Source organism: Camelus dromedarius, chromosome 12, assembly GCF_036321535.1.
Source record: "Camelus dromedarius isolate mCamDro1 chromosome 12, mCamDro1.pat, whole genome shotgun sequence".
Lineage (NCBI taxonomy): Eukaryota > Metazoa > Chordata > Mammalia > Artiodactyla > Camelidae > Camelus > Camelus dromedarius.
Window position 1 is genome coordinate 44,146,497 of NC_087447.1, and position 144,179 is coordinate 44,290,675.

The 144,179-nt window shown below is 38.5% G+C and overlaps 7 protein-coding genes and 2 long non-coding RNA genes across 12 annotated transcripts; 4 read left to right on the forward strand and 5 right to left on the reverse strand.

The window, feature by feature from the left end:
* The first annotated feature begins 8,556 nt into the window (after positions 1-8,556).
* Positions 8,557-31,010, forward strand: ZNF214 (zinc finger protein 214). Of its 2 annotated transcripts, none has more exons than XR_837603.3 (5): positions 8,557-9,126; positions 9,249-9,306; positions 9,911-9,999; positions 23,513-23,674; positions 24,757-31,010. It is a non-coding gene; the product is annotated as a zinc finger protein 214 (long non-coding RNA). The 2 variants fall into 2 exon arrangements; XR_004139288.2 differs by having other exon boundaries at positions 8,557-8,748.
* A 920-nt stretch (positions 31,011-31,930) lies between these two features.
* LOC116155381 (uncharacterized) lies at positions 31,931-37,818 on the forward strand. The gene is made up of 3 exons (XR_004139290.2): positions 31,931-32,438; positions 32,735-32,785; positions 37,766-37,818. It is a non-coding gene; the product is annotated as an uncharacterized LOC116155381 (long non-coding RNA).
* Positions 37,102-58,566, reverse strand: ZNF215 (zinc finger protein 215). 3 transcript variants are annotated; one of them, XM_031460131.2, is made up of 6 exons: positions 58,367-58,566; positions 54,305-54,875; positions 46,326-46,414; positions 44,840-44,972; positions 44,422-44,517; positions 37,102-38,748 (listed from the first exon to the last, which is right to left on the reverse strand). In XM_031460131.2, the coding sequence occupies exons 2-6, from the start codon at positions 54,702-54,704 to the stop codon at positions 37,877-37,879; spliced, it is 1,590 nt and encodes a 529-aa protein (XP_031315991.1). In that variant the 5' UTR covers positions 54,705-54,875; positions 58,367-58,566; the 3' UTR covers positions 37,102-37,876. The 3 variants fall into 3 exon arrangements, with proteins under 3 accessions (XP_031315991.1, XP_010984194.2, XP_031315992.1); XM_010985892.3 differs by having other exon boundaries at positions 58,022-58,566; XM_031460132.2 differs by lacking the exons at positions 44,840-44,972; positions 54,305-54,875; positions 58,367-58,566 and having other exon boundaries at positions 46,326-46,408.
* Positions 58,567-63,828: 5,262 nt separating this feature from the next.
* On the reverse strand, positions 63,829-65,246 carry LOC105093999 (olfactory receptor 2D3). Its single transcript, XM_010985951.3, has one exon. The coding sequence runs from the start codon at positions 65,095-65,097 to the stop codon at positions 64,147-64,149; it is 951 nt and encodes a 316-aa protein (XP_010984253.2). The 5' UTR covers positions 65,098-65,246; the 3' UTR covers positions 63,829-64,146.
* Positions 65,247-75,405: 10,159 nt separating this feature from the next.
* LOC105093998 (olfactory receptor 2D2) lies at positions 75,406-76,348 on the forward strand. Its single transcript, XM_010985950.2, has one exon. The coding sequence runs from the start codon at positions 75,406-75,408 to the stop codon at positions 76,255-76,257; it is 852 nt and encodes a 283-aa protein (XP_010984252.2). The 3' UTR covers positions 76,258-76,348.
* Positions 76,349-78,937: 2,589 nt separating this feature from the next.
* Positions 78,938-80,085, reverse strand: LOC105093997 (olfactory receptor 10A4). Its single transcript, XM_010985949.3, has one exon. It carries the CDS (start codon positions 79,910-79,912, stop codon positions 78,968-78,970), a length of 945 nt encoding a protein of 314 aa, XP_010984251.3. The 5' UTR covers positions 79,913-80,085; the 3' UTR covers positions 78,938-78,967.
* A 13,177-nt stretch (positions 80,086-93,262) lies between these two features.
* On the reverse strand, positions 93,263-94,379 carry LOC116155250 (olfactory receptor 10A2). The gene has a single exon (XM_031459371.2). The coding sequence runs from the start codon at positions 94,214-94,216 to the stop codon at positions 93,263-93,265; it is 954 nt and encodes a 317-aa protein (XP_031315231.1). The 5' UTR covers positions 94,217-94,379.
* Positions 94,380-106,898: 12,519 nt separating this feature from the next.
* LOC105096181 (olfactory receptor 10A5) lies at positions 106,899-108,095 on the reverse strand. The gene has a single exon (XM_031459372.2). The coding sequence runs from the start codon at positions 108,056-108,058 to the stop codon at positions 107,081-107,083; it is 978 nt and encodes a 325-aa protein (XP_031315232.1). The 5' UTR covers positions 108,059-108,095; the 3' UTR covers positions 106,899-107,080.
* Positions 108,096-139,339: 31,244 nt separating this feature from the next.
* Positions 139,340-140,333, forward strand: LOC105096176 (olfactory receptor 226). The gene has a single exon (XM_010988468.2). It carries the CDS (start codon positions 139,350-139,352, stop codon positions 140,331-140,333), a length of 984 nt encoding a protein of 327 aa, XP_010986770.2. The 5' UTR covers positions 139,340-139,349.
* The last annotated feature ends 3,846 nt before the right edge of the window (positions 140,334-144,179 follow it).

The following is a 144,179-nucleotide window of genomic DNA, read 5'->3' on the forward strand; positions in this document are numbered from 1 at the left end:
TAATAATATTAAAATGTTCAGACAGGAGATTTTACTTCTTAAACAAAAAGTGAATTATCTCAAAATTACATAGTAAATCAGGATTTTATCCTACAGTAATTAGTGAGATACCAGCTGTTTTAATAATCACCACATTTGTTGAGGATCTACTGTGATAGGTTCTTTATGAGAATTTTCTCTAGTCCCAAAAGTTTGGTTTTAACTACAATTTTATAGACACTGGGACTCAGAAATTAAGAAGCTTGCCCAGGTTACAGAGTTGACAGGTAGCTTATCAGACTGCAAAGTTCATTTTCTTTCTACCAGGTGCCACCTGCCTTTTCATTTCACTTGATCTTCCCAGGCACTGGGAATTCAGAGTGATATGAAATCTGTGTGGCTGTGCTCTGATAGCTGCCCTTGTGCTAGGGGAAGAGAATGGCAATCTTCTAGTTCCAGGAGAACACGAAGGAAGGAGGGGTTCTTTTCCAAAGAGGGTAGAGATGACGAGGTCTTGAAGAAGTTACATTTTATCTAGGAAACAGGCTATTCTCCCCTTTTCATACATCCCTGCCTGGTTTCCTTTCTTGCACCAAATGGGATCTCCTATAGCAGTTTGTCAACCTCACCACTACTAACATTTTTTTTCCAGGTAATTCTTTATTTGGGGGACACTGTAAGTACACTATATGATGTTTAGCAGCATTCCTGGCCTCTATCCAGTACATGCCATTAGAACCCTCAATCTCCCACAGTTGTGATAAACAAAATGTCACATGTCCCCTGGGCAGCAAACTGCCCCGGTTGAAACCAATTCCAAAGCCTTCTGTGTATACAACTCATCACCCCTTCTCGGTGATATAACTGTAACAAATCAAAGAAACAAGAGTAGATAGCTCAGGAAAAGGCACTCCCATGAGATTTTAATGTATGATAGAAAAAATGTCATAATTGGGAAGAGAAACATTCAGTGTAGATTATTAGGACAACTGGTAAACCATTCAGACAAAAATTAGGATCCTCACAGAATAAATTTCAGATATAACAAATAAGCAAATTGTTAATACTTCAAACCAGAGGGGTGAAAAAGCAGAACATATTCATCACACCTTACCAGAGGAAGAACTTAAAAGCTTGGGCACAATAAAGGAAATGATCAAGAACAGTATGAATGTTAGAAGATACATTGTTAACTATGTTGAAATTAAAACCTCCTGTCCAGAAGAATTCAAACACAAAAGGGAAGCCAAAACCAGCAAATGTTTACAGGAAATCTGACAAGTAAAGAGTTGAAGTGTAAATTGGTAAAACCACTTTAGAACTGTAGGCATTAACTACTAAAACAGGAGCTATGCTCCCAGACCCAGATGCCGGTTTCTAACACCCTTCTCCAACAGGAGCAACGAGGGCTCCTTGGAGACACTGCTGATTCAGGGGCTGGGCTAGGAGTATACAAACTGAGCCTAGACCTTCTTGTTGTGCCAGAAAGTAAGGAAAATAAAAGGATGAAGTATGGCAAAAAAACCAACCCAAAACAGCTCCCAATGGCCAAATTAAATAATGTAGTATTGGATTATAATCTAAAGTATAAAGCAAATGTCCATAGGTCCATACTGATGCAGACAAACGACTGAATGCAAAAATTAACAGGGGGAGAGAGACAAATTTTACTTACAGAAGAATTCCAGATACTTTACATAGATATTCTCTCCTCCAGGAGGTGGATCTTAACCCCAGCCCACCCCCACCCAGGAGTGTGGACAGTGCTTAGTGGTTTACTAAGCAGAGAAACCTGACAAACACCACCCTAGCCTGGCAATCAAGGTTAATATCATCAATCATAAGCCATTGTTGACATGATGTACCACTGATGTGATCTGATGAGATGACACATAAACACTATGATATTCTTCCCCCAAATCCATAATCCCAGTCTAACTATGAGGAAAATATCAGACAAACCCAAAATGAAATGCTACAAAATACCTGACCAGTACTTCTCAAAACTGTCAAGGTCATCAAAAACAAGGAAAGACTGAGCAACTGTCACGGACCAGAGGCAACTAAGAAGACAAGATCACTAATTTTAATATGGTATCCTGGAAAGGATCCAAGAGTAGAAAAGAGTACTAGGAAAAAAAAGTGAAATCTGAACTAAGTATGAATAAATAGTCTTAATTTATTGCCTTAGTTGTTACAAATATGCTACAGGAATACACGATGTTAAAACAGGGGAAACTGGGTGATGGGTACACAAGAATTTTCTGTAAAATGAAAACTATTCTGAAATAAAATGGTTTTTAAAAATTGGATTATGCATACCCTATGGCCTAGCAGTTACAGTCCTCAGAATATACCTAACAGAAATAAATGTGCAGGTATATACCAAGAGACATAACAGAAATAGCCATAGCAGCATTGTTTATAATTCCTAAGCACTGGAAAAGATCCAAGAATAAACCTGTAGTAGAACCAATAAATAAACTGTGATTAATTCATAGAATGAAATCCTACACAGCCATGAAAAAACATGATCTGCAGATACATGCCCCTAGGATGAATCACACAAAGATAATCCGTGAAAGAAGCCAAACCCCAAAAGATCATATACCATATAATTCCATTTATAAAAAATCAAAGCTAAAAAAGTAGAAAACTGAACTAGTATACTGTTTATGGTTGCAGGCATAAGTGTTAGAGCCATATTCTTTCTTTTTTTTTTTGAGGGGGTAATTAAGTTTATTTATTTTAATGGAGATATCAGGGGTTGAATCCAGGGCCTTGTGCATACTAAGTGCATACTCTACCACTGAGCTATATACCCTTCCCTCTAAAGTCGTATTCTTTAAATGGGGTAGGGGTAAGGAAGTCACTACCATAAAAGTCAGTTTAGGGTCACATCTGCAGGGAGGGAGGAATTTGTAGTCAGGAAGTTTCCCGGGGCTCTGGGGCACTCTGAAGTAATGCAAATAGTATTAGTAACACTCTATTCCTTGAAATGGTGATGGTTTACATGAATGATCACTGGGTAATCGTTGACTAAGATGCACACCTAAGTTTAATGCAATTTTCTATGTGAGTTATAGTCCATGCTAAAATATGGTTTTAAAAAGGTTAATATCACCAGAAAGACATAATACGAATATATTAGAAATGCACCAAAAGCAAACTATTGTAAATAACCTTTTCATAGAGGGAGGAAAATTGCTAACAAGTATTTCAGAAAATGTTCAAACTTAAGCAGATACCAAAACTAATACAAACCAGGTGATATCACTCCACACTTATTAAAACTGCAAAAATGAGCTTTAAAGAATACTATATGATGATGAGAATGGAATGGTGCAGATTTTGTTAGCGTAAATATTAATTGCTACACTCTTGGAAAGCTGCATGTCCACAACTATGGAGTAAAACATGCATGACTTTTCAATTATTAAACTCTCTCTGGGAAATTATGCAACGGAAAGTTTCCCAAATACAGGAAAGAAAGTTTTGTGCATAATAGTAAATAATTGTCAACAAATGAAAATTTAATTATGATTAATGAAATAAATGCAAAGATACAGCCCACACTTGATTTTTCAGTCATTAAAATGATTTCTTCATACAGCGATATGCAACATGTGTATGGTTAAAAGCATATGGTAGGAATATAAGGATAACCAAGGAATTAAAACCTCTGCATTAAAGACGAGACAAAATATATTGAAGTATTAACCACAGTTGTGTTTTGGGTTTAGGACAACGCGTGGCAACTTTCTTTAATCAGAATATATTACTTAAATAAGCGGGAAAATAAAAAGGTGACAGAGGTATTATCAATTTGTCAAATCTCAAAGAGATAAAGAAATGAATGCCCCGCCCACTGTACTTGAATTTGGCGCGTGGGACCTCACTGGTAACCTCTGTGAAGAGAGCAATTTTAGGTCACTGCTGGGGAGGAGGGTGTAGGAGTGATAAAGCCTCGCTATTATGGGTGGAGGGAGCAAACATGCGATACTCTTTCTAGAACTTTGCTAGGAAGAAGGGGAGAGAGAAAAACTGGTATCAGGGAGCACAGAAACTACAAAGTTTAAGGCTGGCGGTTTTGTCTTCGGTCTGGAGAGGGGCTTGGAGGCGGCACAGGCTGGAGAAATCACCGCGGAGCACAGGTGGAGGGAAGATTCTCGGAGTGAAGGTTAAACACCTGCTCCAGGGCAGAGAAGAGAGAGACCTGCCTGAATTCATCAAAGTGGGGATAATCTTACCACCTGACATTAGGAGAGTTAAGAAACGGAGCATTGCACCCGAGTTAAAGGCCACTCTAGGTCCACCCAAACTGGACTCCTTGCCCACGTGCGCACCCGCGTCTTGAGCTCTCCGCCTCCCCCACGTGACCGCGGACTTTAACGTGGAAAGTGACCTCTCCTGCCCGAGGTCATGGCCTGCGCCCTCCAGGCTGCTGCCTTCTCCACCCAGGGGGATCCTGGCAGCTCTCCTCTTGGGCTTAAAGCTGGGGTCTGCTTGCCCTTCCTGGTCTTCCACCAGAATGAGGGCGCTGGAAAGACTTACGGGCTCTAACTCTGTACTTCAGAGCCGGCAAAACACATGCACAGAAGAGGCCCATTCCATACCTCGGGTCACACAGTAGGCATTCGTGGGGAAGGTGCAATTCCAGCGCTGAAAGCCACGAGCCAAGGAGGAAAAGGGAAAGGAAGGGCTCAACAGGTACCTGTTGTCTGATGCGAAGGGGGAACTCTGACCCTTTACGCCAAATCTCCCGCCTCCGCTGGGAGCCGAGCAAGCGCGCGGAGGGCTGCTTAGGCAGCCAGGAGCCGTTCGACCCTCGCCGCCCGGCCCAGTCTCTCTTCCCATTGGCTCGCCCGGCAAGGGGCTGCTCCCACGCTCCCGCTCCCCGCCTGGGTCTCGGATCCTCTTTACCACGCACCGCTCCTGGGAGAAGATACATTGTTCTATACAGGATCCTCCATGTGCAGCACATCTGGGGGCACACAATCTCCTTCCTTTTCTGATAACCAGTAACGTGGAGAAGAGGGAGCCTGGGAGTTGGACCCTGGCTTCTGATGACCTTTCCTAGACGGGCTGACTCCTAATAAGCAGCAAGCCTTTATTCATCCCTCCCATAATCTCTATAATTGTTGAGCACCTATTTCATGCCTGACAATTTTCTCGGCCTTCTCTAGCAGGGAAGGAAACATCCAACATTTGGCTACTCATCCCCGACCTCCACGCCTCCCATGGAGCTTACATTCTACTGAAGGAGTACAGATAATGAACTGTAGTATATCAGATAGTGATCACTGCTAAGGAGAAAAACAGAGTTGGGTAATGGCCTAGTGCTGGAGGGTAAGGACCAGGGAGTGGGTCCTATTTCTCTCTGGAAAGGGAAGACACTGCTAAGGTGACATTTGCAGAAAGTGAGGGCATGAGCCATGCAGATATCCTGGAAATGGAGCGTTCCAGGGGGAGGAAATAGCAAATGCAGAGGCCCTCAGGCAAGAGCCTGCCTGATAGATTGAGGAACATTGGAGTCAAATCAAGCATCATGGTCACCATGACTCTGGGTTGATATATGGATAATGCAATTTCATCCAAATCCCACAGGATTAGAACTCTCTTCTGTGAATTTATGGTCTTGGCCCCTGAAGACAGGACTTTCAAAATTGGCTCAGACCCTAATAACTCTAGCATCTTCAGGAATTAGAATCATCTAACTCTCTGATGAGAGAATTCGGATCAAATAGGCAAAAGGTGTGTCCCCTTAGAATGGCTTCCTTTTTGTCCCAATTACCCATCCTGAAAACCTTTTCCTATTGACATAACAGCAAGACTTGGGAGATTCTAGAGTTGCCTGTAACCTCATTTAAAGTAGCATTTCTCTAGCTGGAATCTTCAGGGAGATCTTTAAATCTTATTGGCAAAGTAGGAGCCAGTATTCATTGGCTTTAAGCAAATGTACTCTCTGGGCAACTGATACTAAGGGCTCAGGCAGGCTAGTTGGCAACATGGATCCAACAATCTTAATCACTATCAGAAATCAGAGCCCTAGATCATAAAGATTTATACAAACTCAAAAGGACAATGACAATGAATGGTGTGAGAATGAGAGAAAACAGGATAAACTCTCTTGGTTTGGCTCCAGCCTACTATATGAATATAATAGTCATTTGAGTATCATGCTAAATGTTATATTCACAAGTACATACATCTTAAGAGAAGCTATGAATGTTAGGGGTTTTGGTTCTGAAACCATTTCTAAGATGCTCATAACACCATGAAATAGAACACATTTATTTCATGGAAAAATTAAAAACTGAGGAATCTGTTAAACAAAGTTTTAGAAACCAAGTGTCCCAGGACTGTACCTTAGTAAAAATGAATTAGACATTTTTCATTTTTATTTAATTTATATATACCTGACCATGTTTCATTTTATGTAAATGCTTAAGATTTATAATATCATGTATTTTAGTGTAATCTTTTTTTGTTTCTTTTCCCTTTTGATTTAGCTCTTCCTCTAAAAGGAACCCCTGGGAAGAATATGCTTGCCTTTAATTGCATTATTATTCTGTTCTGTCTTTTCTCTATTACTTTTGGTAAAATTTAATTTTCCATAACTTCTTTTCTTTTAAAAAATTTTTTATTCAAGTGTAGTTGATTTGCATTGTTAGTTTCAGGTGTACAGTAAGGTGTTTCAGTTATACATATGCATAGATATATATTTTTTCTTTTCAGATTTTTTCCCATTATTTGTTATTACAAGAAACTGAATCTAGTTCCTTGTACTATACAGTAGGTCCTTGTTGTTTATCTATTTTATACATAGTGTTGTGTGTCTGTTAATCCCTAACCCCTAATTTATCCCTCTCCCATGTCTTTTCTTAAAAGGCTGAATAATAAAATTAAAACGTAAGTCTTCTAATTAATAACTACCAGCAAAAAGGCATCTCTGAAAATTTTTATAGGTATTTCCACAAGCCCCTGCGGCTGGAAGGAGAAACGCCATTCTTCTTCATAAAACTAATCTAATATGGTGCAAAGTGGAAAACAGTAATAAAATATCCATCTTATTTTGCTGTCCAATAAGGAGACCTGCATAAATATTCATAAACCTACCACCTTGTTCTATTTATGTTTATATTTGAAAGTGTTATTTGTACAGAGTACTCTTATAAGATACTTGGACTTTTGAAACTATTGTAATGCCCTGTGAAAATATCTTTAACATCTAAAAGGTATGAATGCTGAGTGATTGTAGTCCTTGCTCATCTGATAATAATATCATAAATGACATCTCTGTGTTACTAAAAGGTAATGCAAGGAGATTTCTCAAATAAGAAAACTAGTCATTTTCCTTATTTCCCACAAGCACAGAGGTAAAATAAAAGTCGTAGAATTTGCTTTTTACTAAGAGTTTGAGAGACTTATAGGCCCTCAATTTTCTCCCTCTCTTAACTCACATCAATCTTTCCCAATAAATAAACCACATTAAGTACATCAACTAACTGGAATGTATCGTTTTGTATTTTTTTCTCCATGCTTGTATAATTATACTCACAATAACATACCAAACACACACACTGAGTTACAAAGTTGGAATTACATTATCCTGGCTTTTTTGCATCTTAAATTCCTCACCCAACAAACAATTTTGTTCATTGACTATTGATGCCCTTCCCCATCGCACTCTGTCCCACCAAATAGAATGGCTCCATAATGGATAAAGATTTTTATCCACTTAGTTTACCGTTGCATCCCCAGCACCTACAACAGTGAATGAGTCAATCAACACAACACCTTATGGATGTAAAAAGGGACTAAAGTGGAAACAAACATGACAAGTTGAAGGAAAAACAATTAAGCCAGAATGGCTAATAGGGGGAGAGGGAACAGAATAATGAAATATGGAGTCAGAGAGGTAGGAAAGATGAAAAGGTAAGGAGAGAAACATCATATAGAGCCATAGAGATCACTGTAAGAACTTTGGCTTTCACTAGGAATAAACTACAGAGCCAACGGAGGGTTTTGAGCAAAGCGTATAGTCACAATTATGCTTTGAAAGAATCATCCAGGATCCTCATGAAGAGAACTGGAGTGGCAATAGCAAAAGCAAGGGACCAATTAAGAGCCTATTATAATAATCCAGGTGAGAGAAACTGATGGTAGCAGAGAAGCCCAGGACTTGTCAGGAAGAAAGGCGGGAGGAAAGCCCGACACGACCAGAGCCTTAGCAGGAGAAGCGGGTCCTCCGCAATGATAATACGAAATTTGAAAAGCTCTCTTCGCGGATGTGTGGCTCCAACTTCGAATGTAGGGACGACTCAACGACCAGGACTAGTGGGGTGCCTATTCCGCCGAGGGCGCGGGACAATGTGCGCAACCACCCCTCGCCCCCAAAGGTAGCTGTTTCCCTGAGTCTCCAGCCCTGCCTCCCTTCCAGGGGCCCTAAAAACACCTATAATCGTCCCATTAACGTTAGTATCTTGGGTGGCTCAGCACCTCCTCGGTAGAGTGCAGTGACGCACCACCCTCCTTCCAGGAACGCGGGTGGTTTAAGTCTGGGCTGCGCCCCGATCCTTCTGGCCAATCAGGAGCCACGTCCTCCGTCGCTCTTCTTTCCCGCCCCGCCCCTCCTGTCTCCATGGGAACGCCCCGAGTGTCTATTCCAAGGCCTGGGGCTTCGGTTTCTGACTAGCGGGCTGCGGCCATTGTTTGTCTAGACGGAGAATTTTGGCTGGTCCCCGTCCCTCCACAGAGGCTCTGGAAGTGAGGCAGACTCCCGGGAGCATCAAGCTAGAAGCGAACATGGGCGGGGAGAGCTGTGACTGAAGATTGAGTGGCAGAAGGACAGCCAGGAGGCCGAGAGGCCGCTCCGCCTTAGAAATCTAGGAGATACCAGCGTAGGGGGGGTCCTACACAGCCGCCCTCCCCACGTTAAAACGGAGTGAGGGACGGGAACGGAGAGGCACAGGCGGCTTGCGCCCTGGGGCCGGAGTGCTAGGTGCCGGGAGGTGTTGGGGCGGAGTTCGGGCCGGGCGTCTGGATGCGCAGCGGAAGCCGGGCGTGTCTTTGCTGCAGGAGCAGAGGCCGCGCGGGTCCCGCTCCGTGAGAACCGTTTGTACGTCTGAATCCCGGGCTTGAGATGTAAGAATTCTGGAGGCCCTTGCTGCATAGGAGGAGCCCAAATTTGTTCTGCTCCTGGGACACCATGAATCATTTTTCTCTCTAGAGAAAGAAGGCTCTTAACTGTTTATCATTTTCCCCAGGTACCCGTGATCAGCAAGGAGGACCGGGACGGCAGAGGCTCATGCCCCCGTTTTACAGGTGAGGAAAGTGAGGCACTGGGAGGTCTAGGAGTCTGGTCTTTTTCCAAGTTCTACAAGTTGTTGGTTATAGAGTTGAGACTATGATCAGATCCTGGGAGTCTAAATCTGGGATCCTTCGCTAAGGCTCTGTACTTTTATTTATGTTGTAAGAAGTAGGGGAGGGTGGTGGGATTATCTTTTTACTTAACTGATTGAACAAAATAAGAAAAATACTTTTAGGAGGAAACTAAGTGTGCTGCTATTATTCCGATTATTTTTTATTGTTCTTGCTATTCATAATGAACTAGGAAATCCTTGAGGCTCAGAGAGGTTAAATTATATAGAAAATATCTGCATCCCTGGAGAGACTAAACTGTGCAATCAGATTCTGGGTTTTCATGCCCAAACTAGAATTGTACGTTTTTTAAACGGTTAGAAATAAAATCTTGGGTGCCAATTCTTATAGCTCTCCTTCCTTGAAAAGGAACAGAAATGTTCTTGGGTTCCTTCTGACCTCTTTCTAGGAGACTTGAGGGATCACGTACAGTTAGTATGTGGGGATTGTGGTGAGTCTGGGAATTTTACATCATGCTGTCTTTCATGTCTCCTTCTTTTTCCCTCAGCTCAGCCTTTTCAACACTCCATCCTTCCCCAAAAAAGGAATATAGAGGAGGAAGGAATGTTCATTATTTTCCTCACAGTCTGATCCCAGGTGAGTGGGATTGTCTCTCCTCTTATAAAATGCCCCTGAATTCTCCATGGATAGTGGGAGTAGTGGAAGTAGCTAAGGGAATGGATGGGCCAGACTAAATAGAAAATGTTCCTCACTGGGCTGGGAAGCTTTCAAGCCTCCTATGCAGCAAGGCCCTGCCTCCCACCCAGTTTCTTTTCCCAACATTTACTCATTTATTCAGCCAGTCATTCAAGTCTACTATATAATTCAAACTGGTTTTGATAGCCTGAGATAAAGAATGTCTTTCCTTAACCTTGGGGAAATAAGGCACCTGAGGTTAATAAGAATTTCTAAAGTTATCACACAGTAAACAATGCTGCAATGAGTAGCACTTCTAAGCAAAAGAGAGGAACAGGGACTCAAATTTAAATAATTGTTATAAATTGGAAGGTATCATTCCAGACATGAAGATTGTCAGTCTCAGGCAGAATATGAGGGGACAAATAAGGAAACTGGTCTAGTTGCAGTAGAGTGTAAGTGTGAATGTATAAGGTGAGGGCATATTGTGGAGGGCTGGTAATGTTTAATCGATTACTCATCCTTGTGCACCACTCAGAGTCCACTGCCATTATTGACATTTGGATGTATTTACTTACAGTCTTTTATCCAGTACTTAATATACATACATAATCACTAATCGGTACAAATACTAGTATGTGTGCATATGTATCCATACACAAACATACAAACATAATTTAAGATACATGAATATAGAGAAATTAGTATATATAAAAAAATTTGAATCATGACAAATAGGCTCCATTAGGGTAGGGAATGTTCCCGGTATATAGAACTCTGCCTAGCAGATAGTAAGCACTCAATTAATATTTGTTGAATGTATGAATGGCTGTTATATGTGTAATTCTTTTCATTTAACATATGCAGTGAACTTTTATCCAAGTATGTTTTGGTAGCATGAGTTTTAAAGATTATATAGTTTTTCATTCCAGGTATGTGCCATGCGTTATTTAAATTTCCTTTTAAAAAAACTTAAGTTTTTCCCAATATTTTACTATTATAAACAACTAATAATAAATATTCTTATACATAACTTATTAAGTGTATCTCTATTTCCTCAAAATATGCTCTGGGAAATAGGATAACAGATTCAAAGGATATAAACATGTTTTAGGCTTTTGAAAACTTAAGCTCTTTTGTAGAAATACTGCATGAACTAACTACTACAACCTTTTGATGAAAGTTCCTGTGTTGTTGAACCTTTACCAGCACTGAATATTACTTTTAAAATTTAGCCTTGAATTGCACCCTTTCAGTCTTTATTAAGAGCGACTATTTTAAACATATACGTATTGGTCATTTCATTCCTTCTCTGATAAATTGACTCAACATACATTATTTTTTTTCCTACTGAGTTTTTGTTTCCATTTGATAAAATGTACTCTTTGTATATAAAATATATAAACTATTTGTTATATGCTGTAAGTATTTCTCCTATTTTATCATTTCCCTTTTACTTTTAAGGACTTCTTTGTTGATATAACTTGAATTTACATCAAGTGAAATATTTTTTCTTTTTCTTTTTCTTTTTATGTATAGTTTTATGCTTTGAAAGCTCTTCTCCATTCCCAAATCTAATATGTAATTACTTTTATTTTCCTCAATTATTTTTTATAGCTTCACGTATTTTAAAAGTTTAACTCTTAAACCTATCAGGTATTTATTTTGGTGTGAGAAATGATGGGAGAACATAAAACATTCTGTTTTTTTCCCACTTACTTTCCTAGTAACATCTGCTTTCTCCACTGACTGTGGTGCTAACTTTTCATATACTAAATTACTATATTATTAACACACACATGCCCTCATGCACCCAGGTCACTTTTGGGGCTGTCCTGTTTCATGGGTCCATTTCTCAATTCTTAGACAGGTAGAAGAATGTATTTAATTTTATTCCTTTATATGTAGTGCATTTAATCGGCAATGAAGAGGAATTTCCCCTTTCATTTTCACTCAATGAGGATAAGGAAAAGGAAGGAAATAGCTCATATATTGGGAACATTCCACAGAATAATATTATGATGATTTTCATTTTGGAGAAAAGGAAGTAAAAGTTACATATGGTAACTTTTAGATATTGGATATATTAGCCTGTTAGTATGTTTTATTACTATAGCATATCAAAATACAAGCCCTGGACCCACTACCTAAGCTTGTTTCATGTCTCTACCACTTTCTGGTTCTATAAATCAGAGTTACTTAACCAGATTCACATCTATGAAGTGGAGAAATAAAACCTACTATATAGGGTTATTGCAGAGATTAAATAAAGTCATACATGTAAGTGATTGACAAATAGAACTAATAATTGGTTGCTATTATATTAGTTAATATTTAAGCTATAATGCGTATCTGGTATAACTCTTTCTAGTCACTAAGACAAAAGAACTGAGGCATGGAATCTAGCTTAAATTTTTTTTCCAAATAGTGAGTCAGCTGTCCCAGTATCATTAATTAAATAAGCCATCTTTTCCCCACAAGTTTAATGTCACCTTTGTCATGTTTAGAATTCACTACAATAGTTGGGTCCATTTCCAGATTTCTAGTCTTTTCCATTAATCATCTTTTTTCCTGTGTCTACCACACAGTGTTAAAATTATAGAGGCCTTATTAAAGTTTTAATATGCCATTGGGTTAGTCTCCCCTCATTATTCCTTTTTCCTAATTTTCTTTTATCTCACAAAAGCACTTGAAAATCAGTTCATGCCCCCCACCCCCAAGTTGTTAGTATTTTGATTGGGAGCCCACTGAAAATTTTGATAAGTTTAATAAGAACAAAGTTATATTTATTTCTCCCACCTAAGATTGAAGAGTATCTTCCTATTTTTTTCAATCCCTCAGAATTCTAAAATTGTCTTTATAAAGGTTCCAAGTAGTTTTGTTAAACTTATTTTCAGGAATTTGTATTTTTTAATTGCTATTATAAATGTCATTTAAAAATAACTTAATTATTACTTCTATGTCTGAACTCTAAGCTATGTAATTGGATTTTATATGTTAATTTGAACATTTATTGGGATATACTACATACATGAAAAATATATGAAAACATATATGTACAATTTAAAATACAATAACAACATGGATAGCCACCATGTAGACCAGCAAATAGTTTTAAAAGCCCCCTGATAAGCCCACATCTTCATTCCTCCTTCTGCTAGAAAGACAACTATTAAACTATTATCTTCAATATTGCATTTTGTATTCCCTACCTTTTTTTTTTTTGAGTTTTAACTACCTATGTCTACATTTCTAAACAAAACTGTGTAGTTTTGCCTATTTTTGAACATTATATAAATGGAATCACTGCATATATTCTTCTGTGAATGGCTACTTTAACATAGTGTTAGATTTTTACAATGCAGCCATGTTGATGTAGATGCAGTTTATTTTCACTGCTGTGTACTATTTCACAGTATGAAAAACAGCTTATATATCCAACTTGGTGTTGTTGGGCTTTTTGGATTATTTCTAGTTTTTTGCTGGTGAGCAGTGATACTCTAAATGCGCTTGTACATATCTTCTGGTATAAATGTGTAAGTTTCTCTATGGTACAAACCTAGTCCTGGAATTTCTGGGACACTGAATTCCCTTATAATTGCTAATAATTTTCAGTTGGTTTTCCCAGGAAAACAATCAGACCCTCTACGATAATTTTGTCTGCTTGCTTTGGCAAGTGCTTTCATATTAATGATTTTAAAATAGTGAATTTGTGGTATCCTTGTTTCCAATTTTAATGAGAATGCTTTTAATGATTTACCTTTGGATTTGAGATATATTTGCATTTCTTTATTTTTCTGTAGCTAACTTGCTTTGTTTGTAGTTTTAAAGAAAGGATCAGTGGTGAATTTTAAGAAATAACTTTTGGCATTGATTAAAATAATTATATGGCTTTTCTTATTTGACATTATTATGATGGCTTATAGTTAATAGAGTTCCCCTTTGAACCTTCCTTTACCTTTTGGAATAAGCTACTAGTTCATCATGCTATAATATACTTTGGTATTGTAGCAGATTAATTTAATTCTTTGGGTGCGGAGAATTAGGTTTATTTATTTATTTAATTAAAATGGAATTACTGGGGATTGAACCCAGGACCTCATGCACGCTAAGCAGGTGCTCTACTACTGAGCTATACTCTACCCCCTGTAGATTGCATTTTCCAAAGATGGCCATAACTATAATTTACCCTATCCTTCACGCTCTTCTTACAATGTGACTTTCATTCTTTCCACCAATAGGTGGGATTGTGTCCCCTCCTGTCAAATTTGGCTGGGGCATGTGTTTGCCTCAGCCAGTGGAGCACAGCGGAAGTGATGATATGTGACTTCCCAGGCTAATTCATTAAAAAGGATGCAGGTTTTGCTTGCCTTTCTTTCTCAAGAAACTTGTCACCATGTTGAGGGGCATCCCAGGCCACATGAAAGGACCAATTAAAAAGAAACTGAGACCTTCCATCAACAATCACAGTCAACCTGCCAGCCATGTGAGTGAGCCACCCTAGAAGTGAATCCTCCAACCCAGTCAAGCTTTTAGATGGCAACTCAACAACAATCCCATGAGAAATCCAAGTCAGAACTGCCCAGCCAAGCCACCCCTGAATTTCTGACCCAGAGAAACCGTGAAAGATAATAATTATTGTTTTAAGCCACTAAGTTTTGAAATAACTAGTTATGCATCAGTAGATTATAAATACAGGTGTTGCTGCAGTTTATCAACCTTATATTTTACTTTATTTCTGAAGTTTCTATCAAGATTCATTACTAATATAGAGCTATAGTTTTCTAACATTTGCTGTCTTAGTGTTTTCCTAAATTTCTTAAAATTTTTGACAATTATTGTATACCTTGGAATAATTTAATAGAATCAAATAATCTGTTCTTTGAAAATTTGAAAGACTTCATCTGAGGAAACTTTTGGGTTGTGTGAAGATAATATTTCATATTTCTTTGATAACTTGACTAATTTCTTTCCCAATATCTGATCTGCTCAGGTTTGTTTTCCTTCTTCTCAGGGCCATACTGAGTGGTTTTCTAGGAAAAAATATATTTCCCATTCAGATTTTCAGATTTATGTTCTAAAGAATTGTGGAAAGTGCCTACCGAAGATTCAACTAATCTTTGCTATTTCCCTAATCTCATTTTTAACTTTTTTCTATTTGTGCTCATCCCTTTTTGTCTCCTTTGGTAGCTTGTTGGGGATTAATCTATTTTATTGTTAATATTTTCCCCCTGAAGAACTGGCTTTTGGATTCATTTAGCAATGGTAAATGTTTTTCAATTCCAACATTTTATTTCACTAACTCTGTAACTTTCCCTTTAACATTCAAGTTTTTAATCCATCTAGTATTCCCATGTATATGATATGTTGGAGCCCAGTTTTATTTTTTCTCATATACTTAATCAGTTTCACAACACCATCTAGTATAAATAATTCATTCTTTCCTCTTTGATTTTTAATGCCATCTTTCTTGTTAATAGGTTTTCATATATGAACAAGAATATTGCTTAGTCGTTGAGTCCTCAGTTCTGTTCCACTGGGCTGTTCTGATTTTACTACTGTAGTTTGGTGATATGTCACTATCTGGTAGGACAAGTCTTCCTGCTTGGTTGAACTAAGTTTTTTTTTTTTTTTTGAAGTATAGTCAGTTTACAATGTTGTGTCAGTTTCTCTTGTATAGCACAATGTTTCAATCATACATGAGTATACATATATTTGTTTTCATATTCTTTTTCACCATAAGCTACTACTAGATATCAAATATAGTTCCCTATGCTATACAGTATAAACTTGTTTACCTACTTTATATTATATCAGTCAGTATCTGCAAATCTCGAACTTCCAGTTTATCCCTTCCCACCCCCACCCCCTCTGGTAACCGTAAGTTTGTTTTCTATGTTTGTGAGTCTGTTTCTGCATTATATATAAGTTCATTTGTCTTTTTTTTTTTTAGATTCCACTTATAAATGATATCATATGGTATTTTTCTTTCTCTTTCTGGCTTACTTCACTTAGAATGACATTCTCCAAGGCCATCCATGTTGCTGAAAATGGCATTATTTTATTACTTTTTATGGCTGAGTAGTATTCCATTGTATAAATATACCACAACTTCTTTATCCAGTCATCTGTTGATGGACATTTAGGTTGTTTCCAAGTCTTGGCTATTGTAAATAGTGCTGCTATGAACATTGGGGTGCAGGTGTCCCTCTGGATACATGCCCAGGAGTGGGATGGCTGGATCATGTGGCAAATCTATTTTTAGTTTTTTTTGTGAATCTCCATACTGTTTTGCACAATGGCTGCACCAAACTGCATTCCAACTAAATCTTTGTGGACTTCTTTTCCCTACTTATAAATTTTAGAGAAAAAGTATATCCCTGTGTTTTGTTTATAATCATACTTTTAAAAAATCAGACTTGCAGAGATCTGACTTATTAAATTTTTAAGAGCATCTTTTGGCTTTATGCGTTTTCTCAGTCATCTGTTTGTTACATCTTTGACTTTCAGCTTTATCCTTCTTTTTTGAAGTCTGCCCCTTTTTGAGGGGGGTGAGGATTTCTCTTTTCTAAGTTTCTGAGTTGAATGCTTAGGTTTTTTATCTCTAGCCATTCTTATTTCCTTTAAGTATTTATTTATTTGAGTCTTGAAATTTTTGATGTGTAATTATTATTATTCAATTCAAATTTTTCTTTTTTATCATTATATTGTCCTTTAAATCCAAGGGATATTTAATATGTTACTTGGATTCCAGAAGTGTAGGTTTTTTAATTCCATTGTTGATAGTTCCTAAGTTTATTACATTGTAGCTAGAGAATGTATTCTGCATTATAGACCAATACATGGCCAATCCTGTAACAGTACTGTGGGTTCATGAAAAAAATATGTATTTTTACATTTATTATAATTACTGCTATTTTTGCCATCATATACTTTCTTTCTTTGAAACAGGATGTCTTCTGTTTTTATTTTGTTTTGTTCTTTATAGATCCTACTTTGGTTCTTATGGTGGTTGCCCTTAACTTGAAACCCATGTTAATTTTGATTTATGCCCACTGACTTCTCAAACTTATTAATATCTAAGAAGTTTTTCTACAAAGACAAGTACTTTAGCCTACGCTCATGTCCCTTTTCTCCATCCCTCCCTTATCAGCTGTTTGTATTGTCAACAGCCGTAGTTCAGGGTAGGTGTAGATATGCTCTCTCTTTTTCTTTTCTTTTTTTGTTCCAGGTTTTGTTTATCTGATTTCATTTGTTTTCATTTGTTTTATGATCACAATACACTTTATTAAGGTACTTGATCACCTTTCCTTATTATATCTTATGCAGCCTTTCTTGGATTTGTTTCTCTTCTTAAATGATTTGTTAAAAATATAGAGAGGTAAGTGTATATGTTTAAAGCATATATAGGTTAACTATTAAAAAACAGAAGTTTTATGTATGAAATCAAAATCATAGAGGAAAAAATAGGAGGCAATAAAAAATAAAACTCAAAGAGAAGACAGGAAAAGATGGAGGAAGAATTTTTAAAAATAATAAGTAAGATTTTAGAAATAAGTCCAAATATATTAGCAATCACAGTAAATGAACATGGATAAAACTTACCTATAAAAAAATTAGCCATACAGATTTGATGAAAAACAAAGTCTTGCTCTATGCTATTTGCAAGAGACCTACCTAAAATAATGCCACAAAAATTAGATTTATTAATCATGAACTAATATACAGTTAAGAATGAGTTTCAAATTTGTATATAGCAAAACCTGACAAAATAATAAGAATGAATCAAAATTTCAAATACATAAAGAATTATTTTAACAGACCTTTCTTAAAAAGGACTTTTTAAATAAGACTTTAATAGTTGGAAAGATAACTGTGTTTATGGATAGGAAGACAAGAGGGATGTCAAGTTTACATAATGTTCTGGGGGAGGTTTATTTATATAGAAAGAGAAGAGAGTGGGAAATTATCAAGCTCCCTGGAGAAATGGTGAATCTTGGTCAGTATAGAAAAGGCAACAAAACTGAACCTATGACATTTGTTGTGGTAAAGTAAGGATGTTCTCAAACACTGAAAGGGATCATGTCACAAGAGCCCAGAGCCAGCCTGAAAGAAATCCCACTAATCTAAGATAAGGGGGGGGGTGTTGAACATCTAAAAGAAAAAGTACTGCAATTTGATCAAAACACATCAAATATGTAAAAATCAATGAATTCATAAAAATGCTGAAAAGCAAAATAATACAAATCGTATGAGTTGTAGTTGGTGGTTACTTTGTCCCATCTCATTACTCTGCAAATTGATTTTTTAAATGGGGTACTTTGGAAGTAATCAAGCATTTATCCTTTTTTGATTGGACAACATTTCAGGGTAACCAGAAAATTTGTGATGGGGAGTTCTTCATTATAGGATTACAGCTCATATATGCACAAGGAATAGCAGAATTAGAAAACCAAATTGCAATTCTGAATGAAATAACAGATCTAAGAAATAGTCATCATTTACTGCTAAAACTTTGAGTGAAAGATTTATGGGAAACATTAGAATCGAAGGACTGCACTGACAGCACTTGAACCCACTGCTTAGTAAATTTAGCAACCCTAAAGTACCATAACAGGAAGTATATAGCAGGTATTCTTGTCAGAAAAAAAAATGAACTTTAGTCTTCAGAGGCTTCGGGAATAAAAGGACCAAGTAACAGGAATGGAATAAAGAACAAGTAAAAACACCACAAGGAAACAGTTAGCCAAATAATTGATGAGGGATGTTCTGTAAAAGTGCTATTCAAAGTCCAGTCCCTGGTCCAGCAGCATTAGCATCACATGAGAGCTTATTATAAATGAATCTTGGGTCCTACCTAGGACCTAATGAATCAGAGTCTCTGGAGATGGGGCCCAGGAAACTGTGCTTTAACAAGTTCTCCAGGTGATTCTGATACTTAATGAATTTTGAGAACCAGTTTTCTACACAATAAATGTCTGGGTTTCTTTAACAAATCAATGGCATGATAAATTAAAAAAATTAAAAGGTAGAAGGATACTGTTACAGACAAGAGAGATTTAAGAAACATACAGTAACCAAATATAAGTTGTAGATCTTTTTTGGATCCTGATTCAGACAATTCAGCTGTAACAAGTATTAATTTGAAGTGAATGTTAGATATTAAGTACTATTAATTTTGTTAGGCAGTTAGGTTTTTTAAAGTCCCTATTAGTTAGTGAAAGATATATATTGAACTATTTCTGAAATAATTATATGTGAAATGATTTAGGCTTGGGATTTGCTTTCAAATACTCCAGCAAATAATAATAACAATAATATTAATAATGGGGGAAGCAGAGGATTGAAATAAGTTTGACAAAATAATATAATATATATTGATATATTTATATATATAAATGATAATTATTGAGTTGTTATATGGGACCTCACTATATTGTCCTCTTTATTACTCTTGTGAATGTTTGAAATTTTCCATACTCTGTTGATGATGCAAAGTCTTGTAGCAATTATGACAGAAACTTAATCAGTTCTGGTTGGTGGTACACAAAGGGCTATAATTTCATTTCTCATAAAATCACTGCTAATCTAGTGTAATACTGTTTCCTTTCATTTTACCTTATGTAATATTAATAATGCAAAAGTGACTTCATTTTTGTCCACATTTTTGTTATAGATTAGCCTATCTTAATTTTAATCTTTTAGAATTCAGTAGTTCAGTGTGTCTCTTCTAAGCAGTATGCCTCTATACTTTAAAACTGTTTTAATATCCTTTTGTCTATTAATAAATTTAGTTGCCATCTTAATTTATTCTTTATGTAACTTCCTTCTTTTTCCATCTCTAGGTGTTTTGTACCTACTAATTTTGAATGTAGGTGTCCTGCTTTTAACTTTTCTAGTGGGGGAAATCATTTGCAACATATTTTAAAAAATATTTTCAAGGGAAGTTTTATAGTGTTTTTTAGTAAACTGAAATGCACATGCCTAAAGGTTCTAATTCTGGAAATGTATCATCTAGATATGTTATTACAAGTGAGTGTTGTTCAATGATACATTTGAGAGAGTTGATCACTGCTCTATTGAGATAGCCAGGAAACTAGAAATAGTGTGCATCGGTTTGGGAACAGTTAAATCCTGGAACATCATAAAGTGAAATGCCATGCAACATGTACAATATCTTAGTCATCTATTGCTGCATAATAAATTATACTTAGCAGCTTAAATTAACAAACATTTGTTATCTCACTCAGTTTCTAAGGGTCAGGAATCTGGAGCAACATAGCAGTGGGGTTCTGGCTCAGGGCTTCTCATGAGGTTGCAGTCAAGCTGTCAGCAGGCCTTTGTCACTGGAAGGCTTCACTGGGGCTGGAGGATCCACTGCTAAGATGCTAAGTCACTCACATGACTATTGGCAGATGCCTCATTTCTCATTGAGGACAGATAGCCTCAGTTCCTCACCACGTGGGCCTCTCCACAGGACTGCCTAAGTATTCTCACAACATGAGAGGTAGCTTCTCCCAGAGTGACTGATCCGACAAAAAGAGCAAGGAGGAATCTTTTATGAGCTAGTCTCGAAAGTTGCACACCATTGCTTCCCCTTTTGCTTTTTCTTCTATTCATCATCGGCTCACGTTCAAGGGGTGGGGAATTAGGCTCCACTTTTTGAAGGGAAGGGTACCAAATAATTTGTGGGCATATTTTAAAATCACCACAAATAAGATAGGTCTATATGTACTGTAATGGGAAGTTGTACACTACATGTTATATGAAAAAAGCAAACTGCAGAATGATCATGTCTTTGTTACAGAAAAACATTAGCAGGCTATGTATGTATGAAAAGCGTCAGAAAGGATACAGTGAAAACTCTAGTTGTTATTTTTAAGTTATTTGGGGAGGGTTGGCTTTCAATTTTTATTTGTATTACTTCAGCATTGTTATAATTTTTATGAACTTATTTTCAGTAAAAGAAAATAGACTCTTAATCTCTAGTATATTTTTAATTTATTTTGGGGGCGGGGTAGGTAACTAGGTTTACTTATTTATTTATTTTTCAGAGGACATACCTGGGATCAAATCCAGGACCTCGTGCATGCTAAGCATGCACTCTACCACTTGAGCTGTACCCTCCCCTCTAGTATATTTTTTAAATAAATTCTTAAATCTTTGTTAAAATAACAAAGCCAATAACAACAGACTGGGTTTTGTTTACTGTACATTTTACAGAATGTAGGACCAGTGAATTCATTTATCACAATGACACCAAATTTTCATCTTCTGAGGATCCCAGGTTTCTTATTTATATACTCGTTTGTTTGTGTTAAAGTAGACTTACTGCCTTTAAAATTTTTTAACATTTATTTTATAAACATTTAAAAATAAACAGCACTGAATTTTCTCATTCTTGAATTCTGATTTGTGATTAATGTTTCATTTTTTTAGGCATGGATTATCATTTAGTTTATTTGGAAAATAGTACTTGGGTGGTATATTTTAAATCCTTGAATATTTCAGTATATCTTCCTTTTGCCTTTCTACGTTAACACAATATGGCTGTACTTGGAAATACTGATTTACAAACCTTCCCAAGTTGTTTTTAAAACTTCTCTCACTTTCGCTTAGTAGGTATGCCTGGGTTTAAAAACCACCACTTTGTAACTACATGACCTTGTACTTAATCTTGCTAAATGTTAATTTCCTCATTCCTTCAATGAAGAGGAATGTTGATAATGATACCTTACTGGATTGTTATAATGATAAATGAGATAACATAACCTTCTTCATATAACTGCTAGATAGTATTTAGCTGCTGCGATGATTATAATGATATGATGATGATGATGATGATGATGACAGTCTAGTTTCCTTACATTTTATTGTAAATTCCTTAAAAGTATCTATTTATTTTATTCTTGGTATTTACTGAGCATTATAAATTGAACTTTACAGTTGAGAATGTGTCATCAAAGAAATAAAATGAATTTGTCACCTAACCAACTTATGATGTTATTTCCACTAAAAGAATTGTTTTTAGGTAGTTAGAATACATGCATTTATCTCTTCTTTTTCTCTAAAACTGCATAATAATAAAAAACTAAGAAATTTATGAACTTACAGTGGTGAAGTTGAAGAGCCATCAGCAAATGAGAAATTGCAACACAAACTTGGAAGGCAACAAGAGGAGGAGTGGTAAGAGCCACATAGGGCTAAAGACATTACATCCCAGAATACTCCCTAGGGCAGTACAGACAAGAAAGGAACTGATGAGCCCTGTGAACTTCAGAGAGGCTCACATCCATACCATCTGGGGCAGAGGGCCAGACAAAAAAGAAGATCCTAAAATATTTCCCAAGGGGAAAGAAAAAGTTGCCTACAAAGGAATTACAGTTTTTTTTTTAATCACTCTTAGCAACACTGAAAGCTTATAAACAGTGAAGCAGTTCTGAGAAAAATTCTTTTCACTCTAGAATTCTATACCCAGCCATTTGTGAAGGATAGTAATAAAGACTTCAGGCATAGAGTGATTCATATGATTTGAGTGATTCATATGATTCTTGGGAATTCTTCCTAGTACACATGCTTGGAGATTCTCCTTTAAAGAAAACGTCACCTGTTTCTCACCTTTGCTTTTTTCAGTGGCCACAGGCTTAGCATTCATAGGCCTGACTGAACTCACTTGGTTATGTGCCTCCCAGTTAATGGAGTGAATCACAAAAGAGGAAGAGTCATATGATCTTGAAAATGGAGCACTAAAGAGTAGCCAGCCCTAACTTGAGCAGGAAGATGGACATTTCCAAGATAAAAGGAGTGGGTGAGGGGATGAGACACTACATAAAATAGATTATATAGAGCCTTTCAAAGTAATAAGACTTTGAGGACAGTAAATTTATTAAGTAAAAATTAAACAAGTAATTCTCCCAAACAGTATATAATCATATTCAAAATCATATAAGCACTACTTATTGATTTAACCAGAAAATTAGTGATAATGCTACATGAGGATGAGGAGTGGAGGTATGGGTGGTCGCATCTGATTCCTCATTTCATAGTAGGAAGTAAATAGATAATATCTAAGATGATCAATCATGAAGCAATAATATAAGCAACATGAAGCTATATTGGTACAGTTGGGAAACAGTTTTGGTCCAATGTATGTAGACTTTGGAAAAAAACAAAGTGGCTCTAGCTGTAAAATGGGGATAGTAGTATCTACAATTTAGGATTGCTGTGAGGATTATGTGCAATGTACATGAAGTACTTAGCCCAGTAGTTAGCAGACAAATGCTTATATAAATGTCTCTTATGATGGTGGTGATGGTGTTCAATGATTTGGATACATTATCTCACGACTTGATCTATATTATTGTGTCTCCTCTTGCGTTTCTTGATTTTCTTCATTATTGGAGTTCTTTCTCTTTTTGGTTTGCCACTTCTGTTACTTGCTGATGTCTTTTTCTTTGTCCATCTTCCCACTTAGATTTCTTCTTTCTGGAAAGCCTGATCTTTGAACAGATGGCAGTAACATTTGAAGATGTGACTGTTATTTTTACTTGGGAGGAATGGAGATTCCTGGATTCTTCTCAAAAAAAGCTCTACAGAGAGGTCATGTGGGAGAACTACACAAATGTCATGTCAGTAGGTAAAGTTACCCAGCTATTAGGAAATAGGGTTAGTCTCTTCAGGGACCAGTTTCATTGAGTATTCTGGTTATTTATCTGGGTGTTATATTGAGGTGGAAGAAATTATTCTAAAAAATGGGTCTTAAATCACATGACAAATAGATGACAAAGATATATCTTCCAAACAAGCTATGTAATTAATAGGTATTTGTGATTATTATTATTATTTTCCAGATTACACTTAAAGCACAGATTTTCACACATAATTTTGTTTAGTATTAAATTTTTTCTCCATGTACTATTTGTGCAAGTTAGCTCTTTCTGTATAATATACAAACTACCCCTAACTTAGTGACTTAAAATAAACCTTATTATTTTTCATGATTCTGGTTGGTTAGATGGATCTCCTATCATGGAGTGACTTGACTGGGGCTGGATGGTCTAAGATAAGGCTGGACAGCCTGACTCACATGTCTGGCAGTTGGTCAGTATCAGTGTTATAACGGGCATATGTTGACCATATGTCTCTCTTCAGGGAGGCTAGTCCAGGCTCATTTACAGGGTGGTGGTCACAGGACTCTCAAAACCATCAAGAAAGGCCAAGCCCCAATGCATAAGCACTTTTCAAGTCTCTCCTTGTATCACTTTTGTCTTGGTGACAAAAGCATTTTACATAACCAAGTGTAGAGTCGGTGTGGAAAGAAAACACCCAAAGATGTAGAAAAAGTAAAGAGTTGTTTGTACAACCTACCACACTATTCTAGAACAAAAAACCAGAAACCATATTTTTTCTCATAATAATGCCCCGAATAGAATAATCTAATTAAATCTTAGTCTTTAAGACTATTTCCCTGAAAGCTTTCTCTTTTATTTCTAACAGTACGTGGTAATAAATGCTCAAGATATGTTTTTTGAATGAATGAGTGAATGAATACATCTATAAACAAACAAATGGATTTCACACCCAAATATGGAGCAGCCTAAGTCACAACCTTCTTCCCCTCTTGCACACACATATATATTCCTGTGATTCTAAAGGTTGTTGCAGATTTTTTAAACACAGCTTTCATTTTACCACTGGATTATCTGCTTATTTTTCTAGGAAACTGGAGAGAGAGGTACAAACCCCAAGAAAAAAGATTCAGATATTTAACACATGACAATCTTTCTTGCTGGCATGGCTGGAGGAATGCCAGCACTCAGATATATGAGAATCGAAACTATGAGGAAAGTGTTCAAGGTAGAGATTCCAAAGACCTAAAGCAGCAACACCTTTCCCACTGTCAGGAATGGTCACTAGTCTCCACACAAGTACCAGAGTATGGCAACCATGAACTGACTTCTGAAGGCAAAGGTCCCAGGAACTTAAAATATACAAAGTTTATACCTGGTCAGTCCTTAGAAACAAAACACACTGAAGACGATGGTAGAGGAATCTATGTGCGTGATTCACGTGGTCTTCAAAGTAGATGCCATGTTGACATATCCAGGAAAAATCTCTGTATGGAAAAAGAACAGAAGTTCATAGGTCAGCATTCTTACCTCCCAATAGTGGAAGACCTTCCAGAGTATGCTGGGGAGATATGCCAAAATGACCTGCTAAATGGCTCTATAGAAGAGAAATACTGTGGATGTGATAAATGTAAAGAAATGTATTTTTGGAACTCACCATGTGTTCTCCACAAGAGAAACCAACTTGGAGGAAAGTTCTATCAATGCTCCATCAGCACAGCATGCTTCCCCCAGAGGTCAGACCTATACAGACATCCAAGAATCCACATGGGTAGCAAGCTGTACAGATGTGAAGAAGCTGCCAGTAACCTTAGCCAGAGCTTAGGTGTTCGCTTTCATCAGAGAGTCTACCCAGGGGAGGTGCCTTATATATATAATGTGCGTGGTAAGAGCTTCAGTCAGTTCCCTAGTCTTCACCATCATCAAAGAGTCCACGCTGAAGAGAAATGCTATAGACTGCAATGTGACAAGGACCTCAGTAGAAACTCATTGTTTCACATTCACCAGAGACTTCACATTGGAGAGAAGCCTTTTAAGTGTGGTCAGTGTGGTAAGAGTTTTAGTCGGAGTTCAGTACTTCATGTTCATCAGAGAGTCCACACCGGAGAGAAGCCATATAAGTGTGATGAGTGTGGTAAGGGCTTCAGTCAGAGCTCAAATCTTCGAATTCATCAGTTAGTCCACACCGGAGAAAAGTCCTATAAATGTGACGACTGTGGGAAGGGCTTTACCCAGCGCTCAAATCTTCAAATTCATCAGAGAGTGCATACAGGAGAGAAGCCTTATAAATGTGAGCACTGTGGGAAGGACTTCAGTCACAGCTCAGATCTTCGCATTCACCAGAGGGTCCATACTGGGGAGAAACCCTATACGTGTCATGAGTGTGGGAAGGGCTTCAGCAAGAGTTCCAAACTCCACACTCATCAGAGAGTACATACTGGAGAGAAACCCTATAAATGTGAACAGTGTGGTAAGGGATTCAGTCAGCGTTCACATCTCCTCATTCATCAGAGAGTCCATACAGGAGAAAAACCCTATACATGTGATGACTGTGGAAAAGGCTTTAGTCACAGCTCTAACCTTCACATTCATCAGAGGGTCCACACCGGGGAGAAGCCTTACCAATGTGCTAAGTGTGGTAAGGGTTTCAGCCATAGCTCAGCTCTTCGAATTCATCAAAGAGTCCACACAGGAGAGAAAACTCATAAATGCCATGAGTATTATAAGGGATTTGATCAGAATTCACATCTTCACAGTAATTGCAGAAGAGAAACCTTATAATTCTGTTCATTTAGTTAACAGCTTTAATCAAAGCTTCACCTTAAGCCCAGTAAATGCTGATGGGAAGGAAATTCTATAAATAACCCAAATAATCTCAAGCAATATTTATATTTGCCCTAATTCATACTAGGAATCATTTGCTTCAAGAGGAGGGCCTAGTATTTTAAATTAAAGTATTTTTTCTATTATAAATATTATGCATAGTCACTAAAAAAAATGTAAGTCAAGAAGAAAACTTTTCATCCTATTTCATTCTGGTCTTTTTTTATGTGTATGCAATTATACTGTATGTTCAACTTTGTATTTCCACTGACTTCATAACATTTACTATATTTTGGTTTGAATTGAAATTGGTTAGCTACCAATGAAACAGCATCTTGACTCCCCTGTAAAGTCCCTAGGAAGCTACAGAAAAAAATGAAAACACAAAACTTGAAATTCTAACTGGTAGACAACCTGTTGCTCAACTGCGGAAGAAGTGAATTACAGGGCCAGTAGATTTCAGTTGCTTATGACAAAAGACAGGAAAACATTGTATGACCTGTTATCCAAGATAGGATTATCTTAGAGATGTTATTTCTGCCAACCAGAAAACTCAGGAACCGTCCTTTTGTCACAGAAGTGCTGCACTCTGAGGTTACCATAATACACTCACCCATTCCCCTCCCCAGTTTTCCACATTTATTCATAGGTTCAGACACCAAGTAACAAGAAGTATGATTTAGTTTCTCTTCGTAGGTGTGTGAAAATTCTGGTTATTCTCAAAACCAAAGAGGGAGAATGGATAAAGACCTCTGCAACAGTAAATGTCAAAAGACAACAGAATAACATCTTCAGAATTGTGAGATTGAAAATCTCTTTTATCGCCTATAGTTTTTTTTTTTTAATCAGCTGAATTGTCCTTTACATGTGTAGGTGACAAATTAGATAAGAAAACAAAATATATCATATGTGTACCTTTCTTAAAGAGAGCTCAAGAATGTGGAAGTCACAGTATAAAAGAACTGGTGACAAACACTAAAATCAGTTAAACATGCAGTTAAGTCTGGAATAATTAATTTGTTTACAAAGCTTTAAAAATTTTAAATAGTTGTGCAAGAAAATAATATACAAATGCTGAGTATAAAAACAGATTATATGTTAAAGTCTGGGTAGGAAAATAGAGTTTTCAGACACTCAGTTAAATTTGAATTTCAGATATACAATGATAATTTTTTAGTATTAAGTATGTCCCAAATATTGCATGGAACTTATACTAAGAAATTGTTTGTTTATATGAAGTTTGAATTTAATAGCATTTTGTGTTTTTATTTGTTAAATCCGGCAACTAAATGAGGGAAGGACAGCAAAAGAAAGTGTGCTACATTTCTGATCTTAAATAGTGTGGATTCATTACATTTTGTTCCTGACTTTAACAGTTCTAGAAATAAAGGTCTTAATTTTTTTTTTTACAAAGTTAGAAATTACAACTAACTACTAACAAAAGCACATATTTCTTTCAAAACAGAAGATAAAAATAAAGAATATTCAGTCCCTATAGCAAAAGACAGAAAGAACAAGATGATCTAAAAAATTAGAGAATATGGATCAAGATGAAAGCAAATCAAATTTATCAAAATAAGTTAAATCTCCCCTTAAAAAGTCTGAAAACCCTAGATTGAGTTAGAATTTTACCTATATGCTCTACAACAGAAAAGATTAAAGCAAAATACTGATCAATTTTCAACTGATCAGTTGCTCAATACTGAGCTATTAATTTTATTGATTTAAAAGAATACACAAATATTTGGCAAACATAAAGGTATCCCAAAATATGTTTTTAAAAGTTAATTTAAAAATAAACTAATTAAACCCATTAAGGTGGATAAAAATATAAAAACCAATAGTATCCTAAATACTTGCAATAATCAGAATACAGTGGGTGCAAAAAAGAGTTTTTAATACTAAAATTTCTTAAATAGGAACAAATAGCAAAAATGTAGAATGAAAATAATGAAAAGCAAAACATTTAATTATAAATAAAAGAGGACTTGAATAGAGAAGTCCTATAATTTTTTCAGAGGGAATGTTCCTTAATTTATAGATTTATTTCAAATCTGATCAAAATCCCAATGAGATCTGAAATTAAAAAATATTATAAAGTCTTTTAAGAAAAAGAAACATTGGAAAAGAGCAGAGATAATTATAAGAAAGATTAATGATATTACCCTCATATATAATAAATGATATATTGAAATTAAAATGTTGAGAACTTGATCATACATTTTAAAAAATGTTCAGAATGCTCAGTTACTGAATAACTCAGAAATAAATCAGTGTATGGATTACATATGTATATATAACATTAAGTAAATATGCTTAAATACATATGACAAAGACTTACGAATAGAAGGATTATTCAGGAAATTGTGCTGAGAAAATTATTTAACTCTTTGATGAAAAATAAAATTAGACTTTCATCTCATGACTGACATCTTATATATTTTGACCTACTAATATATATTGATTAAAGCACAAATTTTCAGCCTGTGTTCCACAAACCCCTATATGTTTTCATGAAAGCTGTCATCAAAAATAAAAAAAACACAAGCTAACCCCATTTTTTAAGTGATTCACATTCAAGATTAGCACAAGATATTTTTTAAGAGGAGGTGCTACTCTCTGAAACATAAAATTTTAAACATTTACCCAATTTTACATATAGTTATGTATGGTTTTTATATAGTTGAAAACATAACACACGTGTGCATTTTTTGAGAGTTTGATGTACTGGAAGAACTCAGAAAAAATGCCTAAGAATTGGACCACAGTAAAAAATTTTAAACTGTAGGTTAAGAACATATGGAAGTCAAGACAACAATAGGGAAAATATTTTCCATGATTATGATAGGAACTTTTATAAATTAATAAGATGGACACCTAGTTAAAATGGCAAAGGACATCAACAGATTAAAGCAATGAAATACAACTTTTATTAACAAAAATTATAATAGCTATTTTCAGTGAGAGTACAGATGGATACTTACTACTTATGTTGAAGGTAAATAGACTTTTTGGGAAAACAATTTGGCCAATCGTGACCCTCAAAATTGTTACTACTGTTTCCTTGATTTCCTATCTAGGCATATATCCTGTGGAAATAGAGTTGCACTCTATTAGGGAACTTCTGTTTGCAAAGAACAGAGATCCACTTAACTTACCTCATTTAAATAAAGTTATATAACATTATGTTTTAAAATCACACACACACACAAATCCAAGGACAGAAGCTTCAACAGGAGAACTTGCTCCAGAAAGCCATTAGACAATGAGACTACTTTTTCAAGAACTTATTTTTGTTTCTTTGGTTATCCTCTTTTCTTTCTACAGACTGACCTCCTGTTTACTCACTCTGCGCATGCTTATCAAATTACCACCACATCCCTGATTAAGTTTTTTTGATTTTAGTGCCCACCACTAACATGTAACTTCTTTCTGAGTCTGAGATTCAGATTTCTGAATGAGGGAAAATGATTGGCTCAGTTTATAATTACTACCTCTAGACAACTCTTTTAGGCCAGTCTAAACCATAGGCTACTAGTAAGCTTCAGACTGGTTAGCTTCGTATCAGATGTTCACTCTGGTGTTTTCAGACATGCCCAGGGATGGGATGACAGGCATGTAACATGGTTGTTAGGGCTGATGTTCAAATAAATTTCTCTAGAAAGTGGTGGGTCTGGACCAAGTATTCTGAACTACATTAGAACACATACATAGATAAATGTTTGAGATATTTATTGAAGTATTTTTATGCTGCCTTCCCCTAAAATAGGGGAAAGGTCAAATAAATTATGATGCACCTATATGATGTAATGTTATGCAGTCACTAAAACTTATATTTTCCAAGAACGTTGTAACGATAAGACTATACTTACGGTGTTAAGAGAAAAGTACAAGATATAGAACTCTATATGGGGTAAAATTCTATTTATATATTTATACAGGTATTTCCATGGGGAAACTATTGAATATATACAAAAATGTTATTAGTGGGTTTCTTTGATAGGATGGATTGTAGTTATCTTTATGTACTTCATACTTTTCTGTATTGTTTTCTATTTTTACTGGTGTCTTTTCATAAAAAATAAAAATCACTTTTTTATATACAACTTTTTAAAAATGTTAATGGTACATGATATTCCATTGTGTGGCTGTACCATAATACTTAATTATCTCTATGTTATCAGGGACTTAGACTTTTAATTTTTATATTATGAATTAAACTGCCATAAATGTGATCATGTATGAAGTTTTCTATTTTAGGTAATTTTTACAATTTTCTATATTCAATTATTGGGTTAAAAGATAGGAGGCAGAAGGTACAAGCTGTGCAAAGAAATGGAATAATGAAATTCCAATGTATATAACCAGCTGCAAGGAGCCTCACATTGTTAGAGCAGAAAGGTGAGGTTAGAAAATGGTCAGATCATGAAGGTCTTACTGTGCCAAGCTAAAAAGTTTCTACTGGTCATGGAGAAGCATTAAAGAATCTTGAATGAAGGAACAACAATGTCATTTTGAAAAGATGACTTTAACAACAGTATGGAGACTGGACATGTTGTAGAGTGAGACTATAAGACTTGTAAAGGACAAAATATGAATTTGACATGGTCATTGATCCATTAATAGCAACAAGTATGAGCAAGAATGGAGGTCACAGGACCACAGAGTAGACAACTAGGTGGTGTCAATGAGTTTAGACAGTAGGAGGCAGTTTCCTTTTTTAATCATTGGATTTATTTTTCCCTTCATTAAAGAGTTCATTAGAGTAAATATGGAAAACATATTCACTAAAAAATTGAGGTTAAAGGTAGTATGAAAAGCCATTAGAAGATTTTAAGAGACATGGTCTAACTGGCTCACTCTGAATGCTGTGTTAAGAATTAACTGAAGGTAGCAGCTAGAGCCAAACAGGGATTCCAATTAGAAGGTACTGCAGAAATGCCTAAGAAAGATAAAGTGTTATCATAATGTTAACAGTGGAGGCGAGAGAAATAATCACATTATGAATATACTTTGAGTATAATGAATATATCAGAAGGTGGTTTTAAAACTAAACTTCAGATGCTATTTCAATAGGTAAAATGGCTGAAACAGTTGACAGGAGGAATTGCTTACAAAAACTTGTAGTTGAGTACACAATGTTCTAGGGACAGTGAAATCAGTCTATCCAGATTAATGATTTCATGCTGGGGGTTGAGCTATTCCTAAAGGTCTAGGGTTTTTTCATCTGGATAATATAAAGCTCAGATTGTGCCACAGGGATAGTCAAACCCAATCTTGGGAAAGAGTCAGGGGAGGCTTTCCAGAGGTATATTTCTACCTAATGTCTATAATAGTGCATACCACATAAAGTACAGATTTTCATGGTACACCGATTCTGGGAAGTCTTCTGAAAAGCTTAATGTCATTTAGATTTCACAAACACTTCAAGGAAGGTCCTACTAAGTGCACTCTATAGTTAAGAAAAATCGTGACTCAGAAAGGTTCACGATTAGCCCAAAGAAACCCAGTGGAGAGGCCCGTTTCGGGAAATCTCACGAAGTCTTCGCGGCCCGTTTCATAGAACTGGGGACTAGACGTCATCATACACTTCCAATAGCAACTGATAAGCCCAAAAGACACAACGGTTACCCAGTTTTCCTGGGAAATTTTGTGGATTCCGGGATCCGCAGAGCGGACAGACAGGAGCGTGCAATTCACTAGTCGACCAGCCAGGATAACCCCACCACATCAGAGCAGGAGGAGGAACGCAGCTGCAGACAAGCCGGCTCCACTTCCGGCCGCCCCGCCCCAGAGGGCGGGGCCTCCAGGCCGGGCCACGCCCCCGAGGCTACAGCTCTGGGCTGTTCTTAGGCAAGGATTCCACTACGGTTACTGTCTCGGCAGGCGGTCAGAGCCGTCAGACCTGCCCAGCTCTCAGACTGGAGGGGCTCCTCAGGGCGAGCAGAGGTTCAGACCTGATTTCTTGGTTTTTTTTGCTGATAGGCTGACGCTACCAACTGTAAACGCACTTAGTGAGGATCCCATGGCGCTCAGACGGAACCCCTACCGCTTGTGCGCTCAGACCACCCCGGGCTGAGCTGGGCCGGTTTTATGCTGGGGGAAATGGTTTGATCCGTCTGATTTCTTGAGGGTGGGGACTCGGGCCGGTGTATAGTGCTCTATCCTGGAGAAGCTGATCTCTACAAAAGGGACTGTCCCCACTCCTCCTCCCGCCGCCTTCTCACCATTCTGCCCTTCCCTAGGAGGAGAGCACGGAAAAGAAGCGATGCGGCCCTTCACAGCCCAGGGCTCAGGTCAGTAGGCATTTCTTCTCCTAACAGTAGGTCAAATACTGTTATTATCTCACTTATATGTGGAATCTTAAAAAAAAAACAAAAACAAAACCCCCCTAAACTCATAGAGAATAGACTGGTGGTTGTCAAAAGGGGAGAGGGGTGAAATGGATGAATGTGGTTAAAAGGTACAAACTTCCAGTTTAACATAAGTAAGTCCTGGAGATGTAATGTACAGTCTGGTGACTACAGTTAATAATACTGTATTGTATATTTCAAAATTGCTGAGAGTAAATTTTAAAAGTTCTCATAAGAAAAAAATATTTGTTAACTCTGGCGACAGATGTTAGACAATGTGGTGATCATTTTACAAGTATATACAAATATTGAATTATGTTACACATCTGAAGCTAATGTTATATGTCAATCAAAAACAAACAAAAAACCACTTCTACTTGTGCTATATACATAATCTATTAAGGTATAGAAACCAGTCCAAGGAGAGTTGGACTCCCAAGGATGTGAATCATAGATATATCCAGGAAGACTGAGATTCCCTTAAAGTCCCTCATCAGATTATTTTGGATCCTGTATCAGGTATCTTCCATTTGCCTTTGTAGATTCACTCTCCATCCTTCTCCAACACTGGGAGACTTACCCAAATGGATTATATCAATAGCTCCCTAGCCCTTTGGCTTTGACTAGATTTTGCCAATGGGTAGCCCTGGCAGAACTTGAGGGTTGATTTTGACTGGCTGCTTTTTTAGATCTGAAGTCACAGCTCTTACCAAACTGCCTTCTTTATATGACTTTCTCCTTCTAGTTTCTAGAGATGGCTCCTTTCTCTTGACCCTTCAGGCCCAGGGGTAAAACATCCCCTTGTTACTACCACTGGAGTACTTCCCTATTTCTTGTGGTTTCCCTAAACTCTGCCTACACCTCTTTAAGTAGTCTTGTATTATTAAGCCATTGTCAAATTATTCTAAAATTAGGTATGAAATGTTTCCTGCTGGGACCCAGACTGAAATACTTATTGGGACCAAAGTGGTCCTAGAAAATAGACTCTCTAAATGGGTTTCAGGATTGGGTTGCTGGGAGGAGCAGAAATAACTTCATTGCTAGGAGGAAAAAGAATCTGAGGGCATTGAGATTTCTCAAATCATCACTAGTGGTAGAACTCAATAAAAGTGCAAGTAGAGGGCCAGGTGTTGAGAAATCAAGTGGCTATGGCATTCAGTTGCTATGGTGAAAATAATGATTTTACAGATCTGGAGCCATCTGGATTCTCTGTCCCCTTAGAGAATGAACACAGAGAACAAGAGCAGCCCAGAGCTGTGCACATACAAGAACCAGAAGATGATCACGAGAAGGCCCCTATGGCAGTTTTGAAGTCGTTTCTCATTTTCAATGGCTACAAGGCAAATACAGCTGAGGACCAAGCCTCACTCTGAAATGGCTGCAGAATTTGAGCACCAATTAAATTCACAACCTGGTGAGAGAGATGGTAAGAGAACTGGCGAAGAACAATGGACAGGCATTTGGGTGGACATCAAAGATGCTAAGAACACAGCCACCCCATTCCTCTGAACCTCTCGTCAGTGAAAACAGTATCCCATGTCTACTTATTTGAGGGTGTCAGACCTCTTCTCCATTCAAGCTTACTCTTGACTCCACCCGGAGCATCTGCCTCACAAGCTGGTACCAAATCTCTTCAGTACTCATCCCCACCACGGTCACTGGCTCCTGGCCCATAATGAGACTTAGATCCCAACTGAGCCCTGACAGAAAAAAAAAAAAAAATGCAAGCACTCCCTGCTCCTAGAGGAGATACCTATTAACTGTAAGAATTACAAGACCTCAGTAATTGTGTTACCAGTTACTAATGATGGAGAGCAAATGTGGAAGTAGATTCTAAGATGGACCAAATATAAGTTACGTTTGGGTTGAATTTATTGTCATGGGTGCAAACATCTGGGACCTATAGTTTAATGCGTTGCTTTAAACACTAGAAAGAACAACCTATTCTGTTAAACTAATTAAAACCTGGAATCAAACTTGGCCAACTTCTAATAACATAACTTCTCGAATACCATAGAGAACAGTATTCAGAGGTGCAGGGTGATGGAATATTGGAATGGATTCACTATTACTCTCTTCTTCAGAGTTACGAGATGTTTTGAAAGAGGAGCAGAGATGATCTTGAACAGCTCTGCTGTGTCTGTTTTGTGTAGGCTGGAGATGATGGTGAAAACTGCTGAAATGGAAATGGGTTTCTGATCTTAATGGTAATCATGTAATTCACAAGTGGCGGAGGCCAGGTGGTTAGCATGTGTTAGAGATAAATGGTTATAATCACTGCTAAGTTACAGAAGTGTAGTCGTTATCAGTGCTTTGATCCAGAGGAATCTGCCAATGACAACTTGATCACAGCTCCCTAGACATGAAACGGATGGACAACCCATGTAAGTGCTTACGGACGTATTCAAGCAGATGTAAGGGAGCCTGGGTGATGCGCTTGCTCTGCCTCCAGCTCCTCACCCCGACCTGGTCCCTCGGTGACTGTTCTTGTGGTTGCTGCTGCTGCTGCTGAGTCTGCTTGTTCTTGAATCATCTTTGTTCTTTTTTGCTCCCTCGGGTTGAGCTCTGCAGTGACTCCCTCCCTCTTTGCAGGTTGGATGCCTGGCTCCTTCGGCAACTCTCTTTGCACTTTCCTATAGTAGACCCTGCATCCCATACTGCCCTCTGGGGGTGCTCATGCACTCTTGAGGTTTTTGAATCCTTAACTCCCTTCTGAGTATTGACTTTTTAAAGGTTCTTCATACATGCTGTCAAACTGACTCTCCAGAAAGGTAGTAATCATTTACACTCCCTTTAGTGGCTATGAGTTGCCATTTCTTGACAGTCCTGCTAACCTGAGCTTTATTATTCCTTTCACATGTTATTAGCACCAAATGTTGTTTTTATTGAGTGAAAACAGTATTCTCCCCCATGCTTATTAGTTATCCTTTTTTCATGAACTGTGTTAATTTTTAGACAAATCTTCATTGCTGTTCAACTATTAATTCTTGCTTTTAATAAATATCAACCTATATTATATATTCACGTATATTCACCTAATATATCTGCTTATAAATGTAGTATTAACTATTCTTTTTTCCACACCAATTTGAAGTGATAATTTATGATATGCTAACTTCTTATAAACATCTAGCTCTAGTTACAATCAATTCTGTCCCAGAGATGTCAATTCCAAGGTTAGTACCACACTATGTTACTGGTATAGTAAGATTCCTATTATTACCCTCCTTTAATAAAAAGGCTTATAGCTATTTTAACTTACTTCTACAAAATAAACTATAATCAACTTTGTGAAATACTCTTCCCAACGAAATACTTGATTATATTTTTAAAATAGTTTAACGTGGGGAGATTCAACATCTCTACAATAATCTCATTCAGAAACACTTTCCATTTATTCAAGGTATTTTTTGAAGGGTGTATGTGATATAGCTGAATTCACTTACTAAATTTAAGTTTCCGATTGATTTTTTTTAGGTTGTCCTAATGGTCTGCCATATTACCAGCAAATGCTTTCTCCTTTCCAACTTTCACTTATTTTCCTTCTCTCATTATGTCAAGTAGTACTTTCAGAGTGCTGAATAATTATAGCCAGAATTTTACTTTTTGCCATTACCCTTAGGATAAAGTCCAAACTTCAAAGGTGGCTTACAAAGTCTTTCACAATCTGGCCTTTGAGTATCTCTCTACCTTCACTTCTATGTCCTCCTGCTCCATTCCTTTCCAGTGCCCTATTCCGGTCAGTGAACATCTGTTTCCTGATGTCACACCTTCATCCCTCTGTAGCTTTGTACTCCATGTTTTTCCTTTATCATCTCTTCTAATATTCCCACCCTCCACCACATGCAGTCTAATTTCTGCTCGCTCTTCATTTCGGCTTAGATACCTGCCTTTGAATGCATGCAGTAAAATCCAAATATCTATTAAGTAAGCAAGTTTATTTTTAAAAGGCTGTAAGATGTTAACTGGCTGTTAGTTCTGCAAAAATTAAATGGCAAGTGTACTCTGAAGAGGTATTATTTGAAAAAAAAAGAGGTATTCTTTGAACCTAAGAATGTTTAATTAATAAATAGTATACAGATCTTTTATTTTTTAGAAAGCATGGATTTAGGAGAAAAAAATAAGCATTTTACTTACACCCAAATAGCTAGCTGTTGAGAAAATATATAATAAATTAAAATAGCACTCTTATATTTCAACCACCCAAAAGAAAACCACAGCTTATAAAACGGTGAACTATTAGGTCAGAATGCCTAAGATGAGAATGTCATAATCCATTTTATTAAACATGCAATTGCTCTGAATGACTGAACTATATACATCAAGAATTTCTTAAGTTTGGAATGTTTTTCTTTAAAGAATACTTTAAAAAATACAGATATTGAGAATATGTAGATTAGCAACGACACATCTACCTCCCACCGAAGTTGATAACCCTCTTCCAATTCCAGTCCCCACTCAGCACCAGGACAGCCACAGATAGTAACAGGGGTGGAGTAATTAGCTTCACTGTGGTCTTCGCCATCGATTCAGAGTCAGTCCTTAGAAGAGTCCTTCTGCATTCTCATGAGCTCCTGGTTTCTTGTGACCTTCTTAGAAGGACTGAAAATTTTATTAAATATCAACTCCAAGAGTACTGCTCGGCTCCTCCCTAATATCTACTTCATCAATAGATCAGGTGAACATAGGTATGCCACAGGTTCCATTTATGAACTAGGGAAAAACGATGGTCATGGATATTGGAAAAAGACAAACACTTGTATGGTGATGTGTTTATCTCTAAACCCTTATGGTTTCATTTGGAGTCTGGAAAAGCCCCTTCAGATTTCTATCCAATAACATATTTGTCTCCAATTTTAATTCAGTCGTTATCAATTAAAGAATAATCGGACAAACATTTTCTTTCATTTACTATATTCACAGGATTCCTTCCAGGATAAATTCATGGATGTTGAATGAGTTCTGCACTCTGGTGCAGAACGTAATTAAGAAGAATTAAGGTAATTCTGCATTCTTCCTTTGACCGGACTTCTGTCAAGTATGACGTTTTTGGTGTTTAATAAGATTTGAACTCCTGTTGAAGGTTTTCTTACATTCCCTACATTTGAATGGTTTCTCTCCTGTATGAATCACTTGATGTCGAATAAGTGAGGAGCTACGGGTGAAGGATTGTCCACAGTTAACACATTCATAGGAATTATCTGCAGAACGGAGTCCTCGATTTTTATTACTGTCTTCAAGCATACTGAAGGCTTTTCCATATTTATTGCCTTCGCAGGCCTTTGCTTCAGTGTGAATTTTTTGATGCTTAGTAAGGTTTGTACGTCGGTTGAAGAATCTTCCACATTCACTGCACTTATAGGGTTTCTCTCCTGTGTGAATGATCTGATGTCGAACAAGGGATGAACTGCGGCTGAAGGCCTTCCCACATTGAAAACACTCATAGGAATTCACCGTGGTATGACTTTTCAGGTGCTGAGTGTCTGTACGCAGGCTCAGGGCTTTCCCACATTCATCATATTCTGAATGCTGCTTACCTACTGAGTCTAAATTAAATTCAAAATTAGTTTTAAGCTGATCACACTTTGGGGATTCCTTCTTCATAGGAATGCTCTGTGGTGTATCAAAAATTGAGTTAACTGACTTAACATCTAAGCAGTCCTTATTTTCACCATATTCAAAGTCTCCCTCCTCAGTGCAGACTGTCTTACGGATGAAACCTTCTTGTGGCAAATTTATGTCCCAGTGTTCCTGGTTCCTATACAACCAATCATCATATTTCCAGGCATCTGCAGGAGGATGTCCACTGTCGGTCAGCCCTGCCATAATCACTCCATGAGACAGTTCCTCTCCAGAGACTCTCTGCTCTGGAACTGGATCCTCCTTTTCTGAAATTATCTTACTGTCTAAAAATGAATTAAAAATTCCATGAACTAGAAGAAGGGAAATTGCTTAATTAGGAAAGGGATGCTACACCACATAAGGGTGTTTGCATATTTTCTGGGTTTTTAAATACAGAATGGAAATGTGAGGTGAGGTTAGAAAATGAGGATTACAGAAGAAATAAATGGATAAAAATATTTAAAAGCAGGTTCAAGAGATCATAAAATCTGAGGAGAGCTATTCAGGAATACTAGAAGAATACACGGAACCCGGGTAGAATATCAGCATGTGACCTGGGATGCGGCGGCATACCACAGCTCAAGCCGTCACTCGTTCCCGACTAGTCTGTCAAAGTTACACCTAATCTTCCTTTCTGTGGCATCTTGTCTCTTTTAACCCAAGCTGTTCTAAATAATAAGCCCTTCCAAAACACCAGTTTAATCATATCTTTAGAAATGTGTCTACATTTACAGGTCCGATACCTTAACTGGTTAAAAGCAAACTTGCAATCACAGTGCCCCTATTTTCTGTAAAGCAGCCATTATTTCCTGTATTTAACAAAGGCAGAGAGAACTGTAATACATGACAGCAGGGAAACCATCATTTTTCTGGCCTCAAAATCACTCCTGATTCTAAAAGTGCTAGGACACTTTTCTGTGTATTTCCTAGAACTCAAAACCTTACCTGTTCTGATCAAGGCTGGGTTCTTTTCACCTGTGTTCAGCTTCTCTATTCCTTTAAAGTTTCACTTCCCTTCTCAAAATTCCTTTTTTTTTTACTTAGTTTCTGTATAAATACACCCAGTATACTGTATCTTCCAACAAATTTTAAAAATTAAATTGAACTGACTTCTCTCTTTTTCCACATAACCTGAGGTATGTCTAATGATTTTACCTTCCACACTTTATTGTAGCCAAATTAATCTTCAGCTTTGCAGATTCACATATATATAATGACCCACTTCTCCCAGTCTCTAGGACATCTTCACACAACTGTCCCCACTCTCCTCCACCTCAACAAATGAGAGACTATCATCTTCCACATGAAAGAACTTCCCTCGATGTCATTTTTGAGGACATTGCTCTTCTAACACTTTCATGAGAGTTCACAAAGAACAGTGGTCATTCAAGTTCTATCTCTCATACCTCATCTGTCCTTAGGTACTATTATTTTATTTAATGAAATGATTTTTACCTCAAAGCAGCTCCCACTGATACACACAGCTTTGTCAAGTAGATAGCAATTCAGCCTTCGTTAGTCTAATTTCTAGGACAAATCATCATTTGTCTCTACAATACCCAAGCTGGAAACTAGACTATTAAGTCAGAATCTCCTGAGGTGGAGCCCAGGAACATAATGGGAATATCGATGGCAGTTTTCCTCCCCAGTGTGTACTGGGTGTGTGGGGCAGACAACCTGCCCCTTTAACTCATATAGGTCTCCAGGGAGAGGGTAACCTCTTCCAAACCTGGACTTAATTTAGACGATAAATTCCTGGACTTCAAGCTTGATGCCATAATGAGCTGTCTTAGGAGAAAAGTATTTAACAAGGGGGTAAAATGAAGTTAATTTGTGGCCAGAGGACAGACTATAGCAGGTCAAAATAGTGGGACATGCTTTGACACTCTCCCCATAGAGAAGTGGAGTTTGCTTTTCTTCCCCTTAAATCTGGGCTGATCTTGTGTCTGCTTAGCCCACAGAATGTGGTACAAGTGATGCTATGCTGCTTCTGGGTCTAGCCTTTCTTTCTTTATTTTTTGGTATTACCAGGTTTTGCTTGTTGCCTGTTTTACTCCTAGCCTTTAAAAGACTGACAGCTTCCAATTTCTCTCAGGATGTTCCCTCTCAGAAGCTGGTTGCCATGCAGTGAGAAGTCCATGCCTCCAGGAGAGGTCATGAGTAGGTGTTCTGGTCCACAGGACCAGCTATGTTCCCAGGGACAGCCAGCATCATCTTCCAGCTATGGGATGAGTCATCCTGGCCATGCCATCCCAGTCAAGCTCCTGGAACACTGCATCCTCAGCCAACATCATATGGAGTGTAAGAATCCCTAATTCACCTCACAAAATTGTGAGAATTAATAAAATAACTGTTTTAAGTCACTAAGTTTTAGGGTAATTTGTTGGAAGTAATTGATGACCAAAACCATAATTGTTCTAGCAGTATTTATCGAACAGCAGAATTCCTAGTTGTATTTCCCTAAGTAAATCTTTGTTCCCCTCATATTTGTACAGCTCATTTTTCATGCAACTTCCTTACTCCTATTTTAAAAATCTCTTTCATGTTTTTTTACTATCTTCAAGTCACTTAGTTCTAATATGTAGAAAAGCTACTAATATTTTAATTTTGTCTGGCCGCCTTACAAAATTCTTAACAGATATAATAATTTTGATACTAAGTCTCTTACATTTTCTAAGTAGAAAGTTATCATACACAAACAGCCTTTTCTCTTTTCTATTAATTAAATTTCTCCTTTGTTTCATTTATTTTTCTTTCATTAGTTAAGTCTTTCAGGTAAATGTTAATTATGGTAATAGGCATTCTTATCTGTTGATTTTGGTGGTAACACCATTGTTTGCCTTTACATGTGATATTAACCCATGATTTGTTCTCTTTTTGCTCTAACTAAGTAGATTTCAAATCACTGGCTTATGTCTGACCACAAATTCCAAACTCATAAACTGTGCTTTATCTTTAAGACTTTGTTCCTGTCTCTAACCTAAAACAAAAATAAACACTTTAAACCTTGGCCTATAATCTTAATTCTAGGCCTCTGTCTACATCCCTGCTGGAGGCCAGCCCATGCCAAACCACCTTTGCCTTTCTTTGACCTACCCGACAATTTTCCACAACATCTCGATCACTCCAGTGGCTTATGTGTTCTTATAGATGAAAATCCATAGGTTTCAACTAGTTAATTAAGCTCTCCATATAAAATTTGGCTTTATATTCTCTATCCAAATTTACCTTATAGTGTCTCTAATACACTTGGATCATTGGCTCTTAAATCTAGACGTGCATCTGAATCATTTGGTGAGCCTTACAGTTATACGTATGTCTGTGTGCACACATTCCATGTGCCTAGACCAGCCTTCTCAGGAGCACAGTGATGTCAGAGGAGTCGATTTCTAAGAGAAAGAGTGGAAACTGCAGGTCCTGTTACAGGCTGGAATTGATACTATTCCACTTATGCTACATTTTACTGACTAAACAGTTAGTGCCAGCTCAGATTCAAGGGGAGGGGAGACAACATCTACGCCTTGATGGAGGGAGTGACAGTGTGTGACATCTTTAACCCACCAAAATCCATTAACTGTTTGGGAAAATAAATTACATTTACTAAAGTAAATTCCAGACTGATTAAGGTATATATTTAAATGATGAAATAGATGAAGTTAGAATAAAATGAAAAAATATGTTTCTTAGCTTTGAGATGGAAAAATTCTTACATATAAAATTAACAGGTATAAAACAAGGGGGGGGAGATATCTGATAACATAAAAAAAGTCTGGCAGACATCATGAATAAAATAATAAAAATTTCTTCAGATATATCTCATTTGCCACAAATATGGTCAATAGTGAGAATCTTACATAAGTTCTTAATATATTAATTAAAAACCTCTGATAGTTTTAATAGATAAAGGACATAAAACAACCATTTATTGAATCACAAATGACCAAAACAATTTTTACCTTTCTCCTAATCCAGTATCTATCCATCTATCTATTTTTTTCCCTTTGGTTCCTATGTAGGTACAAAGGACTGGAGATGCAAAGGTAGGGCAGAAAGAGACTTATGGAATTAAGGCATCTTTGAGATATTCAAGAGAAATGTCATATGTATATGAATTATCAGTTCAGAGAATAAGCCTGAACTGGGGATACAAATCTGGAAGCCACTATAAATGTGTGCTAACTGAAGTGTAGCTACAGATGTGATAACCTAGGGAAGAAAACACAGAGTAAGAAGAGCAGACAAAATGAGATCAAATGCTGAAAAACTGAAATTTATTAGACAGGTATAGAAGGACAAGTCTGCAATAGACAGAGACAGAATAGCCAGAAAGAGAAGAGGAAAATCAGAAGTGTCACAAGAACCTAGGAGTGTTTTAAGAAGGAGGAGCAGTTAGCAGTGTCACCTACTGTTGAGAAGTCAAGTGAGATAAGGGAAGATAAAATGTCCACTGGAGTTAGCTACTATAAGGTCATTAACGACCTTAGCAAGAACTGTTTCAGATTAATATTTGGAGTAAGAACTAAAGAGGAATGGGTGGAGGAATAAAAGGTGAGGAAATGAGAAAAGCCAAGTATAAAAAACCCAGGCAAGTCTGGCTACAAAGAGGTGAGAAACAGAGTAACAGAAGAGGATATACAGTTGAGAGAAAAAAATTTAAAAATTAATAATGAACTGGAAGTGTTAAAAAGTTAATGGAAGGATGAGGCAGAAATGCTGAAAATTTAAGTTAAAAAAGGCAGGACGAAATGGGGTCCAGAGGATAATTTGGGAGAGGATCTATCTTACAAAGGAAGAAATGGAGGAAACTGCCTAACAAATGAACAAAGATTTCAGGTAAACAACACTCAGTGTTTTCCAGGGTGATAACAGAAGACAGTAAACAGAGTGACAATAATACTAATATTATAAGAGTATGGGTTGGTATAACCTTTCTGTAGACAATACAGCCTAATGCAGCAAGACAGTCAATATATTTACACTCTTTGATGCTGAAGTTCCTCTTCTAAGCAGGCATCCTGCGGAAGGCATCAGATAAGCCTGAAAAACTGACAACAAATGAAATGCCCAACAGCTGGGGTGGGGAATGGTTAAATACACTGTTATACATGTATGTGATGGACTGTCATATGTGAGTCAGAAAACACATTTTCATAGACTATTTAATAGGTGCTTGCTCATGATATCATATGAGGGGAGAAGAGCAGAAAATATAATGACATATTACTGATGATCCTGATTTTGGAAAAAAGAAATCTTTACAAGATACAGGTGCATATCATCCCCAACAAAGAAAACGGCTTAAGAAAAACAAACCACAATGTTAATTCTGCAAAGCCCTGGGGTGATGGAGTGAGTTATACTCCTCTTCATACTTTTCTATACTCATTAAAATTTATATCAAGCACACAGTAATTTCTAATCTCTTACAAAGAAAATGTTAAGAATAAGGAGATTATGAGGAAGGTAGGGAGTTAAGGCCCAAGTTAAGGAGTCCTACAGTAAAAGGGAGAAACATGGAAGACTACTGAAGTCGCTCTAGTATAAAGCAGTTCTTCGCTTCTCTTTAAAAGGAAGAATATGATTCAATGTTAGGTTGGCTAATGTTTATAAAGCACTTACCAGGTGCTATTCTAAGTGTGCTACACGTATCATCTCATTTAATCCTCACAGTAAGGTGGAGGGAAACACTGTTACTAAGTCTATGTTACAGATGAGGAAACTAGCAGCAAGCTCACCCCAGGCCACTCTGCCTGTGTTAGAGTCTGTGTTCCTAACCCACACAGCCTGTCCACATGAGAAAAAAGAATCTGTGAATGAAAAGCAATGACTTTTTTCTTCAAGGTTTAGCTGGTTTGTTGTCACCTCTCAACTATGAACTCAAAGCCTGGGTTTTATCTGTCTGTGTATTTACCAAACAGAAGCTTCTTACTAATGACTTAGATCTGCCCCATTCTTACCCAAAACAGTTGCTCTCGGGATTTCTTGTTCCATTATCCAACTTTTTTCCTTACTCTCCAACTTGGCGATCTCAGCTGGTTTGGAAAGCAGATGCTCTGTTCATGGGGAAAATAAAAAGAAACAAACAAACATGACATTTCAGGCATTTTTACAGGGAAGAGAATTCCACCCCAACGCAGTAGTCTAAGAGCTGCTAAAAGATAAGGCCAGAGATCACCATGGACCTGTGTATTTCTAGCATTGCATCAGAAAGGACTTTCAAACCCACACGGCAGGAAAATCTGCTACTGTGCCCAAAAGTTATTAAGAAACCTGAAGCTAAACCCAGGTGCCCTTAACCACTGCAGCAGTCCTGTAGTTCTCAACAGGAGGTGAGGAGACTACTAGAGGCAGATGAGGTAAGTACGCAGATGCCACCTTTATGCAACGAATTCAGGTTCCTATAGTTGTCCAGCATCACATCCCTGTACAGGTTCTTTACAGCAGGGTCCAGCTGCCCCCACTCTTCCTCGCTGAATTCCACAACCACATCTTTGAATGTCACTGGTTCCTAAAACATTAAGTTCCTTTTTAATCAAAGGTCCCAAAAATATTACAGAGGAGAAATGAATTTGGAAAGAACAGGGTAGGTGGCCAGAATATACAAGAAATTGATAGGACAATGTTTGGGGTTCTAAGTGATAAAAATCAAGTTACATTAGGGGCCTATCCTCTTGGTACTCCATGAGGGCTGCCAAAAGGAAAATGAAGGGCCATCCTAACTCTAGATTAGCTTACATTTTAATTAAGGAGGAAAAAAAACAGTTGGAATAACTATGAAACTGTAAAAAATACTATAGAGTACAAGTAATTCACATGAAAGGAGTTTAGATCAGGAAGAGTTTATTAAGTAGACTTGAAGGAAATCTGTATGAAGACGTAGGCTCTGCTAGCAGAAGAGGTAGCATCTCTTTCTCATGCCTAATCCTTCAGGTCTCAGAGCCCAGTGTTGTTCTGTCACATCGGCCTTTCCTGATTACCCAACAAAGTAGCCATCCTCCTAATCAGTCTACTGCATTATGTTTATTTTCTCTGTAACAATTATTATCTGCAATTATCTTATTTGCATGAGTTTTCCTGTCTACTTCTACTAGAATGTAATCTCCGTAAAGGCAGGCATTTTGTTCTGTTTCCTTAGATTCCCAGCCCTTGGCAGGCTCTCTGGCACGTTGGCACTGCATAAATACTTGTTTCAAGGGCCCTCAGCCCATCGGTTATTGCACCTCTCTCTCCAGCATCCTCAACCTGGTCCTTACTGGCACCTTCAATCACACCGAAATAAACAAATCCTTCCAACACCTCAGAGCCAGGCTTTGTAAGCTGCCTTTGTTTTGCCTACGTCCTCACCTTTCCCTTCTTCCTCAGTCCTCTGCAATCTGGCTTCTATTCCCATGCATGCTTGTATCTCCATGATGTTAAGTGAACAGACACTACTTAGGCTGTGTTTTTCTGAATGTTTGAGTTCCCCTAGAAATATGCTCATCCTTTGCCTCAAGGTGATATGGTATTTTCCTGGTTAACCTCTACTACCAGGGTCCTTTCATTTCAGTATCCCTTGAAGTTTCTTCTGCTCCTGACTATTAGATGACACTAGTCAGGATTCTGCCCTTGGCTTCCTTCACTTCTAAACATTCCCTGGGCCAACCCTATTTTGATAGCTCCAATTATCATCTACAGTCTTGAGAGAACAGATGCACAGAGAACATACAAAGATTAAATATTTTCCAAAAAGTGTGTCGTCAACTGAAACAGGTCCAGCATCCTGTGGCAGACTAACAGTCATGTCCTTAGATGGAACTATGTTTGGGAAAAGTTCGAAGGACAAAGGCAGAACATTTCCATCAAGAGTGGAACCCTAGTTTACCTGGGATGTGCCTGTTAGTGAGTGAGCGTCCATGTTCTCCTTCCTGACGCCCCACTTCTGGAGGAGGGCAGAATCCTTGCAGGTCATAGCTGAGGAGGATGAAGAAAAACATTAGGGAGACAAGTTTTGCCCCGGGGAAACTTTTAATGATTATAGTAGTGGATTTTTCTTCCCATTATTTATTTTTTTTATTGAAGTATAGTCGGTTTACAATGTGTCAATTTCTGGTGTACAGCATGTTTGTCACACATATACATACATTATTCTTTTTCATATTCTTTTTCATTATAGGTAATTACAAGATATTGAATACAGTTCCCTGTGCTGTACAGTAGAAACTTGTTGTTTATCTATTTTATATTTATATATAGTAGTTAGTAGTTTCAAACATGCTACTCATAGGAATCGTCTTCAGAACTTTGAAAAAATGACGTCGGGCTCCATCAGCAATCAGAGTCTCCAACAGTGGGGTCCTGATCTTTTATTTTTAAAAAGCTCAAAGTGATTCTGATGTTCTACCGGGGGTCAAGAATTACTGGATCACAGAGAAGAGAGCCAAAATAGCATTTTGAGGCCTCATCTGTAGTTACAGCAGATCCAAAAAAATAACTTTAATCTTGTCAAAACGGAAGCCTAACTAAGGCTTAGCCACCACAGGCTGCAATTCCACTGGGAGCTAAGAATATTTTACCCAACCAAACCCTTCTTCAAAGACACTAGGGATTACTCTACTCGAGGGTTCCTTCCCTCTACCTTGCTCTGTGTATACCACACACAGACTTAGGCAGTCTGGTCACCGTGAACTACTGACTCTTTCAGGACATAAAAATCTGAGCAGCAACAAATTTTCTTCAGCCCTTTGGTGAGAAGTAATACCCAAGGACCGCTTCCTAATGTTTCTCCAAGATTCTTTAAATTACACCACTAATCCTCAAAGGCCAGACTATGGGCTAATACTGGTCTGTGAAGAAGTTTTCACTGATTCAGGGTGAAATAAGAAAAAATAGAAACAATGTAGGAGATATTTGAGACCATTTTGTAAAGAAAGTCAAATTTGAAGAAAAAAAACCCCTAAATTTCTCAGCAACGTGCCACTTGAATGCTGCCACAAGATGACAGTCTGTTAACCTTATTCAGACATATAACTGTGAAACTTCAGTTGGCTTGGTCCTGTAATCCTTAGGACAGTAAATACCACATTGTTTCTTATTCTTGTCACTCTTGCAAATGTGCAAGACATCTTGAGAAGATGCATAAAACTTCAATCAGCCATCCCTTTTACTGCTCTCATGGAATATTGTTTCATTCCCTTCATTCTCCTCCCCTGCTGACCTCCTCCTTGAACCTTCAGAATTGTGTTCTCCAAAACTCTCCTGTCATTCAAAGAAAAATTCATATACATTCTAAAGCTCTTTACAAAGCATTCTTCCTACTAATCTAAAATGGATCTTGGCCATCATCAAAGCCTCCTCTTCTCATCCTCCACAGCTGCGGTCTTGGAAGTTGTCTTGATATATTCATATTTCTCCACTCCCACTTTCTCACAAAGATTTTTCTGCTCTCATAGAATAATGTTTTCTTAGGGGTTCATGCCATTTAGCTGCAGCCTTCTTGACGTTGCAATACAGTAAGCTATTGCAAATTCACTTACTCAGCCCATATTCACCAAGAAGTTCCTACGCAGGAGGCACACAAATGCCCGCCCTCAGAGAGCCTACAGTCTGTTGTGAACGACAGACATCAAATAAGTAATTGTACGAGGTCAATAAAAAACTTCAGTTACTTAGCTCACATTGTCGCTTTCCACCTCAAACCCTGCATTCTTATGATAGCTTATTTCAACAATCGCATAGGTAACCTTTTCCACAACCCAGCCTGAAGACCCTTGACAACCTTATTTCTAATAACCATCAGCAATCAAGCAACTTCCTTGTTCACACTTGGGTCCTTATATACTTAGAACTGTTCTGCTCCAAGAACAAACTTAAATGATCCTAATGACATTTTCCTATCCTTTCAATTTTCACTTTCTTGTCCTACCTGGTGTAGTCTCCAGCTTTCATCAAGGTTCCACCATTGTACATTGCTTCTTTAATTTTCTCCCAAGCTATCACCCCTCCTGTGAAGTCACTTTCTTTTCTATGCAGCTTAAACTTCATGGTAAACCACTTCCAGATTTACTCTTTTCAGACTTCAGATTCCTGGAACATTGATGTTTTACATCTAACATCCAATCTTAGCTTGATCCAATAATCTTTTACCTTACCTTTTAAAAAATTGAGGTAAAATTCACATAACACAAAATTCACTACATTAACCATTTTAAAGTACACAATTCATGGTTTTTAGTATATTCACAATGCTGTGCAACCATCACAACTCTATAATTCCAGAACATTTTCATTACCCCCCAAAGTAACCCCATAGCCATTAAGGAGTCACTTCCTTTTCCCCCTCCCTCCCATGCTGTCTCTTTGGATTTGCCTATTCTGGGCATTTCATATAAATTCAGTTATATGGTACGTGATCTTCTGCATCTCACTTCTTTAAATTAGCGTAATATTTTGAAGGTTCATTCATGTCGCAGCATGTTTCAGTACTTCATTCCTTTTAATGGCTGAGTAATATTCCATTCTATGAATATAAATATTTAGTCTTTTATCAGCTGACGAACTTTTGGATTGGTTTTTTGGCTATTATGAATAATGCTATGAACACTCATGTACCAACTTGTGTGTAAATACATGTTTTCAACTCTCTTGTGTATATAATAATTCTGTATTCAACTTTCTAAGAAACTACCAAACTGTCTTCCACAGTGACTGTACCATTTTACATTCCTAAAGGCAAAATATGAAGGTTCCAATCTCTCCACATCCTCACCAACACTTATTATTTTTTTTTAATTAGTGTAGCCATCCTAGTGGATGTCAAGTGGTATCTCACTAAGTTTGATATAAAATTCCTTAATAATCAGGAACAATTATTCCTATGCTTATCAACCATTTGTATATCTTTGTAGGAGAAATATCTATTCAAGTCTTTTACCATTTTTAAAATTGTGTTGCTTGTCTATTTGTTGTTGAGTTATAAAAGTTCTTTACATTTTTCCAATACTAGGCTTATACCAGATATGATTTTCAAATACTTTCTCTCATTCTGCAGGTTTCCTTTTCACTTTCTTGATAGTATCTTTTGATGCACAGAAGTTTTTCGTTTTGATGAAGCCCAATTTTTCTTTTGTTGCTTGTATTTTTGGTGCCGTATCTAAGCATCAATTACCAAATTCAAGTGATAGTTATTTGTTTTCTTGTATGAGTTTTATAGTTTTAGCTCTTATATTTAGATTTGTTGACCCATTTTCAGTTAATTTTTGCATATTGTATCAAGTCTTACTTAAATCTTTTGCCTCTGAATATCAAGTTGTTCCAGCACCACTTGCTGAAGAACTGTTTTCCTATTTAATGGTCTTAGCACCCTTGCTGAAAATCAGTCGACCACAGATACATGAGTTTATTTCTGAACTCAGTTCTATTCCACTGATCTAGATGTCTAACCTATTCCAGTACCTCATGGCTTTAATTACTGTAGCTTTGACTTAAATTTTGAAATTGGGAAGTGCGTATCCTCAAACTTTGTTCTTCTTTATCAAGGCTGTTTTGGCTATTTGGGTCCTTTGTAATTCCATGTAAATTTTAGGATCAGCTTGTCCATTTCTTCAAAAAGGTAGCTGGAATTTTGATGTGAATTGTGAATTGCATTTGAATGTATACAGATTGCTTTGGGGAGTATTGTTGTAACAATATCAAATCATCCAATCTATGAACACAGGATGTCTTTCCACTTATTCAGGTCTTCTTTCAACAACGTTTTGTGGTTTCCAGTGGCTCAATCTTATGCCTCCTTGGTTAAATTTATAGTTAAGTATTTTATTCTTTTTGATGCTATTATAAATGAACTTATTTTAATTTCAAGTTATGACTGATCATTGCTAGTGTGTAGGAAGACAACTGATTTTTGTATGTTAAACTTGTATCTTGAAATTTTGTTCAATTTGTTTCTCAGGTCTAATAGTTTTTACTGGACTCTTTAGAATGTGCTCTATATAAGTCATCTGCCAGGAGAGTTTTACTTCCTCCTTCCCAATCAGGATGACTTTTATATCTTTTTCTTGGCTGGCCTGTAGTATAGTGCTGACTAGAAGTGGCACAAGGGGGCATGCTTGTCTTGTTCTTAATCCTAAAGGCAAAGCTTTCCGTATTGCACAGTCAAGTATGATGTTTGCTGGAGGTTTTTACAGATACCCTTTTTCAGGTTCAACAAATTCCCTTTTAATTTCTAGTCTGCTGAGTGTTTTTATCATGAAAGGGCACTGAATTCTGTCAAATGCTTTTTCTGCATCAATTGAAATGATCATGTGATTTTCCCCTTCATTCTACGTCGTCATGGTGTATAATCCTCTTAATATGCTGCGGGGTTTAGTTCACCAGTTTTCTTTTCCTGTGATGTGTGTCTCTAGCTTTGGCATCAGGTTAAAACTCCCATCATAGAATAAGATAAGAAATTTTGTTTTTGTTTTTCTTTTTTGTAAGCAAGATTTTTATTAGTGAAGTAAAAAGGTCATGAAAGATAGTACACTCCCAAGAATTGGGAGCAGGCTGATCCAAGAGAGGAAAAATGGCCTAAGTCAAGAAGTATTCCCTCCTCCTCTATTTTTTTTTAGAAGAGTTTGAGAAAATTTGCTGTTAATTCTTCTTTTAATGTTTGGGAGAATTCACCAGTGAAGCCATCTTGTCCTTGGGTTTACTTTGTTGAAATTTTAAAAATTACTGATTCAATCTCTTTAGTTGTTATGAGTTCAGAGAGTTTTGGTAGTTTTTGGAATTGTTCTATTTCATCTAAGTTATCTAATTTGTTGGCATATAACTGTTCATAGTATCTCTTATAATCCTTTCGATTTATGGAAGATCAGTAGTAATGTTCCTACCTTTATTCCTGATTTCAGTAATTTTAGTCTTCTCTTTTTTCCTGGACATTGTAGCTAAACTTTTATCTGTGTTGTTGGTCTTTTCAACCTCTTTTTTGAATTTACAAAGTCAATATTCTTTGTCGTGCGTGCCCACTTAATAGTTAGCTAGTGATTCCATGGATGTCCTTAAAACCAGAAAAGCAAAAACAAAAACCATTTCCTAGCCTTTGCAGATGGGCTTTCTGAGTTAAGGAATGCCTTCCACACTTAGCCAGACAGTTTTCTCTTCTACCTTAGTCATCGCTTTCTGCTTCAGCAGAGCCTCAGGGCTGGCCATAGGTGAGAACCAGGTGACTCAGGTCTTTCTGAACAGGTATCCAGCCTTCTAGATCTCTAGGAATGTGTAAGAGCTTTTTAAATCCCTCACTCCCTAAAGCACCTTTCCTCTCAATTTTTTGCTTAGTCTGTTTGTTCCAAATGTTAGTTTGCTGTCCCAAGTGGCACTGGCTAATACATTTTTCATTAAATGTTTTCAACAAATACTACCCAGGTAGTCTCCTCAGCCCTGTGAGTTTTGAGTTAGGTAAAATAAGGGCAAATCTTTTAAGATGGTTCTTCAGGGAGACATGGCACGTTATAAGAAACCAAAAGCCTTTCTCAGTCCTGGATTACCCTGCAACCTCTCATTTCCTTCCCAACTAAACATCTCAAAAATTGTCTAAAATCATTATAAATAAATAAATAAATAAATAAATAAATAAATAAATAAATAAATAAAATCATTATTACATTCCCACCTCATACTTCACATTTTTTTGACCCATGGGATAGACAGAATTATAGCCCCCCTGAGATGTCCATGGATTACTTTGATACATGGCAAAACTTGAGATGAAAAAAATCATCCTGGACTATCTAGTTTGGATGGTCCCGAACTAATCATATATGAGTCCTGAAAAGCAGAGAACCTTTCCCAGCTGTGGGCAGTGAGAGAGAGAGGGGGAGGGAGAGAGAGAGACAGAGACAGAGCGAGCACATGCTAAAGGGTGTGAGTGTGTGCAGGTGTGCCAGCGCCCACACGGTGAAAACAGAAAGAAGAGTCAGAGATGGCAGTGTGAAAAGGACTTAGCTCACTGTTACCAGCTTTGAAGATGGGGGAAAGGGATTACGAGGCCCAAAAAGGAATGCAGTCCTACTGATGCCTTGATTTTAGCCCTGGGAGACCCATGTTGGACCAATGACCTAATCAACAATTTCAATAAATTATTTTCAATATATGTCTTAACAGGACCTTTTTATTGCAACACTGTTGAACACTCCCCAATCTATCCTGGCTCTTTGACTTCCTGGATTACTTCTTTCTAGCCTGCTTACCTGAGTTTTCTTATTTTGCTCAGTTTTTCATTTATTTTTTAGACAAGGACTAAATATAACCCCAATACCAATATCATCACTGTCTCTAATCAGTAATGCCTCATCAAATATCCAGTCAGTTGCCTCATGTCTTAAAAGGTCCACACATTCACATGATCATTACACATCCATGTTTCTTTTAATCTCTAAATCCCTCCCTCCATATCCCTCCCTGCTCCCTTAGAATTATTTTGTTTTAGAAACTGAATTGTCTCGTTTCCCACAGGTTGGGTTTTACTAATGGCATTCCCAGGGTATGGTTTAACACGTCCCTCTAGCCTACACATTTTCTATAACTGGTAGTTAGCTTCTCCCTAAGGATTTGTATTTCTCCTACTTCTGTTTATATCTATGATTTTCTACATTTTTCTTTCTTGATTTTAGCCCAGAGACTCGCTGATCTACAGACCTGTAGGACTAAACATTCACACTGTTTGAAGCAACCAAGTTTATGGTTACAACCAAGTTTATGGTTACAGCAGCAACAGAAACTGCTATACTTCTCAACACTAAAGCCCTACTGTTAACTATATATTAATTTTTCATTGTGGCTGTCCCACAAAGACTTCAAATTCAACATGCCACATAATTAATACATTAATCTCGCCTCCAACAAAATCTGTTACCTATGCTTCATTCACGTAAGCCAGAACATTTATCCCATTCACACCTAACATGTAGTCAATAAATCCTTTAGGTTCAAATTCCTCTGGTTTCCCAATGCTTCCTCATTCTCTAACACCTGATTTTTACAATAGTTCCTAACTGGGTTTACTATTTTCAGGGCCCTCAGTGCTATCCTTTACACCAGAAGTTGATAAGTTTTTTTCTGTAAAGATCCAGATTGTAAACATTTTATTTAGGCTTCACAGGGAGTACCATCTCTGCTGCAACTAATCAACTCTAGTCATACTATGAAAGCAGCTATAGACAAAACTTACAGGACTGGGTGTGGCTGTGGTTCCAATAAAACTTTATTTCCAAAATTATTTGACCTGTGGTCATAGTTTGCTGGCCCCTGCTCTAGGCTGAAACCAACACGGTATTTTTGAAAGTTAAATAAAATTGTTATACTGCCCTCCTCAGTCTCTGAAATTTCAGGTCAGCCCTCCTAATACGGTAAAGTTCTTCATGATCTGCCCCTGACACCCTCCAGCTTCAGAAAAAGTTATTATGCTAAGTGTAATAAGTCAGACAAAGACAAATACAGTATGGTATCACCTACATGTGGAATCTAAAAAAATAAAACAAACTAGTAAATATAACAAAACAGAAAGACAAATATAGAGAACAAAGTGGTTACCAGTGGGAAGAGGGAAGTGGGGGAAGGGCAATATAGGGGCAGGAGACTAGGAAGTGCAAACTATTATATATAAAATAAGCTACAAGGATACAGTACAACACAGGGCACATTGCCAATATTTTATAACTATGAATATAGTATAACCTTTAAAAATTGTGAATCACTATATTATATATCTGTAACTTACATAATATTGTACATCAACTATCTGTCAACAAAAACTTTTTTTTAAAGATAATTTTTCTTCATATAAGAAAGGTCAACTATTCAACCTCCAATTGTCTATATTCTCACCTTCATCTTTAAGCATATCAAACACATCTTCTATGAGGCTCACCACTTCTTTGCTGTTCTTTGGATGCTGTAAATTCACCCAAGTCCTGACTTCTTCAGGGAGAACTGTCAGGAACTGTTCCAGCACCAACAGCTCTAGGATCTGCTTCTTTGTATGAATCTCTGGTCTCAGCCACTGAAGACAGAGCTCCCACAGTTGGCTCAGGGCTTCATGGGGCCCAGACACTTCCATATACTGGAAACGCCTGAACTTCTGACGAGAGGCCTCACAGTCATCTGTCCCCACGCCTGGGATGGTTTCCTGCTGCCAAGACACATCGGCTCTCAGGACCTCACTTTGTTCATGAGGAGCCAGGCTCTGAGGTTTTGGGATAGCCATCAACTTGTTCAGAGGCTGCATCTTCCCAGATAGAACTCCCAGTGCTGTTCAAATTTGTCTTGCCAGAGGATTCCAATAATTCTCAGGCTTGAGCTAAGCACTTATGTACTATATATATGCAGTGTGATTTGAACTAAGTTATATCTCAGTAAGAGGAAAGTTCTAGAGGCTTCAGAGCCAATCTTCAGGTACCTGACAGAACAGGGAAAAAAAAGATACAAATATGACCTACAGATAATGAACATGGATAAGTCAAAAAGTACATTCCCAGACTATAATAATTAAAAGTTTCCATTTGTTAGGATTCACTGTGAGCCAGTCTGCAATGCCCACCAGGGCGGGCTTAGGCTCAACTAAACACTTCAGACTCTCGAGACTACCATAGGTCAACCCGGCACCCACCAGGCTGCTGTGAAGGCTCCTGGGCAGAAAGCACAGCTTGCTCGTGAGCACAGGAGTGAGTAACCAACACACTCTTCAGTAGGCATTCTCACAGAGTACAGCTCCAGTGAAAGGAGAGGTGGCCCATGTAGGTCGGGCAGAAGGCGTCCTGACTGAAAAGCCTTCCACAGGAGCCGGTACCTAACAACTCCAAGTGCAGCTCTCAGGGTTCCCCGGAGAGCGTGACTGATTATGTAAGAGTCACGACATTCAGGGAAGTACACTGAGATACAGCTTTCTGTCTGACTTACAGTTCTTCCAGCCCAGATGCAATTTATCATTCAGGAGCCGTTTTCATTATAACCCTCAAGGCCAGTGGTTCTCAGGGGCAATTTTGCCAACATGGAAAATTTGGCAATGCCTGGAGGCAGCTTTGGTTGTCACAACTGGGGACATTACTGGCATCTAGTGGGTAGAGGCCAGGGATGCTGCTAAATGTCCTGCAGTGCACAGGACACTCCTTTATAACAAATAATTATCCAGTCCCAAATGTCCATAATTCTGAGGTTAAGAAACTCTGCTGTAGTCAGTACATAGTGGCTAAGAGTATATCCTTTGGAGTTGTACTAACGTGAGTTTAAATCCCAGCTGTATTAGTTACTACATGTACGAACTTGAGCAAATTATTTAACAAAAGCTTGAGTTTTCTCAACTTTAAAATGAATATAACAATACCTACCTGATTGAAATACAGCGATTAAAAGAACACTCATCTCACTTCTTGGCAGACAATAAGCACTCAACAGATTATTACATACACACAGGTGTGACCGCTTGTATGTGTCTTACAAACTGGCCAAAAGTTTGTGCACAAAAGTATTTCCTGACCTCATCTATTGGCAATGTCCACCCAAACAGATCATTCAACATTCAAATAAGGATTAGTAAGCAGAGCGGAGGAAGGATATATAAAGACCTCTGAAAAGGCACTGTGGTAGAAGAAAAAATGCACAATGCTAAAGAGTTAGGGCAAGGAAAAAAAAAGAAGCTTGGAAATGAGCAGAATCCGTAAGACTAAAGGAAAAAAAAGAAAAAGTGATCCAGCTGATAGGTAATTTACACGAAGGTAGAGGTCAATAATTCTGATCCTGCTACAGACATATGCTAGAAATGAATAATAAGTAAATAGATCACGATACAAAACTTCTCCAAAGCTTAAGGAAAGTACAGTTTCATTAAAAAAAAAAAAAAAAAGAGGTTTTCCAAAGTGCTGAAGAGGTATCACTGAGTCTCAGCAAAGAATGAACTATGGGCCCAGATACTTTAAGAATTAACATACAGGAAGAAAGAAAAAAAGGTTCACATCACATGTTAAAAATAAAATGAAAAACCAGGTAAGTGTGAAAAAAAAGCAGGTTTAACAACAACAATATCCATTGTAACAATAAATGTACTGAGTAAAAACTTCAACTCCACTTTGTAAAAACACAATAGACATCCAAAACTAAAAAAAATCCAAAGCTGAAGGTAAAGGGATGATTAAAAAAATAACAAGCAAATGTAAACAACAACAAAATACACAGGATGTATTGAATTAACAGCGCCAGTGAATAAAATTAGACAAAGAGGAAACTTTCAATGACTGAAGGTCCAATTCAATGATCTATGACTGTTATTAAGTGTACCAAATAACACAACTGAAACAGATTTACAGCAAAACTTTCAGAAAACAAGAGATGCAATCAACAGTAACACAACAGAAACAGGAGACTACGGCAACTCTCTCAGTCCTTAACTAATTAAGCTAAAATTAATAGCAGAGCCGACACGAATAACATGCTTAGTCCAACACATAAAACCAGACAGAATGCAGTTTCAATTCAAACACTTATGAAAATGCTTATAAAATCTGCTATTTATTAAGCTACCAAAGAACTCCTCAATAAAGAAGTAAACACAAGCGGTGCAAACCACATTTATTACCAGAATGAACACTAAAGTTTAACACCAAATAGAAAAAAACAATTTCAACTACTTTGAAATTTAACTTTTGCTTCTAAAAACAACTCAAATTAAAAACACTCCAAACACTGCATTTCAAATCTATAGAGCACAGCCCAAACTCTACTGTTAGGCAATGGCAAACCCATACATGTATAATTCAAGGAGAATGAGATGAATTAAACATTCAACTCAAAGTGAGAAAAAGCAACAAAATATACTAGGGGGTTAAAGGTTAAAAAATTAATAAATCACTCAGTATAAGTAATTATAAAGCCAGGAGGACAGATTAGAGATGTTCAGGATGACATGCTCACATTTACAGTTTCAAAGGAGCAACAGTCTGGATGACAGAATGTCCAAGGTATGGCCGTGACTGCAAGAAGCTTAAGTAGTCTGTAAGTGACAACTACTGGAATAAAGTCAAGAACCATTAAGGTTTAAACTCTCAAGTACTGACTAGACCCCTTTGAGGAAGATGGTGAGACTCAGGATGAAGACTTAAAAGACACTGAGCCAGAACCACTGGGAGGGAGGGAGGGCTCAATAGACAGCAATCTGGAGAGTTAAAAGAACCAGCTGACACAAGTTCATAGGATTTTACAGCGTCAAGGAACTTGAACAGGTGATAATTATAGGGAAAGGGTAGCATCTGTCTGTGAAGAGGGTTGTTTTTAATCGAATAGGTAATAGGCAAAGCAGCAGCTTGAGGTAGGGAGAATCCTTCACCTTTTCAGATTAGCTCGGGTACGGAGGAACAGAAAGCAGTGTGCAAATGTGTGACTGAAAAAGAGGTGCCTGGAAGTTTTAATGTCTGGGGAGTGGCCAGGAATGACCGGGAGACGAAGGCAAGTTGGAATGACCTTTTCTCCATTCCCTTTTCCAGTTGTTCCAGTCACCTCTGGTATGGAATCCACACCAGTCCTTCCCAAACCAGCTGAGCAAGATACACTCACCAAGTTAAGCTCCTGGAGATTGCCCCCACGACAGAATGGACAAGAGGACGGCAGAACTGGATCTAGAACACAGCCGTCCGGTTTCCCATGCCTAATCCTCCGTATCTCTCCTCTCTCATACACTCACTTCTTTCCCCAGCCTACATTTCCACCGCTACACAGCCCGCGCCCTTCTCCAGGTTCTCCCGCGGAGCCTGCGGAGCGCAGAGCCTGCGGAGCGCAGAGCCGGGATCCAGGGAACTGCGAACACGCGGAGGAGACCTGCGCGGTCGGGGTGGACGCCCTCAAGCGGGACTTCCAGTTCCACGCATCCGCGTCCTCGCCGCCCGCGGTCCAGCGTGATACCTGCAAGCTTGGCTCCCAGGGCTCGGTTCTGTCACACCCAGGAGCCGGTTCAGAGGAGGCGCCGAAGTCGCGGACCCTGCCGAAGAGAGGAGCTTGCGTCGGAAATCACGCCAGAACCTAGAACTTGGCGGTACCCTCGGCCCCTACACACACAGACTCGCTGTACGTCTTCTAAATGCCAAGGCGCACGCCGGCGCACTCCCGCGCACGCGTACCAGCCTTAGACGGAGCCCCCAGAAGCCCCCGCGGCCCAAGTTTGTAAAGTAGACCCGGGGGCGGGGGCTCCCGGCCCCGCCCCTTCCCAGGCCCCGCCCACCTCGTAGTCCAGCGTCCGACGCTAGGGCCGAGAAGGGCCGGCTGTGCTTAGGTTAGGTGGGAGGCGGGCTGCCAAGCTTCTGGCGCTTCCTCCATCCCCATCTAGGAAAACTGGCCCAAATCTTTCTTACCTTCTCCCCGCCACCCACCCGCCTCCACCATTTTCCTGGAATAAAAAAACAGTGAAATAATTTAGAAATAATTTAGAAATGATATCGTCTTGTGTATAACATGGTTTAACTTTTTTTTTTTTTTCTGGTTTACTGATTCGCTCATTGATGCACACATTCACTCAGTTTTGTATCGCGGTGAATAATCTTGCAGAAGATCATTGAGTTCATTTTTGGCTTATTGCCTGAGAGATACTTGGTGACATCCAAGAATCATTTAAAATAGGCAATTGAATATCCAAGTATCTGGAGTTTAGAGGTGTCTGGGACCAGATGTAAAATTTGTGTCAATTCTGGGTAGTTGGTAGTCAATACTATGGGGATGGGGAGGGGAGGGATGAGACTTCAGAAAGAGAGAAAACAGTAGAAGGACGGAGTCTAGGATTGAGCCCCAGAGGAAGAATTCAAACTAGTAAATCAGGGAAAGTCTCCCAGGGAGGAAGCTTTAAATCTAGGCCATGAGTTAACCAATGTAAAACAAGACAGGAACCAGAACTGTGTGTGTGTGTGTGTGTGTGTGTGTGTGTGTGTGTGTGTGTTGGCCAACCTCCTCTGTACTCATTACTATCACAAGCGAATTTTAAATATCATCTCACTTATCACCACAACACTAGGAAGGCATTATCAGCCCCAAATTTATAGAAACTAAAAGATAGCAAAGCTGAGCTTCAAGCTCACATCACTTCATACATATTCCCTCAATGCTTCAAGATCTAGAGGGCCATTAGTAAGATATGACCAAAGTATGGAATGATATTTTCCAAGATTAGGGGTATGGTGTGTGCCATGAATTGTTTGTGATGGGATTGACCTTTATAATGTCATATTTAACCAGATAGGCAAAATAAAAATTTTGACTTGTAAGTATTGCCAGTAAACAGGCTCAATCATAGACTTCAATTGAGAGTGCATGTATGAATATATGTATATTCATATGTGACTGAAAAATTGTGCTGTACACCAGAAATTGACACAGCATTGTAAACCGACTATAACTCAAAAAAAAGAGTGCATGTGGAATATAAAGAAAAATGATATACATGAATTTATTTACAAAATAGAAGACTCACAGATATAAAAAACAAACCAAAGGTGAAGTGGGGAGGAATAAATTAGGAATCTGGGATTAGCAGATACGAACAACTGTTTATAAAATAAATAAACAGCAAGGTCCTAATGTATAGCACAGGGAACTACATTCACTATCTTGTAATAACCTATAATGAAAAAGATTATATGAATATATATGTATTACTGAATCACTATGGTGTACACCAGAAACATGCAACATTGTAAATGACTATACTTGGATTTTAAAAAAAAGAGTGCAGAAAAATGGAAAAGGTGACAAGTAAGGGTTAGAATGACCAGCCTTCCTGTCATACCTCTTATAGATAGGAGGTTTCTGACCATGTGTCTTCAAAGATCCGCATGGACGGTGCTCTTTAACTGAACAAGGGTCATTTTCAGTTTGCAGTCACCTCAAGTAAAGATCCAGCTATTTTTTTAATGTTATAACTTTATAAGGTTTCTCTCAGTATATGACTTTCATTATAAAGCCATCTAGTGTAAGGAAAGCCCTAGATCCTTAAGCTGCATCGAATTGTTTGTTACATATTTCTTTCTATGATCATGAAATATAGATCATCTAAATGAGAACCTGTCTTCTGAACTAGTTCCTTAAGATGCAAAGAATTATTTGCTACGAACTCCACTCCCTTCTGTCATCATGAAAACCTCATCTCCATATTTAAGAAAAAATATAGAGAAACTTGATCTGAATTTAGGCCAACACTTCCCCTGACCACTTATATATTCATTCAGCAAATTTTTGTTAAGAATTTAATTTGTGGCAAATACTGCACTAGCAATTGAAAATATATTAGTAAATACAATCAAATGAAGACTGTCATAAGGACTAACAGAAGCATTCCATATGCTAAGCTACTGTATTTCTTCAGCCAACATTCTGTGTTCTACACATCCTCAGAATACTGTGTTGTGCAGATTGTGAATTGAATGGTCAGTTTGGGATTTGTAGATAGTCCAGATAGGAGTAGGGGTGATTTGGCTTCATGGGCCATGTATTATAAACATTTGTCAATTTTTGACTTCTGATCATTTCAATACTCTTTCTATAATTATAGTCTTCTGTGAGTCTAGTGGGGAGTTAGAATGTCTCCCTTCATAGAAACTGAATACACCTGTATTCACTTTTTTTGTCTCCACTGCAGCTAGGGCACAGCCTGTAACTTGGCCTTGATCAATTAAACACAGCCAGTGTAGACTTTGCATTAAGATCTAGTGATATGAAAAAGCAAGGACACCAAACAGTTTCTTTCCTTTTATTTTTTTTTAAAATAGACTATTTAGGTCAGTTTTAGAGTTACAGAAAAACTGAGAAGATACAGTTCAACAAGTTCCCATAAACGCCCCCCCCGACTTTTCCTTACTATTGACATCTTACATTATTATGACACATTTAATAGGACTGATACCTTATTATTAATTTATGTACTAAATTTTTTCTTTAGAAGCTTCTTGGCCCTTTATTTCCCCTCTACCTCCATAGCAGGAGAGGTAGTAGTTTTTATTGGTAATGTGAAAACACCCCATAGGCATCTATTTGAATGAGATGGAACATGATTCTCTCAGCTTTTCACTTACCCATTGCTGCATAACAAACCATCTCAAAACTTAGTGCCTTAAAACAGCAATCGTTTTATTTTGCTTATAATTTTGTGGGTTCAGAATTTGGAAGATGAGGATGGCAACTATTGGTAAAGGCGATATTTAAGATACAACCATGGGAATGAATGGTTAAGGTCATTGGAGGAAGTGTTACTGACTCCAAATTCATTCTGCTCACTGCGCAACAGGGCAATAAATTGGGAGACGAGGTGTTGGGGCAAGGAAGAATGACTTTATTCAGAAAGCTGGCAGACCTAGAAGATGGCAGACTAATGTCCTAAGAATCATCTTACCGAAGTCAGAATTTAGGATCCTTTTATACTAAAAAGGGGAGGGGGTATGTTTTGTTGTTGCAAACTTCTTGGTGTCAGAATCCTTTGTTCTTGCAGCTGTCCAAGTAGGTCAGGTCATGATGTTCCTGTAAACCTCCAACAAGACAAATGTTATCCTCTGTTCTGCAACTTTTTATGTCTATATGAATGGAAAAGTTTTATAGCCTTAAAGATCAGAGCCTTGAGAATGGGCTTTCCTGTATATTTTAGGCTGTAGGCAATATTCTTTTACAAAAGGTGCAGAACAGCATGACTCAGCACAGGAAACAGCACAGGGTTAGAGCTAAAGGAACATACCTAATATGGAGTCAGATTTGTTCTTCCCTATTACAGAATGAAGATCAAGAAATTCTGAGAATGCAAAATATTTGAATATTTCATTCTATGTGAAATTAAAAATAGCCATTATTCATAACAGAATCAGTGTGTTGGGGAATGTGGCAGTGAACCAGGGGTTAAAGTCTTTAGGAAAAGGGGGGAGAGACCTAGAAATCTAAAATAAAATTAAAAAAAAATTTAAAGACCGCAGTCCCACTTTCCCAGCTGTACTCTATTTCTCCCTTCTTCCTGATGGTGAAACTTCTCCAAATTAGTTTCTGTACTTTCTGCTTACATTTTCTTATTTTTTCTGCTGTTACTGAAGTAGCTCTCACCTAGATCATCACTGGCAGCCAAGTCACCGATTTCAACTATAAATTTTTTTCCTTGTCTATATTACTTCAACTAGCACCTGTTGTTTGAATGAGGATTTTTCTCTGATTTTCACATCCCAGAATTACAGTTTGTCTATTGTAGTGCACTTGCAGTAATTTTAAAAGGACAGAAACATGCAAAACATGTGTAAAAATACATGATGCGTCAGTCATTGCTGTGGGTGCGTTGGATCCACCCAGAGCTGGATAAGGTAAAACGAAGTAAGAGCTTAAACAATGGTTTTTAAATGATTGCATTGATGCACAAATGCACACAGGAAAGAAATAGGAGGTTTAGCTACTAGGTGTCTCTTCACCGGGGAGGTTTTCTACTGTAAAGTCAATTTGAGATCTGCTGTTCCTGGGCCTGTCTTCATGGTAACTATAGAATGGTTACCATAGAATCCCTTGTAAATGTGTGATTGGTTAAAGTTTGGGTAAAAAAGCCAAGTGGCTGTCAGTCAGTTTATTTGAACTAAGAGTTTGTAGGAACCTGCAATGGACTGCAGAATTGACCATTCTAGAGAAGTTGAGCCACACTGAGATGTGGTTAGAGGCATCTAAGCCTAAGGAGGGGTCAGCCTAGGATTGGTAAACTCCACTTTCTAAAATTCTAATTTCTATTGTGCTTCCAGAAGAGATAGTCATTGGGTGAACTGGACTCATTCGGAGGAGGATGACGAGAATGACTATTGGACACCAAAGCATGTTAGATAAAGGAATTTTAAAGGAACAAGCAGGTGGTTAGCTGTGAGAATTGGGTTGTGGGAAAGGTGGGTTGAAGACATAGGAAAATTGATTTTGATTTATCATAAGGAAGATCTTTCTAATAGTGAAAAAAAAATCTATATACAAAAGGAAATGGCCCTAGAGCATAGGGAGCTAGCTATACTGTTCTTGTTTAGGCAAATGCTGGACAATTACTCAATAGAAATATTGTGAAGGGGTTTAAGCCTCAGACGTATGTTTGGATTAGATGACTGTTGAATTCCCTTTTTACTCTGATAGTCTGTGCTTATATGGACTTTGAAGATATAAAAAAAACTCATTTTCTGGAGCTTTCAGGAGAGAACATCATGAGCTAGGAAGTAGTGTTGCCTCTGGTACCTTTTTACAAGCTGAAATGCTCTGGACCGTGAACGATCCTAGTATTAAAGACTCTGCCAACTATGTTGATTGCTTTAATCAGAGGCTATTCCTGGGTTTGTAGGACTGGGACATCCAAACTTGAAATGTCTGTGATGTTAGAATCATGCCTGCAATTCACATTAGATGTTATCTCAGGATAATCTACTTTAAGCCACTTAGATTCAAGAGTGATTGTGCTTAAAACATGTCCACTTTAGCTGAATTAACCAAAAACTCCTTCAAAATAGTACTTAATGCTTTTCATAATCTAGAAATAACCACATGTTTCATCCTTTTACTTCTCCTCTATGTTTAGTATGTGTAGTCACAGTTTCTGGAACATGTCCCTTACTTTTATGCTTCTTCCTGAAATGACCTAATTCATAACCACCTACTGAAATCCTGTTTCTCTTTGAAGGATGTCACCATTGCTCTAAAAGTCAGACCCAAGGTCACCACCCCAGAGAAAAGGACTTTCTTCCAGTTAGCCTCCTGAGAGCTCCTTTGACATCCTTGTTTCTCAGGCTATAAATTATGGGGTTCAACATTGGAGTCACTACTGTATAGAACACAGATATCACCTTATCCTGCACTTTTGTGGTCTTGGAGTTTGGCCGCATGTAGGTGAATATTCCTGACCCATAAAAGAGGACAACAACAGTGAGATGGGAGCCACAGGTAGAGAAAGCCTTGAGCCTCCCCTCCCCAGACTGCATCCGGATCACAGTAGAGATGATATTCCAGTAGGAGACAAGAATCAGGGAGACAGGAGCTAAGAGGATGACCACACCCATTGCAAAGATGGCCATTTCTGTCCTGTGAGTATCTGCAGAAGCCAGCTTCAGGAGGGCAGGGAGTTCACAAAAGTAGTGATTGATAATGTTCTGTCCTTGATAGGGAAGTTGGAAAGTAACGGTGGTATCTACCAGAGACACTAGTGCGCCACTGGCCCAGGACCCTAGGGCCAACTGAAGACATACCTGTTGGGTCATGATGGTGTAGTAGTGCAGGGGCTTGCAGATGGCCACATACCGGTCATAGGACATCACTGCCAGCAGGGCACACTCAGTACACCCAGCCAGAAGAAAGACAATTATCTGTGTCATACACCCCAAAAAAGAGATAGTTTTCCTCTTTACCAGGAAGTGGACCAACACTTGCGGGACAATGCTAGTAGAGAAACAGAGATCTGTGAAAGATAGGTTTCTAAGAAAAAAGTACATGGGGGTGTGAAGTCGAGAATCCATGAAGATGAGAATGATGATGAACAGGTTTCCAAGCACCGTCAACAGATAAATGATGAGGAAAAGAATGAACAGCAGGATCTGGGTCTGCAAGTCCTGTGAAAGGCCGAGGAAGATAAACTCAGCCACAAAGGTGTGGTTTTCTTCTCCCATTGACATTTATGCTCGTTAACCTTCTGGCACAAACAAAAGGAACAAACTTTGGGTTTATGACAGCAAGCCCTGTAGAAGAGGTTCATTTAAAGCTTGATTTTAAAGCCCAGTTGGATATTTCTAGCTTTTTGCAACACAACTTGTTCCAATGGATACTAAATAGAATATATTTATTCTTATTAGTTGGTTGTAGTTTAACTCCACTTAATTTTTTTCCAAATCTTCTCTCATAGTGCCACTTATTTACAGACAGAATATGACGTTAAAGCCTTCTTGGCAAGTTCTGATATGAGGATTTTAGAGTTCATGTGGATTGGACTAAGTGGCTATACACATTGTTGTTAGGAAGTGACCATGTATACTGTTAGGACTATCACCTTGCATGAAACTGCACCACTAACTGTTCAAAATACTACATATTTAACTATAACAGATGCTTGAAAAATGTGAAACAGTTTTCAGGCATCAAATTTAATTTGACCTCTTAAAAAACAACAAACTTTTCTTGGGTTTAACACATGTCAGGCATTACTTTAAGAGTTTTATATGATTATATTGTCCTGATAACATTACAAGGTAGACACTAGTTAACTTATTTTGCACATGAGAAAACTGAGGCACAGAGAAGTTAAATCACACAATTAATAAATGGCAGAATTCATTAGCTGTATAATATATAAAGACAGTGTAGAGAATAAGACATTTTTTGTACAAGGCAAGTGAATAGAAAAGTTAGTACAATATTTCTGGAAAACAATTTTGTCAAATACATTAAATGACTCAAATATTCATATGCTTTGATCCAGTTTTCAATAGTATGGGGAAGGGAAAATTTTCCTTTTTCACTAGTGTTTTCTTCCTCATAAGGAGTAAAATCTGATTTGTAACATTCTAGGATGTTGATTGGTCCATGTTTACTACTGGGTAGGGTTCCTGTGCTTTCTATTTCTTCTCCTCTTCCCGGGATTGGTCTGACAGAAGATGTGATATATACACAAAGGAATATTACTTGGCCATAAAAAAGAACAACATTCTGCCATTTACAACAACATACATGGACCTAGATTGTATTATGCTTAGTGAAATAAGTCCGACAGAGAAAGGCAAACACTGTATGATATCACCTATTTGTGGAATCTAAAAATAAAATAAATTAATGGATATAATAAAACAGAAACAGACTCACAGATATAGAGAACAAACTAGTGGTTACCAAAGGGGAGAGAGGGAAGGGGCAAGACAGGGGTAGAAGATTAAGAGGTATCAACTACTTTTGTATAAAATAAATAAGCAACAAGGATATATTGTACAGCACATGAAATATAGCCAATGTTTTATAGTAAATTTAAATAGACTATAATCTATAAAAATACTGAATCACTATGTTGTACACCTGAAACTAATATAATGTTGTAAATCAACTATACTTCAATAAAAAGTGAATAAAGAACACGTTGAATACACATACAGTGAAACATTATTCACCCTTAATGCTATTTATCGCAACATGGGTGAAGTTGGAGGACATTATACTAAGTGAAATAAGCCAGATACAGAAGCACAAGTACTACATGGTATCACTTCTGTGAGGAATCTAAAACAGTCACACTCATAGAAGCAGAGAGTGGCGTGGTGGTTGCCAGGGGCTGTCGGGAGGAGGAAATGAGGGGCTATTAGTCAAAGGCGCTAGGTTTCAGTTGCACAAGATGAGTAAGTCCCAGAGATGTGCTGTACAGCATAGTCCTGTAGTTATTCACAGAACCATCTCCTCTGCCATAATTATTTCTGAAATTCCACAGGGAATAACTTAACCTGTTCTCAGCACTGTCAGCTTCGAAGTAACACCTGTCATTTTCTTTTTTCCCTTCTCTTGCTGTCTAGGTGTTATCTGAGCACTACTGTTTCCTCTGTACCCTACAAATAATGATTATTAATAGCAGTAATAATAATAATGACAATAATCTTCCATTGGTGCTCACCAAAAGTGGTTTCACTACTGCCTTAGGGACCAATGGTAATATATATTTTCAAAATGTACAGAAAATCCTGAACAAAAAAATTCCTAAAATGTTGAGAGTGGTTTATTCTGGGTACTGGAATTACAGAAGCTTATTTTTCTTCTTTTCTAATGTTTTTGGTGCTTTAAAGTTGTTGTTTTAAAGGCCATATATTTCCAGTATAGGAAAAATATAAAAATAGGAAAATCTCAAGGGTATTTCCTGGAGGATGCTCTAAACTAAAGTCACTTGATTGCTTCTACTTTCAGCCTTGATAAAGTAAGTGGAACAAGACTAGCCATCTTGCCAGAGGCAAATATAAAACAAAATAGACAACAGTCATTTTCAGACATTGGACAACAGCCAGCTCAAAACATAGTCCTCTATAAGGAGATTAGCCAAAGTGAAAATCAACTGAAATCACCTGCTGTATATTGGAGAGTGGGGCAAGCAGATATGAAATATGTAGGCATGTGCATTTACAAAATCTCTTTGGAAAGTAGTCTGAAAATATTACAAAATTCCAAAATGAGCTTATCTTTTTTTCTTGAATAATGCTACTTTCAGGACTTTATATTTTGGAATTAATTACAGATATGCAAAAAGCTTTGTTTCACATAGAGAGTTTTTTTCCAAAAAAAAAAAACCGTTAAAGTCTAACAATAGATGATATGTGAAATAAATTATAGATTTCCTGCATAACGTAAGTTATAGAGCAGAGAGAACTGGGTAAGAGTGATGATGTCTGAGTCACACAGACATGGATTGGATCCATCTTCCCCCATTTCTTAGCTCTGTGACCCTGGACAAATTATTCAGCTCCTGCATGCCTCAGTCTCTTAATGTAAAATGGATCTAACACCACAACTTCATTGTACGAATGGAAAGACTGAATTAAGAACTTAATGGAAAACAGTTTGCTCAACGTCTGGCAACTACATTAAAGAAATGCCTGCTATGGTGATGGTGATGATGAGGATGATGCCATAACCCTGGGCCATTAAAACGTGAGTAGATCTATATTTCCTACAGAAAGATGTCTGACACACTGCTGAGTTTTAAAAGGGGGTTGCAAAATAACATGTGAGGTGTTTCTGTGTGTATATGCGTGTGAGTGTCTCTCTCAATGATTCCTTTAAATAATACGCTTACCACACTGATAAACTAAGAACTGATAAACAACAAAACTAAGAATCCAGGTAGAAACTATACAGTCCATATAAAGAACGGTTATTGCTCTGTCTGTCAAAGGTAGGACTTGCACGTTTAATGAACATGTGTGTTTAAATGTGGCCTGGGGAAGAATGTGGTTTAATCTCTACACAGGAAAGGAGAATGGTAAGTGAGTGAAAAAGGAGCCAAATGAGATGAAATATAGTATCATTTATACTCCGAGGAAGGCCAGGGATAAGCATTCTTTCCACTCTAAAGATTTCATATAACTTTGTCAACCTTACTAATTAATTCAGCAACAATGTCCCTTTAATACAGAGAGAAAATGAGGAAGAAAAAATGGGTGGGAAAAACAAAATAATGAGAATAAAAGCTAGAAGAAAGTGGGGAGGAGAAACTGAGCATAACGGACTGGGCTCCAGAGATGTGGAGAAAAGCAGAGAAGGAAGTGGCTACAGGACCTGGTTTTTTCCCCAAACTAAAAGGGCAGACAATGAATCTTTTATCCCTCTGAGGCCCTAAGAACATTGTAAGCAATAGGGCCTTTGCAGATATCTTCTCTTAATGACTTTGTCTCACATGCACCCACCTGTATACATGGGAATTATTCCTGGTCATTCACACACTACACAGGCTGCATATACCTACTCAGCTTTACAAGCTGTATCTCACACAGACACACACACGTTGCAGATATACTCACGTGACTATTTCATGTACTTAAGTATATAACTCTCATGGCCTCCAAATTTTTACCATAAAGAAGGAGTCACAGAGGAGGTACTGAGCCTGCTGGGTACTGACCAAGGCTGGGTCATAGGGGACGCCTCCACATCTGACTTATATGGGAAGGATGTCAGAGAATGGGGTATTCCTGTGATGACACCAGCAGTGGGGCTAGTATCCTCCTCTGGACTAGAAAGACAGCACTAACTGTAACTGGACCCTCTCTCCTCCATCTGCTCCAACCCACCAAGGAGATTGGAGGGGCAGTGTCAGCATTCTCGAACAGTGTACCACACACTCCGGGTGGCTTCACATCTCCTAGACCCAAAGTATAATCACCAGCAAGAAGCTCCAGATGAGGTTCCTCAAAGCAAGATTTCTAGTATTGTTCTAGCTCCCTGCCTGTTCACTGGGAGATGGTGGAACAGATTCAAGCTGGGGACACAGTGAAGACTGACCAGCTGACAGCAGAGGGTGGGGAGACCCAGGCAGAGTTGCTTTTCAACAGCTAGAGGAAAGTCATGTGACCTCTCTGGAAACAGCCTCATCCCTAAGGGAAAAAGTCTGGAAGAGGATTTGGGAGCTGGGATTTGGAGAAGAGTGGGAATGGGATCGTTGTCTCTGGGAATCTAACAAAGACAAAATTGATGGGTAAGAGAGTGAATGACAAAGCTCATCTTTCCCAACACTGTGCTCACCTCCCAATCCCCAACCAGTTTTGCAGAATCCTACAGACGGAGATTTCCCACTCTCACCTGAGGGCAGACATAAAGCTGAAAAAGGACTGAGGAGTCACTGGTGAAGGAATCGAGGAGCAAGGGCTGGATTTCTGTAGCCTGCAGATCCACTCCTGAAGGACGTCACCAGTTGTGGCTTCTGAGCAGTGCCTCCCCAGACCTGCACTAGAGTCATCCTAAGAGTTTGACTCCATCTCAAGCCTTTCTGCCATAGCTGAATTGAGGTGCAAACTCCAGTTCTCCTAGGGCCCAGATCTAAACAGGACTTTCCTTCCAGGGAATATTTAAAAGAGAGGCTCTGAGAGTGATGTAAACAGGGCATTCCCTAGAGCTCTGAAAGCCCTCAACTTTGGTACCTTTCCATCCTCTGAGACACCCTCGGGCACTTTGTGTTTTATTTGAGCTCACAGACTGAGGGGGAGGGTATAGCTTAGTGGTAGAGTGCGTACCTAGCATACACAAGTTCCTGGGTTTGATCCTCAGCACCTCCACTGAACAAACAAACCCTAATTACCCCCTCAAAAAATGAAATCATAGACTAAAGCCTCCAAATCATACTCACCTCTCTTTCAAACCTTATACCAAAGTCACTCAGATGACATCAGCAGGTATATTCTCAGAGGGTCACAAATCATTGAAACTTTTGTTTTCACTTATATAATTAAATAGAAATGAAAATGAGCAGTTATTGGATTTTGCAGATACCAACTTTCTTACTGAGTAATGCAGTTTGGTTGAAGGGCTTGTTACACACAGTAATATGCACCAATCTTAGGTACAGCTCAAGAAAACGAATGTATGTATTTCACGTATGACTGCTGTGCACCAGAAATTGACACAACACTGTAAACTGATTATACTTCAATTATATCTATAGATAGATAGGTAGATAGGTAGACAGTTAGATAGTCAAACAGACAGATACAAAAAAAAAAAAAAAGATTCAAGGAAATGCCCTGAAGCTGTTAGCCCTCCAATCATATTTCAAGTTTAGGTTCAGTAAAACATCGTCTATCACATTAAGGAAATGCTATTAATTTGAATTCTATAGTGTTACTGGCTTTGTGGTTTGGCATATTTGTCATTTACCTGAGGTTTCACAGAACATATAAATGTAACGCATTAAAAATAAACGGATTATTTTCTGTGGTATAAACGTACCATGATTTATTTCACCGTATTCATATTAACGGACATTGGGGTTATTTCCAATCTTTAGATATTAAAACCACAATGAACCACATTAAAACCAAGATGTACCACAATGAACAAGAAGTTTTTACATATGTGTACACTTATGTAGCCATTATATAGATCAGAATGTGGAACATTCACAGCACATCAAAAGGCATCTACTCAGTTGCAAGTTAACACTCCCTAAAAGGTAACCATGACTTGGAATTTTAAATAAATTAGTTTTGCCTGTTCTTGTGCTTCAAATTAATGAAATCACACATTGTATACCTCTTTGGGTATCTGGCTTCTTTCACGAAACATTGTTCTATGAGTTTTGTCTATGTGTTTTTATGTGGCAATAGCTCATTCTTTTAAAATTATTTAATAGTATACCATTGCTTGATCATACCACAATTTATCCTCTCTGTTGCCCATAGAAATGTATACTGCTTCCACCTTTGGTTATTATGAATAAAGCTGTTGTAACATCCTTGTACATATATTGTGCTGGATCTAAACGCTCATCTCTATGGCATATATTCAGAAAACAACTACTGAGTTGTAGGAGGGAAGGCATATGTTTAGGTAAGTTTCAGACACTTCCAAATGGACTTTTAAAATTCATTCTATAAATTTTTTATAAAATTTTGCTCCCATGTCAACTACCCCACATCCAAAATAATTTTATCCATTTTTATTAAGGTTAGTAGTATTCACTGTGGTTTAAATTTACATACTCTGGTGGCTAATTATGCTGTACACCTTTTCATGCTCTTATTATCTATTTGTATTTTCCATATTGTAAGGGCATATTCAAGTCTTTTGCCCATTTTAAAAACTGGAATTTTCTGGCTTTTCTAATTAATTAATTAGAGATTTGTGGGAGTTCCTTATACATTCTGGGCAGCATGTCTGCAGCTCACCATTAAGTTATTAAAATAACAATATCTCTGTAAGTAAAGACAAATAATAAAGAAAATGTGGTTAAATGTTAACAATTACAGGATCTAATTATTATTTGAGGCACACAATATTTGCATTCTATAAATTATAAAATTCCTCAAAATCATACATAGAGTATGTATGTTATAGACCTAGGTTGCAACTTAGTACCTTCTCCTCTGGAAAACAAATACTTAATTGCAAAAATATAGCACATCTCCAAAGAGAAGACATGTGAAATCTGGTGATGGGGCTCATAAATGGCGCTGTGAGTGCTTATTACATGTTATTTTCTGTCTTCCTCATTACCATGTGGGAACCTTCTGAGGGGAAATGCCACTCGGGCTCCCCCCTAATGATTCAGAATTCTCCTGAGCCCTTCAGCGCTCTAGAGACTGCTCCCGGTATCCCTGCATTTACCTCGTTTAAATGGACCTGTTGTTGCACGATATAGCCCAAAGTCCATAAGACCTTTGGATGGAGCGGGAGGACACAGGAGTTGCGGGGGTGCCCCTTCCTGCCTTGTCCTTGGTCTTGACTTTGGAGACTTCACTGAGCAATCTGACTTGAGGACAAGATACCTCAGCATCCCTCTCCTCATTCTGCAGCCAGCACACCAGCAGCAGTTTCCCCCTCAGCACTGAGGTGTCTTACTGGCTTTACCATGCTAATGTGATCTTTTTTCTCCACCAGATGAGAAAATGCTGGTAAGATCATTAGAGGGAGGAAAAGAGAAGTCATGCTTTGAACAAAGGGGATAACCTGGCATATACTGGGAGTGATATGGTTTCAATCTCTGCATATTTTTGATTTTTAAAAGTCAACTAATTTTGTCCAATCTGATTCTTATTACTAAATCTTCTGTCATAGGTCTAGCCAAGGGTTTTTTTCCCCACTGTGGATCTACCTTAACAAACTACAATTCTGACATCAAATTCTTTGTGAAGAAGAATTGTGGTTCCCCCTGATGGAGACATAAGTAGAACTTCCATGGGCCAGTGTTGATCCCTTGGGTGGGGGAGGCGATCCTCACGCCTCTGTTGAGCTGGTCTTGGAAGACAGTACATGGGTATGGGGAGTAGAGGATGGGTGATTTCAAGCACAAAAGGTCTCAGACTCAGAATAGAAATTTAGTATTTTCTCTTGGTTCCTACGGATTTCCTCAGTATCCTTCTCCTACAACAGAAGAGAAAGACTGACAATAAACATGGCTTTCTTACAGAAGCTTCCTGACACTGGGGGCAGATTCACGGTCACCTGGGGGAGCATTTTCTCCTCTACACTTACATGGGAAAATAAAACGCTTTTAAAAACAGATCAGGAAAGGTCAGGCTGTAGCCTTCTAATGCTGCACTCCCAGGGTCGGTGAGAGCTCTATGTAGTGGGCTTACTTCAGAATAGAGAGGGTATGCTGAGCAAAAAGCAGTGAAATATAAAAATGCATTTTGTCCTTGGTGTGTGGCAGGGAAAACGGCTGGAAAGGTGATCTGTGGTCAGATAAAGAAGCCGTAAATAATCATAAGCAGGGATGTGATTGTTCACGTTAATTAATGCTTATTATAACTATTCACTTATTATTTCAATGATGAACTGAAATCTTTCACCATTTTGACTCACAGACCCATCCAGATGCCTAAGACTCCATTATCAGACGCATAGAGTGTAAGTATGCCTTTTTGAGAAAACTCCTGGGAATTCCTTTAGCCCAGGAATTCTTAACTTGAAATTCAGGGGGTTTTTCAATATAGATGTAAATGCTACTTCTTTCTGTCTACTGTAACTGAAATTCAAAATTTCTTTCTTCTTTGAAGGTAAGTACCCAAACCATCTCTAGTAGCATCTATGACTTCATCACCAACAGAAATCAGAGGTATTTTAAAATAACATTGCAGTTGTTGAAGAGATCTCAAAATATAATTTAAGCTCATCATTTTGAAATTAAGGTGGTTATTAGACTTGAGACATTAAAAATTTTAATGTCTTTAAGAAGCACATGTATTATTATAGCACATATCTGTTTTTTAAAACTATTTTGGGAAGTGTATTTAAATAAATGGTTTCCTTGGTAATCCTGTATACTCTGTATGATGTATGTACTTATTAATTTATTTTTAATTTGATGTATTGTAAAAAGTATTTTCAAGCACCTTTACCAGACAGATAAAGGATTGTAGTCCAAAATTTGCATTGGGTCTTAAACTTCAGATTTTAAAGTAATTTCTTTCTTCTTTTTTTTTTTTTTTGGAATGGCCCCATGAAATGTTTTAAAAATTTATTTATGCATTTATTTTACAATATCATATTTAAAAAATTGAAATACAGTTGATGATGTACAATATTGTATGTTACAGGTGTGAAAGTAGTGATTCACAAATTTTTAAAGATTATACTCCACTTAGAGTTATTATAAAATATTGGCTATATCAGCTCCACAGAATTTTATTATTGCTCCCACATTCTTTCAAATCGCTCTAAGGATACTGGCAGGCTTTTTAAACAACTCTACTGAAAACTATGTGATCAAATTATTTTTCTTTACTACTGATAATTTATTGAAGAAAGTTTTGTTTTTCTTTGTCAGGGGAGGTAATCTATTTAATTTATATACTTATTTTTAGAGGCGGTACTGGGGATTGAACCAGGACCTCGTGCATGCTAAGCACGTGCTCTACCACTTGAGCTATACCCTCCCCCCATGAAGAAAGTTCTATGCTATGTCTAATAAAGAACACAAAAATGAAAAAAGACATAGACACAATTTTAAACGATTTTTAGTCTCTAGGAGGAGTAGACAGATAACTCAAGACAGTGAGGTATGATGGGCTGGAAGTGATGGATTAGTGCTACTTCATCCTAAACAAAACCAGACAAGGTGCTGGCTTAAAATGGAAACTATGTTGTAATGGTGTGTCTGCTATTTTGGAAGTTCATCCATGGTTAAGACTTCTATTCGGAGCTCCAGGTGAAGCTGGGGACAGGACTGTCCAAGAGGTCCGGGCACACCATCCAGAGGCACCATCCCTACGTTTCCTAGCCCTTTCAAGATAGGTCTTGTCGTCCAAGAAAAAAAGTCAGTTCTGCAAGGTATTTTGGCTCTTTTTAATTTCTTATACCTCAATGGCTATTTTTTTCAGGGAAGAAACAACAGTAAGTGTACGTCCAATGAATTTTTTAAAAATCTACAGCATCGTGAGATGGGGCATGTGTGGCCAAGGCTGCATAAGACTCGAGGGTTTTGTTGATAATAAAGTGAAATTAAATGGCATGCCTGTACAGGAGATTTCAGTCTACTGTTTTATTCTTAGAAGCATGATATTAAGATAAAGAAGATGATTCTTTTGATCTACTGTATACTTGTCGACGATGCTAGTTTTGCAACATTGAAAACATTCCAACTAAAGCCACACAATCATCTTCTAAAAACCTCATAAGGGGATTCTTGAAACAACTGGTAGTGATGGAGGGAAATTCCTAAGCCCTTCAACTCTGAACTGTACAATTTACAGGCTATATACACCTATGTTCAGTGTGTAGTGACTTCGTACTGAAAAAAGAGACAAACTATGAGACAGACGAATCAGACACGGGTGACAGAGTTCCTCCTTCTGGGACTCTCTGATGACCAACACACCCAGCAACTGCTCTTTATCTTATTCCTGGGTGTCTACCTGGTCACTGTACTTGGAAATCTGCTTCTCATATTCCTTGTTCAGGTTGACTTCCAGCTTCACACACCCATGTATTTTTTCCTCTACAATTTATCTCTGGCTGACCTCTTTTTCTCTACCAACATCATTCCTCAGGCCCTAGTCCACCTGCTCTCTAGGAAGAAAGTCATTTCATTCACACGCTGTGCAATACAGCTTCTGCTCGTCCTCATTTTTGGGTGCACACAGTGTGCCCTTTTGGCAGTGATGTCCTATGATCGGTACGTGGCTATCTGCAACCCTTTGCATTACCCCAGCATCATGACTTGGAGGGTGTGCATTCAGCTGGCCACAGGATCGTGGACCAGCGGCATTCTGGTATCTGTGGTGGACGCCACCTTCACACTGAGGCTACCCTACCGAGGCAGCAGTCACATTGCTCATTTCTTCTGTGAGGCCCCCGCACTGCTGATCCTGGCCTCCACAGACACCCGCACTTCAGAATTAGCCATTTTCTTCATGGGAGTTGTGATTCTCCTCATCCCTGTTTCCTTAATTCTGGTCTCCTATGGCCGCATCATCGTAACTGTGGTCAGGATGAAGTCAGCTGCAGGAAGGCTCAAGGCATTCTCAACCTGTGGCTCCCACCTCATTGTAGTCATCATTTTTTATGGGTCAGCAATTGTCACTTACATGACACCAAAGTCTTCCAAAGAACAGAAAGAGCTGGTATCTGTGTTCTACGCGATGGTGACCCCCCATGCTTAATCCTGTCATCTACAGTCTGAGAAACAAGGATGTGAGGGGAGCTCTGAGGAAAGTGGCCCCCAGGAACTTCCCATGCAGGCTTGGAATTTTCCACTGACAGTGAGACCCTCCTGGCTGCCTACTAGTAAGAAATGCTGAGTAGGTCCCTCTGAAAGACCGGAATATGCTACAACTTTCACCCCTGGGACTTGCTTGTGGACCCATTCTCCATCCTTCATCCAGCACTTCCTTTGTAGAAGAAGAGGACAATAATTCATGGAGCATTAGCACAGAGGGTCTGCTTTCTTCTGGTTAGTCTTTTAGCACCAGGGGATTTTAGAAAATCCTGAGGAACACACACATTTTATAAACCCTGGAACCTGTAAAATCTATCTTTTAAAATCATACTGTATATTATTATCTATCCCAGATCCCACCCCAAATCCTTTATCTTTTGATATTTCTGAATCTCTTTGCATCATCAAATAATCATGAATTGACAAACAGTACTTAATCACTTCCTACAAGCTAGGTGCTACATGTATGTGTGTGTGTACACGCACCTTCATGTGTGTTTGAGGTAGAGAGTGACGAGCACGGGTAGGAAGGAAGAAGCAGAACATATGATCTCTGTTGTCCTTCTACTCATGCTGTTATTAAAGATGTGAGTTTCTATCGGGACACACTTTTATAAAGGTAAACACAGGGCTTTGGAAACCAAGAAGATATAGTGACATCCTGGGGAGCGTGAGAAGCTGTTACCAGTGCTGTGGGTGTAGGTGTATGAAGGTGAGGAGGCCACGGGAATAAATATTTCAAGCTCATTTTCTACCTACCTTCTGATTTCCTGTTACTGTATTAAAAAAACAAACAAACAGGATAATCTCCCCATCTGAAGATTCTTAATTCAATCACACCTACAAAGTCCTTTTTACCATGTAAGGCAACATACTTAACAGATCCTGGGGACTAGGATGTGAACTTCTGGGGGGGACCATTATTCTGCCTACCATCCCAAGGCCAAGTAAGATAAAAGTGGAAGAGCCATTAAAGCTTGCTAAAAATTTTTATAATAGTGCCAATCTGTTTAGTTGTGTGATTGCCATCATGCAAATAGAAACCCATGATCTACCTTTTCACTTGTAAAGTCTTATGGCGATACTTCAGAATGTGCTGCCCTTCCCGAACCCTTGCTGCAGGAGAGCTGGAGGATACTCTGAGTGGGAGATTGAACCTGTCCTGGTACCTCCCCGGCACCCAGAGCTAGAGCTGCTTATAGAGTCTGAGGAAAGGATGTGCCCATGCAGTAAGTGCTAGTTTACTCTGTTAATTATCAATAAACTGTCATCAATAATTTACACAAAGTATGATGCCCTTGTCCCAAGTCTGCTCTTCACCAAGAATCAGGGGTTGGACTATCACTGACAGAATCCTGGAGAGGGACTGCTAAATTGGTTGAAGGATATGCAAGCTGAAAAGGACAGCTGATTTCACCCAAACACAGTAACATTACCAGAAAAATCTAGAAAACGATCTTCGGGCTATTCACAGCAGTTTCCCACAATTTGCCCACTTCTCCTTAACCTGGAATGCCTCTACACTCTTTCTGCCGAGCAACTTCCATATCCAAGGTGGATAATTTGCAATTGAGGCAGTCGTCAGTGTGCAGTACTCTTTCTCCCTGTGAGGCACAGACCAATTATGGTAGCAGAGGAAGTCCCCAACTGATAGCCCTCTAAACATGTGTACTTTCCAAGCCAGCGGAAAATTTAAACTATCTTTTTATTACAGAAACAGACTCACAGACATAGAAAGCAGACTTAAGGTTACTGGTGGGGGGGAAAGAGGGGGATGAAAGGATGAATTGGAAGTTCAGAATTTGCAGATACTAACTACTTTGTATAAAATAGATAAACAACAAGCTCCTACCGTATAGCACAGGGAACTATATTCAATATCTTGTAACAACCTACAGTGATAAAGAATATGAAAAGGAATATATATGTGTGTATAACTGAATTGCTATGCTGTACAGAAATTAATGCAGCACTGTAAACTGATTATACGTCAATAAAAAGTATCTCTTTATTTCATCTCTTTCTCACCATAATATAAATTCTATGAGGCAAGAAATTTGTTTTATTCACTAATGTGTCTTCAGGTTCTTAATAATATGACACACACTGAATGCTGAATAAAAATTTGTTGAAATTTTGAATTTGAGTTTTGAAAGTTTTGAAAATTTGAAAGTTTGAGCTAAAACTCAACATTTGTTGAAAAAAAAGACTGAAAGAATGAAACAAACTTTACTATTTATTATCATTACTTATCTTGTGAACAAAAAGGACTTTCAAAGTCCCAGGTAGAACTTTTGGACAAGTAGGAGAAGGTAAATACATGGATGAAAAAGTTTAAGAAAAGTTTAAACAAAGTTTAAAAAAATTGTAGTGAAGTTGTCAGCTTTCAGACAGGCTGCTAATCTGTGTGGCATCCTAGTGGCATCCTCAGAGACATTGGTACCACTGGGGTCCTGGAGAACAGTGGAGCCATGGAAGTTCTTTCTTCCATCACTCACATTCTTTCATTCATAAATGCATCCTAGTGGAAAGTCCAAAGTCCCAGTGGGTGAACTGTGGCTCCTGGCAAGAGTAGAGACCAAAGACTTATTTGAGGAACTTGCTTTTTTCCCTTTGTCCTTGCATTCTACCCCTTCAGTTTCCACCGAAGTCAGTCATCCTTTCTGAGGGCCCAGGGTCCGGCGGACGACCCGCCTCAGGGCAGCCTTGACTTCACTGTTCCTTAAGCTGTAGATGATGGGGTTCAACATGGGGGTCACCACCGTGTAGGAGAGAGACAACAGCTTCTTGCTTTCAGGAGAGGTGCTGGACCGGGGCCGGAAGTACGTGAGGATGGCAGTGCTGTAGAAGAGGGAGACGACCAAGAGGTGGGAGGAACAGGTGGAGAAGGCCTTGTGCTTCCCCTCAGCTGAGGGCATCCTGAAGATAGTGGAGAGGATGCGGACATAGGACCCCAGGATCAACAAGAAAGGGAAGAGGATGAACAGGACGGTGGCTGTCAGAGCCTCCAGTTCAAACAGCGAGGTATCAGCACACACCAGTGCGATGACAGGGGGGCTGTCACAGAAGAAGTGGTTCACCCTGTTGGGGCCACAAAAGGGGAAGCTAAAAATCCATGTGGTTTGCACAATGGCCACCGGCAACCCTGAGAACCAAGAGGCAGCTGCCAGCTGGCCACAGGCCCGGCGACCCATGATGACTGGGTAGCGCAGAGGGTCACAGATGGCAACATAGCGGTCATAGGCCATGGTGGCCAGGAGGCAGCACTCCGCAGCCCCGAAGAAGAAGAAGAAATACATCTGAGCAGCACAGCCGAGGAAGGAGATGGTCATGTCCTGGGCGATCAGGGTCTCCAGCATCTTGGGCACAATGACCAAGTTGAAACCTATCTCCAGGAGAGACAAGTTCCTGAGGAAGAAGTACATGGGGCTTTGTAGGGCAGAGTCAGCTGTAGCGACCAGGATGATGAGGACATTGCCCATTAGGGTAACCAGGTAAATGGCCAGAAAAAGGAGAAACAACAGAGCTCGTAGGTCAGAGGACAGGGCTGAGAAGCTCACAAGAATGAACTCGCTGACAATTGTCCAGTTTCCCCACATCCTTCTTCTGCCCAGGATTTCACTGGGCACTCACGCTGCGGGAGGGCAGAAGCCCCATATGTTACGTAGACTTCTGTTACACCCTTCGCTAGGGGAGCTCCCCGGGGCCTCACTCTCCACCTTGCTTCTTACAGTTGTCAAGACCAAGCAGCTATACTTTCCAAAATGTAAAAAACCAATCTGACAATGGGATTCCCATTTTTTGAAGAATGCTAAATTTTTTTTCAGACTGAATTGAGGCGCACTGCATATGTCTATACGTGTCCTGACTTTCCTCTGCTCTAAAAGGATAGTCAGAGCCACGGCTTCATTTGTGGGCTTCTATCCTGTCTCTCTCAGTGGTGCTAAAAATGAAGTCAGGCCAGCATTTCTGAAGAGAGGGGTCTTAACACAAAAGGAGGATGATGAGGTGGGCCAGGGCATGCTTTCTGCAAAATGAAAGGGTGGGAAGGAAAACGTCAAAGAAACTGAACCAACGATTACCCAGGATCCCCAAAGAGGAGACATGAATGTGTCCCCCGGTCTGGAGCAGTGCATACTTGGGAAGATGTCAGTATATTGGAGAAATCTTCATTTCTAAACTCAGACGACTGCAGTTTAAACAAGAAGACACATAATGTAGAAACTGTGGTTTACCTTGATCTCTGGGCTAAATATTCTCCATGTGGCTGTATGTGGCCAGACAAAGGGACCGTGGACTCAAGACAGAGTCAGATCAAAGGGAGAATCTAGATGTCTCTTGTGTAAACCCTTTCATCAGCTCCAACTGTTTGACTTGTGTCTCGACTCTCAAGAAATACAAAACTCAGATTTTACGCATCAGCAAAGAACGACTCTGGTATGCAAGCATGTGACTAATAATATTAAATCCTGTGAAAAAGATTGAGAAGTTTTCATCATTGCATCAACAACAAAGCTTCAAAATTGGACGCTGAGAGTCCTTCTGATGACGATAAACTGAAGAAGAAAACCTAAATAACTTAGCATGGTGGCTGGTATATAATACGTGCTCAATAAATGCTAACCGATAGAATTATTATGACCTAATCCTAGATCTGCCTTCTAAAATCCACTTTTCTCACCCATCGCCCAGACTTACTGTAGCCCTTGCTTTTCAATCCCAAGGAAAAAAAATAATTTATTCAATACATATTGTCTTTTGTGTGCCAGACACTGTTCTAGGTACTAAAGATGATATATCAGTAAATAAAACAAACAAAATCTCTGCCCTCATAGAACTCACCTTCTAGTAGGGAAAATACATCACAAACAAATTATGTAAGTAAAATGTATAGTATGTTACATGGTGATAAGAATAAGGGAGAAGAAGAAAGCAGGGGAGAAGATAGGATTTAGGGTGTGGGGAATGTCAAAGACAGTTTCACTTAGATGATATTTAAGTAAAGTCCTGAGCAGGTGCAAGACGTGAAGGATGATGAAGGAAAGAGGGAGGAAAAAAGCAAAATCAGTGAGAAAGATTTATTTAAATTTTTTGCTGATTCATTAAAAAAATCAAGCTGGGCATCATTTCCTTTATGAAACTTTTTTGATACCTTTTTTTATTTTCCTAGTAACAACTTTTTGATACCTTATTTATTTTCATAGTGAGAAATAAAATTTATTGAGCACCAAGTAAGTTTAGACAATAAGTGTTTTGCATGTTACACTATGTCTCACAACAACCTGGAGATACAGGAACTATTATTAGCTTCACTTTACAGCCAAGGAATCTGAGGCACAGACAAGTTGAGTAACCTCCCCAAAGTCAGGCATCAGGCAAGCTTTGGCATCAGGATATGCACCCTGGGTGGTCTGACTGCAAGTCCCGGGTGTGCCCATCAGGCGGTACTTTCACCCACTCCCTGAGGACGGGGGTGAGCCCGAGCTCACAGGTGTTGTGTCTGGCATAGGAAGGTAGCCAGGGAGAAACAAGCAAGACAATTTCTAGAGGGGCAGACTGTTTCAAGGTGTTAGCACCACTGGAGATTGGAAATACCGATTTCATAGTCCTCATCTTAGAATAATCATTGATTTATGTCTCCACCACATAATCTCGGTGGTACACTCCTTGAGAGAACTTGTGTTATTCAGCTTTGTATCCCAATGCCTTGCAAGGTAGATGCCCAGTAAATTGTTACTTAATGATGAATGAAGAATGAAGATATGGAAAATAATCAGGAAAATATCTGTATAGACAGTGTGTAGGCACAGTAAGTCTCATTCATAAGAAATTTAGACACAAAAGTCTACATACATCAACAATACAGCCTTAGATTCAAAGAGTGGTAAGAGTTATAAATTACACTCATCATCTTCCTCCACCCCGATTCCCCTCCTTTTATCTACCTTATTTCAGGAAATGATACTGCCTGACTGTATAACCCAGGAACTGGGGGAAAAAGTCCTTTAATTCATCCCCCAAACTTGGTTATTTTTCTTCCCTAACACTGATACAGTGTCACCGTCTCCATCCCCATCACCACTGCCTTTAGGTTCTGGTTCTTATTTTCCCTGACCTGGAATATTGTAGGAGCCCAATTCCAGCTCATTCTCTTCAAACCATCCTTGAGTTGTGTGTGATCTGAAAGCAACTCTGATCGGATTACCTGCTCACCATCAATCACTCTCTACTGTCCCTGGGATAACTCAAACTCTTTAAGAAAATCTTGTTCTCTAATAACTGCTTATTTTTCCAGTTTGAAATCCTCTACATAGCTGATGCTCTGATCAACACCAAAATACTTCCTGTTCTGTGCAAACATCCTGCTCTCTCCCCACTCCCTGCATGTGTGCATGTGGCTCTCTACTCTTGGAAACCCCTCCTGGAATTATGTATAACTTTTGCTCATCTTGAAAGTCTCCACTGAAACATTTTCTTTGGGAAGTATCCCTGTCTTCCCTTGACTAATCAAGGAATAATTCTTTTACTCTCTTATCACACTTTGTGTAAACGTCTATTAGAGTATTTTTATAATTGTGTATGTGGGAATCTATTTATCTTAAATAATTACTAATGCCATGAGTACAAACGCATTCATTCATCATTGTATCTTTTGCACTTAGCAGAGTACTTAACTCCAAGTGCTTAGTAATCAATGTAGTTGAACTATTTTCAAAGCAGTCTGATGACACAATTGGATCTCCAGCTGAGCCAACAGACCTGTGGGTGTGTATGTGCATGTGTGTGTGTGTTTCACAGGTGGTACGTTAGGTTTTATCTTCCAAGATTATTTTGTTTAATTTGTCTACTATGGGCTGAGAAGATATTTTTAAAGCTTTGCTCTATCACACCAGCTTTGCATCACTCAGTATTCCATGAATGGCCACTTCCCTCAAATGTTTAATCAAAATATTTCTAGGACAGAGCCAAGACTCTGGGGCGTATCACTTATGCCATATCCCCAAGTGGCTTGACACCAATTTTTAATCTCTACTCTTTGGGAAAATAGCAAAGATATCTCTTTTTTTTTCTATCAGCGATGTTAAATCATTTCAGACATGGGTTGGGTATAAATAAACACAGTTATATGTACTGTCACCTGGAATAGATCCCTTTAATGTAGTAACAAAGATCTCGTGAAAGAGCTCATCAAATGCCTTAGTGACATGCAGATAAACCACATTGATACTTATTTTCTAATCCAAGAGCTAATGTCAACTTATAAAACCCCTTCTGACTATCCCCATTCCCCACCTGGGTATAGCTAACTACTCTCTCCTTTGTGTTCCTCCAGGAATTCAAAATGCCCTTATTATAACAATGATTTTATGTCATAGTGACTTTATATGTGTCCTCTCCTGCAAATGGTGCACTTTTTGAAGCCACAAACTAAATGGTATCCATCTCTGTATCCACACTACATTGCCTGGTACCCACAAAGTAACAATAAATGTTTGTTCAACCACTAATTAACATTTGCCTTACTGTCATCAGTTAATTGGCTTAACACACTAATATCTTAAAAAGTTAATGAAGTTCTTTGTCATGAAACTCTTAGGATTTCCATGATGGATTAACATAATCACTATTATTTTTTCAGTATTTGTAAAAATCCTTTTACCAATGTTTTAAAATTATTGTCTGGTGAGAGATATGAAAATAAATGTAGAATTATAAAACATGACATGCATTTGAATTCTTCCTGTCACTATAATTGTTCTTGATATTATATAATATGTATAATTCATAAATATGATTATATATAAATATATATTATAGTTTCCGTAGTGTCAAGAAGCCTCTGAATCCAATCTTTCGGTAAAGCAGTGTTGGGCACAGAGAAAGCAGTCCAATGAAGTGTCGCCGAGACCTGTGACAGCTGAAACCAGAGGAAAACTACAGCAAACATAGTTGGAGAATTTCCTACTGACACACAACCAGATGACACTACTTACACACTAGACAGTATGTGGTGACAAAAGGTTAGGAAAGAAAAGGTTCTCAAGTCCCCAGCTGAGAAGTTATCAAAGAGAATCTCTGAATATCCAGTTAATGCAGCTGAGGGAACTTGCATCCACATAACAGTAGTTTTTCTGACTTTTAAAGCAGAGGTGCCCCTTCCTGTTTCTTTCGAACCAAATCTTTCAGGAACTCTCAATACTTCAGTGCAATGAGGATGAACAAGGGCAGGGACAGGGGCTCAGAGCCCCACTTGGCTTTCACTTTCCTCCTGTCCCATGAAGTGACCCCTTGGGCATCTTCTTAAGGCCCTACGGCTGCACAGAACACAAAGTGACAGTTGGCCCCTCTCCTGTAGCTGTAATTCTATATTTTCCTTCATTTGTCTAGCGCCATCTCTCTCTAATACTTTCTTTTGATCTGGCCTTCCCTCTCTTTCTTATTCAGATCTTTTACCTTTCTTTTCTGTTTTTAATTTTCTGTTTTCCCCTGCGACATAGCGGGGGTGGTGGAGAGGAAAAGAGAATGCTAGAGGGGAGGAGAAGTTATGCGGACACTTGGCTGAGGTCGCCTGGGCAGCTCCGTCTCTACCTGGAGGGTCTCCTTTCAGGGATGACATCTCGGACATTCTCTGCTTTGTTTCAACAAAGAAGACCAGGTAACATACTGAAGAGAACATTGTGAAGCCACATAAATGATGGTTTGAGATCACAAGGTCATAATGGCAAGGGCTCTGAAGTCATAAATTTGCAGTTAAAGTTCTGGTTATTTGTTTTAGCTGTGAGACATAGAGCTACGGATGTGACATTTCCTGAGTAATGATTTTCTCAACTGTAAAATGATGGTTTTTATGAAAGCCTCACTCACCTGGAAGGTGTGAAATGAGATAATATACGTGCAAACACTGAACATTCTGAAAGACAATACATATAGGATCATTGTTTTCTATCCTTTCCCAAGTTCCCTAATTTGAGAAGTCCTATAAAACTCCATTTTTTTAAACTTGAGAACTCTGATCTCCTTTCTTATCTCCCAGAAATGTGTCGACGAAGACATACTTTTTTTTAGGTGGTGAGCCATCATCCTCTTCACGAGAGATTTCAAGTCTGTGCCCTGCCCTCTCCCCCTTCACTTACCTCCTGTGTGAGACCTGTCTCTGTCACGTTCCAGACAAGCCCTGGTTGGCGTCAGCTGCTCTAGAGTAGCTTTAAACCATGTCTGAATGAGTGACTCCAGGGGAGTCCTCAATTATGGCTATGTCTGTGCCAGACATTTCAGGAAAGTCCTGGATGGCGTCTGTGCCAGTCATTCCAAAGACACTCGGCTGTGCTTGTCTTGGTCCACGTTGCTGGTGAACTCTGGGGTTGTGCCTTGTCACATTCTTAAAGAAGCTTTGTCCGGGGCTGTGTCAGGCACCCCAGGTCAACCCTAGGCTGCTATGGCAGGGCCAGTCCCTGTGAGGGAGCTCGGAGCTGTGCTGCATTAGTCACTCCAGAGAAGCTCTGGGCTTGGCCTGTGTCAGCCACCCTGGAGGATTCCAGGCTGGGTCTCAGGACTCTTTTGGTCCCTGCTGTTTACTGTAGGGAAGTGATTTCCTCCATTGCTTCCTCTCCCTCAAGTGAAGTCATAGGTTCTTCTTCTGACAGGTGTGAGTTTTGAGGGGTTCCCAGGAATGCAAAAATTCATGAAGATGTTGCAGTCCCATAACTGGAGGAAGACCTTGACTGCAGCTCCAATGTTTCCTGCACTTGTGAGGCTACAAGAGCAAAAGGAGAAACCTCAGTGGCCTCTCTATTCTCCAAGGCTTTCAGCAGAGAGAAATTAGAGGAGTGTGCCACTATTCTTTATTTTTTTTTCCAGCTTTGTTGAGATATAATTGACATGTAACATTGCATAAGTTTATGTACAACATGATGATTTGATTCCTGCGTGTACTGTGAAATGAACACCACAGTAGGGTTCGCCAACATGTCCATCACCTCACATAATTAGCTTTTGTGTGTGTTTGAGGTGAAAACATTTAAGATCTACTCTCTTATCAACTTTCAAGGATATTATCATCATGCTGTACATTTGATTCCCAGAACATATTTATTTAAAACTCAGTTTGTACCCTTTGACTAACATCAACCCACCGCAGGCCCTGGCAACCACCTGTTTCTTTGAGTTTGTTTTTTTTCAGATTCCATATATAAGTGAGATCAATACAGTATTTGTCCTTCTCTGTCTGACTTATCTCACTCAGTATAATGCCCTCAGGCTCCATCCTTGTTGCTGCAAGTGGCAGGATTTCCTTCTTTCTTATGGCTGATTAATGTTGCATTGTATACACGTGTGTGTATGTCACATCTTCTTTACCCACGCATCGCTGATGGACACTTAGGTGGTTTCCATGCCTTGGCTATTGTGAAAAATGCTACAGTGAATATGGGGGTGCAAGTATCTTCAGGAGAGTGATTTCATTTCTCGTGCCAGTAGCCTTTTACATCTCCCTTCACTTCTGATTCTCATTGGATTGGTTCTTAGGACTGTTTCTGACCTGGACTCAGGAGAGGTTTTTTTAGGAAGGAAAAGGACAACTCAATAATTATTATCTAAGCCAAGTAGAGAATTTTAATGAAAACCATATTCAGTTGGTTGATGATTCTTTCTGATGGGGAGGCTCTTAACTCCTGGTTAAGATGAAAAAAGTCTGACTAACAACCTCAAAATCCTAACTCCTCTGGAATAGCAATTGAAGTTGAGAGAGTAAGATGGTGTCCATGCTTTGATATAACGTTTCCTCCAGCCAATTAGGGCTTCATCCAAAGACTCTCATGCATTTTTGAGCATTTCTTACAGTGCTTCTGAAATAGGTATTTTGTTTCTTACTGAAAGCAGTAACCATATCTGACTTGCTCATTATTATTTGCTTAGTACCTGGCACAGTGCCTGCACATACGATCTTTACTTTTTCCACAAGGCATACTTAAAACACTCGCATTCTGCCTCCTCCTCCACCCATATAACGAGATTTTCCATTTTGATTGAGTAGGATGGCATGTTCATCTTGAAGTTTGCTCTAGGGAAGTGATTTCCAACAAAAGTGAGAACAGAGGTGACTCAGTGGATGAAAAAGGATAACTGCTTATTGTTCCCCCTGAGAGCCCGTCTCACTGTCCAACATACAATATAAATCTCTGTTAGCCCCCGTGTGCACTTGGGATACAACCAAAGGTGGTGAGAGAGTAGAAATGGCTTCATGACTTCTCTCTGCCATTCTTCCTCTCCTCCTCTCTCTCTTCAGTCCTCCTTACTAGCATTTGGAGGAGGAGCAATTGTATTTCAGGCTCCAGTGACCAACGAACACATGCACAAGATCCAACTTGTATGTTTTTTCATTCATCCAGCAAATATTTATTGATTTCCTAACATGAACCAGGCATTGTGGTTTTCAGTAGTAAGTTTTACAGACATTGTCCTCGGCCTTGTGGAACATACAGTTTAGAGGGGAAGACTAACATCAAAAAATCATATAAAAACGTGAATTCACAACTGTGATGAATATGTAACTAGAAGAAAGTGATACAGCTGCAAAAAGAGCGCCGCCACTTCCCATTGCCCAGGATGTAACTATGGCTATGAGGGACTTGGATTATAATTTAATAAAGTTGTGAGCAGCACACCTTTAGCCATGTCTTTGGATGGCTAAGAGAAAAGCCTTTAAAAGGTAAAATAATCTTCATGAGCTACTTTCTCAGTCCCATTCATCTCAACGGGATTCCCTGTAAAAGTGGGAGATGAAGAAAAAAAACTATCATCACTGTATATAATGATGTGTGGTTAGAAGTCCACTGTGAAAAAAAAGATACTTTGAAACCGATGAATTAATTTTAAAATTATTTTGTATTTATGTGTTTGACTATATGTTTCTGATACTTAATGCATATCCTTAGGAGATGAGTTTGAATTTGTGTGCTTGATTCAAATTACTTATCTGGACAAAAACAGATGTATCAGAACTCACACTGGTGGGTCGATGTTGAACTTGGAGAGGTCACCATACATTGAGTTGAGTTCTAGATTTGGGGTTTCAGTGGTCATGTGTTTAATGGTCATTTTTAATGTTCTGATTAGTCTTGGAGTTTTTTGTTGACTCAAACACTCAGATGACGGAAAGCACTTCTGAAGGGCAGGCTGTAATGGACTCTATTGGAGTTCCTCCTTAATCCTCTTGAGTCATTCTGCCCAGCTCCGTGCACCCTTTGTCAGCTTCTGCAAGCTTTACTTCTAATAGCTGGTGCCTGAGACCGTCAGAAGAATGCCTCTGGGCACTGGGGAACCTCTCCAGGAGACAGAACTGCCTGAGAGTTTTAATTCTTCTTCCCTACAAGTGGAAGTACAAAAATCCTACTTTCTATGACCTGAAGCAGAACAAATTCTGAGATTTATTTATGCTCTGGTGATCCAGCAGGGAACTAGGGTGTCACCTGGAATTGTGTTTTGCTTAGCTGCTCCTCCATTCCCACTCTACTTTCCCATTCATTTTATGGTTTCTCCTTAATAACTTGCTTGCACTTGACTCCTTGGCTCCATGTCTAATTCTGGGATAACTTGTCCTATGATGAAAGTATTTGGTCCCAAGGCAAGATCAGTTACTGCATGTTTGGGTGGATGTTCCTAAAAGGTGAAAGAGGATTTTTAAGAGGGATATAAAGGAAAATACTCTAAGCCTGACTTCTCTGGGGAAAAAAACTCTTCTATACTTTTTTTTTGGGGGGGATCTTTTCCAGATTTTCAGAACACTTGTACTCTGTTATAGGAACTGGTCTTGCTCTAGATGCAACCCTTCTGCCTCCAGTAGTGTATCTCTCCATGTGCAAGCTACCATGTAGTCCTATCAATTCTTCCTATAAAAAATACTTGGAAGTAATTTCTACTAATACCACTCTACTCCCAGTCACCATCATTTCTCAGCTAGATTACCCATTCATTTATTTATTTTTCATATACTATAGAAAAATTAGAGGATGATTTCATTGTAATGTAACATTTTTGTTGGGCAAAGCAAATCAGAATAAATGGAGTAAAGTGATAACGTTCAACATTGAAGTAAATGTCCTGAGGCCTTGGCATCAGGAGCTCTCCTAGCTGCTTTTAAGAAAAATTTAAAAGTGTGCTTGTACCTTAGGCTCCATCTGCAGAAAGGGGCACCCCTTAACTTTGTGCAGTGTGAGGCTCCTGAAGAGTGGTACTGACTCCCATAGCCATTTAAGGGCTGTCCCACTGGTTCAGAGCATCACATCCATATGCACAGTCTCAGCACCCAATATCCTTCTTCTAAATAAACTGTTGTTGGCAATTTCATTCTACTGTTACCATGCATGTTGACTGTCTACCGTGGCAATCTCCAGCCTCACTGAGCTGTGTGCCTGGACAGTCTGTATTGTCTCTCTACGTACCAACTATTGTTTCAGCTAATGTTCTGCCTTCAAAGTTGCATATATTTTGAGTGGTCTTCCCTAACCCTACTTCCCCACAGTATTTTTAGTGTGAATTTTGCAAAACGTGAGGTTTTCAGGAATGCCTGTGTTCTATTAAGACAGAAACACTTGCGCCAGTCTCATTTTCAGAGTTACAGGTACATTGGGGAAAGGCAAACATGTAAAAATAAGTACAATATAGTATATACAGAATTTAACTTATCTGTTGAAAAACTTGGAATAGATGCATGTAGGAGAGAGTAATTTATACTGCCTGAGGGATTGGAGTGGGACTATGAAAGATGAGATGGATTTGGTTGAGATGAAGGTCAAAAGAACATTTTAAGCAGAGAAAATAGGATCCCAAGAAACCACCAAATGTTAATCATCTGAACTATGAACTCAGAAGTCTAATGCACGCCTTTTCTTTGATTTACTAACCCATTTTTTCCATAATCTTCAAATTTTATTTCACTCAAATAAAATTTAACTATGATTTTTAACCTATTATGTAAGCAAAATTCCAAATGATTGATGACAAATATTACTGATGTGGTTGTGGGGAAACAAAAAACCCTCATAAATTGCTAGTAGAAGTGTAAAATGGTGCAAGCAGTTTGGAGGAAAATTTGCCAATAGAACAACATTATATATTTATTTACCTTTTGCCCAGTGAATCTAATTTCTAGATTTCCACATGTCAGATAAACTGGCAAAAATATAAAAAGACATTTGCATAAAACTATTCTTTGTAATTGTAAAACACTTGTTAAATAAACTATGGCATACCTTCAAAATAAGTACTATAAAGTTATAAAAGGAATGAGGAATCCTTCTGTGGTTAAAGAAGAGCTATGTTGGAGTTAGCCTGGTCCATTTTAATCTTTGATGAAAGTAGCATCATGACTGAAATTTATAATATTACTTCAGCAAGGTATAAGAACCTGAATATAGGCTAAATACAGAGCCTGGGGAAGCTCAGGTCATTCTTCCTGGGAAAAACAGCATGAGGGATAAAATGATTGTTGGGGTTATAAAGGGAGTTTTTTTTTTTTTTTTTTTCCTCAGGTCCTTTCTCTCTCTTCTCTTTCTGGGACCCACTATAATACAAATATTAGTGTGCTTCATGTTGTCCCAGAGTTCTCAAACTATTCTCATTTCTTTTCATTTTTTTTCTTTTTTCTGTTCTGTGGTAGTGATTTCCACTACTCTGTCTTCTAGCTCATTGATCCTTTCTTCTGCCTTTTTTAGTCTACTCTTGGTTCCTTCTAGTGTATTATTCATTTCAGTTATTGTGCTTTTTAACTCTATTTGGTTGTTCTTTATACTTTCTATCTCTTTGCTAAAAACTTCCAACTTCTTACTCTGTGCATCCATTCCCCTCCCAAGTTCTCTGATAATCTTCACAAGCATTGCCCTGAACTCTCTTACATGGATTGCATCTCTTCTCATCACTTAGTTCTTCTTTTGGCATTTTATCTTTTCCCTTTGCCTGGAACATATTCCTTTGCCATCTTACTTTGTCTAAATTTCTACTTGTATTTTTATGTGTGTGATAGGATAGTTACATTTCTTAGCCTTGGAGAAGTGCACCTCTGTAGGTAGCATCCTATGGGTCCCAGCAGTACACTTTACTCTCATCAGCCAAGGGCTAGGGGCCAGCTAGTCCCAGGGTAGAGTCTGGTCTGAGTTTGTGGGCTCATTCCATAGGTGGTGGGAAAGACCTGCCCACTGGTGGGTGGAGCTGGGTCCTGGCCTTATGCTGGGAAGGGTCATGTCTAAGGGCATATATAGAGGTGACTGTGGCCTCTGGAAGTCTTTTCGCAGCCTGTCTGCTGATGAGTGGGGCTGTGTTCTCACCCAGTTAGTAGGTATGGGAATTATTGATCCACCTTCCTATATACTACATACCAGTGAGCTTAAAAGAACTAACACTGCCTCTACAGCAAAGGAACCCATAAACAAAATGAAAAGACAACCTATGGAACAGGAGGAGATATTTACAAACAATGTGACCAACAAGGGATTACCTTCCAAAATATACAAACAGCTCAAAAAGCTCAATATCAACAAAACAAACAACCCAATCAAAAAATGCGCAGAAGATTTAAATAGACAATTCTCCAACAGGCACACAGAAAGATGCTCAACAGCACTACTTATTCAAGAAATGCAGATCAAAACTACAACGAGCAATGAGGTGTCACCTCACACCTCTCAGAATGGCCACCATCAAAAAGTGTACAAATAATAATTGTTGGAGAGGGTGTGGAGAAAAGGGAACCCTCCTACACTGTTGGTGGGAATGTAAATTGGTGAAGCCACTATGGAGAAGAGTATGGCTCTTCCTTTAAAAACTAAAAATAGACTTATCGTATGATCCAACAATCCCACTTTGGGGCATATGTCCAGAGAAAACTCTAATTCAAAAACAAACATGCACCCAAATGTTCATAGCAGCACTATTTACAATAGCCAAGACATGGAAGCAACCTAAATGCCCATCAACAGATGACTGGATAAAGAAGTTGTGGGATAAATATATATATATAGATAGATAGATATATTCCTCAGCCATAAAAAAGAAATGAAATAACATCATTTGCAGGAACATGGGTGGACCTAGAGATTATCATACTAAGTCAAGTAGGTCAGACAGAGAAAGACAAATATATGACATCACTTATATGTGGAATCTTTAAAAAAATCATACAAATGAACTTATTCACAAAGCAGAAATAGTCTCACAAACACAGAAACAAACTGTGCTTACCAAAGGGGAAAAGGGTAAGGAGGAGGGATAAATTAGGAGTTTGGGATTAAAAGATGAACACTACTATATATATAAAATAGATAACCAACAAGGTCCTACTGTATAGCACAGGGAACTATACTGAATATTTTATAATTACTTATAATGGAAAAGAATCTGAAAAATAATAGATTTATATATATGTATAACTGAATCATTTTACTGTACACTTGAAGTATTATAAGTCAACTATACTAACACTGACTCATGAGGATGATAAGGCAGTGAGGAGTGAGGAGATAATGCATTGGAAGGACTCATAGGGTTTCCCATGTGATGAATGGAGTCATATTTGCCCAAAGTGAAAGGTGATTTTTGATTGATTTTGCTCTATTTTATTATGTGTGTTCCCAAGTGTTAGGATTACAAACACTTTCATACTGTTTACAATGTGAACACCAGAATGTGAATATCTGGAATTACTTGGCCACAGAACTGTTGAATTGCCAATAGGAAAAAAAAAAAAAAGTAAGTCTATAACAGGCAAGCAAAGAAGGTTTCCAAGTGGTAGTGATAGGTCTAAACTACATCTGTGCAGCTTTTTCTCCACTGAGTTTTGCTGTAGTTATTTCAGAAGTTGGGTTTTATCACAACGCAGCTGGGAAGAGAGGCAGAGGAATCCCAAATATGAACTAATTGTTCCCCATTCAATAAGGTTTAGTCTTATTTCTTAATGTCTATGGGATGCAGTTTCTAAGGCTGAGGATTTTGCAGAAAGTCCGGCCAAGGGCATTCTTCACTTCATTATTTCTCAGGCTGTAGATGATGGGGTTCAACATGGGAGTCACAACAGTGTAGGATAGTGACAGCACCTTCTTGCTCTCAGGAGAATTATTGGACTTGGGACGGAAGTAGGTGAGGCTTAGAGATACATAGAAAAGGGAGACAACAAGGAGGTGGGAGGAGCAGGTAGAGAAGGCTTTGTGCTTCCCTTTAGCTGAAGGAATCTTGAGGATGGCAGCAGCGATGCGAGTGTAGGAACATAGGATCAGCAAGCAGGGTAGCATGACGACTAGAATGGTCCCAATGATGGCATAGACCTCAAAGAGTGCTGTGTCTGCACAGACCAGCCGGAGCACAGGTGGGCTGTCACAGAAGAAGTGGTTCACCTCGTTGGTGCCACAGAATGGAAAGCTGAAGAGCCACGTGGTCTGCACAGTAGCTACAGGAACGCCTGGAAACCAGGAGGCAGCAGCCAGTTTGGCACACGTCCTTGTGCTCATGATGACTGGGTAGTGTAAGGGATTGCAGATGGCTACATAGCGGTCATACGCCATGGTGGCCAGAAGGAAGCATTCAGAAACCCCGAAGAAGAAGAAGAAATACATCTGAGTGGCACAGCCAAGAAAGGAGATGGTCGTGTCCTGGGCAATCAGGGTTGCCAGCATCTTAGGCACAGCAACTAAGTTGAAGCAAATCTCCAGGAAGGACAAGTTCCTGAGGAAGAAGTACATGGGGCTGTGCAGCATGGGGTCAGCCCAGGTGACCAGAAGGATGAGGCCATTTCCCATCAGGGTGACCAGGTAGATGATTAAAAATACCAGGAAGAGTAATGACTGTATTTCAGTAGGTAAGGAAGAGAAACTCATCAGGGTAAACTCGCTAACTCTCGTCCAGTTGCCTCCAGCCATAGAAACAGGAGTGAAACCCCAGCTGTGGTCATGGAGAGATTCTCGATGGCAAGTGTAGGATTTTAGGTTTGTTATTCAGATATCTTCTTGTCAGTGTCAGTGAAAGAGACAAGATCTATAATCACTCAATTCATATCATCAGAAGTCAAATACAAAAAAAAGAAAAAAGTTCAAAGTCATTTGAGATCAAATATGATTGTTTAAAAAGGAGATTTTTTCTTCAAAAATTTTAAATATGGTATTTATTTTGGGGAAAAGTGAAAGGATATAAGCTTTCAAACGTTGTAGGCCCAAATGATAAGTGAATTTCACAGTATGTATCAGAGGCTCTTTGAACTAGCAATTCCATATCTACAGTTTTAGATTAAGATTACATGCAAATTTTATCTACCAGAATGGTCCCCTCAGTTTATTTACCATAGAGTAATTGAAACAATACACAATAAAGGACAATCTAAATATATAAAAATAGATTGGTGAAATCAATTGTGTTACGTCTACATTACGGAATGCTAGGAAGTAATTTAAAAGTATAAGATACCAAACAACATGAGAAAATACTCAGTAAGTTTTGCTAAATTGATAAAGTAGGCTAAAAAATAGTATGTTTAATGTAAGACATTTATTTTAATGAAAATGTATATGTGTAAATATATGTGTTACGTAATACATATAGAAAGCCTTCAGTGCTATTTCTTTGTTAATATGTTAGTGGTGCAATTCCAGGTGTTTTATATTTCTTCTCTGCATTTTATACTTTCCACATTATCCACAGTGAAAATGTATTATTTTTTATTTGAAGAACAAATACTTGAATATTATTAAGAATAAAAAATTTGTAACACAAAACAATCCATAAACAGAAGGTAAAGGTAAATGACAAACGGGGGAAAATATTTGCAGTAACACCAACAAATGATGAAAAGTGTTTGTCTACCTGATATATAAGAGCCACAGAAATCAGTTTTAAAAAGACACAAACTCCTCAGAGGAAAAATAGAAGACACAAAGATTTATTTCACCAAGGAGTGCCAAGGGCCAGTAAGCATAGGACAGTTACTCTATTTTGCTAGTAATAAAATTAAAAATGAACATAGAAATTGAATTTCTTCATCAAATTTGAAATACTGAAAAGTATAACATTCAGTGTGAGTAAGAAGTGGTGTTATAAATAATATCTTATTTTGTTTCAGGCTCTGTAAGTTTCTTCTAGAATAATTTGTTTGAAAATCAGTTTCACACAAATGGTGTGAGGATCCGGTAATATTAATACACTTTGATTCAAAAACTTATCTGAAAGAAGAAATGGAGGCAATGATTTTACGTGTCTGTTCAGTGCCAACCATTATACTGATAACTTGAAAATGATCATTAATAGATTGATGAATGAATGGTTCAATTATAATGCATGAATGTGAGGAAAATCGTGTAATCATTTAAATAATTTTGAAGAACGTTTAATGCTGTATGCAATAATTACAATATAATATGAAATGAAAAGATTAAACGCCAACACTGCTCACATAGGATAAATTTTTAATTTTGTTAATATATTCTTGTATTAAAAGGCTAATCACCAAAATTCAAAAGTGATCTATTTCACCAGTGGGGAATAAAAGGGGGGGTTATTTTCTTATTTTCATTTTCCTGGATTTCTAAATTTTCTGCAGTGAGCTACATTGGTTAGATGATAGCAATGACAATGTTAAAAGTGAAAATGCTGCTGACCATAATGATGACGAAACTACAATATTTACTAAGTACATAACAGACTTAGACTTTGTGCTTTACATTCATTCTCATTTTCTTCTCACTACAACTCTGTGATTTAAATGCCACCCTTGTCCTCCCCGTATTAGAGAGAAAGAGAAATTTAAAGCAGATATATAATCTCATAGTTAAAAAAGTTTGTAATTACTTGGAAATGACAACAGCCGACACTTAAAACCATAATCCGAAAAATGTATAATAAAAACAACATGGAGGTTTTTAACAAAGCATGTAAAATGAACACAACCTAAACATGTGTCATCTGTGGTCCCCACATCCACCTCTACTTCCCCTGCTTCAGGGTGCAGCTTCTTACCATTTATGGAGCAAATCAGTTCCTTTTGTCTCCAGGCCTCTGCATGTGACAGCACTTCTGCCTCCACGCACGCCTCCCCCTCCACCTGGCTGACTTCTTCCTTCTGATCCTCAAAACTCAGCTCTGCCTGTTGTGCACTGCTTCCTGACAGGATTGGTCATCTTCTCTCTTTCCCCACATCCTTTACAGAGAGTTTAACGATTCAGAATCATAATTACCTACTTACATCCCAGTCTGTAACCTCCTTCAGAACATGAACTGTCTTGGCATCTTTATAGGAGGAAGCCCAGGGTCCATCCAGATAAGCTACTAATATGTGTTTTGGATTAACTGGGTGAACAAGTGAATTTGACAGAGTTCATTCTTCCTGGAGTTTTCATCTGTTTAGAGTTCTTACTTTTCTCAATGACTACTCTTCCTTTAGTCAGAACTTCACTTTTAGAGAAGCTCCCTCTCAGGACAAAATGTAGGGTTTGGTACTGGTGGAAAAGAATTGGGAAGGAGGGCGGAGGCGAGATAAAAGGGCCTGTTGGGTTTCTCAGAGAACCTCTGGAAGTACTGGGGAAGAAGAGATGGCAGCCTGACTTGAGGGTGGGAGACACTGCAGAACACGGTGTCCAATGGCCGGCCCAGGCTCCCTGCCAGTCCCTCCAGAGCTCCTGTAGGAATACTCCTCTGCTGGTCATTTGACTGACTGTCCAGGAGCAGGACTACGCTCTTCTAGACCTTCTGTACCCACAGAATTGTCCTAAAGAAGTGGTTTACTCCGATGTTCTCTGCCTCATAAATATTCCTCTAGGCAAGTCTTCTCTGAGTTAATTAAAGGAAAGTTGAGACTTGGAGAAGGTGTATATCCTGTCAAAGCTGCAGGGACTGGATTTTTCTGACCCAGAAAGCTTTAGAGTCAGAATTGGCAAAAACAAAAACAAAAACAAACCGAAAAAAAAAAAACCTGGGTAATCTCAATCTTCTTGTAGTCTCAGATCTGACTTAATTTATGACATAGATAAGGGAAACTGAGGCTCTGGGAAGAGAGAAACCAATGAGATTTTCCCAGTGTGGACAGAAGAATAGAATTAGGTGTCCCACCAAACCCTCCCAAACCTTGTCCAGTTGAGCAATTGAACCTAGAGAGGGACCCCTGGTTGATGCGACCCTAGATTGGAACCTTACCCCGTGCCCAGGAGGGAGATGTGCCTTGTTCAGCTCTGCCTGGTGGCTGTGCTTCACGCACGCCCTGGAGTGTCTGAAGAACTCTGGCTCTGTTGTCAGCAGACCCAGAAGAGGAACCAGGGAGGTCTTACTCCCTGCCCTGGATGAGCCATTAGTGGCTGGACCTGAAGCCAGGTCACTGCTGCCTCCTCTGTGTCAGGCGTGAGTGAGCACACTAGAGGGCTGGCCAAGCTCCCCGTCCTGACTGAGGAGATTTCTTCCCAGCTGTGCCTTTTGTCCTCAGGGCCAGGTGAAGGGCTGGCACCTCTATTTTCCCCCAGGTGTTTCTGGGCTCACCTTAGCTCTTCTTCCTTCCCTCCCTCAAGGCTATCTGACCTTTCCTGACTCCACTGTCCTTTGGGACCCTAAGGGATGTCAGAGGCCAATAGGATGAAGTTCAAGAAAGGAAAACCATACTCTAGGAATGCTGTACTGTGTAGAGAAAAGCACAAAATTTTTGGATTCTGAGTGACCTAAATTTAATCCCAGCACTGAATCACTCTGATTTGTGATTCTTAGCAATTTTAAGTTTATTTAAAAAATCAAAGTGAAGACCATTATATACATATCACACAACATAGACTGCATATATTTTATAAAAAGAAAATTTCAAATATATAAATAAAATTATTTATTAGGAAATTTCTCTAAGGATATATTAAACATTGATAATAGTTGCCCCTGCGCAAGGAAATGGGGTAACAGAGGTCAGTACTGAAAGGCAAATCTCCTTTTTTTTTTTAAAAATTGAAGTATAGTCAGTTGACAAGGTTGTGTCCATTTCTGGTGTACCATATAATGTTTCAGTCATACATATACATATATGTATTCGTTTTCATATTCTTGTTCATTGTAGGTTACTACAAGATATTGAATATAGTTCCCTGCTATAGAAAAGAAACTTGTGTTTATCCGGGAAATCTACTTTTGATTGTATATAATTTTATACTGACTGAATTTTTACTTTACATTTAAAATTTTGAAATAGTTTTAGATGTAGAAGAGTCAAAGAATTCTTTTTACACTCCACGCATGTTTCCCTAATTATAACATCTCACGTGACCATGGTTCATCTGTCAGAACTAAGACATTAACATTGGTACAATACTGCTAACTAAACTGCTGGTCTTATTTAAATTAGATCACTTCTCCCATAAATGTCTGGTTTCTGTACCAGGATTGATTTGAGAACACTATGTTGCATTTAGTTATCATATACCCTCACACTTTTTCCAATCTGTGATGTTTTCTCGGTGTTCCCTTGTTTTTATGAGCTTGGCACTTCTGAAGAGTAACACTGGTCAGGGATTTTGCACAATGTCGCTCAGTTAAGGTTTGTCTGTTGTTTTTCACGATGAGACTGTTTTTGGACAGGTCGGGGCTCTGCCACAGGGTGAGGCGCTCCTCTCACCGCAACACACCAGGGTGTGCGTGAGATGAACATGGCTCATCGCCATCCCCTTTTCACGGTCTGCTCCTAAGACGTTAAGGGACTGTGTCCAACCCACGTGCAAGGGAGGGGAGCTAATCACCACCTGCAGGAGGAAGGAGGCTGCCTGAACTTTTAATTTAATTTAATTTTTTGAGGGAGGAGGTATTAGGTTTATTCGCTTATTTACTTTTAGAGGAGGTACTGGGGATTAAACCGAGAACCTCCTGTATGCTAAGCATGGCTCTGTCTCCCCCGTCTGAATTTTTATCACGTGCAAATTTTGGATTTTTTAATGAAAATGATTTGAAAGATATATAAAACAAAAATTTTATTCTGGTTTCCTCCACTGATTCCTAATCTCATGACCTGGAGAGAATCATTCCAAGTCTTATTTTCTCCCACATAAAATGCCCAATACCTGTTGTAAGCAGGAAAGGAGATAAAGTATAGAAAACATGCCATGCCCCGGCAAATGTCAGAAATGGTAAGGCTCCTCCAGGATGCTATTTGACCTGAGACTTGAAGGTTGTGATCACGGAGGGGAAGGGGGCATTCCCGTTGACTCTATGATGACCAGCATCACTACTGTTACTTCCATCAACGTTATTTCTGCAATTATTGACTTAGAATCTTTGTATACACTAATTTATTTGCTTTGTATATTTTTCCTCTTTCTTTTTACCTGCTTCATAAATCTACACAATCTTCTGATATCACTTCCTGAGGGAGGTCTGCTCTGATCCTGAATGCAAATTAGGACTCTCTCCTTTTACTCTTTCTCAGGGCACTCTGTTCTTTTCCTTCACAGTAATGACATCAATTTGTAATTATATATTTATTTGTGCAGTTCTTTGTTTAATGACTCTCCTCTCCATTGGACTGTAATGGCCCTAAGGGCAGAGACTCTGGCTTGCTCATCCGTGTATATCAGTACTTGGCAGTGAGTGTAGGGGGGTACTGGGAAGTGCTCAGAAGCAGTGAGAACAGCGAGGAGACTCTTGTGATTGATAATACTTTGGAGGTGAGGGCCTGGCTTGTGTCACATAATGGTGTGGAATGGAAGTGGCAGTGAAAATGGGAACTGAGCCAAGGTTTGAGAAAGAAGAATTTTGCCAAGGGAGAATGAGCAGGATTAGGAGACTGGTTGAACGCCGCTATGACAGTCTTTACTGAAGTGTAGAACTGTAGCCAGCACAGCACTGTGCATGGCACTTTTTATTCCATAGCTGTCTGTGTATCCGTCTGTCTCACTCAGAGCCAGGAGCTCCTAGAAGGCAGTGCCAGGTTCACCGTTATCCCAGATTCAGGACATGAATACTCACTGACTAAATGAAAGCATATGTCAATGAACAGTGAGGTCAAAAAGAGGAATAAGTAACAAGAAAAAGGTTTTCAGGATCTGGAGATTGTCTGGGAGCATGGTGCTAGACGCATGTTTTGACAGCTATGTAGACATGTCCTGGAGGCACCTGGAAACGGGGAGCTCACATTTCAGTGAGAGGTCAGGACTAGGCAAACCATTTGGGCATTCTGCATTCTTTTATTCATTTACTGAGTATCTGCTATATTCCAGGCACTGGACTAGACCTCAGAAATACAAACATGAATGAAAAACTGTCCTTGCTGTGTCCTCAATGCCCCTGAGAAATACAACTGCAATGTCTTCAATGCTTAGTAATGCATGCAAGATGACACATGTGCCCAAGTTCACATGAGTGAACTTGGATTTCTTTAGAGGAATCAGGAAGAGACTGATAGAAAAGAAAACACTAGAGTTTAATCTTAAATGATATGCAGATGTTAACTTGGTATGGGGAGTCTGAGATGAGAGGCAGGAACTGTAGAGGAACGAATTGAGTAAAGATATAAAGATTTGATAATCATGTCTCTGTCTTGTTGAAGACTTACTCTGTTCCAGGTAGTTTTATTTAGAGAACAAAAATAACTGTATTAGTCCTTTCAATAATCCCCCCAAAAAAGTACACTGTACATTCAGGAGGTCCTCCAAATACATAGGCTGGTCTTAAAATGTTTTCTCTTATGATCTCTTTGAAGCCTCTTGGCCTTCTATGCTACATATCAAACTTTCCTTTTCCTTCTAACTTCTTTATAGTTTGTGCCTTTGTATATTATAGAATTCATGCTATATTGACAAGAACATGACATTTTAGACCACAGGGACCTAAGCTCTGACCACTGTTGGTTGTTCCTTTGTCCTGTTCTTTACATCCTGATAATACCTGTGAGGAGTAATTGAGGCTTTATATACAAAAAAGTAACTCATATCAAACAGCAAACACATGTTAATTCCTTTCTTTAGCCTGCTCTCTGGGAAAAGAAGGGAACCTAATAATTTATATACACGGTAATGAGTAGGAAACTAGTGAGAATCTGCACACCTGATATCCTACTTCAAATCGCAAGAATACTAAAGAACAGAGAGAATCGCTAAGTTGTACCAGGGGCAGTGGTTGCCCACATGGTGTCTCGGTTGTTGCCACAGAATAATTGGCTTTAACACTTTAACATTTTGTTTTTGCATTAGATGTTCCTTTTATTTTTTAACCTTTTTTATTGAGTTATAATCATTTTACAATGTTGTGTCAAATCCCAGTGTGGAGTACAATGTTTCAGTTATACATGAACATACACATATTCATTGTCACATCTTTTTCTCTGTGAGCTACCATAAGAGCTTATATATATTTCCCTGTGCTATACAGTATAATCTTGTTTATTTATTCTACAATTTGAAATCCCAGTCTGTCCCTTTAACACTTTCAACAGTCTGTTTCATTAATATAACGTCCTCCCTACATCAACTCTATGAGGTAGGTATTATCACCATCACAGATGAGGAAACTGAGAGAGAGAAATTTATGCATTAACTTGCATGGCTGGTAAATTGGAGACACAGGATTTGAACCCAGGTTTTTTAGAGGTTAAATTGTTGAGGGGAATAAAAGACTATGGTTAGAGAAACTAGAAAGGTATGGAGCAGGGGGAAAGAAAATAGTTCAGTCCAGTCCGGGCATGGCAAGAACTGAAAGGGACAGATAATCTAGAGCTGAGCTATGAGAGGGCTTGTATGACACACTGGCAATGTTAGTTTCATTCTAAAAATGGGGGTGAATTGTTGAGACTTTAAGTATGATAATGACAGATCATCACACGTGTATTTAGAAAGAACTGTGCAGAGGGCGAGGAGGATGAATGAGAATGGGGTGTGTATGAACGTCTCAGTACAGCTGGAGGCTGGGAGACCAGTTAGGAGGCTCTATCAATAATCCCGGTGGGAGATACAAGCCAGCACCCAAGTTTCATCTCCACAGGGGTGATTCGTTGAAACCTTGGCACTAGAGGGGATTTCTGAGATGGTACCCGAGGAGGAGAGAAGAAGAGGACCAACTACTGAGTTCCCAGGACAAGTACAGTTTAAAAGGACTTAGAAAATAACACAAGGATCTACCCTTGGACATGCTGGGGGAACAGCAAGGAATCCATGACTACAGAAGGCAAGATGATAAAAAGTTTCAAGAGCAAAATTCCTCGTACACAAGCATCAGAGAAAATCTGAAGGACATTTGATTTCCTTAAGAATCTCTCTGGACCAAGAGCTGGTCAAAGCCTTGCATCACTGGACTCTGTTGTAATTCCTCCCAGTCAAGGCCCTGGTCCTTCAAGATCTCAATCTGCAGAATCACAGTCTCTGAGAGCTCGAAGGGCCCCCGAGACCCAAGAGTAAAAGCCTGGGAATCTCCGCTAAGGGGGTGAGGTCTCTCTCCCTCTCCTGCAGCTCTGCGCAGGCTGAGCTCTGCCCTCACTGGCTTCCATCCTCAGTCTCTTCCACCCCTGGGCTTGCAGACGAACCAGCCTATAATGAGCAGTCAGAGGCTGTGACCTCATTAAAAAGTTGTTAATGAGACACACTGCTGCTCAGGGAGCACAGCTGAGGGAGGCTCCCAGTGGCCTCTCGTGGGGCCTGGCGGGAGAGCTTGGGTGAGCAGGCAGGCCCAGCTCTGGGCAGAGGGCTAATGCACTCAGGCTGCAGAGCCACGCCTAATGAGCTCACGCTGGCAGCAAGCAGGCCAGCTCGGAAGCTCAAGTCCCTGCTGACCTGCAGGCTGCGGGGAGTGGGTGTCATCCGGAGAAGCAGTGATCCTCTCTGAGCTCTCAGCTCTGCTTACTGCCTCCTCTGCGGATCCAATTTTGATGGAGGACTCCAAATTGTGAGGTTACAAGATGGTTTTCCTTGCACTGAATTTTGGTCTTATGATCTCTTAATTGCCCAGTTACACAGGTCTTTTGAATGGCGTCTTTTTAGCCTGTGTCCTCTTGCCACATCATACCACTCCCCAAGTAATGTTTACAAACTACAGATTTGATGGTTTCTTCATGCTAAAAACCCTTCAGTTAATCTATACAGTTCACAAAATAGTGTTCAAACCCCTTGGCCTAGAAGGCCTTTCTAGATTTGACACGTTCCTACCTCCCCACCCTTATTCCCTCCAGTTTTCCTTCCATATCATACTTTTTATTTTTCTCACCATCAGCATCAACATCACCACCACTGCCACCAGCATCAGTATAATGCTTACGTTTTCTATAGAAGTTGCCATGGGCCCAGCCTTGTTCCTTAGTGACTTACATATATTCACTCATTTAATCCTCTCCACCAAGATGTGAAATAGGTGTTATGATTATCTTCACTTTACAGAAGAGGAAATATAGGCACAGAGTTGCTAAATAACTTTCTCAGTGTCACAGAGCTATCAAGGGACAGAAGCAGGACAAAGCCCAGGCTTTTTAGCTTCAGAGTTCATGCTCTGACCCAGGTGTAGGCAAATGACCATCTACAGGACAAATTCAACCTTCCACCCATCTCTGTATAATTCATGTGTTCAGAATGGTTTTTACATTTTTTTCAGTGCTTAAAAAAAGCAAAAGAAGAGTAATATTCCTTGACATATGAAAATCATATGAAATTCAGATTCCACTATCTGGAAATAAAGTTCTGTTGGCACATGGCCATGCTCATTCACTTAAACGTCGTGGCTACTTTCATGCTGCAACAGCAAAGCTGAACACTTGTATGAAGTTCATACATTAGTGGTACTTTCATCTGCTGCTTGGGGCATTAAAATTCATCGTGATGCCCAAGGACAAAATTGTAATCATGTGAGGTGATGTATGCTTCCTAAGCTTACTGTGGTAATCATATTGTTATACATACATGTGTCAGCTCATTATGCTATACACCTTAAACTGGTACAATGTTATATCAGTTATATCTCAGTAAAACTGAAAAAAAGTTTTCAGGAGCCAGAGCAGGTGAACATAGGAGAGAAATTGTCACAATTTAAGCAGTGAGTATTTGTGTAGCTGTTGTCAAGTTATAAGAGTATGTTCATGGCCCTGTCTACTGTGTAGAGTGAATTACTCTTGCAAAAAATAAATATTAACAAGCTTTTAAAAAAGCATAGTGAAGCAGTTATTACTTAACAGCATCTTGAGTGCCTTGTGCATCTCTGTACTGCAACATTTTATTTACTTATTTTGTTGCCAGTGCATATCCATCAAGTCAAAATGAGAAAAAAAATTGACATCAAATATCACATTTTAAAGAACAGTGGAGTGTAGAATATTCTGATATCAAATTAGATGGTAAATCATTGTTTATAATGCAATGCTATTCACGCTATGCCAAAATTATATATTATATGTAGACATCACTAGACTAAATCCTCATTCCTATATTTCCAACTCACAGGAAGCAACAGTCAGAGAAATCTGAAAATTGAATGGAATATCTCATTACAGCAGAATGTCTTTCCCATCTAACCTTCAATAGAAAATGATTCATCTTCAGAGGGCAGGGCATAGCTCAGTGGTAGAGCACATGCTTAGCATGCATGAGGTCCTGGGTTCAATCCCCAGTACCTCCATTAAAAAGAAAAAAAACAACTAATTACCACCCCCCAAAAAATAAAATGATCTTATGCCATAAATGACATGCTAAAAACAAATTTCAGGAGGACAATCTATTGGAATGTATAAACATATTCCAAAAAATGAATATGCTATATAAAAATTATATAACTGTGGGTGATAACAGTATTTGACAACACGTAATTGTACAAAAAGACGTTTTTGAAGATGCAAGATGTAAAATCTCCTTGTAGATTAGCCTTGACATGTAAACACTTGCAACTGATTTTGAATCTCAATTAAATGAAATATTATTCCCCTAAAAAGGAATTCCATTCTTCTCATTAGTAGACCTGTATTATAAAAAATTATATTGTAAATTTCACCAATAAAATTATGAAAACTTTTCTCTTTGTTATATAATTATCTATAAAATTTCCTTGATTTTGCGTCTTGGCCTACAAAGCTTATTTATTATCTGTTGCTGACTCCTAGCACATACCTGGTATTATGGTATGAATATGGCCATTTGGCCTCTTCATTTTGGAAACACTGCTTATTTTTCTTAGAATCCCTCTCCACACTCAGTTCAAAACCTCCGTCCCTATTTTATCTTCCACTCTTGTTCTTTACTACTTCTAATCCTTTGGCTGCACTCTTACTCAGGATCCTAATCATATGTTTATATTTCTGTCTCACTAATGGACTGCAAAGACAGTCATGTTCAATATCTAATTTAGTGGCTTAACCATTTCTTCTAGTACCTGTTGTGGTGGGTTAAAGACAGCAGCACTGGACTTATATTCATGTTCCTTGCATTATTTTCTTGTATACTAATGCCTACTCAGGTCCCCCCATTGTATTCTTTTACTCAGAAAAGTAAATATTCTTTTACTCTGATTCTGAGTTATTTACTTAATTAATTGACTATTCATTGCATGGTACTTAAAAAACATAGAGAATTGAGATTCAAGCCACCTGAATTTTGTTCTAAATATGTATGATCAAATATCTTTGAACGCCACTTCCCTTACCTATGAAATGAAGGATTCAGATGAGATAAGTTGCTAATAGCAAATGCCTATATATGTACCTACAGCATGCTAGTGCTGTCATAAACACATTATATGCAATATCAACTCTTAAAAACAAATCCATAAAATAGATACTATTATTACACGCATCATTTTACAGATGAGGAAAGAGACAAAAAGAGTTTAATTCACTTTCCAGTGGTCACCAGCTAGTAAATGGCAGAGTGGAATACGAACCCAGGTAAGTCCCTTTATGTTATGTAACACTCCGTTACTTCAGGAGTCTATAGTTTTTTCTTTTGTAATTTCTATTGCTGATTAAATTATAAACCTCTGAATGCAGTGATTGTATTTTATGGTCTTTGGTATTTTCACATCAACAAACAAAAGTTTTGAAATTAAAAGGCATTAAGCAAAACATGACAGAGTTGTTAATAAGACATAGTGGAGTAGCTAGGATCCATTGTAAGCCTTAAAGAAATCAGCACCATGATGGAAATTATGTTAGTGAAAACCTGAAATCACTTCAACAAACCTTAAAAACCTGAAAAAAAGAACTGAGAGGGAGAACTGGAAACTCAGATCTTCCTAGCTGGGGAAAACATCCTGAAAGCAGTTGATTAAGGATATTGGGATTATAAAGAATAGCCACGGGGACTAGTGATTTACTTTCCTTTATCCATGCTAAGTACCAACCAATTCAAGAGCAGTCACTGCCTCAGAGACGTACAAACTGAAGTGAATGAATGAGGAAACTTGTACAGCAGAGCGATTAGAGCTTTCCCCCTCTACTGAATGGAGTCACACTTGTCCAAAACAAGATGAAGTGCCAAGATAACTTTGCATCCCCAAGTTCACATTACAAGCAGTTTACTCTGTTGGTGATGTATTTCACATTGGTGCACATTGCAAAGTAAAGATCTGGAATGTATTGGCCACAGAAATGTAAAAATATCAACTGAACCAATAAGAAAAAGAATGTGAGTGTATAAAAAGCTAGCAGAGGAATGCAGCAGGTGGTAACGAGAGGTCTAACCCAGCTCTGCGCTGTTTTCTCTCCACTGGGCTTTACAACAGCTATTTCAGCAACTAGGTTTTGAAGCCAGGGGAGAGGGGAACAGAAGCAGAGAAGAATCTCAAGTATGAACAGATTGTTCCTCATTCAATAAACTTTAGTTGTGCCTCAAAATAGCTGTAGAATTTCTGTAGTTTCTGCCCCCTAAAACCTTGTGGAAGGTCCGGCTGAGGGCATTCTTCACTTCATAATTTCTCAGGCTGTAGATGATGGGGTTCAACATGGGAGTCACAACGGTGTAGGATAGTGACAGCACCTTCTTGCTCTCAGGAGAATTATTGGACTTGGGACGGAAGTAGGTGAGGCTTGAAGATACATAGAAAAGGGAGACAACAAGGAGGTGGGAGGAGCAGGTAGAGAAGGCTTTGTGCTTCCCTTTAGCTGAAGGAATCTTGAGGATGGCAGCAGCGATGCGAGTGTAGGAACATAGGATCAGCAAGCAGGGTAGCATGACGACTAGAATGGTCCCAACGATGGCATAGACCTCAAAGAGTGCTGTGTCTGCACAGACCAGCCTGAGCACAGGTGGGCTGTCACAGAAGAAGTGGTTCACCTCGTTGGTGCCACAGAATGGAAAGCTGAAGAGCCACGTGGTCTGCACAGTAGCTACAGGAACGCCTGGAAACCAGGAGGCAGCAGCCAGTTTGGCACATGTCCTTGTGCTCATGATGACTGGGTAGTGTAAGGGATTGCAGATGGCTACATAGCGGTCATATGCCATGGTGGCCAGAAGGAAGCATTCAGAAACCCCGAAGAAGAAGAAGAAATACATCTGAGTGGCACAGCCAAGAAAGGAGATGATCGTGTCCTGGGCAATCAGTGTCCCCAGCATCTTGGGCACAATGACTAGGTTGAAGCCAATCTCCAAGAAGGACAAGTTCCTGAGGAAGAAGTACATGGGGCTGTGCAGCATGGGGTCAGCCCAGGTGACCAGAAGGATGAGGCCGTTTCCCATCAGGGTGACCAGGTAGATGATTAAAAATACCAGGAAGAGTAATGACTGTATTTCAGTAGGTAAGGAAGAGAAACTCATCAGGGTAAACTCGCTAACTCTCGTCCAGTTGCCTCCAGCCATAGAAACAGGAATGAAACCCCAGCTGCGGTCATGGAGAGAGATTCTCAATAGAAAGAGTCAGATTCTGGATTTGTTTTTCAGATTCATTCTGAGTGTCAGGGAAAGAGACGAAATCAGGATCTCAGTTGCAAAGGAAACGGCTTCCTGTTGTCTAAGAATAAAGACACAAGGAAGAGTCGCCAGAGCCCAAGCTCTGAATGGGCAACGGCTCATCCTTCCTTACTCTTATTCTTTATCATCCATTTTCCACTTTGTGATCATATTTGCTAAAACAAATTGGATCATATCCACACACACCCATCTTCTGCTGCATAATTAATACCTTTGTTGTGGGGTTAAATGAGATAGGTCCTGAGGCAATAAAGTGGAGTCAGATGGAAAACAGTAGATAATTTCCATTTAATCCTGTTATATATTCCCCTTTGTGAAAGATTCATGGTGTTCATCTTCTCCATCTACTGCCAAAAATAGTACTTACTTTTTTGTATGCAAGTAGGGACTGCAGTCCTAATACAATTTGAGAGGGTACATAATGGAAAAAGTCAATTGTTTTATCATGCTTCATTTTGAAGTGAGTTGAAGTAGGAAAAAAGTGGCAAGGGGATGGATAGGAGGATGTGTACAGAATGTAGTAGTTTTAATTCACCTTTCCCCCTCAATGTCAGAACTGCAGAGTACTTCAGATCCTACAATACTTGTTCCTTCTTGTCTGACCTGTTTATGAGGTAACAACCTTAGGAGCTTTATTTTTCAGTCCAGCAAAGCTATAATTAAAAATTGGTGGTCAGGACCCAACGTATTCACTGGCTTTCAAAATTAAGATCTAAGAGGTAGATCTTAGATCTACAACTAAGCAGATAGTGAGTGTGCCTCAGGAGATTCCAAATACTTCTCTTTCAAGAGTGGACAAATGGAAAAAAAAAAAGAAATGAATTACCACAAGAGTTCTATGAAAAATATGAGAAACATTAGAGTGAATATTCAAAGGAAAACAATTATGAATAAACAATTAACATGTGTTATATTAAAGACAGAATCTTAAGTAATAAGGAAAAATTTAATATTTATTCCACTTCTATTGAGGCACTGGCGATGTGACGGTTGATTCCTCCGTGAAGCTTAAAATTTAATGGGGGAGATATTTAAATAATCAATCCTATTAAAATCACAATGAAGATCTTGATACAGTAAATACACAGTAGCTTGGTGGAGGGAATGTATAAGGGGTAGGGACACCTAATGATGCCACCTAAGATGTGCAGAACATGTAGGGTGCACATTATTATGAAAATATTATAAAATTGAAATTACATTACAAAACATAAAGTATAGGAAAAAATTTAAATTACTGAGCTAACTCTTTTTGAACTGAGCATTCCTTAACACACACACACATACACAAGAATAGAAATACACACATACCGATATGTTTTGATCTTTGTGTTATTTATTTTTTTTAATTTTGAGGGTAGGGAAAATCTTTAAGCATTCAGACAGGAAACAAATATAACTAAAGAAGCAAAACCACACGTTACAATCAAAAGAACTTCCAGGCTGCCTACAAAAAACCACAAGAATTTTATCTTACACCACTCAAAAAACTAATTCTAAATGGATTAAAGACTTAAATATAAAACCTGAAACTATAAAACTTCTAGAAGAAAATGTAGGGGAAAAGCTTCTTCACATTGGTCTTGGCAGTGATTTTTTTGGATATGATACTGAAAGCACAAGCCAAAAAAACTAAAAATAAACAAGTGGACTCCATTAAACTGAAAAGCTTCTGCACAGCAAAGGAAACAATCAACAAAATGAAAAGGCAACCTACCAAATGGGAAAATATGTTTGCAAACTGTATATCTGATAAAGGGTTAATATCCAAACTATATGAGAAATTCATATAACTCAGTAGGAAAATAATAATAAAAGTAAAAATGAAAAAAGAATCTGATTGAAAAATGAACAGAAGGCCTTAATAGACATTTTTCTAAAGATGGCATACAAATGGCCAACAGATACACACAAAGGTGCTCAACGTCACTAGTCAACAGGGAAATGCACATCAAAACTCCAGTGAGATCTCGCCTTAAAGAAATGGCTATCATCAAAAAGACAAAGATTATATAAAATAGATAAACAGGTTTATACTGTATAGTACAGGTATATTCGATATCTTGTAGTAACCTATACTGAAAAAGAATATATGTATGTATATGGATGACTGAAACATTATTCTGTACCAGAAGCTGATGCAACATTGTAAACTGACTATACTTCAAAAACAAAAACAAAAATATTGCTTTATAGTTAACAGGAAAGAAAAAAATCACATACAACTTGAAATTCTAAAAAAAGATAAGCGATAACAAGTGTTGGGGAAGATGTGGAGAAAGGAGAACTTTCGTGCACAGTTGAGGGGAATATAAATTGGTATAGCCATTATGGAAAAATAGTGTGGAGGTTCCTCAAAAATTTAAAATAAAATTACTATATGATCCAGTAATTCCACTTCTGGGTATATATACAGAGAGAATGAAGTCACTATCTCAGAGATATCTGCACTCCCCATGTTCATGGCAGCATTATTCACAATAGCTAAGATATGGAAACAACTTAAGTGTCTACAGATGAATGGATAAAGAAAATTGGGGAGATATATATATGTATGTATATATGTATTATTCAGCCATATTATTATTATTTAGCCATTAAAAAGAAAGAAATCTTGCCATTTTTGACAGACAAAATTAATTGAGCTTGAGGATCTCATGCTAAATGAAATAAGTCAAAGAACAAACAAATACTGTATTATCTCACTTATATATGGACTCTAAGAAAGCTGAACTCAAAGAAACAGAGAGTAGAATGATGACTGCCAGGGACTGGGGGCTAGGGGAAAGGGGGAAATGTTGGTCAAGATCTACGAACTTCCAGTAATAGGATGAGTAAGTTCTGGGGCTCTAATATACAGCAGTGGTGACTATAATTAAACATATTGTATTATATACTTGCTAGTTGCTAAAAGAGAGTAGATCTTAAGTGTTCTCCATATATGCACACACAAAAGGTAGTTATGTGAGGTGATGGATGTGTTAACTAACTTTTTTTGTGGCAATTATTTTGCAACGTATATGTGTATCAAATCATCACATTGTACACCTCAAACTTACACAATATTAAATGTCAGTTATATCTCAATAAAGTTGGGAGAAAAAACTCATATGCCCAATAGACTTCTGCTGATAACACATATGAAAAAACACAGTAGACTGAGGCTTAAAAAATTTGAGGGGAGAATTAAGACTTTTATTATTATCACATAAAAAAATAATGAAAATAAATTAACTTGGTTTTCAAATCAACTTAGAAAAGAAAACAGATACAGCAAGGAAAAAATACAACTAAAAGCAAAAATAAATTTTAAAATTATAAAATTGATAACTATATTTAAAAGTCAGTCCTTTGAAAACTTAAAAAGTGGAGATAAATAGTCGCAGAATCTAATAAAGAAATGTCTGAAGAAAACAATAATATGCAATTTTAGGAATAAGAAATGGAAAATATCCTTGGAAACAATGAAATTTTTAAAATTATAAGAATACTATAATAATAATAAATGTGTGCTACTTAAAACAAACTGATAGTTTTCTAGTAATGTGTGAGGTTCATCTTGATTTTAAAAGATAAAATATGATGGATGAACCTGGAAGACATTCTGCTAAATGAAATAAGCCAGACACAGAAGGACAAATGCTGCATGATTCCACTTATACAAGGTACATAAAATAGTCAAACTCAGAAATGGGGAGCAGTATGGTGATATCAAGGGGCTAGGGGGGAGTCGGGGGGTGGGAGGGAGAAACAAGGACTTGCTGTTTGAAGGGTACAAAGTTTCAGTTTTGCATGGTGAATAACTTTTAGAAATCTGCTGCACAACATTGTGCCTGCAGTTAACAAGCTGTATTGTGTACTTAAACATTCGTTAAGGATTCTCACGCTAAGCGGTCTTACACAACAAAAAAATTGATTAAAAAAAAGACATTGGAGAAAGAAACCAAAAATTATGCAAAGAATATAATCATACATTTAAAATTATAATAGCTATAAAATATGGGGAAATGTTCAAAGTAACCAGAAAATGAATGCAAATTAAAAATAAGATTTTTTTAAAATTGTAGTCCTCAGTTATGATAAAAGTTAAGGGAAATAAACAGGATAGGTCAAATGATAAGTTGATTTCACAATATATATCAAAGACACTTTGAACTAGCAGCACTGTATTTACAATTTTTACATTGTTTGGATGCAAACTGCATTTTACTTGAATGCTTTTCTCAGTCTTATTTAAGATAATGTAGTTGTAAACAAATGAACAAAAGAACAAAAATAGCAAATTGTTTAAATAAATTGTATTATAGTTCCACTATGGAATTCTGTGCCATAATTTAGAATTATGCTAGAAAAGAACATTTAATAGCACGGTGAGATATTCAACATATTTATCTAAGTGGATGGAGTATGTTACAAAATAGTATGTTCAATGCCAAGATCTTCATTTTAAAATATGAAATTATATCCATACATGGAAAACTACAATTGTATTATTTAAATGTTAAAATCTCAGTGCTGTGATTATAAGTGTTTTAAGCTTTTCCTGTGTTTCACCTGTTCTACATTATTCACCTTGATGTATTCTCTGTATTCAGATAAACAAACATTCTATTAAGAATAAAATAATTATGCAAATCAAAACAGCTTATAAAATTTTAAATATAAATGATAAACTTGGAATAATTTTGTAGTAATTCAACAAATAATAAAAAATGTTTGCCTCATTGACTTGTAAAGAGGGCCCATGAATCATTAAGAACAAGCATTGTATCTCTCCCCGACCCAAAAAAACAGAGGGCACCAAGATTCAATTTATCAAAAGTACCATAAAGGAATATACATATAAAATTACTCAATTTTCCTAGCAGTAAAAAAAGAAGTAAAAATCAGACAAATAAATAAATAACACAAAAATTCAATTTTGTGTATCAAACTTAGAAAGGCAAAAATAATCAAAATGTTCAGTGCTAATATGGGGGTGGTATGATAGATAATATCTTTGATTTGGGCTGTAAATTAGTATTTTTTTTTCTGAAAAGCAATTTAGAAAATTTGTATGAAGTCTCTTAAAGTGTTCATATACTTTGTTTCAAGAACTTCCTCAGGATTTCTAGTCTAAGCCAGTAGAGCCATAGACAGTGATTTCACATATAAATATGTTGTGTTGTATTTAAAGATAAATAGTCTCAGGACTGCAATCAACCAACCACTCGTCCATAACTGATGAGGTCGATCATGGCACGGGCACCTCAGAAAATATCATGTAATTATGTTCAGTCAGTTTTGAAGAACATTTATTGCTATTGAATAATACTCACAAAGAAATATTATATTAAAAAAACTCAAGAATATATAGGTGTACATATAAGATTCCAAATTTATAAATATCTGCGTAGGGGGAAAAAAGACAGGGAATGTACAAAATTTTAGCGATGATCACCTTTAAGTGGTGGGGAAATTTCATTTTCTGGTTTTCCAAACAGCCTACAGTGAGCTACGTTTGTTATACAGCAGCAATGAAGGCAGTAATGATGAAAATGAAAATGATGACTGCATGTTGGTAGTGTTTGCTGAATACATAATAAAATTATGCTATGTATTTTACTTTTATTTTTTTCATACTCTTCTCACAACAACAGTCTGATTTTGATGCTACTATTATAATCCTCCCCGTATTTTTGCTAATGGCAAACTGAAGTTTGGAGAGCTTAAGTTATTTAATAGTTAAGGAATTTAATAAATTGTCTGCATAGCAGGATGATGCAGACCTGCACTTAGAACCACGATGAGAAAAAATACAATAAAAGCGCCACTTGGGTTTTGAACACAGAAAATATTTTAGGTATCAACTTTTGTCCCTCATCATTAGTTTCTTACTACTTAGTGAATGAATTGCTTCCCTTCATGATTCTATACAGAGGTTGGCAAACTTCTATAAGAGGCCAGATATAAAATATTTTAGGCTTTGCGGACCACATGAGCTCTGTTGCAACTACTCAACATCCAAACAAATACCCACATGCAAAATGCCGAATCTATAGTGTTAATATAGGTATACGAACAATTAGGTATATAAATATATACAATAAACAAATGAGCATGTCTGCATTGCAATTAATTTTACTGACAGACATCAAAATTTGAATTTCATACAATTTTCAAGTGCCATAAACTATTCTTCTTCTTTTGACTTTTTAAACCATTTTTTAAATGTAAAAGTCATTTTTAGCCCATGAGCCATAAAAACCAAGAGGCTGGCTGTATTTCACCCATGCGTGGTAGTCTGCCAATCCCTGCTCTATATCTTTGCACATAACATCACCTTTGGTTGCACATGCCTCCTCCTCTTTCCGTGTAATTTCTTCCTTCTCATTTTCAAAGTTCAGATATGTTTTTCCTGAACTACTTCCAGATAGTGTTATTCCTGAGTGCTTTTACAAAAACTTAATCATTTGTATTTTAATTATCTATTGATACCTAAATTTCCCAGTTTAATTTGCAAATTTCTTCAGACCAGGAACTGCGTATTATTTACAGGAATAAGCCCAATGCATATCCAGATTAAGTTATTTATAGTAAATGAGTGGAAAAGGAATACAAGAATTTCAGAAATTTCATCATTCCTGGAGTTTCCACTGGATTTCATGTCTACTCACGTTCTACTAAAAACACCTTTCACTAGAAGCTTCATTTCATGACAAAGGATTAGGGGTGGTTCTGGTGGAGAAGGATTAGGAAAGAGGAGGGAGGAGACATGAAAGGTCCAGTTGGGTTTACTGGGGAAGAAGAGATGGCAGCCTGACTTGAGGGTGGGAGATACTGCAGAACCTGATAGTCCATGGCAGGCCCACAGGCTCCCTGCTAGTTTCTCTATACCTTCCACAGGAACATTACGCTGCTAATCACGCCTGCTGTGCCGGGAGTAGGAACCCACTCTTCTGGGTCTTCCGCATCCACAGAATTGTCCTAAAGAAATAGTGTACTTGATGTGTTCTACCTCGTGAATGTTCCACTGAGGCAAACCTTCCCTGAGATAATTAGAGGAAAGTCAAGACTTGGAGGAAGTATATGCACTGTCAAAGCGGCAGGGACTAGAATTTTTCTGACGCAGAAAGCTTTAGAGTCAAAAACGGGAGGAAAAAAAAAAAAAAACCTGGGTAATCTCAATCTTCTTTGGCCTCAGATCTCACTTATGAAAAAGAAATTGGAGACTAAATCCTAGCGAGGTGAGGATCTGATGAGATCTTCTCAGGGTGGACAGAGGAATAGGATTAGGTGTCCCACCAAATCCTGCCAAACCTTGTCCAGTTGAGCAACTGAACCTGGAGAGGGACCCCTGGTTGATTCAGCCCTTGATAGAACCTTACCTGTGCCCAGGAGGGAGATGTGCCTTGTTCAGCTCTGCCTGGTAGCTGTGCTTCACGCACACCCTGGAGTGTCTGAAGAACTCTGGCTCTGTTGTCAGCAGACCCAGAAGAGGAATCAGGGAGGTCTTACTCCCTGCCCTGGATGAGCCATTAGTGGCTGGACCTGAAGCCAGGTCACTGCTGCCTCCTCTGTGTCAGGCGTGAGTGAGCACTCTAGAGGGCTGGCCAAGCTCCCCGTCCTGACTGAGGAGATTTCTTCCCAGCTGTGTCTTTTGTCCTCAGGGCCAGGTGAAGGGCTGGCACCTCTATTTTCCCCCAGGTGTTTCTGGGCTCACCTTAGCTCTTCTTCCTTCCCTCCCTCAAGGCTATCTGACCTTTCCTGACTCCACTGTCCTTTGGGACCCTAAGGGATGTCAGAGGCCAATAGGATGAAGTTCAAGAAAGGAAAACCACACTCTAGGAATGCTGTACTGTGCAGAGAAAAGCACAAAATTTTTGGATTCTGAGTGACCTAAATTTAATCCCAGCACTAAAACTCTGTGGTTTGTGATGCTTAGCAATTTTATTAAACAATATGGAGTTTTAGCTTCCACATTGCTTAGACAAAGATAATAAGCTTATATTACAGAGTTGGTATGATGAGATGGGATACATTAACACTGATGTTAATGTATTCTATTACAGTATATTTATCAATGTATCATGGGTATCATGTTACAGTAACCTTCCCAATAGGCAGTAATTGTTCCTCAACAAGTATTGAGTGATTACTACATGCCAGGCATCCTTCTAGACCCTGGGAAAGAGAAGCGAACAGAACAAGCCCCTTGCTCATGAATCGTCCATTTGGAGGTGGGAAGCCCAGCATTGAGCAAATACACAGTTAAGCACTTAAGACCAAGTGGTTGCTGTACACAAAATCCGGGATGGAAGAAACAGGACATAGACTTCTTTTAATATAGAATACTTTTTCTTTTTGCTAATACTACACTAGCCATTATTAAGAACGTTGCACAAGATAAGTTGAAGATGTAAGCCCTTTTCCAAAGGTTGATCAAGTAAATTTGAGGCTACTGGCTTTTGAAAAGCCGAGTGAGCAGTACAAGATAGAGCTTGTATCAGAGCTTGATTCAGGCTTTGAGTCATACAGAAAAGATCATAACTGTTTCTTACTATAACACAATTTTAATAGTAAAATAATGTGCAAGTTATCTTAATCCATCAATAGGGCACTGATGAAAAACTGTCGATTTTACACTGTAAACTATGTAACTGTGAATATATTATATTAATGTGGAATAAGCTCCAAGATAAACTATTATTTGAAAAAAATCAGGGCGAAGGACATTACGTACACATCACACAAATTACATATATTTTATAGAAATACATATTACACACATACATATAAAATATGTAAATAGTACGTTTCTGGAAAGACACACAAAGATTGATAAATACTTTGTTGCTTTCAGTGCAGGAAAGTGGGGAAGCACAGAGGTCAACCCTGAGAGGGAAATCTTTTGATTCTATATTATTTTGTACTTAACTTTATCATGTACATTTATTAAATTTTTAATAAAAATAAAAGATGCTTAACATTTTCATTCTGGTTCCTCCCCTATTAATTTCTAGCTTTATGACTTAGAGAAAGACACTAAAGTTACTCCATGTCCCAATACCTGTTGTCAAAAGAAAATGACATTAAGTACAGAACACATGCCAAGCACTGGTGAATGTCATATAAGGCAGGTTTCATCAAGATACTGTTTGACCTGAACTTGAAAGTTTCCATCAGGGAGGGGAAGAGGCATTCCGGTTGACTCTGTGACGGCAACATCACTTTGATTACTGCTACCAGCGCTGTTTCTGCAAGGTTTGTCAGATTGGCTTCTTTCTTTTCCTCTAACTCACTAAACTCTTCCCTGCATTAGGGTCTTTGCGTAGGTAAATCTATTTGTTTCTAGTGCTTTTCCTCCTAATTTTCACCTGGTTAACTCCTACTCAATTTTCTGATACCACTTTCTGATTTTCTGCTGTTACTTCCTTGAAAAGGAGTTCCCTGGCCCTCTTCCATTAGGACTCCAATTTATTCTTCTTCAGAGAATTTAATTCTTTTATTTCATAACAATGGTAGCATTGTATAATTATATATTTGTTTGTGAATTCTTTGTTTAATCCTCTTTTAATTGGGCTATAATTCCCCTGAGGGTAGGGACTCTGTAAATCCAGTACTTAGCAGAGAGTGTAAAGGAGGGCTGGGAAGCGACAACGGAAGCCATGAGGACAGTGAGGAGGCTCACTGAGTAATAATTCAGGAATAAAGACCTGGCTAGGCCAACGGCAGCGGTAATGTAAATGGGAACTGAAGCTAAATATGTGGAAGGATTTTGTCAAGGATGAATTAGCAGGACTTAGAGACCGGTTGAACAGTTCTCTGACAACACTTATCAAAGTGTGCAGTCATTATAGTAAAGCGCCTTGCATGGGACTGTTTGCTCTGTGGCCGTTTACTTATTTGTCCTTATCACCCAAGGAGCTGGAAGCTCCTAGAAGGGGCAGCACCTTGTTCATTGTTGTACCTTCAGGATTCAGTGTGTAAATATTCACTGATGAAGTGAAAGAATACATCAACAGAAGGGGGAGTCAAAAAGAGGAATAAGTAACAAGCCAATGGCAACGGCAGTGGGAATGGGAACTAACACTAAGGGATGGATAAAAAGAGTTGCCAAAGACAAACTTGCAGGAGGTGAAGGCTGGTTAAATATTCCCATGATACCAATTATCAAGCGGTGGCATTAAAATAGAATAAAGACACTGAATGATTTTTATTTGCTTGCTTGTTTTTTTAGTTTAGTGGAGGTACTGGGGATTGAGCATGTAAGGACCTCATGCATGCTGAGCACATGCTCTGCCACTGAGCTATATGCACCTCCCAGTGATGTTTTAATTTTATAATTGTCTGTTTACTTCTGTGACCCACTTACTGGGAGCACCAACTAAACAGCAGCACGTACGTTTACTGTTTTACTCTCAGAGCTCAGTATACACATGTTCCCTGATGAAATGTAAAAATAAATCAAAGAAAAATTAAATTAAAAGGAAGGGTAAATAATAATTACAAAATTGTCCAAGTGTAGTGACTGGGAGAATAAGTCTGTGTTTTATTCTAAGTAAACCTTGAGTTAAGAATTTCATCGTGTTAGCATACCATGTAGGGGTCTGGAGTTGTCTTAGGGTCTGTAGGTGACTCTCAGCTAACCAGCTCAGCACATTTTTAACAGGCTCTGATCTTTGATCCATGCTCTGCATAGTTTGGACTTGCACGCTGAGTAGGGTGTCCGAGTGCTCAAGTGCACCTCTACCTCTTTTTATGGACTCATGGTTGCATCATTCATGTTTTGTTGTTGGTACTCAAAATGCCCTCATATGGTACACGACTGGTCATGTAAGTTGTTTAAAACTTTGGAGAACAGCCAATTGTTATCACTTTTGGGTGAGTTATTTATATCAGTGTATGCAAATTAACTCTCACAAACAACATATAATTAGCACTGAAAGGGTAGCCACGTTTGTATCTTTTGATGGCATTTTGGATAACAATTCAGGTGGGCTTTGAAGTTAAAATTTGGGGGACCTTTTGGGAAAAATGTACTTACAAACAAAAGAGCACTTTGGGGAGGAAATTAGTGGAAAACATCTTTGCCGTGTTTATTGTCACTTTTATTAGGGAGAAGGAAGCATCCTTCATAAGAGTTCAGTTCATACATTATCGTTTGAGAGCATCATGCTAGATAGATACCTTGCTGTCTAAGCAGAGATGTCTTGGAGGCACGTGGAAACATGAAACACATTTGGTGAGAGGTCACTGCTGAAGGTAAAGATTTGGGTCTTAATCATTCATTTCAACACTTTTAGAGTATTAGTGAGTGCCAGACAAAGGAATATGAACATAAATGAGAGGTTGTCCTTATCCTCAGTTGATAGATATGCATGTAAAACACAGTTAATTACATTATCTTAAGTGCTTTAGCAGTAATATGCCCAAGATATGTGTGACAAAGGCAAGTGAACCCAGCTTTGTTTAGAGGAATCAGAGAGGGTTTCTAGAAGAAAAACATTAGAATTGTATTCCAAAGAATAAAATTAGAGCTGAATCTTGAAAGATAAGTATAAATTAGCATGGGGAAGGTGTTTAAACGGAGGAATTTTAAACACAGTGTGTAAAAATATAAAGGCTTAATAATAATTTCCCCATTTATACAATACTTACTCTGTCCCAGGTATCTTTTTCATTTGGAGAATAAAACTGATTTTATAAGTACTTTTAATTCTCCCAAAGAAATAGCTCATCACACAGTAGATCAGATAATTTCCATTTAAGTTGATCTCAACATTGTTTTTTGTTTTTGCTGTTTTGCTTCATTTGTTCATTATCATTCTCCTAAGAGCTCTTTTAATCTCTGTGATAAACATTATTTTATTTTATTTACCTATTTTATATAACTTTCCAGCTTCTACCTCTATATTTTAGAGAAAGCATAATACTTTTAAAGTACATGATATTTTAAATTCAGACCTAAATTAAAATTCTTGCTTGGACACTTAGATAGTCGTGATGATTGAACACGCTACTTGCTTTTTTCAAGCAAGTATCCTATTTTAAAAATGGATGAAATCTGTGAGGAATAATTCATACTCCATTAAAAAATATATATTTGCCTGTCAATAAATGTTAGTTACTTAATTCACCCTGCTTCCTAGGAGGAGACAAATTTAAGTAGATCTTTCATGTTACAATTTTAGCAGACATCCTTGAGAATTCTACATAACTGATCTCCCACTTTGAATGGAAAGAGATACTAAAGTATAAAACAGACCATACAGTTCCACAAGTGGAAGTGAGTGGCTCACATAATTTTAATTTAATTATTAAAAAATTATTATACATACATTTTATTTACTATTAATTTTCTAATTATATATTTATATAATTAAAATATGTATTAAATTTGGTTATACATGTGTTATATTATTATACTATATCCTATCTGCTTATTATGAAATATAAGAATAGATACTGAGAATTATTTTTATGAACTTGTATAGCTGTTAAGCAGCACAGGATTTGAACTCAGATTTTTCAGACTCTAAATTGTTGAGGAGAATAAAAAAAGACTATGCTTAGAAATGCATGGTCTAAGGGGAAGGAAAACAGTTCAGTCTGACAACTGTTGAATATGCACACAACTGTAGGGTTGGGGTATGGCAGGAACAAGATTGGAAAGATAAGATTGAGCTGGACAACAAATGGGTTCATATGACATGCTAAGAACACAGCTTCATTCTGAAGATGAGGGTCAATTGTAAAGATTTAAAACACGATAATGACAGACCATCACATGCGCATTTAGAAAGAACTGTGGAGATTTGAATGAGCTGAAGGAGGATGAATGAGAATGGGATGTATATGAACGTCTCAGTATGACTAGAGGCTGGGAGACCAATTAGGAAACTCTTATCAATACTCTCAGTGGGAGATACAAGCCAGCACCCAAGTTTCATCTCCACAGGGGTGATTCATTGAAACCTTGGCAACAGAGGGATTTCTGAGATGGTACCCAAGGAAGAAAGAAGAAGAGGACCAACTACTGAGTTCCCAGGACAAGTAGAGTTTAAAAGGACTTGTGGTTGACAAGCGGAAGGGTGTTGGGAAGGGATAGACTGGGAGTTCAAAATTTGTAGATACTGACAGGCATATGTAGAATAGATAAACAAGATTATACTGTATAGCACAGGGAAATATATACAAGATCCTGTGGTAGCTCACAGAAAAAAAGTATGTGACGATGAATATATGTATGTTCATGTGTAACTGAAAAATCATGCTCTACACTGGAAATTGACACAACATTGTAAACTGACTATAATTCAATAAAATAAAATAAAATTAAAAAGACTTAGAAAATAACACAAGGATCTACCCTTGGAAATGCTGGGGGAACAGCAAGGAATCCATGACTACGGAAAGTAAGATGATAAAAACTTTCAGCAGCAAAATTCCTCTTACACAAGCATCAGAGAAAATCTGAAGGACATTTGATTTCCTTAAGAATCTCTCTGGACCAAGAGCTGGTCAAAGCCTTGCATCACTGGACTCTGTTGTAATTCCTCCCAGTCAAGGCCCTGGTCCTTCAAGATCTCAATCTGCAGAATCACAGTCTCTGAGAGCTCGAAGGGCCCCCGAGACCCAAGAGTAAAAGCCTGGGAATCTCCGCTAAGGGGGTGAGGTCTCTCTCCCTCTCCTGCAGCTCTGCGCAGGCTGAGCTCTGCCCTCACTGGCTTCCATTCTCAGTCTCTTCCACCCCTGGGCTTGCAGACGAACCAGCCTATAATGAGCAGTCAGAGGCTGTGACCTCATTAAAAAGTTGTTAATGAGACACACTGCTGCTCAGGAAGCACAGCTGAGGGAGGCTCCCAGTGGCCTCTCGTGGGGCCTGGCGGGAGAGCTTGGGTGAGCAGGCAGGCCCAGCTCTGGGCAGAGGGCTAATGCACTCAGGCTGCAGAGCCACGCCTAATGAGCTCACGCTGGCAGCAAGCAGGCCAGCTCGGAAGCTCAAGTCCCTGCTGACCTGCAGGCTTCGGGGAGTGGGTGTCATCCAGAGCAGCAGTGATCCTCTCTGAGCTCTCAGCTCTGCTTACTGCCTCCTCTGTGGACCTGTTTTAATGGAGGACTCCAAATTCTCAGTTTAAGAAGTAATTTTGTGTTGCACTGAGCTTGCGGCCCATAAACAATTGTATAAGCCTTTTGACTGGTCTCCGTCCCACAGGCTTTATCCCTTTGCCACCTGTTCTTTGCACTACTGCCCAAAGTTTACAAAACAAGATTCAAAATCCTAGCATAGAAGACTCTTGAATATTGGACTCCTGTCTATCTCCCACCCTCATCCCCTCCAGACTTCTCTCTCCTGTTACCACTTTCATCATTATTACCACGACCATCACCATCGTCATTATCACGATTACATCATCATAATTAACATTTCTATGCTGCTTCTGATGTGCCCAACAGTGTTTTACATACATTAATTCAATAAAACAATGCAATGAAATAGGTGCTGTGATGGTCTGCATTTTATAGATGACAGTCAAGATCTGCTATGTAACTGGTCCAATGTCTTACAGCTATTCAGAGAGAGGCAGGATTACAATCCAGGCACTTCGGCTTTAGAGTTTACGCTCTTACACATTATGAAGACCTGCTCCTCTACTCTGTGCACTTATGACTTATTTGTCTTGGAATGCCCATCTCATCTTCAGTCTTAAACCTTGGCCTCCATTCCTTCTTACACTTCTTACTTCTAACCATTATGTGTATATTGTTACCCAAAGCCCTAATGTTTGTGTTTCTGCTCCCCACTGGGCTGAGAGTTCTAGCACTTGGATGAGTTGGGTTCAGTAAATGTTACTGTGGTGTTACCGAATCCTTTAGTATTTGTTACATTACTTTAAAGATACACTACACTGTCTTCTCTTTGAGAAACTGGAAACTGAATTCGTGACCTCTCTCTTGCTACCATGTGACTACAGTCATTATGTCCATCCTCCTTACTTTTCCATCTAAATAAAATATACGGCTATCAACGTGGTTGCTTTTGCCACAAATATGAGTATAATCTTTGACACTTTTCCAGAACTAAACCATCGTTAGCTCTCACCTGATCTGCTGCCATCCCTATACTAGTCTCCCTCTTTACCTTCTTGCCACCTACAATAAATTACCTACCCAGTAGACACAGTTGTCTTTTTAAAAATAATTGCCCTTGCTTAATACGCTTCAATGGCTGCCCACTGCATTTAGATTGCTATCCAAAATCTAACATGGTCATAAAGAAGTTCTGAATGATTTGACCTTTTTTTTTTTTTTAACTGTGCAATCAATTTTTACCTCTCTTGTCCTTATCCACAAATTTTTTCTTTTCTGTTTTTTTGGTCAGGATAATACTGATCTTACATAATGAATTGGGAAGTGTGCCCTCCTCATATATTTTGAAAGGGGTTGAGAAGGATTGGTATTGATTCTTTTTTAAATGTTTGATAGAATTCACCTGTGAAGCCATCTGGTCTTGGACTTTGTATTTTGAGAGGTTTTTGATTACTGATCGAATCTCTTTGCTGGTAATTGGTCTGTATTTTCATGACTCAGTCTTGGTAGATTGTATGTTTCTAGAAATTTATCCTTTTTTCTGGGTTGTCCCATTTGTTGGCACATTACTGTTTGTAGTAGTCTCTTTCATTTTCTGTATTTCTGTGGTATCAATTGTAACATCTCTAAGACCTAAACAAGAAATTCTCCAAGGAAGACATACAAATGATCAATAGGCATATGAAAAAATGCTCAGTATCACTAATTATCAGAGAAATGCAAATCAAAACTATGATGAGGTATCACCTCACACCAGTCAGAATGGCCATCATTCAAAAATCCACAAATGACAAATGCTGGAGAGGCTGTGGAGAAAGGGGAACCCTCCTACACTGCTGGTGGGAATGCAATTTGGTGCAACCACTGTGGAAAACAGTATGGAGATTCCTCAAAAGACTAGGAATAGACTTACCATATGACCCAGGAATTCCACTCCTGGGCACAAATCCAAAAGGAACCCTACTCCAAAATAACACCTGCACCCCAATGTTCATAGCAGCACTATTTACAATAGCCAAGACATGGAAACAGCCTAAATGTCCATCAACAGATGACTGGATAAAGAAGAAGTGGTATATTTATACAATGGAATACTATTCAGCCATAAAAACCGACAACATAATGCCATTTGCAGCAACATGAATGCTCCTGGAGAATGTCATTCTAAGTGAAGTAAGCCAGAAAAAGAAAGAAAAACACCATATGAGATCACTCATATGTGGAATCTAAAAACAAACAAGCAAAGCATAAATACAAAACAGAAATAGACTCATAGACATAGAATACAAACTTGTGGTTGCCAAGGGGCCGGGGGGTGGGAAGGGATAGACTGGGATTTCAAAATTGTAGAGTAGATAAACAAGATTATACTGTATAGCACAGGGAAATATATACAAGATCTTATGGTATCTCACAGAGAATAACTGAAAAATTGTGCTCTACACTGGAATTTGACACAACATTGTAAAATGATTATAAATCAATAAAAAATGTTAAAAAATTGTAACATCTCTTTCATTTCTGATTTTATCTATTAGAGTCCTCTCTCTTTTTTATTGGTGAGTCTAGCTAAAGGTTTACCAGTTTAATTTATCTTTTCAGGAAACCAACTCTTAGTTTCTTCGATCTTTTCTATTGTCTATTTTTCTGTATTTCATTTATTTCCACTTTGATCTTTGTTATTTCCTTCCTTCTAACTTCGGGCTTTATTTGTTCTTTTTCCAGATCTTTGAGGTGTAAAGTTAGGTTGTTTAGTTAGTTGAGGTCTTTCTTGTTTCTTCACATAGCCATGTATTGCTATGAACTTCCCACTTAGAACTTCTTTTGCTGCATTCCATAAGTTTTTTCTATGTTGTATTTCCATTTCCATTTGTCTCTAGGCATTTTTTTATTTATCTTAATTTCTTTTTTGACCCAATGGTTGTTCAATATCATGGTGTTTAATTTCCACATATTTGTGAATTGTCCAGTTTTCCTTTTGTAATTGGTTTCTAGTTTCATACCATTATGGTCAGAAAAGATGCTTGATATGATCTCAATCTTATTAAATTTATTAAGACTTGTTTTGTGCCCTAACACATGAAGTATCCTGGAGAATGTTCCAAGTGCCCTTGAGAAGAATGCGTATCCTATTGCTTTTGGATGGAATGTTCCATATTTGTGTAAGTCTATCTGGTCTAACATATCATTTAAGGCCCAGATTCCCTATTGATTTTCTACCTGGATGATCTATCCATTGATGAAATTAAGGTTATTAAAGTCCCCTACTATTATTGTATTGCTGTTTATATCTCTCTTAAGGTCCTTTAGTATTTGCTTTATAGATTTGAGTACTCCTAGTTGGGTGCATAAATAGTTACAAATGTTGTGGATTGACCCCTTTATCATTATGTGATGACCTTGTTTGTCTCATTGCATTCATCTCTCTCTCTCCTTCTGGGATCCCTATAATGCAAATGCTATTCTGCTTGATGTCTTTAAGTCCTTTAAGGTATCTTCATTCTTTTTTATTCTCTTTTCTTTCTGCTGCTCTGAGTTCACTGACCCTTTCTTATACTTCTGATCTGCTTTTGAACCCCTCTAGTATATTTTCTACTTTGGTTATTGTGTTCTTCAGTTCTGTGACTTCTGTTTGTTACTTTCTTATATTCTCTATCTCTTTGTTTAAATTTTCACTTTGTTCATCCATTGTTCTCAGTGAATGTCTATAGGACCGTTATTTTTAACTTTATCAGGCAAATCACTTACCTCCATTTCATAAGGTCTTTTTCTGAAGCTTTATCTTATTCTTCATTCAGAACATATTCTTCTGCTTCTTCATTTTCCTTGACTCTGTGTGGATTTCTATACATTAGATAAAACGGCCACCTCCCTCAGTCTTGAAGGAGTGGCCTCGTGTAGGAGATAAAACTTATTGTTCAATGCTACCCTAGCTCTTGGTTGTCTCTCAAGCCTTTGTGATTGTCCAAGCAGCCAGTTTGATTGTCGGTGGGCTCCCTGTAGTTGAGGATATGCCAAGAGCCATCAGTGTCCCAAAGAGGAGATCCCTATTAGTACCTAGAGTCAGGTTAATTGGAAGACAGACCCATAGGCAGCAACTTTTAAATTATTCAAATATACCTCTTTAAGGGAAGACCTAATGAGCATTTTTATCTGCATTGAGTTCTGGGTTGATAACAAATTCAGAATGGTTGACTGAAAAAAAAGGCACAACCTAAAAGCTAAGAATTATGTTTTATTTGATGGACAAAACTGAGGACCTAAGCCCTGAAGACAGCCTTTCAGGTAGTTCTGAGGAACTTCTCTGGAGCGGTAAGAGAGGAGCCAGGATATATAGGAGTTTTGCAACAAAGACCAGGTAGTTGGGACATCAAAAGATTACCATTAATTAAAGCAAATGGACATCTCAATTTAATGAATTTAAATTGTATGGGAAGATGCAAGAGTCTGGGCTCACTGAAGTCATTTCCTTGATATTCACCTTAGCTATGAAGGGCCAGTATCCTGTTCTTTCCGATCCTGAGTCCCCTCAGGGGACACAGCTGGGGAGGGGGAGGGGGCTGCAGTGCCTGCTGGCTTGATGGTTGCAACATCTTTTGTTTACTGACATGGCAGACAACATTTTTCATCCAAAACTATCATCCCATTGAACCCATGAACACAAATCTCACTGGCCACCAGAGCCAGGCTATCGAGGGATGTGTCCTCTGGGTGGCGGTCACAAAAGTCAGTGTGCCAGGTGTGTATACAAGCTCTTTTCTCAAAGACACAGATGGCCTGGAGAGGGGCAGAGGGAGAAGGCACATAGCACTGGCTAGCTCCCTCAAGCTCTGGAGAGGACCCTGGTCAGCCCTTCAATGTGTGTCTAACTAGAAGCCCATCCCTTAGGCCACAGCAATGAAGATAAGTTTATAGGTTTCTTTCCCAGAAGGACAGGGGTATATTTCAGCCTGCTGTCTCTGTGCTGTGCCCTGGGGGCAGTAGCCAGTTAAGAAATGTTTCTCTATTTTTTATAGTCCTACAGGACCCACAAACATAAGGACCACTGGCCACCAGAGCCAGGCGATCCAAGGGCATCCCCTGGGTGGGAGCCACAGCAACTGGGGCACCAGATGTGCACAAACTCCTTTCCGGGAGACACTGGTGACCTGGAGCCCACTGGTGATGCATAGAGGGTGTGAGGAACGTGGCCACCTTCCATGGTCTCTGAAGAGGATCACATTTGGCTCTTAAAGTGTATTTAATTAGAAGCCTGACCTTCAGGTTGAAGCTTTAAGGTAAGCTAACAGGACTCTTTCACAGAAAGACTGAATGCCTTTGTCTGTTGCCTCTCTGTGCCCTGGGGTATAGCTGGTTAAGAACTGTTTCTCTGCATATAATAGTCCTATGGAACCCATGAACCTAAACCCCACTGGCCACCAGAGCCAGGCAAACAACGGACATCTCCTGGGCAGCAGCCACATAAACCTGGGCACCAGACATTTGCATAAACTCCCTTCTGGGAGTACTGGTGATCTGGAGGGCAGCAGAGGGAGAGCTCGAAGATAGTGCCTACCCTCTGAGGTCGCTGGAGACGATTACAATGAGCCTTTCTCTGTGAGTTTACTAAGAAACCTGGCCCTCTCCTGCACTTATGAAGATAAGATAACAGACCTCGTTTACAGAAAGACTGGGCACTGCAATCCAGTGCTTTCCGCTGTGCCCTGGGGTATAGCTCTTTCTCCATTTGTCATAGTCCTATGGGACTTGTGAGTATAATCTTTGCTGGCCACCAGAACCAGGTGATCAAGAAGTGTCCCCTGGGTGACAGCTACAAAAATTGGGGTGCCAGACAAGTGCGCTAGCTCCTTTCCAAGAGATACCAGTAAGCTGGAGTGAGGCAGGCACCCGCTGGTCTCAGTCTTTGTAGAGTATTTCAGTAGATCCTTAGATGTGTGTTAAATTAGATGCCTCCCCTCGGGGTGATGCTTTAGTTAAGCAAATAGGCCTACTTCACAGAAAGTCTGAGCACTTTTCTGTGTCAGGCCTTGGGATGAGTGCTTCTGCACTGGTGCTTTAAAACTGTTTCTCAGATTGCTATAGCCTTGTGGGTCTCATGGACACAAGCCCTGTTGGCTTGCAAAGCTAGATGTTTTGGGGGCTTGTCTCTCAGGTGCAGGTCTTAAAATTAGGGTGGCAGGTGTGGGTTTAAACCCGTCACTCCTTAGGGAGAAGCTTGGGGTTGGGGGTTCTCTCTCGATTGTGGGTTGCTGTGCTGGGGATGGGTTTATGGCAAGATTGTGTCTCAGCCTCTCCCAGCTTGGTTTTCCTCATTCTCTCGATGTGTAGGGGTTGCTGATCTCATTTATGGGTTTCTTTCAGGGGAAATTGTTCCATACGCAGTTGTAGATTCAGCACATCTGCGGCAGGAGGCGAGTTCAGGATCCTCCAACTTTGCCGTCTTGAACCAGAATTCCCTTGCTTCTCTTTCTTTGGATTCAGCTGGAGGTATTGTTGGTGGTCATCTATTGAAGAGCTTCACCTTTGTTCTTTTTTCCCTTGAGCTATTTGGGGGAGGATTTTCAGAGTATTTGTTATAGAAGTGTCAACTGAAAAAAAAATGCACACCTAAAAGTTAAGATTATGTTTTATTCAGTGACCTTACTGAGAACTCTAGCCCAGATGTAGCCTTTCAGATAGCAGCTCCGAGGAACAGTTCCAAAGAGGCCAGAGGGGAGCCAGGATATATAGGCGTTTTTGCTGAAAGCAAAACAAAACTATGTAGTTGAACATCAAAAGATTACTGCTAATCACAAAAATAGACATCTCAAGTTAATAATTTTAGCGCTTTTCTATGTATGGGAAGATTCGAGTCTGAGCTCATTGAACTTATTCCTTTGATGTGCATCTTAACTATCTAGGGCCGGTATCCTGTGTTTCTCGCTCCTGAATTTCCTCAGGGGGAACCATCAGGGGGCTGCAGTGACTGACGGCTTGATGGTGGGCAACATTCGTTCTTTACTGAAATGTCAGGCGACTTTTTTTTTGTCTACACAAATATCCCACATCCAGCTGTAAGTCAGGATAGTAGAGATAGTATAGATTGTGGTGTACTTCATCCAGCAAAATCTCAGTGGCTTTCGTCAACTATGGTTTATATTTTACTTACGCAGCATTTTCAGCGTGGCTTTAGTGCAGTGTTTCTCCATGTTTTCTTCACAGGAGGACCCAGGAAAATGGAGCATCTTCTATATGGAACACTGCCTCAGGGCTGAGGAGGAGTGCAGAGGTGGCAAACCACAGAATGGCGGTTAAAGCTTCAACTCTGAAAGAGCATACACTTCCACCCATATTTCATGGACCAAAGGAAGTCACATGGCCAAATCTTAATCTAGCCAAAAGAGATGGAAAATTCTTGCACAGAGGAGAGGTACAGCAAGTCACGTGGTCAAGTTGGAGCCCAGCAGTGCAGGGATATATAATTGTTCTATAGAGAAAAGAACTGTAAACTGTAATACAACATGTCCCACTCTCTGCATTAACTTCTGGAAGGTTAAAATTTCTTAATTGAAATGGGTACTTTTCAACAAATGTCTTATTATTTAATATTCAGATAATACAGCCATGTAGATGGATTGGCAAAAAGCACATTCATCTGTAACAGATTCTTGACTTTGTTTCACTGTGACTGTTGTTACTGAAATTCATCAGTTTGGTTTTACTGAGAGGTAGAAAATGTTGTTACATCAGTACTATATCTGTGCTACCTTCTGTTGAAACTGGTAGCTCCATCATCTTTTTCTTTTTTTTTTTTTTAACATTCCATCTATTTTCTCTAAAAATATATTTGATAAGCCAATATTTTCTCCTGTAAAGATTTCAGTTTTTTCAAGTACTGATACGTTTCTAAAATTTATTTCTAACTCTGGAAATAAATTTAACCTCTCAGTATTTTATTTTTGAAGTTATAACACTTTAAAATAATATGTATGCATGAATAAATGTATGTTTATGTATAACTGAAAAATTGTGCTCTACACTGGAATTTGACACAACATTGTAAAATGACTATTACTCAATAAAAAATGTTAAAAAAAATTAAAAAATAGAATAATATGTATGCAGCAAGTCAAAAATTTTAACAAAAGTTGACTCATATTGACACAATTTCACAGAAATAAGCAATAACTTTTGTGTAATTAGGGAATCATTATATAGTGATCCTTATGTCTACAACATTTACTCTGGATTACTGATGATAAATGAATGGAAGTATTATAATATGATGCCTATCATATTAAAAATACTTGTTGATTAAACAGAAACAGACTCACAGACATAGAAAATAAACTTATGGTTACCAGAGGGAGAAGGGGTTTACTGATTCTGTCCACTAAATACAACTAAAAACCCTGGGCATCATATACAAAACAAACATAAGTCTCTGAAAGGTGGAGAAAAGAAGGCTGACTAGCTAGGAACATTGTAGACCAAGAAATGAAAAGGTAGTGTGTTTCCTGGGTTTGTTTTCAGCTTCATATATCCTAGTCCTGATATTGTAAAAGCTAGAAATCTGGAAATCTAACAGGTACAAACAAAAAAGCCCCAACCAAAATGTGCTCTCTCTAGCCAATCGACCAAGAAATGGGAAACCTAGCGAGACAGTAATGTTTTAGACAATAACCACTCTACTTCATCCAAACACAACAGGAAAAACCGTGGTCCTATTCCTATCCATAGTAGCCAAGGCTGAGGAGTCTAGACTTCCATCCTCACCAGGCTGGGTAGGAGTCAGGAATTTCATCCCCACTGCCACCAGGTGTCAGAGGAGAGCCTAGAGTTCCACACCCATTGAGCAGTGATAAGGAGCCCCTCTCTCATTTTTTTTTTTAATTGAAGTATAGTCAGTTACAATATGTCAATTTCTGGTGTACAGCATAATATCCTAGACATGCATATATATACACATATATTTGTTTTCATATTCTTTTTCACTAAAGGTTATTACAAGATATTGAATATAGTTCCCTGTGCTGTACAGAAGAAATTTGTGTTTTGTCTATTTTTATATATGGTGGCCATCATTTGCAAATAAGGTACCCCCCTCTCTTATTGGTATCCTTGTGTCAGAAGATCCCTGCTGGAGAATCAGGACTCAGAAATCAGAATCAACAAAAAAGCCTAGAACTAAAAGTGGGTTCAGAAAGATCACAGGATACAAAATGAACATACAAAAACTCAAGTGTATTTCTATGCAGTTGCAATGAATACAAAGACTCTGAAACTAATAACACAATATTTAGAAGTATTTAGGTGGTATAAATCTAAAAACACATTTACAAGACTTGTATGCTGAAAACAAATACACAATGCTGATGAAGGATGAATGAAGCTCTAAATGAAAGGAGGAACATACTGTGTTCATGGACTGGAATGTTGAAGATAGTAATGATGTCAATTCTCCCCAAACTGAGACACACGTTTAATGCAATTCATCTCAAAATAAGAGCAAGATTTTTTTTTGGCACATGAAAACTCTACACAAATGTTTATAGCAGCTTTATTCATAATCGCATGAACTCGAAACAACACAAATGTCCTTCAACTGGTGCATGTTTAAACAAACTGAAGCCCACCCATTAAATGTAGCACTACTCAGCGGCAACAACAACAAATTGATACACACACAACCTGAATGAAACTCTCCAGTGAATTATGCTAAGTGGAAAAAGCCCATTCCAAATGATTACATAATGTATGAATCCATTTACAGAGCATTTCTGAAATGACAAATAATAGAAACGGAGAACAGACAGCAGTTACCAGGGCTTAAGAAAGAATTGAGGCAGGAGAGAAATGGGTCTTCCTGTAAAAGGGCACCAGGAGACCCTTGTGGTGAAGATATTCTGTATCCTGCCTATTACCATGTGGATAACCTGTCTGTGATAATGTACCATAGTTTTACAACATCTTACCATGTGGGAAACTGGGCAAAGTGTACATGGATTCTTTCTGTACTATTTCTCTTAACTATTTAATAGTTTTTAGTTTAGTACTCTTATTTTTCTTAAGTATAATCATATATGCAAATAATATTTTTGCAGCTATCTTTTCAATAGTTATTATTCACTTTTTTCAGGTTCTATTGTATTAACAAAAACTGCCAAAGGAGATAAGAATATACAATGGAGAAAACACAGTCTCTTCAATAAGTGGTGCTGGGAAAACTGGTCAGCTGCATGTAAAAGAATGAAATCAGAGGTTTCTCTAACACCATATACAATGATAAATTCAAAATGGATTAAAGACCTAAATGTAAGACCGGATACTCTAAAACTCCTAGAGGAGAACATAGGCAGAATACTCTTTGACATAAATTGCAGCAAATTTTTTTCGAACCAGCTCCTAGAGTAATGAAAATAAAACAAATGGGACCTAATTAAACTTAAAAGCTTTTGCACAGCAAAGGAAATCATAAACAAAACAAAAAGACAACCTACAGAATGGGAGAAAACATTTGCAAATGACACAACCAACAAAGGATTAATTTCCAAAATATACAAACAGCTCAAAGAGCCTAATTCCAGAAAAACAAACAACCCAAACAAAAAATGGGCAGAAGACCTAAATAGACATTTCTCAAAAGACATGCAGATGGCCAAAAGGCATATGAGAAGATGCTCAATATTGCTAATATTAGAGAAATGCAAATGAAAACTACAATGAGGTATCACCTCATACCAGTCAGAATGGCCATTATTAAAAAAACCTACAAATAATAAATGCTGGGGAGGGCATGGAGAAAAAGGAATCCTCCTACATTGTTGGTGGGAATATAAATTAAACTGGTGCAGCCACTATGGAGGACAGTATGGAGGTTCCTTAAAAAACTAAAAATAGACTTATCACATACTCCAACAATTCTACTCCTGGGCATATATCTGAGAAAATTTTAATTCAAAAAGACATGTGCACCCCAATGTTCACAGCAGCACTATTTATAATAGCCAAGACATGGAAGCAACCTAAATGTCCACTGACAGATGACTGGATAAAGAAGATGTCAGATTTTATATTTATATAAATGAATATTACTCAGCCACAAAAAAGAATGAAATAATGCCATTTGCAGCAACATGGACAGACCTAGAGATTATTATACTAAGTTAAGTAAGTCAGACAGAGAAAGGTAAATATCATATGATATCACTTATATGTGGAATTTTTAAAAAATGATTCAAATTCTATTTATAAACCAGAAATATACTCACAGATATAGAAAACAAACTATGGTTACCAAATGGGAAAGGGTGGGGGAGGGATAAATCAGGAGTTTGGGATTAACAGATACACATGACTATGTATAAAATAGATAACAAGGACCTACTATATAGCACAGGGAACTACATCCAATTTCTTGTAATAACATATAAATGAAAAGAATCTGAAAACAAAAAGTATATACAGGTATGTACATGTATAACTGAATTGCTTTGCTGCACACCTGAAACTAACATTGTTAATCAAATACACTTCAGTAAAAGAAAATAAAATTTTTTAAAAAACTGCCAAAGTAACATGAAATAATAGGGATAAAGAATATTTTCCCTGTTTTCTGTTTTGATAAGAACGTATCTAGTATTTTCCCATTTGGTATATGCATTTGGTTACAAATAGACATAGACACCATAAGCCCTTATCTGCAGTTGCAAAATCCAAGCAGCTTTGGAAACCGAGAATTTTTTTCCTAATTTAGGGGTCTTAACACACTGGATGAAAAAATCAGTTATGAACTATTTATTTATTGTCTTTATTCCACATTGTATAGTCATATATTTTGCTGTAGAGCTACTAATGTGTTGATTATAGGACACTGCTTCAGAACTCTCTGAGGTGATCGGAAACAGATAGTGTAAGCAGCATATTACTTTTCCAAAACCTGAAAAATCCAAGTGCCCCATTTGTTTTGGATAAAGAAATTTAAACCTGTATTTTTTTGTCTTAAGGATGAATCCCCTCTGTCCTCATGGGTTTTAAGTTTATCTAGTGCATTTAACAGTATATATATTGAAATGATTATGGCTTGTTTTATTCAGCCTATGGATATGGTCTGTTGGCTGACAATAATCAAAGGCAAACTGACATTAACTTCAAAAAATCTAAACGTTTGCAAACATTCCTCATTTAAACAATAGGAACGTATCAACCAAATCAATGCTAATTCAATCAGCTGCTGAATCTGATAGTTTTTCAACTAACAGAGTAGAATGTCAATAATACGCACATACTTATTTTCCTTCATTCACAATAGGGTTTACTACAATGTCTGTGGCATATGCTTTTATTCAAAATTAGGTTTTTATTTTAAGAGCATTTATAGATATTCTTTTATGTTCTACCCCTCCTCACTGCTGCATCATTTTCTTATGCCCTGGCTGCTTCCCCATGGTTTCTGCAGTATTTTTTCCATTCCTAGAGAACTGAGTTTTGTCCCTATCAGGGGGCCAGTGGCGCTTATGGACAGCACACTGATCCAGACCATGATAAGCCCCCAATCATATTCATTTTGTTCTGATTATTCAAAATTTGAGAACTGTTTCCTCCCAATTACTTGTAAGAATCTCTTAAACTCAGAATCACAAAGATCTTTCTTTTACATCTCCAATGACCCCACTAATAACCCCTCTCCATTCTCAACAGACTCAGATTTAACAAGTATGTCTTTTTTTTTAAACATTTTTTATTGAGTTATAGTCATTTTACAATGTTGTGTCAAGTTCCAGTGTAGAGCACAATTTTTCATTTATACATGAACATACATATATTCATTGTCACATTTTTTTCGCTGTGAGCTACCACAAGAGCTTGTATATATTTCCCTAGGCTATGCGGTATAATCTTGTTTATCTATTCTGCACATGCCTACAAATTTTGAACAAGTATTTCTTGAACACTAGCTAACATTTATAGAGAAAAACTGTGTTCCAGGTGCCATTCTAAGAAACTTTCATCCATATATTTCTTTAATCTTCATAATTCTGTGAGGTGGGTATTAGCATTATTCCCATTTTACAGATAAGAAAACAGAGGCACAGAGAAGTTAAATCATTTTTCCAAGTCACATAATTGGACATAAGCAGCGAGATGGGGGAGCCATGATTAACCTCTACTTACACTGCTTACTGGGGACTGAGATTGTGCCAAACCTTTTCACAAACTTTGTTCCTCAAAACATCTGTAATATATGTCATTATCGTTTTATGGAAAATTAACTGATATATAACAAAAGCCTAGATTAAAGGAAATATCAATTACAAACATGGAACTAAAACCCAGAAACTCTCTCAACTCAGTGCTTCTTCTATGACATTGTGGAATTAAGGAATGCTACCCATACGGGTTCAGGAGGTAAAGGAAGGAACAGTGCAGCATTGTTGAGACTCTATCATGTTCCAGGTGCTCTCTATGTATCATAACGTTTACTCTTCTGTGAGCTATATTAATCCCATTTTATAGGTTAGGAATCTAAGGCCAAAAAAACTATGTAAACTGCTCAAGATGACATAATTGAGCTAGGATATAAACTCAGATTTGCCTGGCCTAAAGCCAAACGTTTTCCTTGGAGCTGGAATGTTGCATGATAAAAAAAAGTGGAATTTGCAAAGGAAGGAGAAGGCAAGGGGAGAAACTAGAGGTTGTAGGGGTATTGTGACATCCTCCCAGTCTTTTATTATTATTATTATTATTATTATTATTATTATTATTATTATTATTATTATTATTATAAGTTCAGTCAGTTACAATGTGTCAATTTCTGGTGTATAACACAATGTCCCAGTCATGCTTATACATACATATATTCCTTTTCATATTCCCCAGTTTACTTTTTTTTTGTAACTCTTCTGGTCTCTTGGGCTCTGGCTTTAGAGTCATCCCAAAACATCAGAAGGAGGAGGGAAGTGCAAGATAAAAGGAACTCTCCTGGCTGTCAGTGTTCTCTGATCATGGGAGGAAGAGAAGATGGAGTCTTTGCAGCAACTTTCTTGGTCCTGATGCTTCAATTTTCTTTTATATACACTCCTTAAAGTCTTTCCCTAACCAGCTGGTCATCTTAGGAGGACCCTGAGTCAAAGACAGCTGAATAAAGTAAGTGGACTCTGTCATCTGCTTCATTCGTCTTCAGGAGGTCAAGTCTCCCATGTTTTCTTTCTGCCCAAGACACTCACCTCCTTTTACCCTCTTACTCCTAATAAAGACCAAAGATCTATCAGCATTTTTCACATCTGGTCCATCCTGACACTCAGACCAATATGACTTTCTTCATCTCTTCCACTCATCGCTGGTCTGTGTTTATTCATTCTCTGCCTAGCCGTCCTACAGCCTTTGCGATCTTCCACTCCTAGTCTATCCTTTCCTTATTATAGTTATCTCGGCCTAATCTCCCCTCTTGGGATCTCTTGTCTATATAGCAAGTTTATTTTACCCAAATATCATCCATTTTCTCCACGGAAGGTCCAATCTCTGAACTTAATCTAACCTCCTCACATTTTATCTGGTCCTCATGGATCTACTCTCTGACATTTGATGTCTGATATCCTTCCATGTTATTTCAACTCTGTCAAATTTTCTGGTCATTCAAGTTCCTCTCTTGATCATTTCCACCCAACTCCTTTTTACATGTTGCCTTCTTTATACTCCATTCCTACCATCTGCAGTTCAGCTGTTCTGCCCGTATCGTGCCTTTCTCCAATCTCCCTCTCATGCGTGCATCCCTACAGCCATTACCACACCTTTATTATTCAGCTACTAAAGCAGACCCTATAATAAGAACTGTTGTCAAAAGGACAGACAAAAATACCAGTAAATGATCTATGTCTGTAGAAATATGGATAGCTTTGGAGGGTGATAACTAACAAACTGAAAAGTGAAAGATAAATAAGAATTCCTAACAGCAAGGGTGGGCATTTTTGACAGAATGAAGAGTATGTGCAAATCACAGAGTTAGAGAAGTCCTCTAGCATCATGTTTGGAAAAAGGAAAATAGTGGGCAATGACTGGACAGTTGCAGGACAGTTAAAAGAAAATACATTTTGATGTATTACTGAGCGGTTTTGTATGTGTTTCCCCAAATCAGATGTCCTTGGAGTTAGAGTTCTACATAAAATTTTCACTCGAGAAACACGAGGAGGTTAGACTGATGAAAGTTAGGGCTGGAGGAAGAAAGACCAGCCAACAGGCTATTGAAATACTTAAATCAAGAACTATGAAAGACCTGAGTGGTATAAGGGACCAGGGGGAAGGCGGTAGAAATAGGACAGGAAAAATGGGACAAATATGAGAGATAAAGTGGAAGTTTAGGTAAAACTTGAATTAGTTGTGGATGGGATGTGGGGTTGGGGTGGGAGGATAGGTACAGAAGATATAGGAAACTTCAAGATCTCTGGTATAGGTGACCGCAGAGAAACTAATTTCATTCTGATAGAGAAGTAAGAGGCTTGGGAAATTTTTTTCTAGACATACTGCACTTGAGGTGACATCACGGGAACCGTATCCACTCTCTGCTATACCATTAAGGATGTATGGGGCCACTTCGGCATACAGTTCCTCTTTCATCTACCTGAGCAATAGCAGCAGTGATACAGCTAGAAAAACGATGGCTAGGCGTTCCCAGGCTCTAGTGGGACCGGGGGAGAGAGGGTCCTTATCCAACCAGAGACAAGGAAAGAAAGAAAGGACAACTAGTGTTTCTACAAGGAGATGCCACATGCGGCAGGACTGGAAGGTTAAGCAGGAGTTAGGTGATACTCCTGCTGTATGCCAAGAGCTGCAGGGCACAAAATACAATGTGGGCTGTGACAAGGGATAAGGTTTTGGCAACAGCAGTAGCAGGTCACCAAGGACTTCTACGCCTTGTTAAATAGCTTGAACATTATTGTGTAGACAATGCGGTACTACAGAAGGTTAAATAGGGGAGTGAGATGGTCAGATTTGAGCTTTAGGAGAGAGACTATAGGCAGTGAGACCAATTAAGGGGCTAATCTTTTTTTTTTTCCAAGTGTGCAGAGCATCACAGGTGAACACAGAGATTAATGGATGAGCAGGAAGGTCTGGGGCCAAAAGGATCAAAGGCACAATAAACAGCATATGAGGCGAGTATTGAGGACAAAGAGTCAAAGCTTAGATTATGAATGACAATTGTAATTTAGAGGTTCCCATTTATGAGCTAGTATGTGGTGTAAGCATAGGCGTCGCAGCTTAAGCTCTCAGGGATGAGAAGAGGAAGATTACCTTTTTCTGCCCCACAACTCTTACTTAGCCTGTGGGCTGGAACATATTTGATCCAGCAATACTTTTGAAATAAATGGTGGATGTGGATAGAAAGGATGGAAGTGATGGGAAACGTATGGGCATTCTGTAGTTACATTAAAGTACTCTAGTATTGAGAGAAATGCCAAGGGCTTAAGTACTGATCAGTGCTCCAGGACTGATTGCAGAGCAGAAAGAGAAGAGAAACTCAAGTACAAAATCATTAGCAGGTCTGATGTTTTCAGATTCCATAGGTAACTGAGATAGACAGTATTTGTCTTTCTCTGGCTTATTTCACTAGCATAATGTCCTCAAGATCCATCCATGTTGTCACAAATGGCAGGATTTCTTTTTATGGATGAATAATATATATATCACCTGAAATTAGCACAGTATTGTAAATTGACTATGCTTTAATAAAAAAATAAACTCATATTAAATTGAAAAAAAAAAAGAGTCATGATCCGGCACACAGACACATTTTCACTTCATGGCGGAACCATGTTCTTAATATTTTTGGTTTTGGTCTATGTTCTTCAAGGACCAGCTAGTGCCGTTTTTACCTGGTGCTTATCAATACTTGCTTCTCCAGGAGCCAGAATAACTCCTATCCGATCCCAATACAGAGCAGCTGATTTCTGTCCACTTCTATCTTATTTGCAGATCACAGAGGAGAACAGCGGCCTCGGCTCAGTGGTGATTTGTCTGCGGAACACACTGCCTTCTAGCAACAGAAACCCAGCCAGAGAAAGGCTGCGTTCTTGCTGCCGCCTCCGGAAGGCGCTCTGCCCTCCCCTGAAGAGCGGCGGACAAGGCCGACCCCATGGAGAGGAAGAACCAGAGTGGGAGCGTGAGTGAGTTTGTGCTGCGGGGCTTCCCAGCTCCCGTGCCTCTGCGGGCACTACTGTTTGCCCTCTCTCTCCTGGCCTACGTGTTGGTGCTGACTGAGAACATACTCATCGTTACGGCAATCAGGAACCACCCCACCCTCCACAAACCCATGTACTTCTTTCTGGCTAACATGTCATTCCTGGAGATTTGGTATGTTACAGTCACTATTCCCAAGATGCTAGCTGGCTTTGTTGGGCCCAAACAGGGCCACGGACAGCGGATCTCCTTTGAGGGCTGCATGACGCAGCTTTACTTTTTCCTAGGGCTGGGCTGCACGGAGTGTGTCCTGCTGGCAGTCATGGCTTATGACCGCTATGTGGCCATCTGCCACCCTCTCCACTACCCTGTCATTGTCAGTAGCCGGCTGTGTGTGCAGCTGGCAGCTGGCTCCTGGGCTGGTGGTTTTGGCATCTCCATGGTCAAGGTTTTTCTCATTTCTCGCCTCTCTTACTGTGGCCCCAACATCATCAATCACTTTTTCTGTGATGTCTCCCCTTTGCTCAACCTTTCATGCACTGACATGTCCACAGCAGAGCTTACAGACTTTGTCTTGGCCATTTTTATCCTGCTGGGGCCCCTCTCTGTCACTGGAGCCTCCTACGTGGCCATCACTGGTGCTGTGATGCGCATTCCCTCGGCTGCTGGGCGCCATAAAGCCTTTTCCACCTGTGCCTCTCACCTCACTGTCGTGGTCGTCTTTTATGCAGCCAGTATCTTCATCTACGCCCGCCCAAAAGCACTCTCAGCTTTTGACACCAACAAGCTGGTGTCTGTACTCTATGCTGTCATTGTACCGCTGCTCAATCCCATCATTTACTGCTTGCGTAACCAAGAGGTAAAGAGAGCCTTACGTCGAACTCTGCACCTGTACCAGCCCCAGGATGCTAAGCCTGGGAAAGCTAGCAGAGTTGGGTAGAAGGGAGGTGTTAAATCTTAGAAAATGCTCTAAAACTTACGGTCTATGTCTTCTATGAAGTCCAGAGATCTCCTAGAGTCTAAATTAAGGACTAGAGTTTCAGAGGCACCACCAAAGAACCTGTTGAGGACGAGGAAGAGGGGTGGATTACAAGCTAAAAGTTAGATTTCTTCAAGATAAGGTTGTAACATATAGGCTAGAAGCTGATTCTGTGTCGTCTGCTCTATTGTAATTTATGTAGAGCAGGTTCACGAATCATGCATCCTTGGGAGGTGGAGAGGGATGACTCTGAGCACAAGACGTGACTGAACACCAGTAATTAAAGCAAAGAAAATGCAAAATGCATCTAAGTGGCAATTCCTGGCTTTGTTCCTGGGGTTTAGTTCTGAGGCAGAAGGTATAGAAAAGGGAAATGGAAGGAGGAAGCCATTCAAGGAAGCAAAGGCTTCATTATGGAAGAACATCAGAAGACTTCCGGATGAGATCTCTTCCAGACACAGGACACCAGTGGTAGCCTAGGAGGTAGAGGGCCCCAGATGATCATTCTAGTGTGAATTGCAAGGCAAGGAGATAGGACACTGCACATTTTTGTATTGGCAACGTATCACCTCCTGGACCACAGGGGTTTCTTGCTTCATTTCCTGATTTACCAAGGTCAGTGCCCACCCTGGACTAGTGGCTAAGTACAGTTGTTTATTTGATCCTCAGTTTCCCTAATTAGACTCTAAGCTCCATGGAGTTAGGCATCACATTGGCTGGTTCTTCATTTTATTCCCATGGTCCAGAACAGTACCCAGCACACAGTAGCTAAAAAGAGATATATTAAATGAATATAATTTGAAGCCATGGAGGCCAGGCATGTGTGACACACCCAAAGGTAGGACTGGCAGATTCTGGAATTAAACCCCTCATACTTTGCTTGGGTATGGGGAGGTACAAAATGGCTCAGCCTTCCTGGAAGGAAATTTAGCAATATATATCACAAATGCTGAAAATACCGAAAACATCCTGATGCAGAAATATTTGTGTTGCCAGACATTCTTATTTGTAATAACAAAAACATGTAAATATGATACACTTCCACAGTTAAATAATTTATAGTCTATACATTAAATGGAATACAATGGAGACATTAAAATAACATGATCTAAATAGAGTTAGAGAAAAAATATCCTGATATAATAAATGAAAAGATTAAGTTATGTAATAGTGTTAAAAGTATGTCTTATTTATCTGTTTATTTGTTTAAATAAGACTAGAAGGAACTTGACTAAAATATTAGAGCAGTAATTATGCATTGAACTCCTTGCTATTATAAACTGCATTCTGTGGCAAAGGTATTGTTACCAGCATATTTATTTAAATAAACATTTCTTAGCCAGTAAAATTCACAACTTTATTCATCTGGACAAAGAGATGGTTAGAGGGCAGTATGATTTATGGGAATTTAGCTCCTTATAATCACCCAAGACCAGAACAGGCTACATGCAGATGTGGGAGCTTTCCGCTGTTGCAGCCTGTGTTTCCTTAGTTGTCTGCAGCTTAATGACGTGCACGAGAGGCTATAGTCTATAAAAATACTGAATCACTATGCTGTACCCCAGAAACTAACATAATATTGTAAATCAACTATAACTTCAATATAAAGAAAAAGTATATGAAAGGCTACTAGCATGGATATCGGGCATTATTAGGTCATCCCTACTTATTAAAAATTCTACTGTAGCATTCTTATCTATCTATGCCAAGAGAATTACATAATCTTGTAAGTATTTTGGTACTATAATTTATACATTTCAGAGTTCATCAAAAATCTATCCCCCAACTGTCCCCATAGAGTAAGTTTCTGAAATGGGGTATTGGACTGGGATGGGCATGTCCTCCTCTGGGCATCACTATTGTAACTATTTTATGAGCCTCCTTATCGGTTAACTCCAGTTAGTGGGAAGTGAAAACGTGGTGTCGATTTCCTTCATTGTGTTTTCCTAGCTTTTTACAATAAAATGCATTATTTTGGGAGGGTGTGAAAAACACCTCTAATTCTGACTTCAAAATTTGAAACCAAATACTTCAGGCACAGGAAAAGTGTTTAGTATGGTATCCTGCACATATTTGTCTTTCAACAACAAAAATCAGAATATGTTTGAGTCAGTGTGAACTCTGGTGGGACTGACGTGTGGACGGCATTTTCATGGTCACATGATCCTCATGGCTTATATTGAGTTTGAAATTACAAACCCTAAGATTTTTTAAAGTAATGATCAGATTAAGTATTCGTCATCCTCCATTGAGGTATTTAATTTTTCCATAAACTTAGAGAGAGGACTTTATGCTATCTTTATTACATTTGACTGGTTTTTTTCAAATCATCCTTATGGTCTGCCAATCTTTCAAAATATTGCATAGGTAATGCAACCATTTTGTAATCCCCTTTTGCCAGTGTAGTGTCTGGGGGAGGTCACCAGTCTCCATCACTACAGGAAACAGGAGTACTAGATCCAGGTGGTGTCTTTCAGATAGGAGAGATACCCAGTGGCCAGAGGCAACTAACGTCCTCAGAGCAAGTGAAGACCAACGTGGACAGCTTCTGTGCTCAAATATATCTACGGATTCCCACCAACTTTGAATAAACTCCGAGTTTCTTAGTCTGCCCTTCAACTTTCTTTACAATATGATCTTAATTTTCCTTTTGGTTTTTATTATATTTTTTTGCCCACTACAACCTCGTGCAGATGAATTTTAGAGTGTGATTAACTTTTTTTTTTGACTTGAACTTAATAATCCAATATCTTTTCCTATTTCCTAACATTTTATACTGAACAGACTCAGAAAATATCCAAAAACTGTGCTGGAAAACAGCATTTAAAACAAAATAATATTCTTCTGTAGTACTAAAAACCCCATCCTGCCTCGTTAAAAAAACAAACCATTTTTACAATTGTAAAATACAAGTAAAGACTAAGAAATTGTCAGATCCAGGGGACTAAGAAACAAGAAACCTAAATGTAATGTGGTATCTTAGACTGGACCCTGGGACATAAAAAGGATGTGGAAAACCTGGTAAGATCTGAATAAAACCTGGAGTTTAGGTAACAATTACGGACAAGGTTTGCCTTCTTAGTCGCGAAAGTGTACACAGTAATGTAAGGTGCCATTACAAACAAATTAAAACGCTACTACAACAGTAATATTAGGAGAAACGAACTGGGGAAGAGAATACGAGAACTCTCTTGTGAAAACTTTTCCATAAATGCCATGTTATTCCAAAATAAAAAGTTTATTTTAAAAAGAATGATATTGCCAGTCTTTTTATACTAAATAATAGAATTCAATTCATTTCAGTGACTTCAGATTGACTTTTCCAAAATCTTCTGTATTTTTAATCCTCGTGGAATTCAGGCATCGATGCTGTTTTAATTTAGCTGACTGATAAGGAAGAGTTAAAATAAAGTATAATTCACACATTGTTATTGCTTTATATATTTAGCAACCCTGACCAATGATACCAGCCCTTTCAGATGCCACCGTTTGGGGCAGGCAAGCCTGAGCGGACAGCTGCATGAATTGCAGAGGAGAGAAAGGGTTTATAGCACAAGTGTTTTCATTTTCTCTTAGAGTCATTCCCTGATTTTCATGATCCATAGTCTCATTTCATGCAGACCAGCGGTCCAGGCTTTCCAGAATAGTGCCAGCTCACCATATGCCTTCAGACAAAGAACATGAATGAGTAGCATGGGAAGGGCGAAGTCCATCCTTCTCCATCAAATTCCAGCTACTTTATTCTTTTTTTAAAGAACAGGTATGTTTTTACTGGACTACCTAATCCAGAAAGAAGCATGGTATGGA

Bases quoted from the DNA above. Each gene is read 5' to 3' on its own strand.
- ZNF215 (XM_031460131.2), bottom strand. From the start codon at position 54,704: ATGCAGCCTCTGAACAAGTTGATGGCTATCCCAAAACCTCAGAGCCTG. The intron at 44,973-46,325 runs GTAAACTAGGGT...TTAATGTTTTAG, and splicing joins CACTAACAGGCACATCCCAG to GAACCAGTGACATTCAAAGA. The intron at 44,518-44,839 runs GTGGCATCTGCG...CCCCATGAACAG, and splicing joins CCTGAATTCGTTGCATAAAG to AGCATCTGCTTTCCAAACCA.
- LOC105093999 (XM_010985951.3), bottom strand. From the start codon at position 65,097: ATGTCAATGGGAGAAGAAAACCACACCTTTGTGGCTGAGTTTATCTTC.
- LOC105093998 (XM_010985950.2), top strand. From the start codon at position 75,406: ATGAGACAGACGAATCAGACACGGGTGACAGAGTTCCTCCTTCTGGGA.
- LOC105093997 (XM_010985949.3), bottom strand. From the start codon at position 79,912: ATGTGGGGAAACTGGACAATTGTCAGCGAGTTCATTCTTGTGAGCTTC.
- LOC116155250 (XM_031459371.2), bottom strand. From the start codon at position 94,216: ATGGCTGGAGGCAACTGGACGAGAGTTAGCGAGTTTACCCTGATGAGT.
- LOC105096181 (XM_031459372.2), bottom strand. From the start codon at position 108,058: ATGGCTGGAGGCAACTGGACGAGAGTTAGCGAGTTTACCCTGATGAGT.
- LOC105096176 (XM_010988468.2), top strand. From the start codon at position 139,350: ATGGAGAGGAAGAACCAGAGTGGGAGCGTGAGTGAGTTTGTGCTGCGG.